This window comes from Pistacia vera, unplaced genomic scaffold, assembly GCF_008641045.1.
Source record: "Pistacia vera cultivar Batoury unplaced genomic scaffold, PisVer_v2 Contig363, whole genome shotgun sequence".
Lineage (NCBI taxonomy): Eukaryota > Viridiplantae > Streptophyta > Magnoliopsida > Sapindales > Anacardiaceae > Pistacia > Pistacia vera.
In genome coordinates, this window is record NW_022196183.1 from 119,042 (window position 1) to 263,220 (window position 144,179).

The window sequence follows — 144,179 nt, forward strand, 5'->3', positions numbered from 1 at the left end:
GCGAAAGAAATGCGTTCGTTGGATTACTTGGGCGGAGTATTGTTATAACACCAGTGTCCATAGCTCAACAAAAAAGACTCCATTCGAGATTATTTATGGATGTCCTCCACCAACTCTCTTATCTTATGTGCCTGGTACAACTCAAGTGGAGGTAGTTGATAAGGAGTTATGTGCTCCTGATCAAGTACTTAAGGAACTGAAGGATCAGTTGTTAGTTGCGCAAAATCGCATGAAGAGATTTTATGATGTGGGACGAACTGACAAGAGTTTTAAAATAGGGGGCTTCGTGTACTTATGTCTCCAACCATACAAGCAAGTTTCAATTTCACTTAGAAGAAACCTTAAACTATCTCCAAGGTATTATGGGCCCTTTGAGATCATTCAAAAGGTGGGACCAGTTGCTTACAAACTCAAGATGCCTTCTGAATCAAAGATTCATCCTATTTTCCATGTATCTTGCTTGAAGAAAAAAGTTGAAACTACTGTACAAAGGCAAGAAACGACCAAGAGTTCGAGAGGATGAAGATATTATTACTGCTTGGCCACAAGCAATCCTTGAAGAATGAATTCGAAAGCGATGAAGAGAGATACTTATTCATTAGGAAGGGCACTCACCATCAGATGGAACTTGGGAAGATGTTGAGCAATTGAATATTTGTTTTTCGGAATCTCTTCTTGAGGACAATGATGGAATATAGGGGGGGAAGAATGTTATGGTCAATGTTTTGAAAACCGAACCGGAACTTCACCTAGTCAAAGGTCTGGTTTCCAGGTTGATTGGTTCGACCGGTTGAATTAATCAGTTGGATCAGTAACGTCTCAGCATGATGTCATTAAAAATAAAAAATTTTAATTTATTAAATATATTAAGAAAAAACCACAACTCTTTTCCTTTTCTTCTTCTCTCTCATTTTCTCCATCACTCTTTTTTCTTCTCTCTCATTAATTAATTTCTCTTCACTTTTTCATTACATATCCCAACACTTTTCATTTTTCAATTTCAAATCTCTTGCACCTTACCGTATCTTTTTTCAATAAATAAATAAATAAATGTCTCTTCTTCTTTTTCCCTCTCACTTTCTCCACCACTCTTTCTTCTCTCTCATTAATTATTTTATCTTCATTACGTAATCCTTTCATTCTCCAGACGTCTTCATTCCTCTCTCTCTCTCTTTTTCTTCATTGAGTCTTTGTTTCCACACGTCCTTCTTCTTCTTCCCAACCATGATCCTATGCCTTTTAGTTTTCCATGCCATCACCAAATGCACCCTGAAAACTGTCGACTCATTGACAATGATCATGGTGAAGATGATGTGAGGTAAGAGGAGATGAAGAATGAAGAGGATGTGAGGTAAGAGAAGATGAAGATGAATTTTGTGGACAGACTGGTTGGACCGCTGGTTCGTTATTGTTCATCCGGTCTAAATTCGGTCCACACCGGGTTATAACCTAATAACGAGTTTTATTATGCTTCAGATCGGACTAGTAGCCGGTCGACGATTGAACCGGTTTGATCGCTCGGTTCGGTCCGATTCGGGTTTCTAATCATTGGTTATAGTCTTAAGGTCTTATTTATGAGTGGGTCTTATTTGTGGGTAGGAGTTGCTAAAGACTAGTTCCTATTTGCCATGTAGTTTTAATCCTAAGGGTCTGATAGGGGTGGGCGGTTCTAGTACCTACCATTTTTTTTAAGTAACCAAAACCAAAACTGACCAGATCCTTTGATTTGGTTCCGGTTCAGGTATCCTAAAAAATATCAATTACCTTTGATTTGGTTCCGGTTCAGGTATCCTAAAAAATATCAATTATCCCCTTATTTTTTAAAAATGAGAGTAAACTCTTATAAAATTACATTACACCCTCAATAGGTTTCTGAAATAACAAATACACCCTACAAACTTTACAAAAATTACAACTATTCCAATATCCATTTCAACCTCCCAAAATTAAAATAACATAACACTTTAAAACTTTAAATAACATATCAACTATCAAGTTTCATCCTCCCAAAATTAAAATTATATAACACAATAACATCACATAATAAGTTAACAACATAAAGGCCCAGAAGAAATAAATTCCTTTTGAAAAGGTGTGCATATAAAATAATTCAGATGCAAACAACCTCGTAGTGTGTATATAAAATAATTCTGCATTATAACAAAAATCTTCCTCCACACTTTCTTAAACATTCCAGCAATGCAATAAACAAAAAGAATCATGAAGCTTGGTACTTTCAATTCGGCATTCATCACAAAAATTTAACTTCTCTCTTTTCAATGTATTTTAGCTTATAAATTAACAACACAAACAAACATACTTCCAGCACATATGCAAGACTCCATTAAAACAAATAATGGAAAATTCAACATAATCCTTCCCACTTCATTCTACACCATTTCCGGCACACAAAAATTACAACCCATAATCCTCAATTTATTCCAGCCAAAAACATTCACAAGGTCGACATTCAATAAGGCATCACACCAAAACAATTTCCCAGCAATAAATCACAATCCAACACCTTCAAATCACTCAGCCAAAGCCATATAAGAATACAATTAGTAAAGCATCAGCTTAACTAACATTCCAGTCACAAATTATTACATTAAACAATTCCACCATCATTCAGTTTGTGTAAGAGTCATACGTAATTATAAATAATGTTTGACTAATTTCATTAAAATTGAAGAAGTACAGGGAAATGATGTTTCATGCTAAACTGGAAAGAGCACATATATAAAATAACCAAGAAACACTTATACAAAATATCAAACTCAAATAACTCTTGCTCCTTGCAGTGACACTGAAATCGATATACATACACAAAAGAGTACGCATACACAATAGAATAAAACAGAATTTATATGAAGTTTCAAATAACATCACTTCAGAACTACAAAGAAATCGGAGACAATTGATCGGCAACCTTTGGGAATAGAAGATAACAGAAGAGAATAGAGAGAAAGCCAAAGAATCCAAGTCAGATTCAGCCGAAGAAAGTGACATTTTTTAGTTTGCTTTAACCTGAGTGAGAACCCTAAATCGATATATGAAGTCCAATCGCAAATTTTTTTTATTTTATTTGAAGCATAAAAAATCATAAAAACCCCCATATTTGCACAAAATTTCATTTAAGTATCGGTTCTCGGTTCCTCCCTATAGGAATTGAAATCGGAACCGCATAGTGTTGATTCCCATTTTTGGAATCGGAACCTACCTTATGGCAGCCGGTTCCAGTAAGACTAGAACCGAAACTCGGGTATCCAACAATTCCAATTCTATCCTATTTTTTTGCCCACCGCTGTTAAGGAAGTCCTAGTCTAAAGGCACTTTAAAAAATAATGGCTTCCTTTTAGGAATAACAATTTGTTAGGTGTCTATTTATTAGTGGTTTGAGTTAAGTTGAGGTCAAGTTTTGAAATAATAATTCATTATCTTCTTCCTTCTTCTCACGAAATCTCTTTCCCATTTTCTCTTTCACTTTTCTTCTCTCTCATTACTCTATGATCTCTTCAATATCTCTTATACAATTCTTATCTAAATTCCTTACAATTACCTGCTATCAAAATAGGAAAAAGCAAATAGTAGCTAACCCGGTTATAGTCACATAACAAATAATTTATCAACAACAAATTGGAAGAGTAAAAACTGAAAAGTGAAGTAACAACAAAAAACGATCATTAACACAAATTACACAAATTTTACTAGTGTTAACATTCATCTCCCACACACACAAAATCACCAACCAGTCTCAGATACCATTGTTGTGACAAACTAAGGATCTAGTTTTATGAACTATTGAGTAGAGGATAATCACACTAGTATAGTAAAAAATCAGAACAAAAAAATCACACTAAGGATCTTTTTTGTTTGTTTCTTTTATTAACTACAAGCCCTATTGGGCTTTGAATGGGCCACCTCACATAGGAGGGACCCTGGCCCAACACTTCTTTACTCTTTCAATTGAGATAAACAGGGAAAAAGAGGAAAGTTGAGAACTTGGCTTAACCGAATTCCTAAGTTGAAGACTCAACGAGGAAACATATTGTGTTTGTCTTTAACTCATCATATTGCTAGCTATAAAAAGGCAACAAAGATGATTAGTTAATGACCGTACAGTAGGTCCAAAAAGGCAACATAAAGATAAGGAAAAATAGGCCATAAAATCTATAATTATGTGTTTGAATGTGAACCATGTTTTGGATCGTGATTATTATAATAATGAATAAAAAGAAATTAAAGACAACAAAGATGATTCAAAGAATGAAGAAAACATGAACATCACAGACATATAATCACAGCCCCACAACAAACTACTTAAATTTCCAAGTTTGATGCTTCTGTTTCTTTCAGGATATATCATCATCTTCTACAAATAACTTGAAGTCAAAATATATATATCCCAAATTCTTATTATTTTCTGTAAATGGGTGATGATCCACTTGTTTAGTACAGGAGTGAAGTTGTAGGCAAAAGGAAGCGAACCCAAGACATAGACAATTTTTTTTTTTTTTTTTTTTTTTTTTTTAAATTTAGTCAATAAAGACAATAATACGTATTTGTGAGCATGAATGACAAATGGTAACAAAAATAGAGGGGAGACAAGATTTCTTTCCGAATGTGAAACCTTTTGATTGTGGGGTACTGGTGAAAAGATTGAAGGTGTGGGCCCTGAAAGATTAATAATGTGAGTTGCATGGTGATTGCATAGAAAGAATCAGTTATCCCTCCGTTTTCTTTAAATCGACAATCTAAAGTGTAATTTCCTAGAAATTTTCTATGAAAGTTTTAAGGACCAATAACTGAAGATTTATGCATCTATCTTATTTATTTAAAACGTCCTTTTGTTAGGCCCTACGCCACATTTTAACATATTTCCGTAATGTTGATGCTGTTGCTGCTACATTAATGAAGTAATTACTTTCACTTGTCTACAAGATGGAAAGGAGAACAACATTTTCCCACCCAAGGTTTGGCGAAATGAGACTTTTCCACCCATCAGTTTCAAAAGGACACTTTCCCCCACCGTTTATTCTGTTAAAAATCCATTGGAAGAAGGGCAGGATGGCCCATTTACTTGAAGCCTTAAAATCCAAATTTTAAAATTGAAATCTCGGTCCTTGTCACTTTTCCCTTCTCTTTCTTTCCTTTCCTTTCCTTTCTTTTCCTTCTTTTCTTTTTTCTTATCTTTTCTTTGCCTCTTCTCTTCCTACACGCTGGAGTTTGCGATTCCGATGTAACCTGCAACCACCAGCTGGGCTAGCTGGTGGCGTCGCAACCTTCAGTCACAAGCTGGCCTCTTATAACTGGCCTCTCTTATCGCCTTCGACAACTTTTCCTGCCTCCCTCACCAGCTCTTCATTGCCCCAACCCATTCTGCTTACATCCACCAAGCCGCCGTCTCAAAGACCTCTCTCCTTCACAGTCGTAGCACCCCGCAATTGCGAGCAGTTGCATCACCCCCCCCCTCTCCCCGCCATTCGCCGCCACCTCCGTCCTCCTCATCGTCCCCCACTAGTCACTCCCCGTCATCTCGCACCCCACCCCTGCCTTTGTCACCGCTATTTATAGAAGTTTGTGTTTGACGGTTGAAAGTTATTGTTTGTTGATTTTGTAAGTTTGATTTGGTTTTGAAGTGTTGTTTTTATTTCTACTTTGTGGAGATTTGGGCGATCTCCGATATTCAACCACTTCATATAGGTACCTTGCCAAGCCACCCACCCACCCGTTCGACAAAAAACCCCACCCAACGCCCACTGTGCGAGCACCCAGCTTGCCCTGTGCATCTGAGACCTCTTTTATTGTGTTGGCAGCCATTCTACCTTCATTAGTTATATAGAACTAAAATCAAGTGTCATTTGAAAACTGGCCTAAAATTGAAAGGAAATCGGACTCAGTTTGCACATGATGTATTAGAAAAACATAAAGTCAAAGCATGATGGGTCATACTGTATTTTACATGAAATAATTTATAATTTGTTCCCTTTATGACCAAATGCAATCAACAACATAGCAACCAAGACAAATTGTTTAAACATCACTTCTGAACATATAAATGCTATTAAGCTCGCAAACTAAAGCTTATGGAGCAACTCAGATCGCATTTGAATTCAAAGCTTAAATTTTTCCAGTCCACAGGTTCCATCAAGTCCTAGAATTTTGTATAAGTTCAAATAGATGTTGGTTTTTTTTGAGTTTGTGAAAAAAAAAAATTTGTATATAATTTTTTGTTAAATTCTAGTAACACATTATTTTTAATAAAAAATATTGGGGATAATTGTAATTTATATTGTATATAGTTGAGGGCATATTAATAATTCATATTAAAAAGTGATATATTGGTATTGAATCTTGAAATGACATAAATATATTAAATCAAATAGAAAAAATATTTTAGTCTTTAAACTAAATAGTAACAGATTTTCTAACGAACGTGGGTGGGAATGTATCGTTTCGCCAAACTTGAGTGGAAAACGCCTTCTCCAAGATGGAGATCTCAATCATTGAAAATTATTATTATTATTATCTAGTTTGTATATCATCAATGGCATATATGGTAAAAATGGTGAGTTAAAAATAATTTCCTTTAATCAAAAAAAACAAAAAAAAGAGGGGTAAATTAGGTCCTATGTAGAATAAGTTGGCTTATCAACCCCTGGGCCCAATTATAAAAAATTGGACCTTATGAAAAACCATATGCCGACCGACAAGAAGTTCTAAATTCGATTTTACAACCACCTCGGCTCCGGAGAACCTGAGAAAGTTAGCAGACCAAAAAAGGATGAACTAACGTGGAACAAGAACAAGAACAACAAGAAGCGGCCATTAACACAATTTTCTAACCTCCCTTTCGACCAAGACGACCGCGGTGCTGATCAACCTTCAAAGGGACGGTGATAGTGAGCCTCGAGAGCCTTTGAACACCAACAACTTGCCGAATCATTTCAATCCCAGGGCTAAGCTTGCCGAGGTTTACTCCTTTATCCATTTCTTTATGGTGTTTTTTGTTTAAAGTTTATATTTTGTTGTGTGTTTTCTGATGAATACGTGTTGGTAAATGAATTTTACTTTAGTTTTGTATGCTTGGTTTGTTTAAATTCAACTAAATTCTGATCTTGTCGAGAAATTTTAAAATCATGTAATGCTGTGTTTACATGAATGGTTACTGGTATGTCCCGTTGCTGCTAATTTCTTAATTGATTGAATTCAAAATTTTAAAGGGAAGGCATATCTCGAGAACAACTGAACAAGCTAGCAGAGTACCGTTTAAATTTATGGATATACAGTTAAGTAAGGGAATAGATACTAAGAAGAAGATTTTAGTGGTTTGGGTGAATGGATACTTGCCTCATAAGGTCAATCTTCGTTGTTTGGTATTTCTTAATCATATTCACTTTTTGCGACTTAATTTGTGGACAACCTAGCAGCTGTTAAATTTGTTCTTTTAGTGTCTGAATAATAAGATCTTGTCATCCTATTTAAGGGATTTCATGTGAAATGCTTTAGAAAGTTAGAGGGTAAGTCCCTCCCATCTTCAGTGCTTGTTAGTTGATATGTATATGGCAATTGTTTGTGATAGCACTAAATACAGCAGTCTTACTTCATGTCATTGTACTTTCTTATCTACATGCTGACTACTTCATCAACGTGGCACATTTGTTTTGAAGGATGGGAAATATCGGGAAGCACTTGGAATGGAGGCTGCTCTAAATTTGATGCCTGAAAATGCAGTTTTGCACGAACAAAAGGCACAAGTTTTGCTTGAAATTGGGGATGCGTGGAATGCGTTGAGGCAGCAACTCGTAAGACTGAGTTCACATTCCCCCTCTGTTTATTTTATATAATTCTTAATAAAATTTAGCATGTCCGTAAAAAGTATAAGCTTAAAGTACCTAATGTGTAATTGTTCTATCATAATTGACAGCAGATGCGTGTAGTAGGCCATCATTCGAACACTTTTTTCCTTAAGCTCCTTTTATTGTCTTAAATTTTGAAACAGGTCATTTTTTTTCTTCTTTTTGTTTACATTTCGATCAAAAGCAAGCTAGGAATTTACAATGCAATATGTCCAGTAAAACTATGTTTGCACCTTAGGATCTTTCTGCTGAGTTTTATGCTTTGGGAGTTTGCAAGTATTTTTCGCTGATATACTATTTACAAATCTTACATTGAACTTGACAGACCACTGAATTGGAACCATCATGGGCTGAGGTATTTTGAGCTTTCTGACTTTGCTTGCTTCTAATATAGATTCTTGTATTATTAGCAACAATAGCTCATTTTCCTTTAACTAAATCTGATCCTTGTTACAATTCCTACTAGATACATCTTTTATGGTGTTTACTCTTAAAGGTTTTATTATCTGTCATGATTTTGCAAAATTGAGCTGATTATCTAATGTAATCTAAAACATTTGACATTTTAAAGATTTCCTACCAAGCAATATGAAGCTAATAGAAAAATGCAGATGCTCTTGCTTTTTAAAGACTGACTTTGATGCATGGGATTTGGTAATTCTTATCAGTAGCCATTGTTACCTTGTGCTACCCCTGAAACCACTGATTAGAGTTGCTAATTTTGTTTATCCCTGAGTAACATTCTAATAAATTTTAATCATCAAACAATACGATTGACATAGAAGGAAGTTATGAGAAGCTTCATATATTTTACTTTTAGATCTATATAACGTACAATTTTCAAACTTGTAGTTTTTTCACATTGAGTTCATTGTGCACTGCACTGAGTACAATTTGTTCCTCATTTCACTGGTAAATTTGTTGTTTTCACTGTTAGAAAATCAGTAGTAAAAAACTACATGTTAAGAAGCCCTTGTGTAGGCATGATCATTTCTCTGCTTCCTAGATGCTGCTGTTAAAGGACCATTATGGCCCATAAATGTTTGTACACTAATGCTACTGATTCAAATACTGCCAAACCATAAAGTTTCACGAGTCATGTCATTTAGAACTAGCTAGTTTTTGAATCAACCAAAAAAGCTCCTAGGTTTAGGTTTGATTGTTGAAGTTTTTCATGTAATCAACATTAAGTTTCCAGCAAATGAAAGTGAACTCCAATTAGATGTTATTTTGCTCATCTCACGGAGGGGTTTCGTTCAGGCATGGATCACCCTTGGCAGAGCACAATTAAACTTCGGGGAGCCTGATAGTGCAATGGAAAGCTTTGACAAAGCATTAGCTATCAAGGTATGCCGATATTATGTTTCTGTAAACTTTGCCCTCAAGTTTTAGGAATGTTAACTGAATGACAGTATAACTTTTGGTGCAACTTTCTTTTCTCCCCTTGTACAGCCTGATTCTGAGGAGGTTCGAGATGACAGAAAGACAGCATTTCATCTTGTAAAGAGAAGAAAGCAGCTGCATTTATCAGGCTTGGATTCTGATACAAACCGTTTTGTGGTTGGTGACAAGACTGAAACATCCTGAAGGCCTACAAGAAGTGAGTTTTTGTCTGTTGATATGAGAGAGAGTAGGATAACCGTACGTTAGTGATAAACATTGCCTTGAAAATATTTTTGCCCAGGAAGGCATTGTTGTCACCCGAAATCTTTGGATGAAATATTTTCATGTAAAATATCATATGCCTTTTTTTTATTTTTTTTAATACAAATTGGACAAAAACTCTTCATGAGCCTGTATATTGTTTAACAAGTTGTGCGAAGTTATAGCTGTGCAATACCTTCATGTCATTATGTTGTATACTTTTTTCTTTTGTTACTAAACAATCGGCATTAGTAAAAGAATGTATAGTTAATAGGTCTTGACAAATCAGTTAGAGAAGGCCAATTTCCTTGCTACTGAATGGCCTAAGAATTCCAACATTTCGAGATTTATGGAGCAAAAGGACAAAATTATGGACACTTGAGCAATTAACTCATCCATCAAAACAAATTCCAGAAGGTCTCGATTCAACTCGATTCAATTTCTCCATGTAGGAACTTCTGAATCTGCCCAGTTGAAGTTGGGGCTCCTTTTGATACCGACGGATGATAGTATTGTTGCCTGCTGCCGGCATAGACAGTGGGTACAAACCACGTGTATGCAGTACTGTTGTACAGGATTGAAGGAGAATCACAAATGCAATTGCAGCTCTTTCGAGTTGCAAGTTTTGGCGTTAGTAGCTCCTTTGATAAGCTGTTTTTGGATGAATATTTTTGCTTTTAAATTGAAGCTAAATTTAGTATATTGAATTCTTGAACGTGCCATTAATTATTATTAAGTATGGAAGAAGCAAAACTCAGTTTGGTTGCATTACAAAGAATTAACCTTAACACAGCAGCGATACTCGAGAAGCCAATGACAATTTTATTTTCTAATTTTTTTCCTTACAGAAATTATTCAAAGCCAACATGTGATTCATTCACATTCGGTCACTTTCAATTTCGAAAGAGTGTTGTCTTATAGTACAACTTGCAAGTCGAATCATAAATTATTTGACATTCAGAACAAATAATTGATGTGAACCGTAATCATATCAGTAATAATATATGGTCACCAATTAAATAAAATAGTTAAATTAATAAACCTTATACCAACGCATAAACATTGCTCTTCTGCTTCCTGTAATTCATAGAATCCTTTCAACGATTCACCCAATTCAAACCTTACAATCAATGGATCAACTAAAACCTAAACCTGTAAACTCTTCTCCTCTCACCCCAATAGGATTTCTTGAAAGAGCAGCAACTGTCTATGGCGATTGCCCTTCCCTTGTCTTCAACAACACCACCTACACTTGGTCACAGACCCATCGTCGATGCCTCCAACTCGCATCATCACTCTCATCTAACGGTATCAAGACTGGCCACGTCGTCTCTGTTGTGGCACCAAACATTCCAGCCATGTACGAACTCCACTTTGCTGTCCCCATGTCTGGTGCCATCCTCAACAACATCAACACAAGGCTCGATGCCCGCACCGTATCATTGCTCCTGCAACATAGCGAATCTAAACTCGTCTTTGTTGATCAGCACCTGAGCTCTCTTATCCTTAAAGCTCTCTCTTTGTTCCCACCTAATATCGAAACCCCGAGGCTCGTCCTCATCACCGATGATGATGATGATGACACGTCATCATTACCAACCGCTGAATTCATCGACACTTACGAAAACATGGTAAAAGAGGGTAATCCTGACTTCAGGTGGGTCCGTCCCAAGAGTGAATGGGACCCAGTAGTTTTAAACTACACATCTGGCACAACCTCGGCTCCTAAGGGAGCGGTGCACTGCCACAGGGGACTCTTCATCGTCGTCGTTACTTCACTAATCGATTGGGCGGTTCCGAATCAGCCGGTTTTCTTGTGGACCTTACCTATGTTTCATGCAAACGGTTGGTGCTTCCCTTGGGGCATGGCTGCCGTCGGTGCAACGAATGTTTACCTCCGAAAATTAGACGTGTCCACCATCTACGGCTTGATTAAACAACACGGTGTGACCCACATGTGTGGTGCACCTGTGGTTCTCAACATGCTATCAAATCCATCAGAGGCTGAACCTCTTCAACATCCGGTCCACATTCTAACTGGAGGTGCTCCGCCGCCAGCACCGGTGCTGTCTCGAATCGAGTCACTCGGTTTCATCGTGACCCATGCTTACGGGTTGACTGAGGGAGCCGGTGTCGTTTTGTCATGTGCATGGAAACAACAATGGAACAAATTACCTACAAATGAGAGGTCAAAGTTAAAGGCAAGACAAGGAGTTGGGACAATCGGATTGAGTCAACTGGATGTGGTGGATCTGAATTCAGGAGAAAGTGTGAAACGAGATGGGTTGACTCGCGGGGAGATAGTTTTGCGAGGAGGATCCATCATGTTAGGTTATCTCAAAGACACGAAAAGTACATCCAAATGTTTAAAAGATGATGGTTGGTTTTACTCTGGAGATGTGGCGGTGATGCATCCTGATGGTTATGTAGAGATCAAAGATCGATCAAAGGATGTGATTATAAGTGGTGGAGAGAAGATAAGCAGCACTGAGGTCGAGTCGACTTTGTATTCTCATCCTATGATTAATGAAGCCGCTGTGGTGGCTCAACCACACTCGCTTTGGCAGGAGACTCCATGTGCGTTTGTGTGTTTGAAGAGTGAGTTGACTCAGAAACCTACGGAGAAAGAGATAATAGAGTTTTGTAGGGCTCGGTTGCCGCATTACTCGGTACCCAAGACTGTAATTTTTAAGGATGAGCTACCAAAAACCGCAACTGGGAAGATTCAGAAATTTGTTCTAAGGGAAATTGCAAAGTCGATGTTGTATTCACGTATGTAGGAAGTAAAGCTCTAGCACTAATACAATAAATTGCTTTCTCACTTCATTCTGAACCACTGGTATAGCCCGTTTCAATTTTAATTTTCTTTAATTTATAAATCGAAATCTTATTGAATATCGTTAATTAATTGGAAGTTGGTATCGTGGAATTACGATAGTTTTGAGACATTGACTTTCTGGGGAAACGGCAGGATCTACTATATATGCTACTTAATTCAAAGTCCATGCATAAGGAAGAAAGGCTGTTGCCGTAATTAAGGGGCTACTAGATTCATTGGTGTACTTTTAATTTTTAATCTTTGAAAGCGAAGTGCAAGATAGTTATTGAAATTGAATATAATATTGTCATTTGGCTAAGTCCCCCATTTAAAACTTGTTTTTTGTTGGTCTGCAAATCCAAAGTCCTATTGAAAGGATGTAATACCATTAACAAATAAGTCGTATTGGGGTTATCCTAAAAAATGATTTATTGGTGAAAGTAATTCGATGGAGTTTTTGTTAAGTAACTATCTATATAATGGAGTATTATATTTAGTACATAATGACAAAGGAGTAATTATGAAGATAACCCTTATACAGATTTTTTTTTTCTTTTTCTGGAATCAAGGGAAAAAAATAAGGTAAATTGGATAATTAATTACCAAACCATGGTGAGGCCTCGGGAATACCCAACAAAAAAGATAAAAAGTAAATCTTACCTTTAACTAGACCCTTTTTCATAAACCCTTGACATTTCTAACGGACCTGTATAGTGAAAGTATCCCAAACAGAAGTAGTGAATTAGGATTATCATGGGTATTACTTAAAATGTCTCACTTGAATTATTAATAGGGTCATCACTGAAATGATTTATTTAACTGTCAATTTTAGAGTATTAAGAAATTATTTAAAATACACGTAAACTAATCTGGATACTCCAGTCTCGAAAAAAAAAAAAAGGTATCCAAAACATTATTTCAACCTTTTTTTTTTTGTTTTTTATCATGACAATTTGGAAATTGGACCTAATCAAGTGGTTCAAATTTTTTACAAGAAGGCAAACCAAATCACATTCAAAATTAAACTTGAAAGTTTCCGAAATAATTAAGATACGTTTCCAAATTCAGCAAACTAAAAGGCCACTGCCCATTTGATTACAGGAGTGGTACTGGAAAGCAGATGATAAATAATTCACAATTTCTCCGAAAATTAATTGTACCATGCTTGCATGGCGTCTTACGTGAATAAATAACATATCATCATAATAACTTTAAGTGAAAGGAGTTCACGTTTCTTGGGTTATTAATTCCTAAATACGTGAATAAAACATTTTCTTGGCCATTTCTCTGAGCACAAATTTCTTAATTTTCCCTGTAGCGGTCTTAGGAAGCTTTCTCTTGAAGACGACAGTCTTCGGAACCATGTAGTGCGGCAACCTCGCCCTGCAAAAGTCTATTATCTCCTTCTCAGTAAGTTCACTTGCCAAGAAGTCATTCTTCAAACATACAAAAGCGCATGGCGTCTCCTGCCAAAACGGGTCCGGTCGAGCCACCACGGCTGCTTCATTAATCATAGGATGAGAATACAATACGGATTCAACCTGAGCACTGCTTATGTTTTCTCCACCACTTATAATTACATCCTTTGATCGATCTTTGATCTCTACATAACCATCCGGATGCATTACAGCCACATCTCCAGTATAAAACCAACCATTATCTTTCATGCATTTGGATGTAGTTTTCGGATCTTTAAGATAGCCTAACATGAGAGACCCTCCTCGTAAAACGAGCTCGCCACACGCTAACCCATCTCGTTTAACACTTACTCCAGATTCTAAAAAGGACAGGCGCTGGTGGTGGAGCGCCGCCAGTAAGAATGTGGACAGGATGTTCAATACGTTCAGCATTCCGATATTGTTTGATAGCATATTGAGCACTACCGGTGCACCACACATGTATGTCACCTTATGTTTTTTAATCAAAGTGTAGATCGTTGATACGTCAATTTTACGGAGGCAAATGTTGGTTGCACCGACGGCAGCCATACCCCAAGTATAGCACCACCCGTTGCCATGAAACATTGGCAGGGTCCACAAGTAGACTGGCTGATTCGATACTGACCAATCAATAAGTGAATTAATGGTGGCAACGAACAGGCCCTTGTGAGAAAGGACCACACCTTTTGGAGAAGAAGTTGTGCCAGATGTGTAGTTTAAAACCATAGGGTCCCATTCACTCTTTGGCTCAATCCACTTGAACTCAGAATTACCCTTTTTTACCATGTTTTCATAAGTATCAATGAAACCAATTAGGGTTGATGCTGAGGTGTCTTCATCATTCACAAGAACAAGACGGGGGGTTTCAGTATTAGGCGGGAACAAAGAGACGGCTTCCAGGATGAGAGAGCTGAAAATGTGGTCAACAAAGACGAGCTTTGACTCGCTATGTTGCAGGATTGATGATACGGTGAGGGCGTCCAGCCTTGTGTTAATGGTGTTAAGGATGGCTCCAGACATGGGGACTGCGAAGTGGAGCTCGTACATAGGTGGAATGTTGGGGGCCACAACGGATACCACGTGGCCAGTCTTGATACCGAGAGATGAAAGTGATGATGCCAGTTGGAGGCATCGACGGTAGGTCTGTGTCCACGTGTAGGTGGTAGTGTTGTAGACAAGTGAAGGGTAATCACCATAAACAGTTGCAGCTCTTGCCAGGAAGGTTACAGGGGTGAGAGGGCAAGAGTTTACAAGACTTGGCTTCAGTTGGTCCATTGATTTTTCCAAGAATAAGAAACAGAGGGAAGATACCAACGTTAATTAATCAAGTGAATATCACTCTTATAAACTTGTAATACAATCTTTTCCTTTATCCATTTCTTTATGGTGTTTTTTGTTAAAGTTTATATTTTGTTGTGTTTTTCTGATGAATACGTGTTGGTAAATGAAAATTTTACTTTAGTTTTGTATGCTTGGTTTGTTTAAATTCAACTAAATTCATGTCTTGTGGAAATTTTAAAATCATGTAATGCTGTGTTTACATGAATGGTTACTGGTATGTCCCGTTGCTGCTAATTTCTTAATTGATTGAATTCAAAATTTTAAAGGGAAGGCATATCTCGAGGAACAACTGAACAAGCTAGCAGAGTACCGTTTAAATTTTATGGATATACAGTTAAGTAAGGGAATAGATACTAAGAAGAAGATTTTAGTGGTTTGGGTGAAGGATACTTGCCTCATAAGGTCAATCTTCGTTGTTTGGTATTTCTTAATCATATTCACTTTTTGCGACTTAATTTGTGGACAACCTAGAGCTGTTAAATTTGTTCTTTTAGTGTCTGAATAATAAGATCTTGTCATCGCTATTTAAGGGATTTCATGTGAAATGCTTTAGAAAGTTAGAGGGTAAGTCCCTCCCATCTTCCAGTGCTTGTTAGTTGATATGTATATGGCAATTGTTTGTGATAGCACTAAATACAGCAGTCTTACTTCATGTCATTGTACTTTCTTATCTACATGCTGACTACTTCATCAACGTGGCACATTTGTTTTGAAGGATGGGAAATATCGGGAAGCACTTGGAATGGAGGCTGCTCTAAATTTGATGCCTGAAAATGCAGTTTTGCACGAACAAAAGGCACAAGTTTTGCTTGAAATTGGGGATGCGTGGAATGCGTTGAGGCAGCAACTCGTAAGACTGAGTTCACATTCCCCCTCTGTTTATTTTATATAATTCTTAATAAAATTTAGCATGTCCGTAAAAAAGTATAAGCTTAAAGTACCTAATGTGTAATTGTTCTATCATAATTGACAGCAGATGCGTGTAGTAGGCCATCATTCGAACACTTTTTTCCTTAAGCTCCTTTTATTGTCTTAAATTTTGAAACAGGTCATTTTTTTTCTTCTTTTTGTTTACATTTCGATCAAAGCAAGCTAGGAATTTACAATGCAATATGTCCAGTAAAACTATGTTTGCACCTTTAGGTCTTTCTGCTGAGTTTTATGCTTTGGGAGTTTGCAAGTATTTTTCGCTGATATACTATTTACAAATCTTACATTGAACTTGACAGACCACTGAATTGGAACCATCATGGGCTGAGGTATTTTGAGCTTTCTGACTTTGCTTGCTTCTAATATAGATTCTTGTATTATTAGCAACAATAGCTCATTTTCCTTTAACTAAATTGATCCTTGTTACAATTCCTACTAGATACATCTTTTATGGTGTTTACTCTTAAAGGCTTTATTATCTGTCATGATTTTGCAAAATTGAGCTGATTATCTAATGTAATCTAAAACATTTGACATTTTAAAGATTTCCTACCAAGCATATGAAGCTAATAGAAAAATGTCAGATGCTCTTGCTTTTTAAAGACTGACTTTGATGCATGGGATTTGGTAATTCTTATCAGTAGCCATTGTTACCTTGTGCTACCCCTGAAACCACTGATTAGAGTTGCTAATTTTGTTTATCCCTGAGTAACATTCTAATAAATTTTAATCATCAAACAATACGATTGACATAGAAGGAAGTTATGAGAAGCTTCATATATTTTATTTTAGATCTATATAACGTACAATTTCAAACTTGTAGTTTTTTCACATTGAGTTCATTGTGCACTGCACTGAGTACAATTTGTTCCTCATTTCACTGGTAAATTTGTTGTTTTCACTGTTAGAAAATCAGTAGTAAAAAACTACATGTTAAGAAGCCCTTGTGTAGGCATGATCATTTCTCTGCTTCCTAGATGCTGCTGTTAAAGGACCATTATGGCCCATAAATGTTTGTACACAATGCTACTGATTCAAATACTGCCAAACCATAAAGTTTCACGAGTCATGTCATTTAGAACTAGCTAGTTTTTGAATCAACCAAAAAAGCTCCTAGGTTTAGGTTTGATTGTTGAAGTTTTTCATGTAATCAACATTAAGTTTCCAGCAAATGAAAGTGAACTCCAATTAGATGTTATTTTGCTATCTCACGGAGGTGGTTTCTTCAGGCATGGATCACCCTTGGCAGAGCACAATTAAACTTCGGGGAGCCTGATAGTGCAATGGAAAGCTTTGACAAAGCATTGCTATAAGGTATGCCGATATTATGTTTCTGTAAACTTTGCCCTCAAGTTTTAGGAATGTTATCTGAATGACAGTATAACTTTTGGTGCAACTTTCTTTTCTCCCCTGTACAGCCTATTCTGAGGAGGTCGAGATGACAGAAAGACAGCATTTCATCTTGTAAAGAGAAGAAAGCAGCTACTTTATCAGGCTTGTTCTGATACAACCGTTTTGTGGTTGGTGACAAGACTGGAACATCCTAAAGGCCTACAAGAAGTGAGTTTTTGTTTGTTGATATGAGAGAGAGTAGATAACCGTACGTTAGTGATAAACATTGCCTTGAAAATATTTTTGCCCAGGAAGGCTGTTGTCACCGAAATCTTTGGATGAAATTTTCATGTAAAATATCATATGCCTTTTTTTTTTTTTAAAATACAATTGGACAAAACTCTTCTGAGCCTGTATATTGTTAACAAGTTGTGCGAAGTTGTAGCTGTGCAATACCTTCATGCCATTATGTTGTATACTTTTTTCTTTTGTTACTAAACAATCGGCATTAGTTAAAGAATGTATAGTTATAGGTCTTGACAATCAGTATAGAAGGCCAATTTCCTTGCTACTTCATGGCCTAAGAATTACACATTTCGAGATTTATGGAGCAAAAGGACAAAACTATGGACACTTGAGCAATTAACTCATCCATCAAAACAAATTCCGAAGGTCTCGATTCAACTCATCCTGCATAACAATTTCTCCATGTAGGAACTTCTGAATCTGCCCAGTTGAACTCTCTTAACTGAACGTGCCATTATTAGTATTAAGTATGGAAGAAGCAAAACTCAGTTTGGTTGCATTACAAAGATTACCTTAACACAGCAGCGATACTCGAGAAGCCACGACAATTTTATTTTCTACTTTTTTCCTTGTAAAATTATTCAAAGCCAACATGTGATTCATTCACATTCGGTCACTTTCATTTCGAAAGATTGTTGTCTTATAGTACAACTTGCAAGTCGAATCATAAATTATTTAACATTCAGCAAATAATTGATGTGAACCGTAATCATATCAGTAATAATATATGGTCACCAATTAAATAAAATAGTTAAATTAATAAACCTTATACCAACGCATAAACATTTCTCTTCTGCTTCCTGTAATTCATAGAATCCTTTCAACGATTCACCCAATTCAAACCTTACAATCAATGGATCAACTAAACCCTAAACCTGTAACTCTTCTCCTCTCACCCCAATAGGATTTCTGAAAGAGCAGCAACTGTCTATGGCGATTGCCCTTCCCTTGTCTTCAACACCACCACCTACACTTGGTCACAGACCCATTCGATGCCTCCAACTCGCATCATCATCCTCATCTAACGGTATCAAGACTGGCCACGTCGTCTCTGTTGTGGCACCAAACATTCCAGCCATGTACGAACTCCACTTTGCGGTCCCCATGTTCGGTGCCATCCTCAACAACATCAACACAAGGCTCCGATCCCGCACCGTATCTTGCTCCTGCAACATAGCGAATCTAAACTCTTCTTTGTGATCAGCACCTGAGCTCTCTTATCCTTAAAGCTCTCTCTTTGTTCCCACCTAATATCGAAACCCCGAGGCTCGTCCTCATCACCGATGATGTGATGATACACGTCATCATTACCAACCGCTGAATTCATCGACACTTACGAAAACATGGTAAAAGAGGGTAATCCTGACTTCAGTGGGTCCGTCCCAAGAGTGAATGGGACCCAGTAGTTTTACTACATCTGGCACAACCTCGGCTCCTAAGGGACGGTGCACTGCCACAGGGGACTCTTCATCGGTCGCTTACTTCACTAATCGATTGGGCGGTTCCGAATCAGCCGTTTTCTTGTGGACCTTCCTATGTTTCATGCAAACGGTTGGTGCTTCCCTTGGGGCATGGCTCCGTCGGTGCAACGAATGTTTCCTCCGAAAATTAGACGTGTCCACCATCTACGGCTTGATTAACAACACGGTGTGACCCACATGTGTGGTGCACCTGTGGTTCTCAACATGCTATCAATCTCAGAGGCTGAACCTCTTCAACATCCGTCCACATTCTAACGGTGGTGCTCCGCCGCCAGCACCGGTCTGCTCGAATCGAGTCACTCGGTTTCATCGTGACCATGCTTGCGGTTGACTGAGGGAGCCGGTGTCGTTTTGTCATGTGCATGGAACAACAATGGAACAAATTACCTACAAATGAGAGGTCAAAGTTAAAGGCAAGACAAGGAGTTGGGACAATCGGATTGAGTCAACTGGATGTGGTGGATCTGAATTCAGGAGAAAGTGTGAAACGAGATGGGTTGACTCGCGGGGAGATAGTTTTGCGGGAGGATCCATCATGTTAGGTTATCTCAAAGACACGAAAAGTACATCCAAATGTTTAAAAGATGATGGTTGGTTTTACTCTGGAGTGTGGCGGTGATGCATCCTGTGGTTATGTAGAGATCAAGATCGATCAAAGATGTGATTATAAGTGGTGGAGAGAAATAAGCAGCACTGAGGTCGAGTCGATTTGTATTCTCATCCTATGATTAATGAAGCCGCTGTGTTGGCTCAACCACACCGCTTTGGCAGGAGACTCCATGTGCGTTTGTGTGTTTGAGATGGATTGACTCAGAAACCTACGGAGAAAGAGATAATAGAGTTTTGTAGGGCTCGGTTGCCGCATTACTCGGTACCCAAGACTGTATTTTTAAGGATGAGCTACCAAAAACCCAACTGGGAAGATTCAGAATTTGTTCTAGGGAAATTGCAAAGTCGATGTTGTATTCACGTATGTTAGGAAGTAAAGCTCTAGCACTAATACAATAAATTGCTTTCTCACTTCATTCTGAACCACTGTATAGCCCGTTTCATTTTAATTTTCTTTAATTTATAAATCGAAATCTTATTGAATACGTTAATTAATTGGAAGTGGTATCGTGGAATTACGATAGTTTTGAGACATTGACTTTCTGGGGAAACGGCAGGATCTACTATATATGCTACTTAATTCAAAGTCCATGCTAAGGAAGAGGCTGTTGCCGTAATTAGGGGCTACTAGATTCTTGGTGACTTTTAATTTTAATCTTTGAAAGCGAGTGCAAGATAGTTATTGAATTGAATATAATCTAACAAAAATAGAGGGGAGACAAAGATTTCTTTCCGAATGTGAAACCTTTTGATTGTGGGGTACTGGTGAAAAGATTGAAGGTGTGGGTCCTGAAAGATTGAATAATGTGAGTTGCATGGTGATTGCATAGAAAGAATCAGTTATCCCTCCGTTTTCTTTAAATCGACAATCTAAAGTGTAATTTCCTAGAAATTTTTCTATGAAAGTTTTAAGGACCAATAACTGAAGATATTATGCATCTATCTTATTTATTTAAAACGTCCTTTTGTTAGGCCCTACGCCACAATTTTGAACATATTTCCGTAATGTTGATGCTGTTGCTGCTACATTAATGAAGTAATTACTTTCACTTGTCTACAAAGATGGAAAGGAGAACAACATTTTCCCACCCAAGGTTTGGCGAAATGAGACTTTTCCACCCATCAAGTTTCAAAAGGACACTTTCCCCCACCGTTATATTCTGTTAGAAAAATCCATTTGGAAGAAGGGCAGGATGGCCCATTTACTTGAAGCCTTATAAATCCAAATTTTAAAATTGAAATCTCGGTCCTTGTCACTTTTCCCTTTCTCTTTTCTTTCCTTTCCTTTCCTTTTCTTTTCCTTCTTTTCTTTTTCTTATCTTTTCTTTGCCATCTTCTCTTCCTACTACGCTGGAGTTTGCGATTCCGATGTAACCTGCAACCACCAGCTGGGTTGGTGACGTCGCAACCTTCAGTCACAAGCTGGCCTCTTATTGGCGCCGCAACTAGCCTCTCTTGCTGCCTTCGGCAACTTTTCCTGCCTCCCTCACCAGCTCTTCATTGCCCCAAACCCATTCTGCTTACATCCACCAAGCCGCCGTCTCAAAGACCTCTCTCCTTCACAGTCGTAGCACCCCGCAATTGCGAGCAGTTGCATCACCCCCCCCTCTCCCCGCCATTCGCCGCCACCTCCGTCCTCCTCATCGTCCCCCACTAGTCACTCCCCGTCATCTCGCACCCCCACCCCTGCCTTTGTCACCGCTATTTATAGAAGTTTGTGTTTGACGGTTGAAAGTTGATTGTTTTGTTGATTTTGTAAAGTTTGATTTGGTTTTGAAGTGTTGTTTTTTATTTCTACTTTGTGGAAGATTTGGGCGATCTCCGCGATATTCAACCACTTCATATAGGTACCTTGCCAAGCCACCCACCACCCGTTCGACAAAAAACCCCACCCAACGCCCACTGTGCGAGCACCCAGCTTGCCCTGTGCATCTGAGACCTCTTTTATTGTGTTGGCAGCCATTCTACCTTCAATATAGTTATAATAGAAACTAAAATCAAGTGTCATTTGAAAACTTGGCCTAAAATTGAAAGGAAATCGGACTCAGTTGCACATGATGTATTAGAAAAAACATAAAGTCAAAGCATTGATGGGTCATACTGTATTTTACATGAAAATAATTTATAAATTTGTCTCCCTTTATGACCAAATGCAATCAACAACATAGCAACCAAGACAAATTGTTAATAAAACATCACTTCTGAACATATAAATGCTATTAAGCTCGCAAAACTAAAGCTTATGGATGCAACTCAGATCGCATTTGAATTCAAAGCTTAAATTTTTCCAGTCCACAGGTTCCATCAAGTCCTAGAATTTGTAATAAGTTCAAATAGATGTTGTGTTTTTTTGAGTTTGTGAAAAAAAAAATTTGTATATAATTTTTTGTTAAATTCTAGTAACACATTATTTTTAATAAAAAATATTGGAGGGATAAATTGGTAATTTATATTTGTATATAGTTGAGGGCATATTAATAATTCATATTTAAAAAGTGAGTATATTGGTAATTGAATCTCTTGAAATGACATAAAAATATATTAAATCAAATAGAAAAAAATATTTTAGTCTTTACAACTAAATAATAACAGATTTTTCTAACGGAACGATGGGTGGGAATGTATCGTTTCGCCAAACCTTGAGTGGGAAAACGCCGTTCTCCCAAGATGGAAGATCTCAATCATTGAAAATTATTATTATTATTATCTAGTTTGTATATCAATCAATGGCATATAATGGTAAAAATGGTGAGTTAAAAATAATTTCCCTTTAATCAAAAAAAAAAAAAAAAAAAGAGGGGGTAAATTAGGTCCATATGTAGAATTAAGTTGGGCTTATCAACCCCTGGGCCCAATTATAAAAAAATTGGACCTTATGAAAAACCATATGCCGACCGACAAGAAGTTCTAAATTCTGATTTTACAACCACCTCGGCTCCGGAGAACCTGAGAAAGTTAGCAGACCAAAAAAGGATGAAACTAACGTGGAACAAGAACAAGAACAACAAGAAGCGGCCATTAACACAATTTTCTAACCTCCCTTTCGACCAAGACGACAGCGGTGCTGATCAAGACCTTCAAAAGGACGGTGATAGTGAGCCTCGAGAGCCTTTGAACACCAAACAACTTGCCGAATCATTTCAATCCCAGGGCAATAAGCTTGCCGAGGTTTACTCCTTTATCCATTTCTTTAATGGTGTTTTTTGTTTAAAGTTTATATTTTGTTGTGTGTTTTCTGATGAATACGTGTTGGTAAATGAAAATTTTATACTTTAGTTTTGTATGCTTGGTTTGTTTAAATTCAACTAAATTCTGATGCTTGTCGAGAAATTTTAAAATCATGTAATGCTGTGTTTACATGAATGGTTACTGGGTATGTCCCGTTGCTGCTAATTTCTTAATTGATTGAATTCAAAATTTTAAAGGGAAGGGCATATCTCGAGGAACAACTGAACAAGCTAGCAGAGTACCGTTTAAATTTTATGGATATACAGTTAAGTAAGGGAATAAGATACTAAGAAGAAGATTTTTAGTGGTTTGGGTGAATGGATACTTGCCTCATAAGGTCAATCTTCGTTGTTTGGTATTTCTTAATCATATTCACTTTTTGCGACTTAATTTGTGGGACAACCTTAGATGGCTGTTAAATTTGTTTCATTTTAGTGTCTGAATAATGAGATCTTGTCATGCATATTTAAGGGATTTCGTGTGAAATGCTTTAGAAAGTTAGAGGGTAAGTCCCTCCCATCTTTCAGTGCTTGTTAGTTGATATGTATATGGCAATTGTTTGTGATAGCACTAAATAACAGCAGTCTTACTTCATGTCATTGTACTTTCTTATCTACATGCTTGACTAACTTCATCAACGTGGCACATTTGTTTTGAAGGATGGGAAATATCGGGAAGCACTTGGGAAATGGGAGGCTGCTCTTAATTTGATGCCTGAAAATGCAGTTTTGCACGAACAAAAGGCACAAGTTTTGCTTGAAATTGGGGATGCGTGGAATGCGTTGAAGGCAGCAACTCGTAAGACTGAGTTCACATTCCCCCTCTGTTTATTTTATATAATTCTTATATAAAATTTAGCATGTCCGTAAAAAAAGTATAAGCTTAAATGTACCTAATGTGTAATTGTTCTATCATAATTGACAGCAGATGCGTGTAGTAGGCCATCATTCGAACACTTTTTTCCTTAAGCTCCTTTTATTGTCTTATATTTTGAAACAGGTCATTTTTTTTTTCTTCTTTTTGTTTACATTTCGATCAAAAGCAAGCTAGGAATTTACAAGTGCAATATGTCCAGTAAAACTATGTTTGCACCTTTAGGTTCTTTGGTGCTGAGTTTTATGCTTTGGGAGTTTGCAAGTATTTTTCGCCGATATACTGTTTACAAATCTTACATTGAACTTGACAGGAGCCACTGAATTGGAACCATCATGGGCTGAGGTATTTTGAGCTTTCTGACTTTGCTTGCTTCTTACATATAGAATTCTTGTATTATTAAGCAACAATAGCTCATTTTCCTTTAAACTAAATTTGATCCTTGTTACTAATTTCCTACTAGATACTTCTTTTATGGTGTTTAATTCTTAAAGGACTTTATTATCTGTCATGATTTTGCAGAAATTGAGCTGATTATCTAATGTAATCTAAAACATTTGACATTTTAAAGATTTCCTACCAAGCCATATGAAGCTAATAGAAAAATGCAGATGCTCTTGCTTTTTAAAGAACTGACTTTGATGCATGGGATTTGGTAATTCTTATCAGTAGCATCATTGTTACCTTGTGCTACCCCTGAAACCACTGATTAGAGTTGCTAATTTTGTTTATCCCTGAGTAACATTCTAATAAATTTTAATCATCAAACAATACGATTGACATAGAAGAGAAGTTATGAGAAGCTTCATATATTTTACTTTTAGATCTATATAACGTACAACCTTCAAACTTGTAGTTTTTTCACATTGAGTTCATTGTGCACTGCACTTGAGTACAATTTGTTCCTCATTTCACTGGTAAATTTGTTGTTTTCACTGTTAGATAGATCAGTAGTAAAAACTAAATGTTAAGAAGCCCTTGTGTAGGCATGATCATTTCTCTGCTTCCATAGATGCTGCTGTTAAAGGACCATTATGGCCCATAAATAGTTTGTACACCAATGCTACTGATTCAAATACTGCCAAACCATAAAGTTTCACGAGTCATGTCATTTAGAACTAGCTAGTTTTTGAATCAACCAAAAAAGCTCCTAGGTTTAGGTTTGATTGTTGAAGTTTTTCATGTAATCAACATTAAGTTTCCAGCAAATGATAGTGAACTCCAATTAGATGTTTATTTTGCTAATATCTCACGGAGGTGGTTTCTTTCAGGCATGGATCACCCTTGGCAGAGCACAATTAAACTTCGGGGAGCCTGATAGTGCAATGGAAAGCTTTGACAAAGCATTAGCTATGAAGGTATGCCGATATTATGTTTCTGTAAACTTTGCCCTCAAGTTTTAGGAATGTTAACTGAATGACAGTATAACTTTTGGTGCAACTTTCTTTTCTCCCCTTGTACAGCCTGATTCTGAGGAGGCTCGAGATGACAGAAAGACAGCATTTCATCTTGTAAAGAGAAGAAAGCAGCTACATTTATCAGGCTTGGATTCTGATACAAACCGTTTTGTGGTTGGTGACAAGACTGGAACATCCTAAAGGCCTACAAGAAGTGAGTTTTTGTTTGTTGATATGAGAGAGAGTAGGATAACCGTACGTTAGTGATAAACATTGCCTTGAAAATATTTTTGCCCAGGAAGGCATTGTTGTCAGCCGAAATCTTTGGATGAAATATTTTCATGTAAAATATCATATGCCTTTTTTTTTTTTTTTAAAATACAAATTGGACAAAAACTCTTCATGAGCCTGTATATTGTTTAACAAGTTGTGCGAAGTTGTAGCTGTGCAATACCTTCATGCCATTATGTTGTATACTTTTTTCTTTTGTTACTAAACAATCGGCATTAGTTAAAGAATGTATAGTTAATAGGTCTTGACAAATCAGTTAGAGAAGGCCAATTTCCTTGCTACTTCATGGCCTAAGAATTACAACATTTCGAGATTTATGGAGCAAAAGGACAAAACTATGGACACTTGAGCAATTAACTCATCCATCAAAACAAATTCCCGAAGGTCTCGATTCAACTCAATCCATAGCATTAACAATTTCTCCATGTAGGAACTTCTGAATCTGCCCAGTTGAACTCTCTTAACTGAACGTGCCATTAATTAGTATTAAGTATGGAAGAAGCAAAACTCAGTTTGGTTGCATTACAAAGAATTAACCTTAACACAGCAGCGATACTCGAGAAGCCAACGACAATTTTATTTTCTACTTTTTTCCTTGTAGAAATTATTCAAAGCCAACATGTGATTCATTCACATTCGGTCACTTTCAATTTCGAAAGAGTGTTGTCTTATAGTACAACTTGCAAGTCGAATCATAAATTATTTAACATTCAGAGCAAATAATTGATGTGAACCGTAATCATATCAGTAATAATATATGGTCACCAATTAAATAAAATAGTTAAATTAATAAACCTTATACCAACGCATAAACATTTCTCTTCTGCTTCCTGTAATTCATATAATCCTTTCAACGATTCACCCAATTCAAACCTTACAATCAATGGATCAACTAAACCCTAAACCTGTAAACTCTTCTCCTCTCACCCCAATAGGATTTCTTGAAAGAGCAGCAACTGTCTATGGCGATTGCCCTTCCCTTGTCTTCAACACCACCACCTACACTTGGTCACAGACCCATCGTCGATGCCTCCAACTCGCATCATCACTCTCATCTAACGGTATCAAGACTGGCCACGTCGTCTCTGTTGTGGCACCAAACATTCCAGCCATGTACGAACTCCACTTTGCGGTCCCCATGTCTGGTGCCATCCTCAACAACATCAACACAAGGCTCGATGCCCGCACCGTATCATTGCTCCTGCAACATAGCGAATCTAAACTCGTCTTTGTTGATCAGCACCTGAGCTCTCTTATCCTTAAAGCTCTCTCTTTGTTCCCACCTAATATCGAAACCCCGAGGCTCGTCCTCATCACCGATGATGATGATGATGACACGTCATCATTACCAACCGCTGAATTCATCGACACTTACGAAAACATGGTAAAAGAGGGTAATCCTGACTTCAGGTGGGTCCGTCCCAAGAGTGAATGGGACCCAGTAGTTTTAAACTACACATCTGGCACAACCTCGGCTCCTAAGGGAGCGGTGCACTGCCACAGGGGACTCTTCATCGTCGTCGTTACTTCACTAATCGATTGGGCGGTTCCCGAATCAGCCCTTTTTTGTGGACCTTACCTATGTTTCATGCAAACGGTTGGTGCTTCCCTTGGGGCATGGCTGCCGTCGGTGCAACGAATGTTTGCCTCCGAAAATTAGACGTGTCCACCATCTACGGCTTGATTAAACAACACGGTGTGACCCACATGTGTGGTGCACCTGTGGTTCTCAACATGCTATCAAATCCATCAGAGGCTGAACCTCTTCAACATCCGGTCCACATTCTAACGGTGGTGCTCCGCCGCCAGCACCGGTGCTGTCTCGAATCGAGTCACTCTGTCATCGTGATCATGTTGCGGGTTGACTGGGGAGCCGGTGTCGTTTTGTCATGTGGATGGAAACAACAATGGAACAAATTACCTACAAATGAGAGGTCAAAGTTAAAGGCAAGACAAGGAGTTGGGACAATCGGAGAGTCAACTGGAGTGGTGGATCTGAATTCAGGAGAAGTGTGAAACGAGATGGGTTGACTCGCGGGGAGAAGTTTTGCGAGGAGGATCCATCATGTTAGGTTATCTCCAAGACACGAAAAGTACATCCAATGTTTAAAAGATGATGGTTGGTTTTACCTGGAGATGTGGCGGTGATGCATCTGATGGTTATGTAGAGATCAAAGATCGATCAAGGATGTGATTATAAGTGGTGGAGAGAAGATAAGCAGCACGGAGTCGAGTCGACTTTGTATTCTCATCTATGATTATGAAGCCGCTGTGGTGGCCAACCACACCGCTTTGGCGGAACTCCATGTGGTTTGTGTGTTTGAAGAGTGAGTTGACTCAGAAACCTACGGAGAAAGAGATAATAGAGTTTTGTAGGGCTCGGTTGCGCATTACTCGGTACCCAAGACTGTAATTTTTAAGGATGAGTACCAAAAACCGCAACTGGGAAGATTCAGCAATTTGTTCTAAGGGAAATTGCAAAGTCGATGTTGTATTCACGTATGTAGTAAGTAAAGCTCTGCACTAATAAATAAATTGCTTTCTCATCATTCTGAACCACGGTATAGCCGTTTCAATTTTAATTTTCTTTAATTATAAATCGAAATATTATGAATATCGTGAATTATGGAAGTTGGTATCGTGGAATTACGATAGTTTTGAGACATTGACTTCTGGGGAAACGGCAGGATCTACATATATTGCTACTTAATTCAAAGTCCATGCATAAGGAAGAAAGGCTGTTGCCGTAATTAAGGGGCTACTAGATTCTTGGTGTACTTAATTTTTAATCTTTGAAAGCGAAGTGCAAGAAGTTATTGAAATTGAATATAAATGTTCATGGCTAAGTCCCCACATTAAAACTTGTTTTTTGTTGGTTGCAAATCCAAAGTCCTATTGAAAGGATGTAATACCATTAACAAATAAGCGTATTGGGGTTATCCTAAAAAATGATTTATTGGTGAAAGTAATTCGATGGAGTTTTTGTTAAGTAATCTATATAGGAGTATTATATTAGACATAATGACAAAGGAGATTATGAAGAAACCCTTATACAGATTTTTTTTTTCTTTTCTGGAATCAAGGGAAAAAAATAAGGTAAATGGATATTAATACCAAACCATGGTGAGGCCTCGGGAATACCAACAAAAAAGATAAAAAGTAAATCTTACCTTTAACTAGGCCCTTTTCATAAAACCCTGAGACATTTCTAACGGACCTGTAGTGAAAGTATCCCAAACAGAAGTAGTGAATTAGGATTATCATGGGTATTACTTAAAATGTCTCACTGAATTATTAATAGGGTCATACTGAAATGATTTATTTAACTGTCAATTTTAGAGTATTAAGAAATTATAAAACACGTAAACTAATCTGGATACTCCAGTCTCAAAAAAAAAAAAAGGTATCCAAAACATTATTTCAACCTTTTTTTTTTTGTTTTTTATCATGACAATTTGGAAATTGGACCTAATCAAGTGGTTCAAATTTTTTACAAGAAGGCAAACCAAATCACATTCAAAATTAAACTTGAAAGTTCCGAAATAATTAAGATACGTTTCCAAATTCAGCAAACACAAAAGGCCACTGCCATTTGATTACAGGAGTGGTACTGGAAAGCAGATGATAAATAATTCACAATTTCTCCGAAAATAATGTACCATGCTTGCATGGCTTCTTACGTGAATAAATAACCTATCATCATAAAACTTTAAGTGAAGGGTGTCACGTTTTGGGTTATTAATTCCTAAATACGTGAAATAAACATTTTCTTGCCATTTCTCTGAGCACAAATTTCTTAATTTTCCTGTAGCGGTCTTAGGAAGCTTTCTCTGAAGACGACAGTCTTGGAAAATGTAGTGCGGCAACCTCGCCTGAAAAGTCTATTATCTCTCCAGTAAGTACTTGCAAGAAGTCATTCTAAACATACAAAAGCGCATGGCGTCTCCTGCCAAAACGGGTCCGGTCGAGCCACCACGGCTGCTTCATTAATCATAGGATGAGAATACAATACGGATTCAACCTGAGCACTGCTTATGTTTCTCCCACACTTATAATACATCCTTTGATCGATCTTTGATCTCTACATACCATCGGATGCATTACAGCCACATCTCCAGTATAAAACCAACCTATCTTTCATGCATTTGGATGTAGTTTGGATCTTTAAGATAGCCTAACATGAGAGACCCTCTCGTAAAACGAGCTCGCCACCAGCTAACCCATCTCGTTAACACTTACCACGATTCTAAAAAGGACAGGCGCTGGTGGTGGAGCGCCGCCAGTAAGAATGTGGACAGGATGTGCAATACGTTCAGCATTCCGATATTGTTTGATAGCATATTGAGCACTACCGGTGCACCACACATGTATGTCACTTATGTTTTTTAATCAAAGTGTATATCGTTGACACATCAATTTACGGAGGCAAATGTTGGTTGCACCGACGGCAGCCATACCCCAAGTATAGCACCATCCGTTGCCATGAAACATTGGCAGGGTCACAAGTAGACTGGCTGATTCGATACTGACCAATCAATAAGTGAATTAATGGTGGCAACGAACGGCCCTTGTGAGAAAGGACCACACCTTTCGGAGAAGAAGTTGTGCCAGATGTGTAGTTTAAAACCAAGGGTCCCATTCACTCTTTGGCTCAATCCACTTGAACTCAGAATTACCCTTTTTACCATGTTTTCATAAGTATCATGAAACCAATTAGGGTTAGCTGAGGTGTCTTCATCATTCACAGAACAAGACGGGGGTTTCAGTATTAGGCGGGAACAAAGAGACGGCTTCCAGGATGGAGAGCTGAAAATGTGGTCAACAAAGACGAGCTTTGACTCGCTATGTTGCAGAGTGATGATACGGTGGGGCGTCAGCCTTGTGTTAATGGTGTTAAGGATGGCTCCAGACATGGGGACTGCGAAGTGGAGCTCGTACATAGGTGGAATGTTGGGGGCCACAACGGATACCACGTGGCCAGTCTTGATACCGAGAGATGAAAGTGATGATGCCAGTTGGAGGCATCGACGGTAGGTCTGTGTCCACGTGTAGGTGGTGTGTTGTAGACAAGTGAAGGGTAATCACCATAAACAGTTGCAGCTCTTGCCAGGAAGGTTACAGGGGTGAGAGGGCAAGAGTTTACAAGAATGGTTCAGTTGGTCCATTGATTTTCCAAGAATAAGAAACAGAGGGAAGATACCAACGTTAATTAATCAAGTGAATATCACTCTTATAAACTTGTAATACAATTATCATTTTCAAACTTACTTATAGATATGGTATATTATATTCCATGATTGGGTGTTTGGTGAGTCACGTGAGTGTTGATTGTTAGTTGTTTTCCTAAATCAAATTTCAAATGAGTCATGGTCATGGAAAGCCTCGGTAAATGAAAACAGAATCGAAACTGAAAACATAGTAACATTACTACAAGAATTGAGCATTAAATTATTCGTTACATACAACTTTACCCATAAATTCCCCAAATTCAGGAAGTAAACTTAGCCTAAAGTTGTCCTTCATGATATTATTGTAATTTAATAACCGTCTTTGGACTTTGTAAAATTTTTTATCTGACTGGTGTCGAAAGGTTAAACCCAATTGACTACTGTAATAGTTGGTTAAGTTCGAAAGCTTAAGGAGGTTCGTGAAAGTTCTTGTAAATATTCTTGAGCGCGGGCCGAAGGGCGTGTATAACCAAGACTCAGGTGGTCCTTCACGTTAATGTTAGAAATTTTATTCTTTGTAATCAATGACCAATCCATATAAATACATATGGTGGAGTAGTGTCATTTCAGGTTTTAAGTTTGATAATAGATGACACATATATATTTTGCATCTCAAATGAATTATTTATATTAATTAATTGATGTGTCCATGATTATACTTAAAAAATAATATCACATCACTTTGACGTTAAAAATCCTTTAAAAATTAAAATATATTCTTGAATGTATTATATCATTAGGTGACGTTAATTTGCTTAGTTGTCTAACCAATAGAAGTTATGGTGAGGAGATGTTTTTTTTTTTTTTTTTTTTTTGAAATAAATTGTAATTTATTGATAAAGACGAAGGATATATCCAAGAAAACCAAAGCAGGAAAAATATTTTTCTCCGTTAAGAAAAATGAGAAAATTGTCGTACACTTAACTTAGTTATTCAATATGTTCTAATCCAGAAATAGATTGATTAGTTAACAATAAAATATCATTTTTATCAATCATCAAAGCATGCCACATGAAAGCCCTTCTGTCCTTGTTGCCTAATTAATTAGATTTTTTTTTTTTAAATATTATATTTCTTCTTCGATCAGGTCACCATGAAACCTTCATATTACGTACATTATGGAGAATATCAGTTTAGCCTGTTTAGGAGTCAATGACATCGCCAAGCAGTTGTATTATATGTTATTCGTGGATGTGGGAAACAAGAGAATCATATTAATAATTAATTATTAAACTAATTAATCATTTAGCCCGTTTCATTAATTTATTTATATTTTTACTGATTATTATAAGTTTCAACATGAGTAGAGAAGACATAATCCGAGTGATCAATTTGGTTTAAATAATCAGTAAACAATTTTTTTCACCCAAGGTTTGCCTTAATGACTCTTTCCCATCCAAAAGGTTTCAAAATACCACTTTCCTACCCAAAGTTTATGTTCCGTTTACTATCCAAAATAGACTTTTCGATTCGACAGCCAATGGAGAGAAAACTCAGTCCAAACAGTTGAGGCTTTTGAAGAGAGGATGTCGGTGAGTCTTTTGATGGTCAGGATTGGTTGAAATCTGACTTGGGAGGGGCGGTTGAACGTTTCACAAATCACTCGATTGTCGGCGATTGATGGGGTAGGCAAGAGTAAGGTTTGAGGGGTTTTGATGAGTGATGATGTTGGCACAGAATAGTGGTGGTTTAGGATCGCAAAGATGTTGGAACCGACCAACAATTGGTTAGAATATAAACTTTGGGTGGGAAAATAGTATTTTGAAACTTTTTGGGTGGAAAAGTGTCATTAAGGCAAACCTTGGGTGGGAAAAAATTGTTTACTCTAAGGGTGTGTTTGGTTTGGGAGTAATCTCCCATTACTGGGGAAATGTCATCTGATATTACTTTATTAGCACGTTTGATTGTCAAGTAATATAACATTCAGGTAATCTTCTAAAACCAATAGTAATACTATTGGTAAGATGGGAGGTAATCTGATTACTTTTATTTTCTTAGGTATTTTAAAAATATTTGGTAATCTTATTTTTGTAACAATTTTATCCATCACTATTAAAACTTTTGGACAATAATGGCCTCAATTTGAAAAAAATTTACAAAAAAATTCAAGGACTATTTTATCCTTATATACAAAATTTTTAGAACATAAATACCCTTGCACTTTGAAAAAAATTACCCAAGGCCACCACCGCTAGCCACCGACCATCGAAAACCACCATCGACGGCTTCCTGTTGATGCCGATATGGCAGTTTTCAGCTAGATATTTGGCCGTAAACTGCCAGATCTATGAATCCTAGCCGTCAACAGCCAAAATACTTGTCGTCAGTGATAGCTAGATATCTAGCCATCAACGGCAAGAACTCTGGCCATCAATGGCCAGAACTTTGGCCATTAACGAATGCCAGTTCTGGCCGTAGATTTGGCCATTTCCAGCCAGATCCATCATGGGTCCGGCTGGAAATGGACTTACGGCCACTACCGCAGTCGCTGACTGTGGTGGCAGGCAGCCGGTAGTGGCTTGGGGTGGTGGGGGTATTTTTGTTAAGTTTTAAACTTTTTTTATTGTTGGGGTGTTTTAGCAAAATTTCAAATGTATAAGGTTAAATGAAATTATTTAAAAGTAATATTATATTAATATTTAAAAAGGAGGATAATTTAGTAAATTATATAACATGCTTATCAATTTATTCCTCTAAACCAAACATATTAATATAACATACCTACCAATTGATTCAAACCAACCAAACACATTTTCTTAAATATTCTCAATAATTTTTAAAATAATTTATCTTTTAATTAATATAACATTCCTAATAATACAGGTATATAACATTCTTGAACCAAACAAACACTTAAATAATTGTACAAAACCCAATTGCATAGATGATCGTGAAAACATTGGGAGTTATGCGTGAGTCGTGAACCATGATATATACAAGTTTTAAATCCAGAAAGAAAGCTATATTAGGATCAATGAATTTGGTTTCAGATATCATATTACAACATTTAAATAAAGCATATCTGAATCATTATTTAGATAATGTTAGTTAACTTATTGTATTTATAATAAACATATTGCTGTTAAATAGAAAGTTGAAAAATTAAGAATGAAACGATTTTAATTAATTTGCTTGGTTTATTAATTCTACAAACGTGAATGCAACATTGACTTGGCAATTTCCCTCAGCACAAATTTCTGAATTTTCCCAGTTGATGTCTTGGGAAGCTCATCCTTGAAGATTACAGTCTTGGGTACCATGTAATGAGGCAACCGTGCCCTACAAAACTCTATTATCTCCTTCTCTGTAGGTTTCTGATTGAACTCACTCTTCAAACACACAAACGCACATGGCGTCTCCTGCCAAAACGGGTCTGGTTGAGCCACCACCGCCGCTTCATTAATCATCGGATGAGAATACAATACGGATTCAACCTCCGCACTGCTTATATTCTCTCCACCGCTTATAATCACATCCTTTGATCGATCTTTGATCTCTACATAGCCATCAGGATGCATTACACCAACATCTCCAGTATAAAACCAGCCGTCATCTTTCATACATTTGGACGAACTTTCCGGGTCTTTCAGATAACCTAACATGATTGTCCCTCCGCGAAAAACGATCTCGCCACGTGTCACCCCATCTCGTTGGACGCTCTGTCTTGACTTGGGATCCACCACATCCATTTCGGTCAATCCGATTGTCCCGACTCCTTGTCTTGCTTTAATCCGCGATCTCTCACTTGATGGCAATTTGTTCCATTGAGGTTTCCATGCACACGAAACGACGACACCAGATGTTTCAGTTAACCCGTATCCATGACTCACTATAAAACCCTTTGACTCAGCTCTGAAGAGGACCGGGGCTGGTGGCGGAGCACCGGCAGTAAGGACGTAGACCGGATGATCAAGGGGTTCAGCTTCTGCATAGTTTGAGAGCATATTGAGCACCACTGGTGCACCGCACATGTGTGTGACTTTATGTTGTTTAATCAAAGCGTAAATGCTGGCAACCTCAATTCTACGGAGGCAAATATTGGTTCCACCGACGGCAGCCATACCCCAAGGGAAGCTCCACCCATTGACGTGAAACATTGGCAGGGTCCACAAATAAACGGGTTGATTCGGAACTGACCAATCTATCAGTGAAGAAACTGTGGCAATGAAGAGCGCCCTGTGGCATTGCATTACACCTTTAGGAGACGAAGTTGTACCAGATGTATAATTCAGAACCATAGGATCCCATTCACTCGTGGGCCGAACCCATTTGAAGTTTGAGTCACCCTTTTCCACCATGTTTTCGTAAGTATCAATAAATCCAACGGTCGCTGATGAGGCGTCATCGTCAGTGATGAGAACGAGACGCGGGGTTTCGGCATGAGGCGGAAACAAAGAGATAGCTTCCAGGATAAGAGAGCTCAAAAGGTGATCAACGAACACGAGTTTTGATTCGCTGTGTTGGAGGATTAATGATATGGTGCGGGCGTCAAGCCTCGTGTTAATGGTGTTAAGAATAGCCCCAGACATTGGAATCGAGAAATGGAGCTCGTACATAGCAGGAATGTTGGGGGCTACGACAGACACCATGTGGCCACTCTTGATACCAAGAGATAAAAGAGATGACGCCACCTGGATGCATCGACGGTAGGTTTGTGACCAGGTGTAGGTGGTGGTGTTGTAGACGACAGAAGGGCAATCACCATAGACAGTTGCAGCTCTTTCCAGAAAGCGTATTGGAGAAAGAGGGGAAGAGTTTACAAGATTTGGCTTTAGTTGGTCCATCGAGGGTAAGGTTTCGTATCTTCCCTTCTATTTTGTGATCTTCATTCGTTGGTAAATGTCCCATTTATAACATTTCGAGACTTATGGTTGCGTTTGGTTTGTTTTTTCCGTCCATATTCCCGATGCTATTCTCAAAATATTTATTTGTTTAATTATTTGATATATACTACTATATTTTTTAATTATTTTTAAACCCCTTAAATTTATTAATTTTATTAAATACCCCTAAGAAAAAAAGTTAAAAATTAACAAAAATACCCCCACTCACCCATAGTTACCAGATTCCGACAACCACTATCAGTGGTAGCTGAAATTTGTCACAACGGCCTACAAACCATCGGAACTAGCCGGTAAGTCACCGATCTGGCCTTTTTGGGCCATATCTACAGTGAATTTGACCGAAAAAAGGCCAGATTTGACTGTCAACGATAGCTAAAGAAATGGTCGTCGTTGACTATCAACGACGGCCATATATTTGGCCACTACTAACAACTAAATCTAGCCTTTTCTGGCCAGATCCACTACGGATCTAGCCGAAAAAAGCCAGATCGATGCACATCCGGCTAGATCTGACCGATCTGAGTCGTAATGCCAGATTCCGATCAGATTCCGGCAGTGGTGGCCGAAATCTGGTACTATGGGTGGGTGGGGATGTTTTTGTCATTTTATAAAAATTTTATATATCGGGGTATTTAGTTAAATTAGTAAACTTAGGGAGTTTTTTTATAAATTTTTAAATTTTACCTCGTAATAATAACCCAATCCAATTATCCAATACTATCTCTAAAATTCTATCCAAAATAATAAACCAAATACACCTCATTTTATTTCTCTAAAGTCAATTTATTTTATAAAACAAATAATAAAAGCATAGCATAGGCCATAGGATTCCCAAGAATCTCCATGTTTTGCGTAATACACTACCAACGATTATCCAAGTTGAATTATAAAACTCTTGTGCAATTAAGAAGCTGATTGGGAGGGAACACACCCATCTTTTTAGATATTGATGAAATGTTAAATTAATATTGCCACAGAACAATTATTAATCACAGGCACGTGAACAATTTACGAATTAGTTATGAGATCTTGAGTAATTAATTCTTTTTTTTTTTTTTTGCTCTGCCAAAAACGGGGGTGAGCCACCACCGCCGCTTCCATAATCATCAGGAAAAATATTTTTCTCCGTTAAGAAAAATGAGAAAATTGTCGTACACTTAACTTAGTTATTCAATATGTTCTAATCCAGAAATAGATTGATTAGTTAACAATAAAATATCATTTTTATCAATCATCAAAGCATGTCACATGAAAGCTCTTCTGTCCTTGTTGCCTAATTAATTAGATTTTTTTTTTTTTAAATATTATATTTCCTCTTCGATCAGGTCACCATGAAACCTTCATAGTACGTACATTATGGAGACTATCAGTTTAGCCTCTTTAGGAGTCAATGACATCGCCAAGCAGTTGTATTATATGTTATTCGTGGATGTGGGAAACAAGAGAATCACATTAATAATTAATTATTCATTTTCAAACAAATTAATCATTTAGCCCGTTTCATTAATTTATTTATATTTTTACTGATTATTATAAGTTTCAACATGAGTAGAGAAGACATAATCCGAGTGATCAATTTGGTTTAAATAATGAGTAAACAATTTTTCCCACCCAAGGTTTGCCTTAATGACTCTTTCCCATCCAAAAAGTTTCAAAATACAACTTTTTTACCCAAAGTTTATGTTCCGTTTACTATCCAAAATAGAATTTTCTATTCGACAGCCAATGGAGAGAAAACTCAGTCCAGATAGTTGAGGCTTTTGAAGAGGGGATGTCGGTGAGTCTTTTGATGGTCGAGATTGATCGAAATCTGACTTGGGAGGGGCGGTTGAAAGTTTCACAAATCACTCGATTGCCGACGATTGATAGGGTAGGCAAGAGCAAGGTTTGAGGGGTTTTGGTGAGTGATGATGTTGGAACAGAATAGTGGTGGTTTAGGATCGCAAAGATGTTGGAACCGACCAACGATTGGTCAGAATATAAACTTTGGGTGGGAAAATGGTATTTTGAAACTTTTTGGGTGGAAAAGTGTCATTAAGGCAAACCTTGGGTGGCAAAAAATTGTTTACTCTAAGGATGTGTTTGGTTTGGGAGTAATCTCCCGTTACTGAGGAAATGTCATCTGATATTACTTTATTACCACGTTTGATTGTCAAGTAATATAACATTCAGGTAATCTTCTAAAACCAATAGTAATACTATTGGTAAGATGGGAGGTAATCTGATTACTTCTATTTTCTTAGGTATTTTAAAATTACCTGGTAATCTTATTTTTGTAACAATTTTATCCATCACTATTAAAACTTTTGGACAATAATGGCCTTAATTTGAAAAAAAATTACAAAAAAATTCAAGGACTATTTTATCCTTATATACAAAATTTTTAGAACATAAATACCCTTGCACTTTGAAAAAATTACCCAAGGCCACCACCGCTAGCCACTGACTGTTGGAAACCACCATCGACGACTTCCTGTTGATGCTGATATGACAGTTTTCAGCCAGATATTTAGTCATAAACCGCCAGATCTACGACTCCTAGCCGTCAATAGCCAAAATACTTGCCGTCAACGATAGCTAGATATATAGCCATCAACAATAAGAACTCTGGCCATCAATGGCTAGAACTTTGGCCATTAACGAATGCCAGTTCTGGTAGTAGATTTGGCCATTTCTGGCCAGATCCATCATGGGTCTGGTTGAAAATGGACTTACGGCCACTGCCGTAGTCGTCGACTGTGGTGGCAGACAGTCGGTAGTGGCTTGGGGTGATAAGGGTGTTTTTGTTAAGTTTTAAACTTTTTTTATTATTGGGGTGTTTTAGCAAAATTCAAATGTATAAGGTTAAATGAAATTATTTAAAAGTAATATTATATTAATATTTAAAAAAAAGGGCAATTTGGTAAATTATATAATATGTCTATCAATTTATTCTTCCAAACCAAACATATTAATATAACATACTTACCAATTGATTCCAACCAACCAAATACATTTTCCTAAACATTCTCAATAATCTTCTAAATAATTTATCTTTTCATTAATATAATATTCCTAATAATACAAATATACAATATTCACTGAACCAAATACACCTTTAAATAATTGTACAAAATCCAAGTGCATAGATGATCGTGAAAACATTGGGAGTTATGCGTGAGTCGTGAACCATGATATATAAAAGTTTTAAATCCAAAAAGAAAGCTATATTACGATCAATGAATTTGGTTTCGGATATCATATTACAACATTTAAATAAAGCATATCTGAATAATGATTCAGATAATGTTAGTTAACTTATTGTATTTATACTAAACATATTGCTGTTAATTAGAAAGTTGAAAAATTAAGAATGAAACGATTTTAATTAATTTGCTTGGTTTATTAATTCTACAAACGTGAATGCAACATTGACTTGGCAATTTCCCTCAGCACAAATTTCTGAATTTTCCCAGTTGATGTCTTGGGAAGCTCATCCTTGAATATTACAGTCTTGGGCACCATGTAATGCGGTAACCGTGCCCTACAAAACTCTATTATCTCCTTCTCTGTAGGTTTCTGACTGAACTCACTCTTCAAACACACAAATGCACATGGCGTCTCCTGCCAAAACGGGTCTGGTTGAGCCACCACCGCCGCTTCATTAATCATCGGATGAGAATACAATACGGATTCAACCTCCGCACTGCTTATATTCTCTCCACCGCTTATAATCACATCCTTTGATCGATCTTTGATCTCTACATAGCCATCAGGATGCATTACACCAACATCTCCAGTATAAAACCAGCCGTCATCTTTCATACATTTGGAAGAACTTTCCGGGTCTTTCAGATAACCTAACATGATTGTCCCTCCGCGAAAAACGATCTCGCCACGTGTCACCCCATCTCGTTGGACGCTCTGTCTTGACTTGGGATCCACCACATCCATTTCGGTCAATCCGATTGTCCCGACTCCTTGTCTTGCTTTAATCTGCGATCTCTCACTTGATGGCAATTTGTTCCATTGCGGTTTCCATGCACACGAAACGACGACACCAGATGTTTCAGTCAACCCGTATCCATGACTCACTATAAAACCCTTTGACTCAGCTCTGAAGAGGACCGGGGCTGGTGGCGGAGCACCGGCAGTAAGGACATAGACTGGATGATCAAGAGGTTCAACTTCTGCATAGTTTGAGAGCATATTGAGCACCACTGGTGCACCGCACATGTGTGTGACTTTATGTTGTTTAATCAAAGCGTAAATGGTGGCAACCTCAATTTTACGGAGGCAAATATTGGTTCCACCGACGGCAGCCATACCCCAAGGGAAGCTCCACCCATTGACGTGAAACATTGGCAGGGTCCACAAATAAACGGGTTGATTCGGAACTGACCAATCTATCAGTGAAGAAACTGTGGCAATGAAGAGCGCCCTGTGGCATTGCAATACACCTTTAGGAGACGAAGTTGTACCAGATGTATAATTCAGAACCATAGGATCCCATTCACTCGTGGGCCGAACCCATGTGAAGTTTGGGTCACCCTTTTCCACCATGTTTTCGTAAGTATCAATAAATCCAACGGTCGCTGATGAGGCGTCATCGTCAGTGATGAGAACGAGACGCGGGGTTTCGGCATGAGGCGGAAACAAAGAGATAGCTTCCAGGATAAGAGAGCTCAAAAGGTGATCAACGAACACGAGTTTTGATTCGCTGTGTTGGAGGATTAATGATATGGTGCGGGCGTCAAGCCTCGTGTTAATGGTGTTAAGAATAGCCCCAGACATTGGAATCGAGAAATGGAGCTCGTACATAGCAGGAATGTTGGGGGCTACGACAGACACCATGTGGCCACTCTTGATACCAAGAGATAAAAGAGATGACGCCACCTGGATGCATCGACGGTAGGTTTGTGACCAGGTGTAGGTGGTGGTGTTGTAGACGACAGAAGGGCAATCACCATAGACAGTTGCAGCTCTTTCCAGAAAGCGTATTGGAGAAAGAGGGGAAGAGTTTACAAGATTTGGCTTTAGTTGGTCCATCGAGGGTAAGGTTTCGTATCTTCCCTTCTATTTTGTGATCTTCATTCGTTGGTAAATGTCCCATTTATAACATTTCGAGACTTATGGTTGCGTTTGGTTTGTTTTTTCCGTCCATATTCCCGATGCTATTCTCAAAATATTTATTTGTTTAATTATTTGATATATACTACTATATTTTTTAATTATTTTTAAACCCCTTAAATTTATTAATTTTATTAAATACCCCTAAGAAAAAAAGTTAAAAATTAACAAAAATACCCCCACTCACCCATAGTTACCAGATTCCGACAACCACTATCAGTGGTAGCTGAAATTTGTCACAACGGCCTACAAACCATCGGAACTAGCCGGTAAGTCACCGATCTGGCCTTTTTGGGCCATATCTACAGTGAATTTGACCGAAAAAAGGCCAGATTTGACTGTCAACGATAGCTAAAGAAATGGTCGTCGTTGACTATCAACGACGGCCATATATTTGGCCACTACTAACAACTAAATCTAGCCTTTTCTGGCCAGATCCACTACGGATCTAGCCGAAAAAAGCCAGATCGATGCACATCCGGCTAGATCTGACCGATCTGAGTCGTAATGCCAGATTCCGATCAGATTCCGGCAGTGGTGGCCGAAATCTGGTACTATGGGTGGGTGGGGATGTTTTTGTCATTTTATAAAAATTTTATATATCGGGGTATTTAGTTAAATTAGTAAACTTAGGGAGTTTTTTTATAAATTTTTAAATTTTACCTCGTAATAATAACCCAATCCAATTATCCAATACTATCTCTAAAATTCTATCCAAAATAATAAACCAAATACACCTCATTTTATTTCTCTAAAGTCAATTTATTTTATAAAACAAATAATAAAAGCATAGCATAGGCCATAGGATTCCCAAGAATCTCCATGTTTTGCGTAATACACTACCAACGATTATCCAAGTTGAATTATAAAACTCTTGTGCAATCAAGAAGCTGATTGGGAGGGAACACACCCATCTTTTTAGATATTGATGAAATGTTAAATTAATATTGCCACAGAACAATTATTAATCACAGGCACGTGAACAATTTACGAATTAGTTATGAGATCGTGAGTAATTAATTCTTTTTTTTTTTTTTTTTTTTTTGGATTTTAATGGAATTGTTAAGTCCATTCATATTTTTTTAGCGGAGTCATGGAATATTTAGTAGTATTATTTCCATTTCTTTAGACGTAAGAAATTGACTATCTCCATATTAAACATAAATAATGCATGCATTAATTAATCGATGGTTCCATATATTCTTTTAAAATCGGCAAAGTGTTAGTTTTCTTTTGTTGATTTTTATCAGTGTATTTGGTTAATCTAAAGCTGCAGAGTTATTTGGGATTAAAACAACATTTTAAACTCCCAAATGCATATTTATTGAAATGATAGAGCATATATTGGTTTTGCATATGGTAAGATAATTAGATTTCAATACTGATAAAATTCTATAATGGAGATACTACATTAATAGTATTACGTTTGAACTCTTTCTTCTCTAAATTAAATACTTATGTGATTCAATTTTTTTTTTTTTTTAAATATTTAAAGAAAACACTCAAACATGCTCAATATATATATTCAATGTTGTACATGCAATTCGTTAAAGGTCACTGAAAAATCTAAATCGTTGGTATATAGATCAAACCTCAATACTAAATGGTCACTGAAGTGTATCTACTTCTTTAAGGGAGTCACAATTTCAAAGCTAACTCTTTTCAAAATTTGAGTGGGCTATATACACTACTAAATCTACTACTAACACACCTTTTATCCCTACAATATATATTTTTTGGCTTTGAATTATCTAAAAAATCAATCTATAAATTATACTTAATAGTATGGTCACCCTTTTAAAAAATATTCTGATTTTGTTTTGCCTTGCTACAAGGATTTAATCATTTTAAATTCACGTTGTTATTAATTCGTCATGGTTTATGCTTTTTATTGATTGAATATAACATAGGTGCCAACCAGATTCTTATTTTATTTTCTTTGTAATAAATTTAACGAAATACGTATGGATGGAGTTCTATAAAAATTTTAGTGTTTTTATAATCAGCGGAATCGTATTGAAACCAGTTAAAGAAGATGACATATTTGTTTTCTCAATTTTCTGTAATTTATTTCGTGACATTGAATGAGATAAACATAAATCAGATTAAAATTATGGGGCATTTTGTCAACAGCAAAATCTTCCTACATATACGGTTGATGCATTTCCAAATATAATGCTACTTAATTAAATGAAGTTTAGGGAAGTTCTGATTCATCCATAAGAAATATTCTTGTCAACTTTCCCAGTGCATGTTAAATCTCTGAAAGCTCTTCCAGGAAAACCAAATTAGGTTAACATGAAGAGTAGTAAAACTCCTTCATGGTTAATAACAAGAATGAAAAGTGCACTATAGAATCAGACTTAATAACTTGATACATATTGAAGATAAATTGAGAGCAAGAGAAAATTCCCAAATAAGCAAGAGGAAAGTTTTGTTTGAGATAACGTTACCTACCATGTTAACCATTGAAATGATCTACTATACTGATCATTATCAAAGGTAACGTTACCCCTAATAAAATACTGCAGATAACTATAATCCAAATACATAACACAGATTATAACAAGAAAAGAATATCCTTCACATTTTCATTGTAAAACTTTTTGTTCAAAGTTCTCTTCATTTTACAACACAACTGAGGTGAGAAAACATTAAGCTTCTGCTACCCATCCCAGAATATGTACCACATAGTACAAAATGTGCAAACAGAGCGCAGTCGATGTTAAATGAAACCTTTCCGCCAATCAAAACCCAAAGGTTCCCAGAAAATTCACTTGGGCAGGAACCAAAGACTACATAATGTCATCTCTTACACACTGCCAACCACCAATATACAGCCACCATATTCATGTCTAGCCCAGCAGTCATGTATCATAAAGTCAGCAAAATCTAACATTGTTAACCTACCAAAATATTAGTTTCCCCAAACAATATGGCAAAAAAGAAATTCCTTATATCAGGAGAAACATCATTAAAAAAAACAAAATCATTTTCACAAAAGCCATCAAATTTAGATCTTATCCCCTCTTAAGGTTGTTCTTCACTTCAAAGTCTTCTTCGCAGCCAAGTTCTCTTGAAAATTTAAGGTCTTAGCTGCATTTAAAAGCATGTCCATTCCACCTCTACCTCCATCTGATTCCTCCTCACTTTTCGCAATCAGTTCCTTTTCAAGATTTTCGTATGATGATATACCCTCTCTGCTTTTCTTTTTCTGTCCATTTTCATATGCCTTTATACCCTTGTCTCCTTTCTTTTTCTTTTTATTTTCATATACCTCCTTTACCCTGCGTATTTCTTTGAGTCCTGCTTCACATTTTCTGCAAAACCATCCACGCTTAGGAATTGAACTGCGTGGTGGTTCCATACAATAGATATGGTATGCATGATCACAAGTTTCACATATAACAATTTTGTCATCATCTTTATCAGTAAAGCAGCCTCTACATAGACACGAAGGGCAGAGCCAACGGGACCCATACGATTTTGACTGCTTTGGCGTTAAACACCTATTATGATAAAGCTTATAGGGGCAGTAATCGTGGTCACAGTATTGAAACTCATCACACGATGCTACCCTAACTCCACAAATTCCACAAGGGTACATCAGGTATCTTTTCTCTTTAGATTCTTGGATTTCGTCTGTACTACAGTTTGAGTTACCTTCAAAATCAATAAATGTTTCATTCGCTGGACTGGTCCCATCTCCAACTTGAATACCTTGGTTCCTGGGGGCATTCAGCCTCTCACACACTACACAGTTCTCATGAGGCGATCCAATTCCCTTTGCAGTGCAGCTACCACAATACCAACTTTTTGGAGGAATCTCTTTAACAGCTGGCTCGATACAGGAGACATGGTACATTTCTTCACATGAATCGCAAACTAAACAATCCTTCCCATCAGCCTTCTCCTCACAGCGCCTGCAAGTGCAAACCTTATTCACACTACATGCTTCTGGTCGTGCCATTTTAGCATCAGAGTTGGATTCCCCAGTAAACAACTGCTATGTGGGAAATAATTTCAATTACTCAGGACCAACTGAGATTGCATTTAGTATATCATCAAAAGAAACAACTGAAAGATCAAATTGTGCAGTACAAAATTTCAAAGTTCTTCCATCTAATAACTCTAAATTTCATCCAGATACTCCGCAACATTACATTTTAATAAAGCCCAAGTTATCTTACTTTCAATTTCACTGCAACACACAAATAATTGTTCGATATACCCTGAGTTCCCATGATTTATCTGTAAGATAACATGTGTATATGTAACCTAAGTAATTCTTTTAAGCAAGGTAAGTCCTAGGAATGCAGTTCAGTTGGGTTAGGCTAGGGGAAAAAAAAGGCGAGATAAAACAAATAAATTATAAGTAATAGATAAGACAAAATGGACCACTGGAATTCTGAAAACACTGGTCAATCACCCAAACAAATTCTTAAACAAATTTTAAAAGGAAAATGTTACCACAATTAAGAAGCACTTCAATGGCAATAAATTATATACAATGCATCAAGTCCAATCGTAATTATTGCAAAAACATTAGAGTGTGCGACATTGCAAGTCATTTGAAACCTTCTCCTTAATCTATATCCTCCAAAGCACCAAATGCAGCCTAAGCAATCTAATAACTTGTAGTGACAGTAAAATGCACGTCTATCTGATTTCTGAGGATTCAATTATACATAATACCAAAATTAAAGAAGACAGCAAATCAAAGTATCATGCATTAAGAAAGTTTACCTCAATTTTCTCTTCTTCATACTTAGACTGTACTGGGCCTCCAACCTGGAAGGAAAACATTAGAGTAAACTGAGACAGAAGAGCTACAAGTAACCATAAACTGGAAAAATTAAAGTTTAGAACCAATGCAAGAAAACAATTTAGCATATAAAGGAAAGTACTTAAGTACAGTAACATCAGTGAGTAGTCATACATGCTCATTCCAGGAAGTCCTTGAAAATTCTGCAACGCTCTTTGCAAGAGAAATCATTTCAGCACCAATCTCTTGAAACTTGATCCAAACCTAGAAAAAAAAATATTCGAAGTTAGATATATAAGAGGACTTAAAGTACTTCAGTTTCCTGGAACATGTCCTCAGGCCAAAAAAAGAAAGTTGCACATAGCAAAAGATTGACAGATCAAAAACACGATTGAGAATTATACTTAGTTGCATAACAGTTCCACGAAGATCAAATGTCATATTGAATTTTAACTTTGCAAAAATGTGGGACAAGATATAGATTCATATTGCGTCTAATCTTTCCATAAGTGAGGGGCAAATACAAATAAATTCAACTCAGAGAAGTTTAGACACAGAAGAACAAAGGTTGAAAGTGCCACCAAAATACAAGTAATATACACAGGAACAAGCACATATTGGAGCACTAGTGAAGACGAGATGAACAACCACAAGCATTTATGTATATCTAAATCTCCATGCATCAGAAAAATTGCATGAAAGAGATATTTTACTTTGGTAAGAGCAGCATGAAAGACGATAACTCATGACACTATACATTATTCAACACAGAAATATGAGGAACCACAACTTACCAATAAGAGCTCCATGCCATTGCATGTAAATGGCTTGCGTACAAACTATTAGAATGAAAATCAGCTAATGAGTTCTCCAAACCTATGAAATTTAAACCTATGAAGTTAAAAGGACTTTGGAAAAGACACCATCACAAAAAAACGATTAAATTCAAGTCATAATAATGCAAATAGAGGTGACAAAAGAAGTGGGTACATGTCCCAAGAATTAGACCAGGAACACAGAATCAATCGTAGCTAAAAGGGCTGAAGGGATTTTGTAGCTAACAGCAAATATAGCTAGAAATGGTTAGGACTACAGCATGATTAAGATTTCCAGAATTTCGATGAGCGAAGATTCAAAAGCCATTAAGCTAATAAGTTATGAGAAAGCCATTAATAAACATCAATACACTAATAGTTTATATACAATCCCTACTTGAAATATTCACTGCCCTTTTACTTTAGCTTTCTTTACTTTGATGCAGTACCCGCAAGAAGAGTTCGTAGTGTAAGTTTACCAATTCAAGTAGGCCCTCCAAATCATTAATAGCTTTCCCTGAAGATCTTTTGTATTCTGCAAACTGACTCAAAAGTTTCACATGTTCTGAATCTCTTTTCCCTAGGAAATATTACTCATGTTTACAGCAACCTACCATTGATCATATCAGTTTTACCTGATTATTAGCCGAATGTCACAACTATTTGAAGGAAAGCCTTCTTAAATTATAGATATCCCAAAAATATATCAAACTGCCAGACAGTACTTTTCCATACGGTACAGTAATTAATGACTTTTTTGCAGTAGCACAAAAGTCCTTAAAGTCCTATTGTCAGAGAGGGGCTTTTCTTCCTATTCCATTATTTTATTTATCCTATTCCTGATTGCATACCTGCCTTTTAACTGACATAGACAAGAAATTCTATGTATTAAAATTATTACTAATATTTGGTATGTAGCAAGTAAAACTACATGAAGAGTATTTGGCGCTTAGCAAGATCATTAGCCAAGAGTAATGCAGTTTCTCTAAAAGGAAAGGTTTGCTTTAGGTGAACAACATTTTGCGGGGATTTGGCAACAGCAAACAAGTGACACATCGGAATTTCTACATGATTGTAAAGAGAAATCCTTTGTATAAATTTATTATTTAGAATTTATGATATACTAAATAAAACTGTATATGAAGCATTAATTTGGAAATTAGCAAGACCATTAGTGACGATTTTTTTTCCTAAACAGAAAAATCTCTTTATTATAGCCTTTTCAACAGGGCTGAGCCTTGACATGCAATATCGACAATATAACAAGTTCTCTATTAAGATGCAGAATACAAAAGCTTGCGGGCCATCCAAAACCCATATCATTTCAATGCATCATAATATTTAGCAAACACAAACATTGAATCACTATTCCTTCACCATTAATTCAAGCCAGGCAAGCAAATAAGATGTATAATTTTAAAAAAGATTACACATATTACCTGTTGAATATCATCAACGAAACGCGTAGGTGAACTTTCATAAGTTCCTTCTTTCATCCTTGTGTGAATCACACTAAAGTCGATAAATCTGTCATACTTGAATCCTTCAAAATTTTCCTGGAGTAGCTTACATAATAAGCTGAACTTTTCAGAAATTAGAATATCAAAGAAAGCACGCCGACACATATTAGTGATGATACAAGGATCAGATGCATTTAAAGGGCCATCAGAGACAACACCCACATGACCTTTAGCTGAATACTGACATCCATTAGTAATCCCTGTTTGTGAGCATTTGTTCCTATCTTGACCATGACTATCAGATCCCTGAAATAAAAATCAAACTCAAGAGTTTTATCCAGAAAAAAGGAAACGATGATAAACAACTCATATCATAAGATCACAAGCAATTTCAGTGACAGCACAAACCTTAACTGTCGTACAAACAATTTCTGGATCAAACAAAGATGCTTCGTGAATACACTGTTCTATACCACCCACACCTTTGAATGACCCAAGCATCTGAGACAGTACAGCATTTCTGTTTCTCCTCTGCAAACAATCATATGACTTATTCAGAAAACGCTGAAAGTTATCCCTGGATGACAGCTTTTTTCATAATGCCTATTAAGTATTTCCCACAGTTCCTTAACAATCAGGAGGACATCAGGTTGGTTCCATTAAGGCAAGAAGGATCAGGAAACATCATTACAAATAGAACATGAAGGAATTGTTGGGAAAAGAAGATATACATATAGATTTTCCATCAAGGAAATTGAATAACCATACACACATAATTGCACAGGTTATTTTCATTTCTCATAGACAACATGATGCTATATAAAATTGATCATAGATTTAAAATTTTTTAATGTGATTCCAAGGTTAGCGCTATTTTCCATTACACTTGAAACCTATCTACTATAGCAAATATCAGACTACTTTAAGGTTCACATTCCACAGTATTCAATTATACCCATGTAGTAGCCAAAACATAAAACGGCGATACTTAATAAAAGGAGATCCTAAAATTGCCCCATTTTGTTCCTGAACACCCATCTAAACAAATGAAAAGGCAAGATCTTTCTCCAGTATTTCAATAGCAATAAAAAATTGTACAAAACCAGGCCAACTATTTGTGGTAAATCATGCACAAGTAACATGCATTTGCAAATAAAAGTACAAAATTCATGCACTTCACTAATATAAATACACACCACACACTCTCGTCCAAATGCAAATACTTTGGTTGGATCATCTATCACAATTAATGATGATTCTACATTACCAAGCCATTTCAACCATTTATCAAATTGTAAAATACCAAGTGTCAACTGATAAGATAGATAATGGAAAATGTTAAGAAAAGTGCAGAAAAAATTTAATTTGAATGGCTTATGGCTCAAGATCTAACGTATCCTGTTCATAAATTAGCATATTGTTTAATTAATGTGCCAAAGTTCTACAGGCATGGAACATAGCTTAAACTCCTTTAAAAGTTACATAGTGCAATTGAATTGTGAAAAAAAAAATATCAGAAATATAATCCACTAAAATGATAAAGAAAAAAAAAGTTTATTTCAAAATTTCAAGTTAGCACAAAGATACTAAATTGCCTATAATTCTCTCTAATGAAATTCGAGATGTTATATTCTAGTTTTTCTTCACTTAAATCTAAAGAAGCAATTTTAAGTTTTGCCCAATAGCGATGGCTCAGCACAGACTCTTATGCTAATAGCTTCCATATATCGTAATATTAAGATACAATATAAGTTCCAACAAATTTTCTGACACATACAGAATATAGTACTGTCAATTATGCACAAAATAACAAATGATAACCAAGTATTAGAAATGATATATTATGTAGATTAATACAAGACACTGACTAACATAACAATGGGTTATCTAAATTACATAGTCGTATCCATATATAAGTGTGTATTTACATGCAATACATGAGAAGACACAAGACATAGGCATGCCTCACCTCATAAACTTTTATCTAGTTGTATCCATATATAAGTGTGTGTTTATGTGCAACACACAAGAAGACACAAGATATAGGCATGCCTCACTTCATAAACTTTTATCTACTTGTATCCATATATAAGTGTGTGTTTATGTGCAACACACAAGAAGACACAAGATATAGGCATGCCTCACTTCATAAAACTTTTATCTACTTTAATAGTCCATTTAAGTAGTCCCTAATATTAATGAAGGAATACCGAGAAGTATCAGTTAGCTAAAGCTCTTAACCTTAATCAACTTTTCTTAATGTGCCTAATCCAAAGCAGAGATTTTTCAACTCACTACAAGCACTAAAGCATATTTTAGCATCAATTTCAAGTCATTTTGGTCCTTGAATGTCATGACAGAAAAACTCATTTCATGATTGACTATTACAAAGAAAAAAAAATTATTCCTCCACGCTTATTCACATACATTCATGGAGACATACCTGAATTCTAAAGGAATCCTCCAAAAATTTGGCTTCTTCTGTTGACCTTACATGCTTCCGCCTCTTGTAGGTCCGAAAACCCTCCCTTGCAACTGAGCTCCCTTCACCGAAATCATGCACCCTTCCAACTTCAATCCCATTAATCCCCCTTCCTCTTTTCAAGAACTCTGTATCACCATTGCATGTTCCCTCTTCACAGCCCATCACTAACAGAAATTAAAAATAAAGAAAAAACTATTAAAAAAATAAACTTTATGAGCCGTCCATCACCAAGTACGGTTTTCAAATGGCAACAAACAAGAGAAGATGAATATTTTACATAAATTACAAGAAACCTACTCAGCTAATAAAATCAAACTATAAAACAATGGACTTAAGCCCCCATCCCTGTTTGATTTCTGAAAAAGCATGGAAAATTAGGGTTTCCCTATCATACCCACATGACAAAATTCAAAATTCACATAAATTATTAGACGCCCACTTCATAATATTGACTAAATTAGCAAATAACTACCCAAATTCGAGCGAGTAGAGTTTTAAAAACAAAATTCGTTTTCTTTATAGTGAAAACACTGGCAATTGAAGTAAAAAACCAAAAATCTGCATCTCAGCATTCTATATTGTTTCAATTTATGAGGAAACGAGAAAAAGAAAACAAACCTAAAACCAAGTACTTGAACAAAGCTCTATTGGGTCCAACTATTTTCTTCTAGAGTCGAAATCCAAAAAAAGAAAAAGGAAAAAAAAAAAAAAAAGAGTTCTAGATTCAACCAGTTCAGTGTTAGTTTATACGTGCGTTTCCTACCATCATATTAAAGTAAGTTACCGAACAAAACATAGAAGAAACAAAACTTACTCAAAGAGAAATTAAAAGTTGTATTCACCTGAGTTAATGAATTTCTTAGAGCCCAAAAAATCGAAACTAAAGAGTTTTGTTTATGTCAGATGTCTTGGCTCTTCAAGTCTTATCCGTGTATTTTAAATTTTTCAGTACAGTGTTTTTTAACCCGTGGTTTTCTTCATTTTATGATTCCCGGGTCGGGTCTGCTTCTGGTGACCAGGAGTGATGAGTGCACCGGGCAGCACTGCGCAGCCGGTGCTTTTTTACCGGCAGGTGTCGGTTACTGGTGGTGGAGACTCAAGAAAGAAACTATTTATTGGTCAACTAAAGTCCGCTAATTTTTTTAATTGTTATTTTTTATTTAATTCTCAAAGAGTAATGCTATAATCATAATAAATTCTAGTAAACTTTTTTTCACAGCCTAATATAATAACTGTTAATTAATTAGTTTATAATAAGTCTCATTGGAGTCTTATTTTGATAAATTATGATTGATTAATTATGAGTTGTTGTAAAAAAAAATTTATAAGAAAAAGTTGTGAGTATAAATTTTAAAAAAAAAATTAAAATTAAAATTTATAAAAATATTTATTGAGTCACTAATTCTTCGATACAATAATTATGATGATGATGATAATGTTATTAATATAACAGTCATACATTACAAAAGTCCAATTTATGTAATAATATATATAACAGTGATAATTATTTAATTAATCTTGAGAGTATCATATTATTTAATCAAAGAAACCACAAATCTCGAATAAAAAAAATATAACAGTAATTACAAACCGAAACTCAACAACCACCCATCCAATAATTATTACAAAAGGGCACTTGAGTAAACTTGAACGAGTAAACAACATTTCCTGATACTACCCACTCCACCGAAACTGACCGAACCGGACCTAACTTTCGGAATGCGCGGACGCCGGTGTCTCTCATCTCGCCACACCGATTTTTCGGAGTCGGAGAGCGAGTCCGAGTCCGAATCCGAAACCATGCGTTGCATATCGTGCAGGGAGGAATACGGGACACGTGACGCGGGCACGTGCAAGGAGTGTTACGAGGAGGCGAGCGAGACCGAGGAGGAGCTCAAGCGAGAGATCGAAGATCTTAAAGCTAAAGTTGCCTTTCTGAGATTTTGGTCTCCGCTTGATCACCATGCTAGGTCCCACAATGGCCCTTGTTACACCGATGTCGTTTTGGTCGCCACCTCCGAGGATGGCTCCTCTGGCTTCTCCGTTCCCGTCCCTGCCCATAAAGCCGTTTTGGTGAGTACCCAGAAAAGTTTTTGATTCTTTGCTTATTGCTAGAGCTTGTTAACTGGTACTATAAGTTATGGTGAATTCTATTGCACTGTGATTACTACTATGGGATAGGCGTAGTAATTGTTGTTGGTTTTGATGGATGATAGTGCTTTAATTTGTGCAGGAAAGTGGAGTTGGTAGTCAGTATTGTTAGCTTAGTTGGTAAGGTTTCTTTTAGTTGTAAGAGAGGTTTTGAGATCGAAACTTGTTCGTATAGGAGTTGAGGAGAGCTTAGATTGAATTTTGGAGGGCTTGGATTAAATTTGGAAGTTGGGAGTGAACGTGATAAAAATTTGATAACTTGGTAGCTCCGGGAAACTCTTCAACCCTTGTGGAAGTGATGGAATTGTTCATCTGTAATCTGCAGATTGAATTCTTGCTCTGGTTGATTGAGTTGCTCTGTATCATGCGGAGCGCTTCTTTATTAGTGGGGCCAAATGTAAATTTCAAGTTGATGAGATAAGGAGAAAGAATACGAGGATATGCATAATAAATTGATTTTAATATGAAGTGCTTATTTGGTTGCTCTGCTTGTGGAACTGGAGTTGAAGTCCATAACTGGCAAATACTTTTTTTTCTAATTATTTTTTTTCTATTTCTTTATTTTTTTGAAAAACAAAAAATGTTGTTGGATAATTCTACCTGGTGGGATCTGGCTAAGATTGATCCAATTCCATTTATCAGGGGAGTGTACCCGCCTCTTGTGTGTCTGTGCACAAATTATTATGGGGTGTCACGGATGAATTTGGCAGAGCATGAAGTTGTAAGCAGCTCAAATATGATTCCATCTAAAATTGAGGGTTTGCGTGTGTCTTTGTAGGCACAATTTAAGCATGTATTCCTGTATAATTGGCTTTTTCACTATGCACTCGGTTGATGATGCACTTCTAGGGTACACCATTCCTTATTATTTCTTTGAAATGTATTCAGGTGAGCCGTTCTCCAGTGTTCAAAGCCATGCTAGAGAATGAGATGGAGGAAAGCCGGAGTGGCACTATAAAGATTAGTGATGTGACATACGATGCACTTCGTGCATTTGTCAACTATTTGTACACTGCAGAAGCATGCCTTGATGAGCAAATGGCCTATGACCTTTTAGAACTGGCGGAAAAATACCAGGTGAAGCACCTTAAAGCATACTGTGAGAAGTTCCTGGTATCCAAGTTGAATTGGGACAATTCAGTTATGAGCTATGCTTTTGCACACCAGCATAATGCTAAACAACTGCTTGATGCATCTTTGTCATTGATCACTGACAACATGGACAAGCTTACCAAACGGGAGGAGTACATAGAGCTTGTTGAAAAAGACCCCCGCCTTGTGGTGGAGATCTACGAAGCTTACCTCTCTAAACAGGTGAATACTGCAGCCCATAAGGATTCTTCCATGAAGTAAGGAGTGAGTACAGTTTTCTTCCTGTGCTGATCTGAAACCAGTATCATTATTTTTTGGGGGGGATAAGATATGAGTCATTGATTAGTGTTTACTGTTTATGGAGTCTCTGTATGTAGATGGAGATAATATGAACAAACTAAAATATTTGTTGGTTGGAAAGTTTTGTAGTAGTTTTCGACTATATTGATGGGCATGTCAAAGTTTTTTAAAAGATGTTATTGGTGGCAAAACTTGAAATTGTAAAATGTTGTGGATTTATAGAAATCATCTAGTGTTATCTTCTGTATACCAAATATTCTTTTCCCTTCTAGTATCTTTTCCCATTATCTTATTCAAGAAAGTCTCAGAGCATCAGAATGGATGTAAATGTCAATAGTTTATTATTCAAATTTCGTTTTATGGTTGAGCTACCAAAACTATACAGTCATTAGGTGTTNCATTACAAAAGTCCAATTTATGTAATAATATATATAACAGTGATAATTATTTAATTAATCTTGAGAGTATCATATTATTTAATCAAAGAAACCACAAATCTAGAATAAAAAAAATATAACAGTAATTACAAACCGAAACTCAACAACCACCCATCCAATAAATTATTACAAAAGGGCACTTGAGTAAACTTGAACGAATAAACAAGATTTCGTGATACTACCCACTCCACCGAAACTGACCGAACCGGACCTAACTTTCGGAATGCGCGGACGCCGGTGTCTCTCATCTCGCCACACCGATTTTTCGGAGTCGGAGAGCGAGTCCGAGTCCGAATCCGAAACCATGCGTTGCATATCGTGCAGGGAGGAATACGGGACACGTGACGCGGGCACGTGCAAGGAGTGTTACGAGGAGGCGAGCGAGACCGAGGAGGAGCTCAAGCGAGAGATCGAAGATCTTAAAGCTAAAGTTGCCTTTCTGAGATTTTGGTCTCCGCTTGATCACCATGCTAGGTCCCACAATGGCCCTTGTTACACCGATGTCGTTTTGGTCGCCACCTCCGAGGATGGCTCCTCTGGCTTCTCCGTTCCCGTCCCTGCCCATAAAGCCGTTTTGGTGAGTACCCAGAAAAGTTTTTGATTCTTTGCTTATTGCTAGAGCTTGTTAACTGGTACTATAAGTTATGGTGAATTCTATTGCACTGTGATTACTACTATGGGATAGGCGTAGTAATTGTTGTTGGTTTTGATGGATGATAGTGCTTTAATTTGTGCAGGAAAGTGGAGTTGGTAGTCAGTATTGTTAGCTTAGTTGGTAAGGTTTCTTTTAGTTGTAAGAGAGGTTTTGAGATCGAAACTTGTTCGTATAGGAGTTGAGGAGAGCTTAGATTGAATTTTGGAGGGCTTGGATTAAATTTGGAAGTTGGGAGTGAACGTGATAAAAATTTGATAACTTGGTAGCTCCGGGAAACTCTTCAACCCTTGTGGAAGTGATGGAATTGTTCATCTGTAATCTGCAGATTGAATTCTTGCTCTGGTTGATTGAGTTGCTCTGTATCATGCGGAGCGCTTCTTTATTAGTGGGGCCAAATGTAAATTTCAAGTTGATGAGATAAGGAGAAAGAATACGAGGATATGCATAATAAATTGATTTTAATATGAAGTGCTTATTTGGTTGCTCTGCTTGTGGAACTGGAGTTGAAGTCCATAACTGGCAAATACTTTTTTTTCTAATTATTTTTTTTCTATTTCTTTATTTTTTTGAAAAACAAAAAATGTTGTTGGATAATTCTACCTGGTGGGATCTGGCTAAGATTGATCCAATTCCATTTATCAGGGGAGTGTACCCGCCTCTTGTGTGTCTGTGCACAAATTATTATGGGGTGTCACGGATGAATTTGGCAGAGCATGAAGTTGTAAGCAGCTCAAATATGATTCCATCTAAAATTGAGGGTTTGCGTGTGTCTTTGTAGGCACAATTTAAGCATGTATTCCTGTATAATTGGCTTTTTCACTATGCACTCGGTTGATGATGCACTTCTAGGGTACACCATTCCTTATTATTTCTTTGAAATGTATTCAGGTGAGCCGTTCTCCAGTGTTCAAAGCCATGCTAGAGAATGAGATGGAGGAAAGCCGGAGTGGCACTATAAAGATTAGTGATGTGACATACGATGCACTTCGTGCATTTGTCAACTATTTGTACACTGCAGAAGCATGCCTTGATGAGCAAATGGCCTATGACCTTTTAGAACTGGCGGAAAAATACCAGGTGAAGCACCTTAAAGCATACTGTGAGAAGTTCCTGGTATCCAAGTTGAATTGGGACAATTCAGTTATGAGCTATGCTTTTGCACACCAGCATAATGCTAAACAACTGCTTGATGCATCTTTGTCATTGATCACTGACAACATGGACAAGCTTACCAAACGGGAGGAGTACATAGAGCTTGTTGAAAAAGACCCCCGCCTTGTGGTGGAGATCTACGAAGCTTACCTCTCTAAACAGGTGAATACTGCAGCCCATAAGGATTCTTCCATGAAGTAAGGAGTGAGTACAGTTTTCTTCCTGTGCTGATCTGAAACCAGTATCATTATTTTTTGGGGGGGATAAGATATGAGTCATTGATTAGTGTTTACTGTTTATGGAGTCTCTGTATGTAGATGGAGATAATATGAACAAACTAAAATATTTGTTGGTTGGAAAGTTTTGTAGTAGTTTTCGACTATATTGATGGGCATGTCAAAGTTTTTTAAAAGATGTTATTGGTGGCAAAACTTGAAATTGTAAAATGTTGTGGATTTATAGAAATCATCTAGTGTTATCTTCTGTATACCAAATATTCTTTTCCCTTCTAGTATCTTTTCCCATTATCTTATTCAAGAAAGTCTCAGAGCATCAGAATGGATGTAAATGTCAATAGTTTATTATTCAAATTTCGTTTTATGGTTGAGCTACCAAAACTATACAGTCATTAGGTATTGTTGACAAGCTTATAATTGACTTGATCTTCCTGAAAGTTTCTTTAAAGCTTTGCCAATAAGCAATTAAAACAACATTTCTTGCAGTTCTTGGTTCTGTTGAGAGTAGTTGCCAGGAAATTTCAAATTGGTCAAGCACATGAATATGATAAAGTTGTATATCCATACAAGAAATCGTCATGTGGGGTAAAAATACACTCTAGTACACATCACTGGTATATAAATCACTATGTCACACCTTTGCTTGGATTCAGGATTCTTATTACATTTTGAATGTCAATTATATTTAAACAATTTTTTTCCCAATCCATGAAGTACATTCGCAGAATTAAAAGAATGTAAAAAGCAATTATTTTCTTTTTCTTGTATCACATTATCTCAACTGGAGCATGAGAATTGAAATGTTACATCTGCGCCCGCCAATTCGCCCATATAAATTTATAGCAAAATATATACGCTTTATTACAACCTTTGATGAAGGATAATAAACCAGAAATATGTTGTATTTAATTTCCTTTTGTTTCTTCACTAAGAAAGATAATAATCCACTCGGGACATAAATTCTCTTAGTAATTCTTTCTCGGACAACCTTCGTTTGAACAAAACAAGATCAGCAACTTACTGATATGTGATGTACGAAAAAGATCCATTTTTTAAATTGTGGATTATTGCTTTCACTCGCCCTCAACGACTTCTTTTATGACGTACATCCTCTGTAGGCATTGAGAACTAAACAACTCATTGCAGTGCTTCAATGGTAGCTATATTGCTTTAGAATTACAGAGCTTTAACGACTGGGTTCAAAACCCACTTTTTAATTAGGCTTCTCCCCTGTAACATTTTGTTTTGGTATTTCCTTGAACCTAATTGGTTTCTTGCCTGTAATGTTTTGTTTTGGTATTTGCTTGCACGCTTGGCTCACGCATTCTGTGTAACCTTACACCGGCAGCAAGGTAGCCAGACCAAAACACTTAACTTTCAAAGTGTTACATTACAACATTCCTCAATTATACTAACTAAACCAGAAATCCCAAAACATAGAAGATGTATTGCCAATCTTGCAGAGTGTACAGGAGCGGGGTCGTGTGCAATGATTGCTACGAGAAGGCGGGAGAAACCGTTGAGAAGTTGCAGCGGGAGATCGAAGAGCATAAAGCCAAAATTGCCTTCTTAAGGTTTTGGTCTCCACTTGATCACCGCCACCAGCCATCGTACACCGACCTCGTTTTGCTAGCTGAGGACGGAGCTTCTGGGTCCGCCGTTCCTATCCCAGCTCATAAGGCCGTTATGGTCAGTACCTCTCTCTCTCTATCTATATATATGAGCTTAGTTGAAGCTACATTGAATTCTATTGTTAATTTGTGTAATAATTTTAGTGCTGTAAGAAAAATAAAGAGTAACCGACATGTTTCCACCCAGGGTTTCGCGAAATAACAAGTTCCCACCCCTGTTTCATAAATTCCATATCCCCACCCTAAAAGAGTAAAAGTAACACTGTTAATGAATTTTGACTTTTAATACCACTGTAGAGGGTGCTATTACTTTTGATTTCACCATCACCATCACCACCACGAGCTACCACATTTCAACACCATCACGGCCAAAACCCCAAAGTCACCACCACCACCACCATCGCAATCCCTCTAAACCCTAAATTCAGCCCTATCGCCACCAAATGACCACCACCAAATCACTCACAAATCCAGCCACGAACCACCACAAACCTCAGCCACAAACCCACCTACAAACCTATCCGAAAACAACCACAAATTGAGCCACAAACCCACCCAAAAATGCCACAAACTCAACCACAAACTTACCAACATACCCGGATTGGAAATGTGGGACGGCAAACAGTGCGCAACAGGTGTTAGGGTTGATGGGGTTTTGGTTTGGGAGGAGTGATAATGCAATTGGTGGTGTTGGGAAAGATTTCAAGTGCAGGGAGCGGCTGGAATTTAGGTGGAAAGCTGCGACAATCCCATAAATTCCTAACGGTGTGATTCCGACGATCGACGAGCAAATGAGATTTAGGGTGTTGGGGGTTTTTGAAAGGAGTTGCCCATGGAGAGAAAAGTGGAGTCAAGGTCGGTTTTCGACATTGGGATCGATTGGAAAAGTCTTGGAAGCGTGCAGACCAAAAGAGGGCGATGGTTGGCGATTGGTGGCTCAATGAGATGGGGGGTGATAATGGTTTTGATGTGTAGGTTGAGAGGAGTAAGGTGGTGGAGTCAAGAGGTTTAGAGGATGCCGGAATAGGCGTTCAACGATGAAGGGATGGTATGATGAGTGTTGGTACTGAGTGAGGTGGAGATTGGCGTTGGTGTCTTGCGGCGACTAGATCTAGTTGTCGGTTAACTGGCCACAACGTGATGGCCTCATGGCGGCCAAATCCAGCCGCCTCGGAGCCTATTCCAAGAAGGGAGAAAACGGAAGAAGAGGGAAGAAGGAGGAAGAGAAGAAGAAAGAGATGGGGAAAAGTGGAGATGAAGAAGAAGAAGAATGAGCAGAAAATAGATGACTTAAATCACTCTTTTCAATCATCATCTAATCATCCTGCTGAGAATAGTTGATTTATCCCACTATAAATAGATGACTTCTCTCCCATTTGGGGGATTGACTAATTTCACTAAGGCATATCATATTCTCTCTCTCTCTCTCTCTCTCTCTCTCTCTCTCTCTCTCTCTCTCTCTGTATTCTCTAAGCTGTAACTCACTCGTTGAACGCGACTTGACTTTACTCATTAATACAATATCAGTGGACGTAAGATTCGTCTTGTGAGCATCCGAACCACTTTAAAACATTATTCTTCACCTTTCATTCAATTAAATACTTCCATAATCACGTGTGATTTCTAAGCCTGTTTAGCATTTCTCACGTGCGAATAATTGATGTCAAAATTAAGCATCACAATAGTCTTAAGTATTGTTGACGACTTATAATTGACTTGATCTTCCTAAAAGTTTCTTTAAAGCTTTGAAAATTATGCAACTCCAGAACAAAATATTTTGGAGAAGTAACCAATAGTGAATTCCATACAAACATATTATTTGCATGATGAGATACCTTTCTGTTTCTCTAATAAAATCTCTCCATCTTTGTCTAGAGTTTCCACTGCCCAAGCAAAATATCCTCCAGCCCTTAGCATCCTGTTGGCCTCAAGAAGTAAAATGCCATCTTCATCACAGAACAAAGAAGAAAGGATCATCAATACATAAGAACCTTACCAAAAACTATCATATTCACAGTTTAAAATATATTCAAATTGAAAGCATGAGATTAAAACTGTTAGTAGCTTGACATTGTCAAGTATATACAAGGTAATGATTATGAGCTTGTAGGTGGACAGGTGTCGTACAATTCCTAGCCTGCTTTCCATTGGTTTATTGTATATGAGATATCCTTAAATTGCGTAGAGTTTGGACAGGTGGACGATTCCCACCCACCCACAAGTCAAACCCTTACCTACCACGTTAATGACAGTCTTACTTCTACTGTCCCTGAGCGACATGACAGTGTCTAGACGGCACAAAGCCTTTCTAAGTTCTGATTAACCTTTATTGACGTGAGATTACATCAGTCCTGATATTTTAGGTATAACAAAATCATGTGTAAAATACATTTTATTATTCAGTCATAATACAATAAATGAAAGCATGATTAACATATGATAATTTGATATGCAGTATGTTATATGCTACTCTAATATGCATAACCAACCATTGTAATTCTATGTCGTTTTATGGGTTAATTTTTTCAGATGAAAAATAGTAATTAGGGGTCAAAATAATCTACTGTTTAGTTACTGATCAATAGCTAATTGGTTTTTTGTCTTTTTTAACATAAGGTGGACTAATTGATTGTTTTTTTATGGTTGTTTAGTTACTGATCAATAGCTAATTGGTTTTTTGTCTTTTGTAACATAAGGTGGACCAATTGATTGTTTTTTTATGGTTGTAAACTGTAAGTTTGCAACATTACATGATATTCATATACCTATTCTTATTTTTATTTACGTAACGTTGGTATTTATCATTAAATTTCATCAATAAAAAAAATAAATATTGACCATAAATCACAGCAAGAACTGAATATCATAATTCGATTAAAAGAAAATTACAACTTCATATAAAATCCAATTTTATTTATTACAAACACTGTACACAGTAAATATAAACACTATTAATTCATTAATATATATAACCATAAGCCATAAACATAACTTTTTTATATATTGTACAAAGCACAATGGGATACATAAATTTGCTTAAACAAAACAATAATATTATATACCAAGTACGGTATTAATTATGTTTATATCAGGTCTATAAATATTAAATATCGCCATCATATATATAACGAAAATTTTACAATAACTTAAAAAACATATTTATATATTTTGCTTAGAAATTAAATAGTTAAAGAATTAAGAAATGGTGCGAAGCATCATGTTCTTAAGTTCTTTAAAGTCAAGAACTCCATCCAAATTTGTATCGTAAACACGAGTCATGCTTCTGCAATCCTTCCCGCTTGTTTCATCCCACATTCCAAATCTCGCCAGCACGCTCTAAAGCTCCTCGCTAGTAATGAAACCATCGCCATTCAAATCAAACACATTGAATGCTTCGAAAAGGTCACTCTCTTCATCATCATCTTAATCATCCTGCTGAGAATAGTTGATTTATCCCACTATAAATAGATGACTTCTCTCCCATTTGGGGGATTGACTAATTTCACTAAGGCATATCATATTCTCTCTCTCTCTCTCTCTCTCTCTCTCTCTCTCTCTCTCTCTTGTATTCTCTAAGCTGTAACTCAACTCGTTGAACGCGACTTGACTTTACTCATTAATACAATATCAGTGGACGTAAGATTCGTCTTGTGAGCATCCGAACCACTTTAAACATTATTCTTCACCTTTCATTCAATTAAATACTTCCATAATCACGTGTGATTTCTAAGCCTGTTTAGCATTTCTCACGTGCGAATAATTGATGTCAAAATTAAGCATCAACAATAGTCATTAAGTATTGTTGACAAGCTTATAATTGACTTGATCTTCCTAAAAGTTTCTTTAAAGCTTTGCCAATAAGCAATTAAAACAACATTTCTTGCAGTTCTTGGTTCTGTTGAGAGTAGTTGCCAGGAAATTTCAAATTGGCCAAGCACATGAATATGATAAAGTTGTATATCCATTCAAGAAATCGTCATGCGGCGTAAAAATACACTTTAGTGCATTACATCACTGGTTACATAAATCACTATGTCACACCTTTGCTTGGATTCAGGATTCTTATTACATTTTGAATGCCAATTATATTTAAACAATTTTTTTCCCAATCCATGAAGTACATTCGCAGAATTAAAAGAACGTAAAAAGCAATTATTTTCTTTTTCTTATATCACATTATCTCAACTGGAGCATGAGAATTGAAATGTTACATCTGCGCCCGCCAATTCGCCCATATAAATTTATGGCAAAATATATACGCTTTATTACAACCTTTGATGAACGATAATAAACCAGAAATATGTTGTATTTAATTCCTCTTGTTTCTTCAGTAAGAAAGATAATAATCCACTCGGGACAAATTCTCATGGTAGTTCTTTCTCGGACAACCTTCGTTTGAACAAAACAAGATCAGCAACTTACTGATATGTGATGTAAGAAAAATATCCATTTTTTAAATTGTGGATTATTGCTTTCACACGCCCTCGTGCGTTCACCACTCAACGACTTCTTTTATGATGTACATCCTCTGTAGACATTGAGAACTAAACAACTCGTTGCAGTGCTTCAATGGTAGCTATATTGCTTTAGAATTACAGAGCTTTTATCGACTGGGTTCAAAACCTACTTTTTAATTAGGCTTCTCCCCTGTAATATTTTGTTTCGGTATTTCCTTGAACCTAATTGGTTTCTTGCCTGTAATGTTTTGTTTTGGTATTTGCTTGCACGCTTGGCTCACGCATTGTGTAACCTTACACCGGCAGCAAGGTAGCCAGACCAAAACAATTAACTTTCAATGTGTTACATTGCAACATTCCTCAATTATAGTAACTAAACTAGAAATCCCAAAACATAGAAAATGATGTATTGCCAATCTTGCAGAGTGTACAGGATCGCGGTCGTGTGCAATGATTGCTACGAGAAGGCGGGAGAAACCGTTGAGAAGTTGCAACGGGAAATCGAAGAGCATAAAGCCAAAATTGCCTTCTTAAGGTTTTGGTCTCCACTTGATCACCGCCACCAGCCATCGTACACCGACCTCGTTTTGCTAGCTGAGGACGGAGCTTCTGAGTCCGCCGTTCCTATCCCGGCTCATAAGGCCGTTTTGGTCAGTATCTCTCTCTCTCTCTCTCTCTCTATATCTATATATGAGCTTAGTTGAAAATACATTGAATTCTATTGTTAATTTGTCTAATAATTTTAGTGCTGTAAGAAAAAGTAACCTGAATTTCTTAAAAATAAAGAGTAACCGACATGTTTTCACCAGGGTTTCGCGAAATGGCAACTTTCCACCTTTCATAAATTTCATATCCCCACCCTAAAAGTAACACTTTAATGAATTTTGACTTTTAATACAATTGTAGCGGATGCTATTACCATTCTACCTTTGACTTTTGATTTCACCATCACCACCACCACCTACCACATTTCACAACCAGCACCACCAAACCCCAAAGTCACCACCACCACCACCACCATCGCAATCCTCAAACCCTAAAGTCAGCCCTATCGCCACCAAATGACCACCACAAATCACTCACAAATCCAGCCACGAACCACCACAAACCCACCTACAAACCTATCCAAAAACAACCACAAACCCACCCAAAAATGCACAAAACAACCACAAACTTACCTACATAACGGATTGGAAATGGGACGGCAAACAGTGAGCAACAGGTGTTAGGGTTGATGGGGGTTTGGTTTGGGAGGAGTGATAATGCAATTGTTGGTGTTGGGAAAGATTTGAAGTGCAGGGAGCGGCTGGAATTTAGGTGGAAAGCTGCGACAACCCATAAATTCCTAACGGTGTGATTCCGACGATCGACGAGCAAATGAGATTAGGGTGTTGGGGGTTTTTGAAAGGAGGTGCCCGTGGAGAGAAAAGCGGGGTCAGGTCGGTTTTCGACATTGGGATCGATTGGAAAAGCTTGGAAGCGTGCAGACCAAAAGAGGGCGATGGTTGGCGATTGGTGGCTCAATGAGATGGGGGGTGAAAGGGTTTTGATGTGTAGGCTGAGAGGGTAAGGTGGTGGAGTCAAGAGGTTTAGAGGACGCCGGAATAGGCGTTCAACGGTGAAGGGATGGTATGATGAGTTGGTACTAAGTGAGGTGGAGATTGGCGTTGGTGTCTTGCGGCGACTAGATCTAGTTGCGGTTAACTGGCCACAACGTGATGGCCCTCTGGCGGCCAAATCCAGCCGCCTCGGAGCCTATTCCAAGAAGGAGGGGAAAACGGAAGAAGAGGGAAGAAGGAGGAAGGAGAAGAAAGAGATGGGAAAGTGGAGAAGAAGAAGAAGAAAAAAGATAGGGCAGAAAAAAGACGGAGGCGGCAATGGTAGGATGATGTTAGGTAGTTAATTGGATAGGGAGAGAGAGGGGTGGGACAACCATGGTCGTGGTTCGAATGGGGTGGGTGTAATGACCATTTTATTTTTTGACCGTTGCATTAAAAAAATTTATGAAACAAAGGATGGAAACTTGCCATTTCGCGAACTCAAAAATAAAGAATCTCAATATAATTTTTTTCTACATAATTAATGTTGTTCGCACTCCGCAATGTCAAGCTTTAGTTTGCAGGGTATCGTTGCTTGATCGTCATGATTAATTTCATTTGCCGCCCTAATTTATTTTGTGAACAGGTGAATCGTTCGCCAGTGTTCAAAGCGATGCTGGAGAATGAGATGGAAGAAAGCGGAGTGGCACAGTAAAGATCAGTGAGCATCATACGATGCTCTTTGTGCATTTATCAACTATATGTACACCGGTGAAGTATGTCTTGAAGAGAAAATGGCCTGTGAACTTTTAGAGGCTGAAAAATACGAGGTTAGCATCTTAAAGCATACTGTGAGAAGTTCTTGTATCCAAGTTGAACTGGGACAATTCTATCATGAGCTACGTGTTTGCATACCAACACAACGCAAAACATCTACTTCGTGCAGCTTTTCATTGATCACAGACAATATGAGCAATTTCACTGAAGGGATGAGTATATGGAGCTTGTTGAAACGAAGCCTCGCCGTGTGTGAAATCTACGAGTTTACCTCTCCAAACAGGTCAATGCTGCGGCCAGGAGTCTTTCCTCAGCATGTTGCATTAAGCAAGTCTTGTTTTCTTGGTGTCATGATCTAAAGCAGAAATATTCTTTTCTGAGATGGGGTATGAGTTATTTGTCACGTAACGTTACGTTTGATCCATATATTGGAACACTCTGTAGAAGAACCGCATGGATGGGGAACGTATCAAAGAAAAAGAAATATTGATACACTTGCATATAAAGAACTCTTTTGCATCTTTGTGTTCATACAAAATTCTGCTACATTGGATTGTCTATATCAACAATTACAATTTCAATCTATTTATTAACACTTTCAGAACAAGAGAAAGTAATTAAAGCAACAATATGTTAACTTTTATTCTCTGTTACATATTATTCAATATGAGATATATTGATAGTTAGTCTGATATCATGGCAACTGTTGCAGCTAACTACCTCTCTTGCAAGAGTTCACCAGGTTCCCTTCCTTCTACAAACGGCCGAACGACATCTCAGTTTTTATCAGGTTAATCAATCAAGCATGTTACATTCGTTTCGCAGATCAAAATCTTCGCTTGCATGGGGACCTTCACCAGTTTCGTGCAATGCCGGTGTTCATCCCATAGCAATTGCTATTCTTGAAGCTCAAAAATAACAGATTCCAAATCTCGATATAAACATGTCCACCTGGTCTTAGCATCCGATCCATCTCAAGCATGATAAGTGAAATATCCATCTGCACCAGCCAACAAATTTTGCAAAAATATATTCACTTCGCAACTTAAATGATGTGCTTTCAACTTTTAAGCATTTAATAAAATAGATAGAAAGATAATTACTTATTCCTGTTTTGCTCTACAGAAAGAGACCTGCTGCAGCAATAGGTCATATGTCCTAGGGTAAGTATCAAATGGCTCACACCTGGAAAATAAAACTCCTACATCAGTAAAGCACAAGAAGTCAGCTATAGCATAATGAAATAAGATTTGAAAAAATTCCCGCAAAATAATTTGTAATCTTACCATTCCGAAAATTATTCAATTTTAAGAAAACTAAAAAGAAAAACTCCATGAAAGGTGAAATAATAATTGCAGAAGGAAATAGCTCATATAAGATCTCATGTATTGGCTATCCTTGCTGTATTCCACCCATGAGTATATTTTCTTTCCACTAAACGCCGTTCCCCTCAAGAGAAGTCCATAGAGGCACCAACTCAAAACAGAATTAACACTAGAATGAGGATCAGCCCAAGTATATCAATGAACAAAATAATCCTAGATCACCAGTATGATAGTTTAAATAATTTAGGGTAATGACTGTAAAAATAGTATACAAAAAAAAAAAAAAAAAAAAAAAAAAAAAAAAAAATGCCATGAATCTATCAAGCATGAAGTAAGACGCAAATTCGAAACGAGGGAAAAGAATGCGTATCATTCATACCAGTCATGCATAACACCGATAAGTCCACGATCATATATAAAACAGGCAAGGTGTTGAAACCACTAACAGGTGCAACATTCATAACCAGCAATCAATCTGGAGATCATGCAAAGCTGCTGCGACACTGTAATAGTCAAAATGACCAACAAATTACACAGTATGATATTAAGATATAGAATGCAAGGCAATGCCTTGGCTACTGTTCCATCTTTTATGCATAAAGTATGTCATGCAGATAAAGGCAAACTTAGAAGGTAAAAACTTCTAACATTCCAGTTAATGCTAAGTTGTCTTTGTCAACATGAAGTATGTTTACTTCAGATCGGAACAGAACACCTTATGCACTGCAGCCAAGCTCTATCGATCGTTTTTATGATCTTAAAAAATAAAGTACAAAGCAGCCAATACTGTAAATATGATACCCTCCAAGTCCAGCCTCATGTCCATCACATTTCGTAGTTTCATCTCTTTCCAGCGGAAAGCACGAACATAACTAACTATTATATCATTCCAATATTTCGAATTGCCTATAGATTTCCTTCTGGATATGTCGGCATCATTTTTATGCTTTGGAGCCTGTCTGGTGGAAGATGAAGCCGTGCAGGCCATGTAGTAATATTAACTCCATAACTGTTCTCTGGCAAAAGTGCGAGCATGCCCTTAATCCAACATACCTACAAAAAAGAACAGAACATGGCTGGTAAAATAGTGTTTTAATCTAACTCAATCTTTAGAAAGGAAGCTTACAGATCTCTTGCAGGACACCAAAATTGGTAAGGGAGTTAGTGCTAAATAGTTTAATTCAACAAACTGCACAAGAAATTATGCTTGATTTGTGCACACATACAGCATAATTGCATATAGTTATATATTACACTGTGTTAACTTTTCAGATAATTTTGACCATGTTACAACATTGTCCACGGCTTCTCTCCTCCAACAGCTCATATTTATATTCAGGAGATTACACTTAATCCATCAAATTTTCTACCCTCTCAAAAGATTGCAAAAACAGGACCAGAGGTAAATGCATCAAATATCATTCATCTGAAAATATGTTAAGCCACTAAGCAAAATGAACTAAAGGTGTGAAGAGAGCATACCAAACATTGTCCAGATCATCATTGGAACACATATTGGAGGTTGACTCCAGCTGCACGGTTGATAAGCAACAGTTTAATGGCTTCCTCCAACAGCAATATTTCCATCCTTCTTTACAAGTTCCAGCAAATCCGAGCAGCAAGGTCCTCCATATCTGTGCATAGATGAGCCATAATATGAGTTCAAGTGATTGAAAAGCTCAATTCTCATCTTCAACAATACTGTAACATGGGAGGATAAAAGAAGATGATGATGGGCTAATGACAGAGGAAAAGCCTTCCACATTCTCCAGAGTGTAAACTTTGAAAATTATGCAACTCCAGAACAAAATATTTTGGAGAAGTAACCAATAGTGAATTCCATACAAACATATTATTTGCATGATGAGATACCTTCTGTTTCCTATAAAAATCTCTCCATCTTTGTCTAGAGTTTCCACTGCCCAAGCAAAATATCCTCCAGCCCTTAGCATCCTGTTGGCCTCAAGAAGTAAAATGCCATCTTCATCACAGAACAAAGAAGAAAGGGTCACAATACATAAAAGCCTTACCAAAAACTATCATATTCAACATTTAAAATATATTCAAATTGAAAACATGAGATTAAACGTTAGTAGCTTGACATTGTCAAGTATATACAGAATACATCTTGACGCTGACCCGAGACTTCTCCAACACCTAAACTGAAAAAGGTCTATAGTACTAAGATACATCAATATAGAGGGTATACCATCATGAGTCCAATTAACTCGACATCTTGAGCAATGTATAAAGTCAAAAGCCTGGCTTGGGATAACAAGCGCTGTTGGCAAATACTGCTACCATGGCTGGCACACCACGTTCTAGTGCAAACTGAATTTGGTTCTCATGACCTCTTATTGCTATTGACAGAGTGGTTACATTACGGTGCATCAGATAGGCACCAAAACTTGCTAATCCAAATCAACATCTAATGCAACTCGGGTGTGGTGGCCAAATGCAATTTCAGGAACCATCTACACAACAAAGTCAAGAAAACACCCTCAACATCTTGCAGATGCAACAGAATAATCAGGTGGAATTTAAAAGACGTAGCCAACTGTGAAATCTGATCCAAATACTTATCTGCTCCATTTGGAAACTTTGCTTCACCTCCTTGAAAAATGAACTTATCACCCTTTACTTCACACCAATTCTTCTGCCTCTCTTTACCTTCAACCAGAGGTGTTTGGGCACATTACGGAGCCACACCTTATATCACACATCTCATTGTTAGCCCGAAAAAAAAAAAAAAAAAAAAAAAAAAAAAAAAGAAATCCACCTAAAGAGAAATAAATTCCACAAGAATAAAAGGTAGTATAGTGTATCTTAAGATGCTACATAAATCAAAATGATTAGCTGTAAGCAGCTTCTCGTCTCATTCTCATAAATATCCTTGCCAAAATTTGATAATTACACAACAATAGCTCTGAAACAATACATACTTCACAAACATTTACAACTAAACCCAAACGAGCAACATTAGAAACGAAAAATGTCTCCACAAACTTACCTGATCTCGACTCTGGGGCCAGGGAATAGGAGTCTTGTACCCTTTTGGAGGCGGCACAAGGCACTCCAAGACCTTTAGAGGACAATGGCGTTCACTTTATACACTCTCGTTATCTCCCGTTCATAAACACGGTATATAATCTCTCAGTCTATCTTCACACACTTTATATTTACAACACGACCCTTCCTCTTTCTTTCTACGTCTCTTTCATCTCCCGCAATCACATTGTCTAACTCCTCACGATGAATCTGTCTCTACATAAAACTCTCCAACTTCAAAATTCCACGACATGGCCCAGTTTCACATCACTATACCAGTCCTAACCATTCAGGCACGGATGCCGCCTCGGCGGCGGTGGCAGGGGAGGCGGCAGGACATGCGGTGGAGGCTGAAGGGGAACGGAGAATGTTGTTGGGTAGTGGCGGTCGAGGAAGAAGAAGAAGCGGTGGGTAAAGAAGAGAAGAGAGAGTGAGAGGAGGGCTAAAGCTGTAAACTTGATGAAGTTCGGGGAGTAAAAATATCTATTGTTGGAGTCGGTTTCATGATGGTTCTCGGGAAAATTGAGGAAAGGAAAGGAAAGAACGAATGAAGTGAAGTGAAATAGGGTGACAACAGACAAGGAAATGAAAAAGAGGGGATGGACAGAGTGGGTGTATTAGCGGGAATTTAGGGAAAGGGACAGGGAGAGTTCAGTTGTTATTAGTTAGTTCTTACATCACATTCCATGTGATGTGATAAGAGGTGAATTCTCCGTGCGTTTCATGTCTGGCTTTATCTTCTTCTTCATGAGGACTGTCGTAATTTAAATCTTAATATTAATTTTTTACAAGTAACGAGAGTAGAGATAGATCTTGAACGCATTACACTGTTTAATTAAGTTATTATAGCTTGAGAGAATGGTTTCAAGACATTATTAATTTAATGCCCTGTAAGTGGCTCAACAGTTGCAATAATATAAAATAAAAGTTGAAAACTTTGGCGCTTGTCCAGAGAGTTGAGAACATGCAGACTCTAAAGTTGAGCATATAGTAAATAACTGATTAATAAAGCATAAAACTTTTCTTTGTTGATGGCTGTGATTCTTTTCTTTCATGGAGACGACCTTTTTAAACTAAAGTTAAAACTGCTTTGGTTGCTTTTCAAGTAACTTTGAAGAGAGTGCCAGAGTGAGACACACATTCCTGTTTGTGAATGTTGATGACTGAGCAGGCCTCAATGGGCCCATAAAGAAAGTTTGGTAGCTGATATCAGAGCTTTCAGGCCCACAAATGTCACCAAATTTTGCTATTTTATTCATTATATTTCTGGCACAATAGTTAGGAAATTATGTATGTTACTTTAAAATTATTATTTCGTCATAAAATAAGTTCATTTTCATGCAAAGTCATCTCCTATATAAGAAACCAAAGTTTGTGCTTTAACTATAACATTTAATTCTACTTTAGTATATCCATAAGTAACATTTTAATTTTATTAAATCAATATACGTTATGTTTAAATTTTAAATTTTTCATTCATTTTTTTATTATTTACAATTAATAACAAGACCCTTTGGATCTACCAACCTGCTCCTTCTATATGATTTCGGAGAAGACTTGGTTAGTTGAAAATAATAAACTGTAAACGTTCAACATTCTATCAATTATTCTCAAACACTTTTGACTACTAAACCCTAAACTTTTATTTGTAGTGCTTAAGACCTGTCAATTTTGGAATTGGAAAAATATTTTGTTTCAATTATGAAAGTCTGACGACGTTTATAAGATTCTGTGATACAAACTAGTTATAAAGATTTATCTTATATATATATCAAACAGAAAGATAAAATTAAAAAAAAAAAACATATATTCCATTCATTTTACTGGAGAAAAAAAGTTTAGTATACTTTGACTCAATTTACACCATATAAATTTGTCAAGACTTAGCCCAAAGTTTCCTGAATACAACAAACCTTGAGTTCAAAGTATTCTAATTCTTAAACATGTGTCTTGAATTTTCACATCTCTAGACTCCAGGGTTCCCCAGCCTACTTCTTAGTTAAAGGAAATAATGTTACGTCTCATCACTGATTCTTGCTTAAAATTGTATGGAAATGATCATATATATGTTGGCAGAATGGCCAGGAATATATTAACTTTAGTGACAAAATTATGTGTAAAATACATTTTAATATTCAGTCATAATATATACAATTAATGTAAGCATGAGTAACATATGATAATTTGATATACAGTATGTTATATGTTGCTCTAATATGCATAACCAACCAGTGTAATTCTAAGTCGTTTTATGGGTTAATTTTTCAGATGAAAATAATAATTAGGGGTCAAAATATTCTACCGTTTAATTACTGATCAGTAGCTAATTGGTTTTTTATCTTTTGGACCAGATGATTGTGTTTTTATGGTTGAAAGTTTGCAACATTACGTGATATACCTATTCTTATTTTTATTTACGTAACATTGGTATTCATCATTAAATTTCATCAGTAAAAGAAATAAATATTGACCATAAATTACAGCAAGAGCTAAATATCATAATTCGATTAAAAGAAAATTACAACCTCATATAAAATCTAGTTTTATTCATTACAAACACTATACACAGTGAATATAAACACTATTAATTAATTAATATATATAACTATAAGCCATAAACATAACTTCTTTTATATAGTGCTATAGTTAACTTTTATTCTCTGTTACCATATTATTCAATATGAGCTATATATTGATAGTTAGTCTGATATCATGGCAACTGTTGCATACCTACCTCTCTTGCAAGATGTTCACCAGGTTCCCTTCCTTCTACAAACGGCCGAACGACATCTCATGTTGTTTATCAGGTTTAATTCAATCAAGCATGTTACATTCGTTTCTCGCAGATCAAATCTTCCAGCTTGCATGGGGACCTTCACCAGTTTCGTGCAATGCCGGTGTCCATCCCATAGCAATTGCTATTCTTGAAGCTCAACAATAACAGATTCCAAATCTGTTATAAACATGTCCACCTGGTCTTAGCATCCGATCCATCTCAAGCATGATAAGTGAAATATCACATCTGCACCAGCCACAAATTTTTGCAAAAATATATTCACTTCGCACCTTAAATGATGTGCTTTCAACTTTTAAGCATTTAATAAAATAGATAAGAAAGATAATTACTTATTCCGTTCTGCTCTACAGAAAAGAGACCTGCTGCATGCAATAGGTCATATGTCCTAGGGTAGTATCAAATGGCTCACACCTGGAAAATAACCTCCTATACATCAGTAAAGCACAAGAAGTCAGCTATAGCATAATGAATAAAATTTGAAAAAATTCCCGCAAAATAATTGTAATCTTACCATTCCGAAAATTTATTCAATTTTAAGAAACTAAAGAAAAAATCCATGAAAGGTGAAAATATAATTGCAGAAGGAAATAGCTCATATAAGATCTCATGATAATTGGCTATCCTTGCTGTTCCACCCTGAGTATATTTTCTTTCCACTAAACGCCGTTCCCCTCAGAGAAGTCCATAGAGGCACCAACTCAAAACAGAATAACACTAGAATTGAGGATCAGCCCAAGTTATATCAATGAACAAAATAATCCTAGATTCACCAGTATGATAGTTTAAATAATTTAGATGTAATGACTGTAAAAATAGTAACAAAAAAAAAAAAAAAAAAAAAAAAAAAAAAAATGCCATGAATCTATCAAGCATGAAGTAAGACGCAAATTCGAAACGCAGGGAAAAGAATGCGTATCATTCATACCAGTCATGCATAACACCGATAAGTCCACGATCATAAAACAGGCAAGTGTTGAAACCACTAACAGGTCAACATTCATAACCCAGCAATCAATCTGTAGATCATGCAAAGCTGCGGCGACCTGTATATAGTCAAAATGACCCAACAAATTACACACGTATGATATTAAGATATAGAATGCAAGGCAATGCCTTGGCTACTGTTCCATCTTTTATGCACTAAGTATGTCATGCAGATAAGCAACTTAAGAAGGTAAAACCTCTAACATTCCAGTTAATGCTAAGTTGTCTTGTCACATGAAGTATGTTTACTTCAGAATCGGAACAGAACACCTTATGCACTGCAGCCAAGCTCTATCCGATCGTTTTTATGATCTCTAAAAATAAGTACAAAGCAGCCAATACTGTAAATATGATACCCTCCAGTCCAGCCCTCATGTCCATCACATTTCGTAGTTTCATCTCTTTCCAGCGGAAAGCACGAACATAACTAACTATTATATCATTCCAATATTTCGAATCTGCCCTATAGATTTCCTTTCTGGATATGTCGGCATCCATTTTTATGCTTTGGAGCCTGTCTGGTGGAAGATGAAGCCGTGCAGGCCATGTAGTAATATTAACTCCATACTGTTCTCTGGCAAAAGGCGATGCATGCCCTTAATCCAACATACCTACAAAAAAACAGAACATGGCTGGTAAATTATGTGTTTTACTAACTCAATCTTTAGATAAGGAAGTTCTACAGATCTCTTGCAGGACACCAAAATTGGTAAGGGAGTTAGTGCATCAATAGTTTAATTCAACAACTGCACAAGAATTATGCTTGATTTTGTGCACACATACAGCATAATTGCATATAGTTATATATTACACTAGTGTTAACTTTTCAGATATTTTGACCTGTTACAACATTGTCCACGGCTTCTCTCCTCCAACAGCTTCATAATTTATATTCAGGAGATTACACTTAACCTCCAATTTTCTACCTCCTCAAAAGATATGCAAAAACAGGACCAGAGGTAAATGCATCAAATATCTTCATCTGAAAATGTTAAGCCACTAAGCAAAGTGAACCTAAAGGTGTGAAGCAGAGCATACCAAACATTGTCCAGATCATCATTGGAATCACATATTGGAGGTTGCACTCCAGCTGCACGGTTGATATAGCAACTATTGTTAATGGCTTCCTCCATACAGCAATATTTCCATCCTTCTTTACAAGTTCCCAGCAAATCCGAGCAGCAAGGTCCTCCATATCTGTGCATAGATGAGCATAATATGATTCAAGTGATTGAAAAGCTCAATTCTCATCTTCAACATACTGTAACATGGGAGATAAAAAAGATGATGATGGTGCTAATGACAGAGGAAAAGCCTTCCACATTCTCCAGAGTGTAAATTTGAAAATTATGCAACTCCAGAACAAAATATTTTGGAGAAGTAACCAATAGTGAATTCCATACAAACATATTATTTGCATGATGAGATACCTTTCTGTTTCTCTAATAAAATCTCTCCATCTTTGTCTAGAGTTTCCACTGCCCAACAAAATATCCTCCAGCCCTTAGCATCCTGTTGGCCTCAAGAAGTAAAATGCCATCTTCATCACAGAACAAAGAAGAAAGGATCATCAATACATAAAAGCCTACCAAAAACTATCATATTCACCATTTAAAATATATTCAAATTGAAAACATGAGATTAAAACTGTTAGTAGCTTGACATTGTCAAGTATATACAGAAATCATCTTGACGCTGACCCGAGACTTCTCCAACACCTAAACTGAAAAAGGTCTATAGTACTAAGATACATCAATATAAGAGGGTACCATCATGAGTCCAATTAACTCGACATCTTGAGCAATGTATAAAGTCAAAAGCCTGGCTTGGATATAACAAGCGCTGTCTGGCAAATACTGCTACCATGGCTGGCACACCACGTTCTAGTGCAAACTGAATTTGTTCTCATGTACATCTTTTAATGCTATTGACAGAGTGGTTACATTACGTTGCATCAGATAGGCACCAAAACTGCTAATCCACAATCAACATCTAATGCAACTCGGGTTGGTGGCCAATGCAATTTCAGGAACCATCTACACAACAAAGTCAAGAAAACACCCTCAACATCTTGCAGATGCAACAGAATAATCCAGGTGGAATTTAAAGACGTAGCCAACCTGTGAAATCTGATCCAAATACTATCTGCTCCATTTGGAAACTTTGCTTCACCTCCTTGAAAAATGAACTTATCACCCTTTACTTCACCCAATTCTTCTGCCCTCTTACCTTCAACCAGAGGTGTTTGGGCACTTACGGAGCCACACCTATATCATCACATCTCATTGTTAGCCCGAAAAAAAAAAAAAAAAAAAAAAAAAAAAAAAAAGAAATCCACCTAAAGAAAATAATTCCACAAGAATAAAAGGTAGTTAGTGTATCTTAAGATGCTACATAAATCAAAATGATTAGCTGTAAGCAGCTTCTCGTCTATTCTCATAACTATCCTTGCCAAAATTTGATAATTACCCAACAATAGCCTCTGAACAATCACATACTTCAAAACATTTCAACTAAACCCAAACGAGCAACATTAGAAACGAAAATTGTCTCCACAAACTTACCTGATCTCGACTCTGGGGCCAGGAATAGGAGTCTTGTACCCTTTGGAGGCGGCACAAGGCACTCCAAGACCTTTAGAGGACAATGGCGTTCACATTTATCCACTCTCGTTATCTCCCGTTCATTGTCCAAACACGGTATATAATCTCTCAGTCTATCTTCACACACTTATATTTTACAACACGACCCTTCCTTCTTTCCTTCTTCTTTACGTCTCTTTCATCTCCCGCAATCACATTGTCTAACTCCTCACCGACTGAATCTGTCTCTACATAAAACTCTCCAACTTCAAAATTCCACGACATGGCCCCATTTCATCCACTATACCAGTCCTAACCACTTCAGGCACCGGATGCCGCCTCGGCGGCGGTGGCAGGGGAGGCGGCAGGACATGCGGTGGAGGCTGAAGGGGAACGGAGAATGTTGTTGGGTAGTGGCGGTCGAAGAGAAGAAGAAGCGGGAGTGAAAGAAGAAGAGAGTGAGAGGAGGGCTAAAGCTGTAAACTTGATGAAGTTCGGGGAGTAAAATACTATTGTTGGAGTCGGTTTCATGATTGGTTCTCGGGAAAATCTGAGGAGAAAAGGAGGAAACGAATGAAGTGAAGTGAAATAGGGTGACAACAGACAAGGAAATGAAAAAGAGGGGATGGACAGAGTTGGGTGTATTTAGCGGGAATTTAGGGAAAGGGACAGAGGGAGAGTTCAGTTGTTACTTAGTTTAGTTCTTACATCACATTCCATGTGATGTGATAAGAGGTGAATTCTCCCGTGCGTTTCATGTCTGGCTTTATCTTCTCTCATGAGGACTGTCGTAATTCTTAAATCTTAATATTAATTTTTACAAGTAACGAGAGTAGAGATAGATCTTGAACGCATTACACTGTTTAATTAGATATTATAGCTGAGAGAATGGTTTCAAGACATTATTAATTTAATGCCCTGTAAGTGCTCAACAGTTGCAATAATATAAAATAAAAGTTGAAAACTTTGGCGCTTGTCCAGAGAGTTGAGAACATGCAGACTCTAAAGTTGGAGCATATTAGTAAATAACTGATAATAAAGCATAAAACTTTTTTTCTTTGTTGATGGCTGTGATTCTTTTCTTTCATGGAGACGACCTTTTTAAACTAAAGTAAACTGCTTTGGTTCTTTCTCAAGTAACCTTTGAAGAGAGTGCCAGAGTGAGACAACACATTCCTGTTTGTGAATGTTGATGACTGAGCAGGCCTCAATGGGCCCATAAAGAAAGTTTTGGTAGCTGATATCAGAGCTTTCAGGCCCACAAATGTCACCAAATTTTGCTATTTTTCATTATTTTGGCACAATAGTTAGGAAATTGTATGTTACTTTAATTATTATTTCGTCATAAAATAAGTTCATTTTCATGCAAAGTCATCTCTTATAAGAAACCAAAGTTTGTGCTTAACTATAACATTTAATTCTACTTTAGTATATCCATAAGTAAACATTTTAATTTTATTAAATCATATATACGTTATTTTAAATTTTAAATTTTCATTCATTTTATATTATTTACAATTAATAACAAGACCCTTTGGATCTACCAACCTGCTCCTTCTATATGATTCGGAGAAGACTTGGTTAGTTGAAAATAATAAACTGTAAACGTTCAACATTCTATCAATTAATTCTCCACTTTTGACTACTAAACCCTAAACTTTTATTGTATTGATTGCATCGAAGAGCATAAAGCCAAAATTGCCTTCTTAAGGTTTTGGTCTCCACTTGATCACCGCCACCAGCCATCGTACACCGACCTCGTTTTGCTAGCTGAGGACGGAGCTTCTGAGTCCGCCGTTCCTATCCCGGCTCATAAGGCCGTTTTGGTCAGTATCTCTCTCTCTCTCTCTCTCTCTATATCTATATATGAGCTTAGTTGAAAATACATTGAATTCTATTGTTAATTTGTCTAATAATTTTAGTGCTGTAAGAAAAAGTAACCTGAATTTCTTAAAAATAAAGAGTAACCGACATGTTTTCACCAGGGTTTCGCGAAATGGCAACTTTCCACCTTTCATAAATTTCATATCCCCACCCTAAAAGTAACACTTTAATGAATTTTGACTTTTAATACAATTGTAGCGGATGCTATTACCATTCTACCTTTGACTTTTGATTTCACCATCACCACCACCACCTACCACATTTCACAACCATCACGACCAAAACCCCAAAGTCACCACCACCACCACCACCATCGCAATCCTCTAAACCCTAAAGTCAGCCCTATCGCCACCAAATGACCACCACTAAATCACTCACAAATCCAGCCACGAACCACCACAAACCCACCTACAAACCTATCCAAAAACAACCACAAACCCACCCAAAAATGCCACAAATTCAACCACAAACTTACCTACATACCCGGATTGGAAATGTGGGACGGCAAACAGTGAGCAACAGGTGTTAGGGTTGATGGGGGTTTTGGTTTGGGAGGAGTGATAATGCAATTGTTGGTGTTGGGAAAGATTTGAAGTGCAGGGAGCGGCTGGAATTTAGGTGGAAAGCTGCGACAATCCCATAAATTCCTAACGGTGTGATTCCGACGATCGACGAGCAAATGAGATTTAGGGTGTTGGGGGTTTTTGAAAGGAGGTGCCCATGGAGAGAAAAGCGGGGTCAAGGTCGGTTTTCGACATTGGGATCGACTGGAAAAGTCTTGGAAGCGTGCAGACCAAAAGAGGGCGATGGTTGGCGATTGGTGGCTCAATGAGATGGGGGGTGATAAGGGTTTTGATGTGTAGGCTGAGAGGAGTAAGGTGGTGGAGTCAAGAGGTTTAGAGGACGCCGGAATAGGCGTTCAACGGTGAAGGGATGGTATGATGAGTGTTGGTACTGAGTGAGGTGGAGATTGGCGTTGGTGTCTTGCGGCGACTAGATCTAGTTGTCGGTTAACTGGCCACAACGTGATGGCCTCATGGCGGCCAAATCCAGCCGCCTCGGAGCCTATTCCAAGAAGGGAGAAAACGGAAGAAGAGGGAAGAAGGAGGAAGAGAAGAAGAAAGAGATGGGGAAAAGTGGAGAAGAAGAAGAAGAAGAAGAATGGGCAGAAAAAACCGAGGAGGCGGCAATGGTAGGATGATGTTAGGTAGTTAATTGGATATGGGAGAGAGAGGGGTGGGACAACCATGGTCGTGGTTCGGAATGGGGTGGGTGTAATGACCATTTTATTTTTTGACCGTTGCATTAAATAAAATTTATGAAACAAAGGATGGAAACTTGCCATTTCGCGAACTCAAAAATAAAGAATCTCAATATAATTTTTTTCTTACATAATTAATGTTGTCGCACTCCGCAATGTCAAGCACTTCTAGTTTGCAGAGTATCGTTGCTTGATCGTCATGATTAATTTTCATTTGCCGCCCTAATTTATTTATGTGAACAGGTGAATCGTTCGCCAGTGTTCAAAGCGATGCTGGAGAATGAGATGGAAGAAAAGCGGAGTGGCACAGTAAAGATCAGTGATGCATCATACGATGCTCTTTGTGCATTTATCAACTATATGTACACCGGTGAAGTATGTCTTGAAGAGAAAATGGCCTGTGAACTTTTAGAATTGGCTGAAAAATACGAGGTTAAGCATCTTAAAGCATACTGTGAGAAGTTCCTTGTATCCAAGTTGAACTGGGACAATTCTATCATGAGCTACGTGTTTGCATACCAACACAACGCAAAACATCTACTTCGTGCAGCTTTATCATTGATCACAGACAATATGAGCAATTTCACTAGAAGGGATGAGTATATGGAGCTTGTTGAAACGGAGCCTCGCCTTGTAGTGGAAATCTACGAAGTTTACCTCTCCAAACAGGTCAATGCTGCGGCCCAGGAGTCTTTCCTCAGCATGTCGCATTAAGCAAGTCTTGTTTTCTTGGTGTCATGATCTAAAGCAAGAAATATTCTTTTTCTGAGATGGGGTATGAGTTATTTGTCACGTAACGTTACGTTTGAATCCATATATTGGAACACTCTGTTAGAAGAACCGCATGGATGGGGAACGTTATCAAAGAAAAAGAAATATTGATTACACTTGCATATAAAGAACTCTTTTGCATCTTTGTGTTCATACAAAATTCCTGCTACATTGGATTGTCTATATCAACAATTACAATTTCAATCTATTTATTACACTTTCAGAACAAGAGAAAGTAATTAAAGCAACTAATATGTTAACTTTTATTCTCTGTTACCATATTATTCAATATGAGCTATATATTGATAGTTAGTCTGATATCATGGCAACTGTTGCAGCTACCTACCTCTCTTGCAAGATGTTCACCAGGTTCCCTTCCTTCTACAAACGGCCGAACGACATCTCATGTTGTTTATCAGGTTTAATTCAATCAAGCATGTTACATTCGTTTCTCGCAGATCAAAATCTTCCAGCTTGCATGGGGACCTTCACCAGTTTCGTGCAATGCCGGTGTCCATCCCATAGCAATTGCTATTTCTTGAAGCTCAACAATAACAGATTCCAAATCTCGTATATAAACATGTCCACCTGGTCTTAGCATCCGATCCATCTCAAGCATGATAAGTGAAATATCACATCTGCACCAGCCACAAATTTTTGCAAAAATATATTCACTTCGCACCTTAAATGATGTGCTTTCAACTTTTAAGCATTTAATAAAATAGATAAGAAAGATAATTACTTATTCCTGTTCTGCTCTACAGAAAAGAGACCTGCTGCATGCAATAGGTCATATGTCCTAGGGTAAGTATCAAATGGCTCACACCTGGAAAATAAAACCTCCTATACATCAGTAAAGCACAAGAAGTCAGCTATAGCATAATGAAATAAGATTTGAAAAAATTCCCGCAAAATAATTTGTAATCTTACCATTCCGAAAATTTATTCAATTTTAAGAAACTAAAAAGAAAAACTCCATGAAAGGTGAAAATATAATTGCAGAAGGAAATAGCTCATATAAGATCTCATGATAATTGGCTATCCTTGCTGTATTCCACCCATGAGTATATTTTCTTTCCACTAAACGCCGTTCCCCTCAAGAGAAGTCCATAGAGGCACCAACTCAAAACAGAATTAACACTAGAATTGAGGATCAGCCCAAGTTATATCAATGAACAAAATAATCCTAGATTCACCAGTATGATAGTTTAAATAATTTAGATGTAATGACTGTAAAAATAGTATACAAAAAAAAAAAATGCCATGAATCTATCAAGCATGAAGTAAGATGCAAATTCAAAACGCAGAGAAAAGAATGTGTATCATTCATACCAGTCATGCATAACACCGATAAGTCCACGATCATATAAAACAGGCAAGGTGTTGAAACCACTAACAGGTACAACATTCATAACCCAGCAATCAATCTGTAGATCATGCAAAGCTGCTGCGAACCTGTATATAGTCAAAATGACCAACAAATTACACACGCATGATATTAAGATATAGAATGCAAGGCAATGCCTTGGCTACTGTTCCATCTTTTATGCACTAAAGTATGTCATGCAGATAAAGGCAACTTAAGAAGGTAAAACCTTCTAACATTCCAGTTAATGCTAAGTTGTCTTTGTCCACATGAAGTATGTTTACTTCAGAATCGGAACAGAACACCTTATGCACTGCAGCCAAGCTCTATCCGATCGTTTTTATGATCTCTAAAAATAAAGTACAAAGCAGCCAATACTGTAAATATGATACCCTCCAAGTCCAGCCCTCATGTCCATCACATTTCGTAGTTTCATCTCTTTCCAGCGGAAAGCACGAACATAACTAACTATTATATCATTCCAATATTTCGAATCTGCCCTATAGATTTCCTTTCTGGATATGTCGGCATCCATTTTTATGCTTTGGAGCCTGTCTGGTGGAAGATGAAGCCGTGCAGGCCATGTAGTAATATTAACTCCATAACTGTTCTCTGGCAAAAGTGCGATGCATGCCCTTAATCCAACATACCTACAAAAAAGAACAGAACATGGCTGGTAAATTATGTGTTTTAATCTAACTCAATCTTTAGATAAGGAAGTTCTACAGATCTCTTGCAGGACACCAAAATTGGTAAGGGAGTTAGTGCATCAATAGTTTAATTCAACAAACTGCACAAGAAATTATGCTTGATTTTTGTGCACACATACAGCATAATTGCATATAGTTATATATTACACTAGTGTTAACTTTTCAGATAATTTTGACCATGTTACAACATTGTCCACGGCTTCTCTCCTCCAACAGCTTCATAATTTATATTCAGGAGATTACACTTAATCCATCCAAATTTTCTACCCTCCTCAAAAGATATGCAAAAACAGGACCAGAGGTAAATGCATCAAATATCATTCATCTGAAAATATGTTAAGCCACTAAGCAAAGTGAACCTAAAGGTGTGAAGCAGAGCATACCAAACATTGTCCAGATCATCATTGGAATCACATATTGGAGGTTGCACTCCAGCTGCACGGTTGATATAGCAACTATTGTTTAATGGCTTCCTCCATACAGCAATATTTCCATCCTTCTTTACAAGTTCCCAGCAAATCCGAGCAGCAAGGTCCTCCATATCTGTGCATAGATGAGCCATAATATGAGTTCAAGTGATTGAAAAGCTCAATTCTCATCTTCAACAATACTGTAACATGGGAGATAAAAGAAGATGATGATGGTGCTAATGACAGAGGAAAAGCCTTCCACATTCTCCAGAGTGTAAACTTTGAAAATTATGCAACTCCAGAACAAAATATTTTGGAGAAGTAACCAATAGTGAATTCCATACAAACATATTATTTGCATGATGAGATACCTTTCTGTTTCTCTAATAAAATCTCTCCATCTTTGTCTAGAGTTTCCACTGCCCAAGCAAAATATCCTCCAGCCCTTAGCATCCTGTTGGCCTCAAGAAGTAAAATGCCATCTTCATCACAGAACAAAGAAGAAAGGATCATCAATACATAAGAGCCTTACCAAAAACTATCATATTCACAGTTTAAAATATATTCAAATTGAAAACATGAGATTAAAACTGTTAGTAGCTTGACATTGTCAAGTATATACAGAAATACATCTTGATGCTGATCCGAGACTTCTCCAACACTTAAACTGAAAAAGGTCTATAGTACTAAGATACATCAATATAAGAGGGTATACCATCATGAGTCCAATTAACTCGACATCTTGAGCAATGTATAAAGTCAAAAGCCTGGCTTGGATATAACAAGCGCTGTCTGGCAAATACTGCTACCATGGCTGGCACACCACGTTCTAGTGCAAACTGAATTTGGTTCTCATGTACATCTTTTAATGCTATTGACAGAGTGGTTATATTACGTTGCATCAGATAGGCACCAAAACTTGCTAATCCACAATCAACATCTAATGCAACTCGGATGTGGTGGCCAAATGCAATTTCAGGAACCATCTACACAACAAAGTCAAGAAAACACCCTCAACATCTTGCAGATGCAACAGAATAAATCCAGGTGGAATTTAAAAGACGTAGCCAACCTGTGAAATCTGATCCAAATACTTATCTGCTCCATTTGGAAACTTTGCTTCACCTCCTTGAAAAATGAACTTATCACCCTTTACTTTCACCCAATTCTTCTGCCCTCTTTTACCTTCAACCAGAGGTGTTTTGGGCACATTACGGAGCCACACCTTTTATCATCACATCTCATTGTTAACCAAAAAAAAAAAAAAAATCCACCTAAAGAAAATAAATTCCACAAGAATAAAAGGTAGTATAGTGTATCTTAAGATGCTACATAAATCAAAATGATTAGCTGTAAGCAGCTTCTGGTCTCATTCTCATAACTATCCTTGCCAAAATTTGATAATATACCCAACAATAACCCCTGAACAATCACATACTTAACAAACATTTACAACTAAACCCAAACGAGCAACATTAGAAACGAAAATTGTCTCCACAAACTTACCTGATCTCGACTCTGGGGCCAGGGAATAGGAGTCTTGTACCCTTTTGGAGGCGGCACAAGGCACTCCAAGACCTTTAGAGGACAATGGCGTTCACATTTATCCACTCTCGTTATCTCCCGTTCATTGTCCAAACACGGTATATAATCTCTCAGTCTATCTTCACACACTTTATATTTTACAACACGACCCTTCCTTCTTTCCTTCTTCTTTACGTCTCTTTCATCTCCCGCAATCACATTGTCTAACTCCTCACCGACTGAATCTGTCTCTACATAAAACTCTCCAACTTCAAAATTCCACGACATGGCGCCGGTTTCATCCACTATACCAGTCCTAACCACTTCAGGCACCGGATTCCGCCTCGGCGGCGGGGGCAGGGGAGGCGGCAGGACATGCGGTGGAGGCTGAAGGGGAACGGAGAATGTTGTTGTGGTAGTGGCGGTCGAAGAGAAGAAGAAGCGGTGGGTAAAGAAGAGAAGAGAGAGTGAGAGGAGGGCTAAAGCTGTAAACTTGATGAAGTTCGGGGAGGTAAAAATATCTATTGTTGGAGTCGGTTTCATGATTGGTTCTCGGGAAAATCTGAGGAAAGAAAAGGAAAGGAAACGAATGAAGTGAAGTGAAATAGGGTGACAACAGACAAGGAAATGAAAAAGAGGGGATGGACAGAGTTGGGTGTATTTAGCGGGAATTTAGGGAAAGGGACAGGGAGAGTTCAGTTGTTACTTAGTTTAGTTCTTACATCACATTCCATGTGATGTGATAAGAGGTGAATTCTCCCGTGCGTTTCATGTCTGGCTTTATCTTCTTCTTCATGAGGACTGTCGTAATTCTTAAATCTTAATATTAATTTTTAACAAGTAACGAGAGTAGAGATAGATCTTGAACGCATTACACTGTTTAATTAAGATTATTATAGATTGAGAGAATGGTTTCAAGACATTATTAATTTAATGCCCTGTAAGTGCTCAACAGTTGCAATAATATAAAATAAAAGTTGAAAACTTTGGCGCTTGTCCAGAGGGTTGAGAACATGCAGACTCTAAAGTTGAGCATATTAGCAAATAACTGATAAATAAAGCATAAAACTTTTTTTCTTTGTTGATGGCTTTGATTCTTTTCTTTCATGGAGACCTTCCTTTTAAACTAAACTAAAACTGCTTTGGTTGCTTTCTCAACTAACCTTTGAAGAGAGTGCCAGAGTGAGACAACACATTCCTGTTTGTGAATGTTGATGACTGAGCAGGCCTCAATGGGCCCATAAAGAAAGTTTTGGTAGCTGATATCAGAGCTTTCAGGCCCACAAATGTCACCAAATTTTGCTATTTTATTCATTATATTTCTGGCACAATAGTTAGGAAATTATGTATGTTACTTTAAAATTATTATTTCGTCATAAAATAAGTTCATTTTCATGCAAAGTCATCTCCTATATAAGAAACCAAAGTTTGTGCTTGAACTATAACATTTAATTCTAATTTAGTATATCCATAAGTAAACATTTTAATTTTATTAAATCATATAATTTTTATATTTTTCATTCATTTTTTATATTATTTACAATTAATAACAAGACCCTTTGGATCTACCAACCTGCTCCTTCTATATGAGTTCCGGAGAAGACTTGGCTAGTTGAAAATAATAAATTGTAAACGTTCAACATTCTATCAATTAATTCTCAACCACTTTTGACTACTAAACCCTAAACTTTTATTTGTATTGTTTTACGACCTGTCAATTTTGGAATTGGAAAAATATTTTGTTTCAATTATGAAAGTCTGGCGACCTTTATAAGATTCTGTGATTAAAACTAGTTAAAGATTTATCTTATATATATATCAAAACGAAAGATAAAATTAAAAAAAAAAAAAACATATTTCCATTCATTTTACTCGAGAAAAAAAGTTTAGTATTTGACTCAATTTACACCATATAAATTTGTCAAGACTTAGCCCAAGTTCCCTATACGACAAACCTTGAGTTCTAAGTATTCTAATTCGTAAACATGTGTTTTGAATTTAGACCATATAAAATCAAAGATATATATAGTTAAAACAACTATATATATCTTCTGATTTCTTTGGGGTATATTACACGATAGATTGCTAGATGGTCTTTTTTCAAACAAATTAGAAAAAAAGAAAACCGTGCCATTATAAGTGGCAGAATGGCCAGGAATATATTAACTTAGTGACAAAATTATGTGTAAAATACATTTTAAATCATCAGTAATATATACAATTAATGTAAGCATGATAACATATGATAATTTGATATACAGTATGTTATAGTTGCTCTAATATGCATAACCAACCAGTGTAATTCTAAGTCTGTTTATGGGTTAATTTTCAGATGAAAATAATAATTAGGGGTCAAAATTGGGCTGTGCAAAAAAATCCGATATCCGATCTGGATCCGATCCGAAAAAACCGGATATCCGAAAATTCGAATCGGATACGGTTCGTATTTTAAAAAATCCGAATATTCAGATGGGAATGTTAAAAATTCGGATATCCGAATTCGAGTCGGATTTACAAAACTACGTCGTTTTGAGTGTAACAACTAACAATAACCCAAGTCTAACACAATTAATTCAATTACTCAACCTGTCTCTCTCACTCTCACTCGTCTCAGTCTCTCTCGGCTCTCGCTGAAGCCTGTCTCTCACTCTCAGTCTCTCTCGCTGGAACACGGCAACACGCAGACGCAGTCATGCACAGCACAGACCTCACACACTCTCTGTCTCTCTCACTCTCAGTCTCTCTCGGCTCTCGCTGCCCTCGCTAGAACACGCAGTCACGCACAGTCGCACAGACCTCACAGTCTCACACACAGTCACTCAAACTCTCAGACCAGATCTCAGCTCAGTCTCTCACTCAGTCACTCTCCTCCGCTCAACTCTCTCGGTCTCTTTCGCTCTAACACACACGAGACAGACAGACACACATTCAGCCACTCAAACTCTCTCAGACTCAGATCTCAGTCTCTCTCGCTCAACTCCCTCGGTCTCTCTCGCTCGAACATGCACACGGCCAGTTCTCTCGCTCAACTCTGTCAGATCTCAATCTCTCTGACTTTGAAGCCCCAATCGATCGTAAGTTATTTCTTTAGAATTAGAGTTGCTGAATTTTGTTCATGTCATATATCCCTGAGGCTACAATAAATATTAATCTATAAATTTGACTACAATAAAACTTTGTTTTTATAATTTAATCTTTATCACACGAAAAAGTATATGGGTATTGTATGTTGACCCCTAAATCTAATCCACTGGAGAATTTTCCTGGCTTTGTTATTGTGGAAGGAAGCATGGTTGCTGATAGAAAAGTGGAAAAGGAATATTATGAGAAACTGAAAACTTTTTAATTTGTTTTGTTTTGTACAGGATGATGACGAGTAGTTAAGGGAGACAAAGCCATCTGATATGAAGATAAGCATAACAATTTAGGCAGTTGGTCAATTCAGCTAGTTGTTTTAATAATTTGACACATCAGGTGGAGCCTTACGCCCAACAATTTCATATTTTCATGTTCTTCTTGTTGCGCGGTTTGATGGCATGTTGGTCCAAATCTGCTGGTGTTAGTGGCTCAAAATCACAGTCATTGTCAACCAGAGAGTGCAGATACAATGGTCAATCTGGTAACAAGAAACCATGTGTGAGGTGAGTAGGATTTGACAATGAAGAATTGAAGATAGCATAGTCATTTAGGCTGTGACAGTGTTTGGACAACATAAGTTAAATGTTTTGTGCTTCATGTTAAATTTTTTAGATACTTTTATCATGTAATTGTAAGGGAATTATAATTTCAATTTTATTTCTAGAATTATTTGATTTTAAAAAGAAAATTATAAAATTCGGATCACATTCGGATATCCGATTATCTGATCTGAATAATCGGATATCTGTAAATCCGGATATCCGCATAATTCGGATCGGATTCAGATCAGGGTATAGTCTTATTCGAAAATTCGGATCGGATCAGGAAATGCCATATTCGGATCAGATATCCGGATTTGCACACTCCTAGACTCAAAATATTCTACCGTTTAGTTACTGATCAGTAGCTAATTGGTTTTTTGTCTTTTGAACCAGTTGATTGTGTTTTTATGGTTGAAAGTTTGCAACATTACGTGATATACCTATTCTTATTTTTATTTACGTAACGTTGGTATTTATCATTAAATTTCATCAGTAAAAGAAATAAATATTGACCATAAATCACAGCAAGAGCTAAATATCATAATTCGATTAAAAGAAAATTACAACCTCATATAAAATCTAGTTTTATTCATTACAAACACTATACACAGTAAATATAAACACTATTAATTAATTAATATATATAACTATAAGCCATAAACATAACTTCTTTTATATAGTGTACAAATTAAGCACAATGGGATAAATAAATTCGCTTAAACAAAACAATAATATTACATACTAAGTGCGGCTATTAATTTTGCAATAACTTAAAAAACATATTTATATAGTTTGCTAAGAAATTAAATAGTTAAAAAATTAAGAAATGGTGCGAAGCATCATGTTCTTAAATTCTTCAAAGTCAAGAACTCCATCAGAATTTGTATCGTAAACACGAATCATGCTTCTGCAATCCTTCCCACTCGTTTCATCCCACATTCCAAGTCTCGCCAGCACGCTCTGAAGCTCCTCGCTAGTAATGAAACCATCGCCATTCAAATCAAACACACTGAATGCTTCGAAAAGGTCACTTTCTTCATCATCATCCTTCTCCACCTCCTCAGACTCCTCATTCTCGTTGCTACTTGAAGTCGTAGCCTTCTGGTTCGATATAAGCGAATCGCAGAAGAACAAGAATTCATCGAAGTCGAGAGTCGGTTTTTCAAACAGTAACTCAAGCTCCTCAAGGCTGTAATGAACGCCAATTCTCTCGAGAACCCAGTTGAGCTCTTCAAGACTCACCAGGCCATCCCCATTTCGGTCTAGCTTTTCGAATATCCTCTGCAAGTCGTTGGTGTTAAACGGAGCCATAACGTTGATGAGTTAAACGATAATGATATCAAATTAATAATAAGTACTAAAACAATGCCTGCACGTACGTACTACATTTATCGTGACTAAAACTAAAACCTAACTGGGTATTTATAGACACAAAGAGTGGCGTCAACAAATTCTCGTGTCCTGAGAAGTACGGGACTCCGAGATATGACGTTGAATAATTCCCAAAGACGAAGAAATGATGTGGTTTAGAGCAATGGAGGAAGCTTCGCATGAAGGTTCCTGCGAATCAGGTCTTTATCTTTCTGAGAATTACGTAGTTTTGATCAATCTGGTTTGTTAATATATTTAACTTTATGATATAGATTTTTCTGAGATATAAATATATATATCCGAATTCTACAGAATTCTAGAAAGTAGCTTTGCTTGGTGCCACAAATGGAGGTTCATGGAGTAAGGTTTTCTTCTCATCTTTGTCTCTGCTACTGATAGTTGAGGTGTCCACGACTCCATTGTCGTTTTTGTTTCCTTTCTTTGTCCCACTCGATGAAATTTGGCAAAAATAGGCGCCAGTTGTCTGTCTCTAATTAAAGAATTATGGGAAATTAATAAGAAGTCGTATGAATTTAAAACTAATAAAAATGGTCTAATTTACTGCTTGATTGAAATACTATTAGTAATTAAAAAACCTTTTGTGAAGTAAAGTTTTTTAACTAACCGGATGGTAAAAGAATTTCATATACTCTTGAGACTGAGTTATTTCAATCATTAATAGGGGTAATTATTGATGTTCTTATTCGATTGATAATTTTAAGGTCTCGAAAGATTAATTAAAATGTACATAAAACTAATCAGAATAAATTGGATAATAAAAAAAAAAATAGAGTTTTTTATGTTATCAAGAAACATGTGGCAACACTGGCAAATATGCAGCTAAATAATGAAGGGTTAGCCGGTTAGGTCGGCTATATATCCTAATTAATTAATAAAATTTGACAATGAAGCCGCATTCTTGATAAAATAATTCAGGAAAGAGACAATAATGGGGGACTCCTTTGTGATAAATTAAATTAGAGTCAAGGTACAATTATTTGTTTTTACATTAATTATGAGTATAGGATTTGAACTACTACTTTTAGGCATAACGTTCACCATTATTAAATAATTAATTAACTAATTAGCCCTTAACACATGTTATAATCTCTTACTTTTGTTACTTGATAAGTGACATCTTCAGGGAAAATGCCAAGAGCCAAATTATTCAATCAAAACGTACACAAATTCTCCTTTTCTTCTAGGAAGAACAGTAAAAAATTATCCGTACGTGTACTTTGATTAATAATTTGATATGACCAACCGTGCAACTTCGAATTGACCGACTAATGAAAGTATTAGTTTAGACTTTAGATAATCAAACTGGAAATTTCTTAGAAGAAACTATAGTTAGTTGATAATGAATCCAAACCGCCCAAAATTTCATCTCAATCAATTTAATTTTGACATTTGACTTGTTCGTCATTTCCAGGACTTGGAATAACAAATTGGAATCTTTGAGAAAGTTAATTTTGTGATAAACTTCAAAAACAAGAATTAAAGCAAGTGGGGCTGATGAGAAAAATCAACCGAGTAAATTACCACACAAAAAAATCGAATACTATTCTACGATGTGATTGGCATCCGAGAAAATAATATCAGGAAAATTGTCAAAGTCTTTGGTGGAATATTATATGGCAATGAGGTTTCTCAGAATATTACCTTGTAGTTTTCTGATATTGCTATGTTGATTAATTTCTTGTCAGTGGTTTATTTACACAGGTGAATATTAACATATTTTCAATAGCCGACTTTTCTTTTCTTTTCTTTTATGTGTTTTTTTCGAATAAGAAAAGGAAGAAAATATTTATCGGCATATGATCACCTCAGATGATGAGATATTGCATACGCTACAATAAATTATTTCAACTGGTTTATTCTGCAGATTACTGAGAGGAAAGTCTTGTCATGAGCTGAGCAACTAGAAAATACACAGCACATAGTAAAAAAGGAAGGGGAGGGGAGGAAAATTAGCCCGAATAAAAAAATCTGTGGGTATTGATTGATTTATTTTTTACTAGAAGTTACCAGAACCATATATCCTCTTTGGAATATCAATATTGCCTTGCACAAATTACGAACTTAGTCAACTAAATCCCATCATAGAAATTATTCTACCCTTTTTTTAAAAGACAGAGAAAGAGGATAAGATCTATGCCGAATTCAACAAGTGATTCCTGCTTTCATATTCGGAGGTTTTAATTTTGAAGAGTAATACTATATTTATAAAAGAATTTTATAAAAATCTTCATATAAAATGATATGATAAAAAATAAATAAAAGAGTGAATTTAATGAATTTGACTTTTTATTTTATTCTTCCATTCATTTTTTGCCACCTCTTTATATAAAAATATTTATAAGATTTTTTTGTAAGTATAGTATAGTAAAATCTCTATATAGTCATAAATAACAGTGAAATTAACTAATTTTATTACTATAAATATGTTATAATTTAATGGCGGTGTAGTTACAAAAAATATAGTTTTAATTTCTTATTTTATAATTCATGTTTTAGTAGTACAGTATTAGGATTTCAATTCATATTTTAATAATATTAGGATTTCAATTTATCGCTTCAATTGCTTACTTTTGAAAAGGATAAAAGATCGTTTCTTAGAACCAGCAAAAATAAGTGTCATTGATAGACTTGTAAATGCAGTTGATGCATGGTCAATTGATGTGAAGCCACAGACAATTGTCAATGATTTTAAGCGTTGTAAAATTAGGACCACTAATGTCAATGAATTGTAAGTTACAAATGGAGTGGATGAGGAGAATAAAAAAGTCACTATAGAATTGAGTGATCAGATTCGAAAACTTCACTACACTAATCGAATAGATATTAATGTCTCTTTCGATTATCCAAATGAGCAACAAATCGTGTATGTTTTAACCAAATAAGAAATCTTTGTTGCAATTAAACAAGAAAAGAAAAGAAATAATCCTAAGGATAATAGTACAGAAATATAAAAAGTCTTGTGCCATGAAGCTCTAAACATGCTTGAGATACTAAAAATATTTTAGCTTCAACAAGAAGGTATTCATGCTAACGAGTTATTACGTACTCGTGAGATAAAAGATGTAATAACAACTCTAAAGTATAAATCATTGTCTCAAACAATTTTAAATAAATATTTTATTTCATTTTAAATTTTAAATTTTAAATAACATATATTTTTTTTGTAATATACAGATAATTATTACTATGTAGAGGCAACTTTCCTAAATGCGGGAATTAGAAAAACTATAACTTATTATAATGTAGAGTTTATTCTTATTTATATCTATCTCAAATTAAAACTAAAATTTTTTATGATCACGAAGAGTTTATTCCTATATAATGTATCAATATAAAGGGGTTTTACTGTATTATTGAATTTTTAATTATATGTTATAAGATTCATCAATTAATTTTCTTCCAATATATCATTATCTTTATAAATAAGGTTATTTTAATATGTGTTTAAGGATATATGTATATATATTTTTTTTTTAAGAATCTAAGAAAATGTATTAACTAGGGAAAAAATTATAAAGAACAATTTCACCAATTTATCGTGCTGACATAATAAGATTATGCAATTAGAATGGTCATTTATAAATATCACATTTATAAACATTATGAGCAGAATTTCGAACTCTGAATGCCATATTACCATGAAGCAATTCAACATATAGTTAATGTTGCAATATACTCTAAGCCGATTCTTTGATAGCAGCCGCAGTAGTTTCCAGAAATGCCAATGGTTTAAAGAAATTAAAAGGAAAAAAAAGAACCGAATAATATATATACATGAACAGTAACAAAAATATGCGGATGTCAGATTCTATGCTCGCNCAATATTGCCTTGCACAAATTACGAACTTAGTCTACTAAATCCCATCATAGAAATTATTCTCCCCTTTTTTTAAAAGACAGAGAAAGAGGATAATATCTATGCCGAATTCAACAAGTGATTCCTGCTTTCATATTCGTAGGTTCTAATTTTTAAGAGTAATCCTACATTTATAAACAAATTTTATAAATATCTTTATATAAAGTGATGTGACAAAAGATAAATGAAAGAGTGAATTTAATGAGTTTGACTTTATGTTTTACCCTTCCATTCATTTTTTGTCACCTCTTTATATGAAAATATTTATAAGATTTCCTTGTAAGTATAATACAGTAAAATCTCTGTATAGTCATAATGGTGAAATTAATTAATTTTATTACTATAAGGAGTAATAAAGATGTTATAATTTAATGGAGGTGTAGTTACAAAAAATATAGTTTTAATTTCTTATTTTATAATTCATGTTTTAGTAGTACAGTATTAGGATTTCAATTCATATTTTAGTAATATTAGGATTTCAATTTAGAGCTTCAATTGCCTATTTTTGAAACGGATAAAAGATCGTTTCTTAGAACCAGCAAAAATAAGTGTCCTTGATGGATTTGTAAATGCAATTGATGCATGGTCAATTGATGTGAAGCCACAAACAATTGTCAATAGTTTTAATCGCTGCAAAATTAGGACCACTAATGTCAATGAATTATAAGTTACAAATGAAGTGGATTAGGAGAATAAAAAAGTTACTATAGAATTGAGTGATCAGATTCGACAACTTCACTATACTAATCGAATAGATATTAATGTCTCATTCGATTATCCAAATGAACAATAAATCGTGTATGCTTTAATCAAATGAGAAATCATTATTGCAATTAGACAAGAAGAGAAAGAAAATAATCCTAAGGATGATAGTACAGAAATACAAAAAGTCTTGTGTCATGAAACTTTAAACATGCTTGAGAAACTAAAAATATTTTAGCTTCAACAAGAAGGTATACATGCTAACGAGTTATTACATACTCGTAAGGTAAAAGATGTGATAAAAATTCTAAAGCATAAATCATTGTCCCAAATAATTTTAAATAAATATTTTATTTCATTTTAAACCTTTAATTTTACATAACATATATTTTTTTGTAATATACAGATAATTATTACTATGCAGAGGTAACCTTCTTTAATATGTGTTTAAGGATATATGTATATATATTTTTTTTTTAAGAATCTAAGAAAATGTATTAACTAGGGAAAAAATTATAAAGAACAATTTCACCAATTTATCGTGCTGACATAATAAGATTATGCAATTAGAATGGTCATTTATAAATATCACATATATAAACATTATGAGCAGAATTTCGAACTCTGAATGCCATATTAACATGAAGCAGTTCAATATATAGTTAATGTTGCTATATACTCTAAGCTGATTCTTTGATAGCAGCCGCAGTAGTTTCCAGAAATGCCAATGGTTTAAAGAAATTAAAAGGAAAAAAAAGAACCGAATAATATATATACATGAACAGTAACAAAAATATGCGGATGTCAGATTCTATGCTCGCTAGCAGGCTGACTAAAGGGTTGGAGAAAAGTCCTATGTACAGAAATAAATTAAGAACTAGTCTGCAACATCATGTTCTTGAATTCTTCAAAATCAAGAACACCATCCAAATTGGTATCATACGCGCAAATCATTCTTTTACAATCCTTCCCACTCTTCTCATCCCACAATCCAAGTCTCGACAAAACATTCTGAAGCTCCTCGCTAGTAATGAACCCATCTCCATTCATGTCAAACACGTTGAACGCCTTAGCTAGGTCAGACTCTTCGTCGACATCATCAACGACACCTGTCTGATCATCATCGTTCTCTTGTTCATGGTCACTACCATTATTACTGCTGCTGCTGCTATTCCTTTTCGATATGGAACCCCAGAAGAACAAGAATTGATTGTAGTCTAAGGTTCGTTTTCCGACTAATGACTCGAGCTCTTTCAGGCTGTAATGAACTCCAATCTTTTCAAGAAGCCAGTTCAGCTCCTCCAGGCTCAGGAGGTTATCGCCATTCTTGTCGAGCTTTGTGAATATCCTGTGCAAGTCAGCTGAGTTAAGGGGACACATAATGGCAATTGGCAAGTACTTCAATGATCACCGATGAACGTTTTAACTGTTTTTTTGCAAAAATGCTTGCAAATGTTTGGTGTAAGAGAGAGCTAAACTCTATATATATATAGACTAATGCATGCACAAGTTGATCGTAGAATTGGAAAATTACGAAGTCATTTTTGTACAATTGTGAAGTACAAATTATGGAAGAATTGACGAGTATAGAGCGTGTTATTTGTTAAGAACTTACAGAGAAACTTCGTGGAGGCAGAACACAATTACAATGACAATGAAAGGGACAAATTGATGCATATAAGTCCTCAGGCTTAGCTTGTAACTTTTGATAATAACCTAGAACTTTGAATTCTAATTATCAATAATCAATTATTTGACTTAAAAAATGTGGCTTAATTAATAGTCTTCTCTAAATTTATAAGGCTGGACTTGTGCCATGTAAACCATGTTGGGATAAATAAGGCAGTCAGATTTCCGCATATAATTTTATATGAATATTCTTTAATTAAAAATTTCATGGTTTATTATTTTGAAGGTTATGCGAGGAACCTGTATGAGAAGTATAAACTAAATATTATTTACTTGTTTGAATAACTAACATGAAAATTCACAACAATTTCCGTTACTTATTGACCTTTCGTGTAAAGGATAAAGTTTCTTCTCTAAATTGAATTTTAATTTAGTAAAGCTTGTGATATCCGTCTAAATTAACACTGTTGGAACTATGAATATTGAATATATGAAGTACTGCATTTGTCTATTATTCTTACAACAAAACCAAAATCCCTTGCTTGAGGGAAAGGCCAAACTGTATAAAAGACGTTTACAGCCTCTCTACACGAAGAGCCACTCAAATTTTAGTGAAGGGAACGAGACAGGGACACATGAGCCAACAAACTTGGATTTTGGAAATCATAAATGACAGTTTGTCTCTGCCGTCAACCTCGAGGCGATTGGATGCTTTCTAATTCTGCCGTCAATGAAAGGTTGCAGAAACCAGGCTGCCAGCACTGAACATTGTCAAGAACACATACCATCTAAATTAAGAATCATGGGAATTTTTGCATCGAAGGACGTGATATTCAGTCAAATGTTACGAGAAAACACATATTCTTTGAATGAACAGTTATCCAATAATTACGAACATCTATCCATATTTGATGAATAGTCGGTCATTATAAATGAACGAGTGTTCACAAAAAAAATGATGAACGGATATCTACTTAGAATAGACATACGTTCATAATTTAAATTATAAATTTATAAAATAATAAAAATAGATGTCGTCCATCTTATATGGATGGGTATCCATATTCAATGGACTGACTGTCGACGGCCGTCTATTGACATAAAAATATTTTTAAAACCAGTCATTGACATAAAAAGATTTAAAAAAAAAAAAATCAACTTGAAGATGCTGCTAGTGTCCATTTTCACACTTCACATCATTTCTTTTAACTACATTTAGATATTATATTTTTTAATAAGAAAATAAAAGGATGACACAATACATGTAAAGCAAATATACTTATGTGAAAAGAAAACTTTAAAATAAAGATACTATTCATGCACATTTCCCATAATCAACATGAGGCAGCCATATATTATCCACATTCAGACACAAAACCAAAGAATTCTTCACTGTTTAAGACTTAAAGTTGACGTTTCAACCCACGTTCACATCTTTTCAATGCTTTTTCAGCATTCCCCTCTCTTTCACCACCATTGAAAACGGAGATCCGTCTATATAATTTAGCTGAGCATCCATAATTTTAACGGGCACTCAATAACAGTGAACATCCGTCCATTATTAAAGGATGGTCATCCGTAACATTTAAACGGATATTTATTAATTTTGTTTTTAATTTTTTTTAATTTATAGTTTGAACAAATATCCATTAAATATGGATGCATATTTATAGTAAATAGACTTTCATCCATATAATATAAACGGGACTCCATCGTTCCTTTCGTATGGCTAAATGTCCACATATAATAGACTACCATCTAATAACAATGAACAACCATCCATAGTTAATGAACGACCGTTCGCTCATAAAATATTTGTTAATGGTGATACGTGGTTAGTCTGAATGTGATAACACGTAATTCAATATAAAAATTCGATACACAATTCCGATGTCCGTAGCATTATTATTAAATTAAACTCAATGTCACTAACCAAATCCCGGAGTATTAACAATATTAAAAATTATAAAAAAAAAAAAAAAAAAGAAGGGCATACGGATTTCTGTTCAAGCTACAAGGGCAAGATTCGCCTCTCTTTATACAATTTTCTCATTCTTTGCTAGAATGGGAAAGAATTAAAATACTTAAAAAAATTCATCCAAGAAATTTAACCTTAAGGAGGATAATATCATCATCTTCAAACAAAAAAATGGCTTTAGACCAACTTATAAATAATAACTACGCAAGGAACAATGAGATTTATTCCTAACCCGATGAATGGGTAAAATGCTATGCTTAATAACAACAGATAAGAGTAATTAAAATAAAATAAAATAAAAAGGATGGAGGACGTTTGTCTCCCTGTATGTGTTCACTTTCAAGGCTTCAAGCTAAACTTGCCAGGCTCATTATAATTCTTTTCCAGCTGTTCGATTTTGTTGATTTTGAAACCCCGGATCCTTATTTCTTCTGGTATTGAAGTATCTTTGTAGTCGACGCTTTCAATTGTCCAGCCCTTGTTCTGCACTGAACCTTCTACTTTCACCTGTTCAAAGGAATATACACAAATTTCATCACATCAGCCATTCTTTTTTTCATTCCCAGCTTCTTCTTCCATATTTAGTAGTATGAAGTTGAAGTAACACATACCTCTGCCTTGTCAACAGCATCAACGATAAGAGTTCCGTCCAAAGAGAGATCTTCGAGAAAGACATTACGGCCCTTGATGACCAATGTTGATTTTTCAGAAATGGAGCAATTTTTGCCAACTTTCTTTCTGATGTCTGAAAATATTAGCCCCCATTTTGGCTTCCATGTGATACGAGGCCACACTTCTACCTCTTGGCCATTGAAGACCTCTTCCACAGGATCACCCACTTGGACGCCAGCCTGACATATAGAAAATATTAGAAATTCAAACAAATTAGTTTGAGAAAGAGAGCAAGATTCTAATACTTAAAACAATAGAGTAATACAATCACCTTTCTCAGAATTAGGCTGTTTGCTCGATAGATGGCCGTTTCTCCAGAAGTTGCACTATGATATGGATTTCCCTTTGGCACCTTCATAAAATTAAAAACAATTTTTTAGAAAAAAAAGAATGAAACTTGACGCATCAGTACTGATACTTCAATCCCTGAATCAGCAATAAAAGATAAAAGCAGATTTGAGTATAAATTTCAGAACTAAAAGCAGAAACACATCCATTGTCAGCGAAATCTTCCCAACCAAAAATTTAAAGCATTCCCCAACTATGAAATATTAAATGGAAAAAAGATGGAGCTAAGTAACTATTGAAAGCCACCATGTTAAATAAATCATGCATATGTATGAATATATTGAAAAAAAAAATCAAAGATTCTAAAAATTAGTTTAGAGACTAACAAAATCTAAAAGAAGATGTAATGTAATTGTTTGCTACAATTTTCCATATAACAGTCAAACTTCCACTAATCAATATTAGAACACTGGCAGCATATCTCTGTGAACAATCATAATGTAATCACAAACATCCTTGATTTTGAAGGAGCTCTTTCAAGCAGAGACAAAAAACAATAGTCTAAATTAAAAAATTATACATATCCAGATACGAATACAAGGACCAGCAACCAATGTAATGTATATGATCTTTTAAACTTCAAGACTTACTTCTCAAGCATCCAAGAGGAAAGGTCAAACTAATATAGAGATTAAAATGAGGAAGATAAAAAACTTTATTATTCCACTGAAAAATTTTCCACCTCAAACAATAAAATTCTAAATCAAGAATTCCCAAGAATATTTGGAATTCCTAATTCATTTTGAAATGTTGATATCTAAGTTGCAGCAAGACTATTCATTTTCAACTTCGCTTGAATCCACCATCTAATGTGAAAACCTATGAGGGACTTAAGACGAGCTTCTAATAGAATATAATGGACTCCAAGAACAATTCAGGATCATCAAAACATATTTATACCTTAGCAGCATCCTCTGGGTTGTTCTTTACAGGTGCGTAAGCAAGCCATGTATCCATCACCTAAGCAGTGACATAACAATTGGTCATTTAGTAAGGATTATGCCAATAATAAGAATACCTCAAGAGTAACAGCACAGAACCATGAGAAAAGCAATTCTTGTTAGCTCAAATATAAAAGGCCTGACCCATTAAGAGGAATAAGCCCAAGCCAAGACAAGAAAATTGAATTTTGAGTGCTGAAAATCTAAGGAGAAAAAGTTACCGTAAATCCGACTCTTGCAGATGAAGGCAATGTTTTTGGATAATCTTGCATCATACACTCAAGCCTAGTTGAGGATTTGAATAAAGATTTAGTAGAATCTTTGTATCTGCACCAAAATGAGATGACAACACGACATAATTTCAGGTTTACCTTCTTATTTATTACAAGCATGGACTTGTGAAGCTAAAATAACGACATATACGCATCAAAACTTCAATAACTTGGGATCAAGCCCAGAATATTTTTTTCTCACATAATTGGCAGTAATACTAAATTCAACTTCTTTAGCCTACCAAGGAATCCAAGATCACTAGGAGCTTCCTACTAAGTGTAATACTAAATTTTATCTTCTCATTCATTAGCAATCTCCTTGAGCAGAATACTTAGGTAAACAATGAAAATTCTCCGAAGTTTTCCACTCATTATCCACTTATACAGTTATTGAACTATCATCATTATTAATTCATTTACAGAATCATTCTACTGCACTTGAGTTGCACTAAATATTCAGTCAAGGCAAGCAGTGCTCTGCAGCAACAATAAAAGTTTGGAGAAAAACTGATTTTGTACATCAAATAGAACTCTGATCTAATGAAAACTTAATTTCTTGATTGATGCAAGCAATCAAACACCATGAATTGCAATCCCAAAGCAGAAAATGATATCTAGTAAGATGTAATGGTAAAAAGAGAATTACTTTGGGTTAACAAACTCCTTTATTGCACCTCCAGTATTCTTGAGCTCCTCAAGGTAAGGACCAAGTTCCAAAATCAACTGCAGAGTAAATAAATAGCAAACGTTAAAATATTGAACACTGTCAAACCTATGCAGAAAACATTATATATGCAAGAGTATGTCTTGCCAACCAAAATTCAGATCAAACTGTGCATTAATGTAACATTGAAATGCTGAAGACAAGAACCTTCTAGTTTCAGCAAAGCCTCATCATTTCATCAATAAAATATTTTGAAATTCTAAAAAGATTTTGCATTCATAATGTAGATATACTAACCGATATATTCTTGTGATTATCAAACATGTTCTTTCAATCTTTCTAGCATTCATTTTTAAGCGTAACTTGCAAAAGTAACTAAAACTTGTGTAATGACCACTGAACCAACAGTCATAATTGGATAAAATTAGTGAGGTTAGCATTTAACAAGATACATTTAAAAAAAAAGAAATATGTAAATAAGATTGCACTCGAAATTACCTGGTTAATATTTCCTGGGAAAGGAGAATAGCCAGTTTCACAATTGACATCTCCATTGGGATGCCCAGTCGCCCGAAGCAGAGGATCCAGCTGATTGTATTCTACATTGATCACCATAGATCTCCCTGAAGTTTAATTAAATTCAAATTAGTAATTAAGCCTAAATTATAAGCACCAATGCTAGTTTAGCAGAGTGTGGTTTATAGTATTTATTATTATGTTACACAATGATAGTGTGGAGAACTAAAGATAAAAACATTATGGTAAATATAATGTTGTTAACATCACATGAAAAAACATAACCCTGGGATACACAAGAAGGAAAGGATTGAACATAAATTAAACTATCATGGACCATGAAGATCTCTGTAAATAAGACAAGCCTTTTCCCCTCCTAACTTGCAAAATTTCCGTAACTTCTAAAATATTCAAATGTGTTAAACTTATCAGTTTTTCATTATAATTAGGATGCGTTTGGTTCAAAAAATGTTTTATTGCTGAAAAGGTAGGATTACCACCAAGATAGATTACCTTGAAGATTGTGGAGAAATATTATATCAATATATTTGATTAGATTAGTGGGTATAAATAATTAAGATGTTTGGTTGGGAAGAATAAAATATTATCAACAGAGGCTTTAACTGAATTGCCCTGCCTTTTTAATATCATTATAATAATATTATTATTATTTAAATAGATTCTTTTAACCCCCTATATTTCAGAATTTAGCTAAAACACCCCCAACAACAAAGTTTAAATTTTAACAAAATACCCCCAGCCACCTAATACCACCATCGTCGGCCACCGGCGTCAATCACCAAAACAGTGCACGACCGGCGAGATCAAGTTGGTCATGTGCCGTTTTGGCTTTTTTCGACCCAATCGAAGGCCAAAAACAACTAGATCACTGTGGATCTAGCCGAAAACAACCGGATCTAGGGATAAGAAACAAGTCAAGTAGTTCTCGAGCTCGACTCATGAAAAGCTCGAACTCGACTCGAAGTCAATCGAGTTGAACTTGAGCTCGAGTGGCTCGTTTAATGGGTCGAGCCGAGTTCGATCAGGGCGAAGCTTGGTGCGATTGTCTCGCGCGCCTCATCACGCTTGAAGGGCCAAATTGCAAGTTTTGTAACTTTTTTTTTTTTTTTTTAGTTTTTAAAATGACAAACAACCTATTTCTCACAATAAACTCAAAGCTTGAGCTTGTTCAAGCTCGAGTACCCACCCATACTCGCGAGCTAGAGCTAGAGCCCAAGTATTCAAGCAACGAGCTCAGCTCAAACTTGAACTTGACACTGTTCATCACGAACTGAGCTCAAGTGTCCAAGCTCGGCTCGTATACACTCCTAATAGCCAAATCCACGCTGATTTGGTTGGAAGGCCGAAAACATAGATCGTTGTGGATCTGGTCGGCCACAAATGGCCGATCTATAAAACGGCCTTCGATCTAGCCAGAAACAGCCAAATCGGCACACCGCCGGCCAAATCTCGTCGGTTGTGTATCAATCTGATGACTATTGCCGATGGCCCGCGGTGGTGGATGGTGGCCGGCGGTGGTCTTTGGTGGTCGAGGCTATTTTGTTAACTTTTAAACTTTTTGTTTCTGGGGTGTTTTAGCTAAATTCTAAAATGTAGGGGGTCTGGGCTGATTGTTATTTAGTAGACATTTGAGAGCAATTGTGTCCGGAATGGTATTTAATTAAGGGCAAAATGGGTATAAATTAAGATTACCTTGGTAATCTTTAAATACCACCCCTTGAAGAGGTAATCTGATTACCTCCTATTTAACCCACAGTAATCACTATTGGTATTGAAAGATTACCGAAATCTTTTATTACTTGACAACCAAACAAGAGAATCTCCGGAATTAAAGATTGATTATCGGAGTTTTCTTTCCATAGCCCTAACCAAACACACCCTTAATGTCAAAATGATTGTGAATCTAAAAGAAGTTTTCAAAATCTCATTCACGTGCAGGTTAAGGAAAATAGTTAAACTTTCCCTATTGGTGATGTTTGTTCCTTCACCAAGGAGGCTAGCGTCCAGAAAAAACAATATGTGGAATTAATTTAAAGTCTTTAACAACCCTTCTTCCCTCCCAAACCAAAAATGATTACTTTGGTTTCACCCAAATAAGCAGTATAACCTACAAATAGAGAAACATAATCTAATACATGAATTCCTTGGGCTTTAGTGAAAGGAAAAAAGCATTTTATAACATACCGTCGGCATGAGTAAGCTTGGTTATGCCTCCAATAGCTTCTTTCGCTTTACGTGGAACAGCAAGAGAGTTAACATGGTATTGTTTGGTAGCACTAACTCCCAATGATGCTGGAATTGCCTACATAAAAATAAAGTACGTTTATCGTATAGCCAAGTACAACTATATTTAACCAGAAGTAATTCTATAAGAGACTGTGAAATTAAAGCAACTCCACCTTGAACAGAAGTCCATTGGTATCTTGAAAGAAAAGAACCCATCTCACACCAGTATCATGCCTGAAAATATGACAAAACACCACCAAAATTATGATACTGCAGATTGTTGAACCAAAATTCAAGTAGATCTATAAGATGCAACTTGATGAACATATTCATTATGGCAAATTTTGATAGGCTATCTTCTCAAATATATGGGTGTGAGTATGTGGAAACCAAGAAAGTTACTCCCGATGCCAATTCATCAGGATTGAAGTCCAATGAATAAGTACCTTAAATAGGGGAGTGAAGTTATCAAACAGATGGCTTGAGGTGTAAATTAGAACTCTTTCTTATCTCATACTTAATGACTATCATTTACTTTCAGGTAATGGCCTAATACAGATTAGAGGACAGTGTTTTCAACTGTATTCATCACCTACTCAAAAAAGTAAAGCACATACGACACCAAAGTTCACAAAACAAAAATCCTCGTGGTAACACATAAACCAGTAATTAGAGAAAAGGGACAATTTTGACTATAATAACTTTCATAAACATGACCTAATTCAATAAATTATGAACAAAGCATTTGAAACATACCATGTCTTCAAAAGGCCACTGGAATAAAGAAGAGAATGCACATCACCATGGCCATGAGGCTTTGTCTATACAAACAAAAAAGTGTTAACTAACAAATATGAACTGAATATTTAAGGTTAGAGAGATTACATAAACTCTGAGATTTTCTCACTTATAAAAAATATTACGGAGAATAACTACCTGAATTCTGTACTTGTTTTTAGGATCCAGAGCAATCCGAGCATCATTATCATCTAAGCATGCAACTTTTTCCTGAAACAAATTGTAAACTTGGTATTTTAATAGAGCTGTTCTACAACTATGACCAATATTCCAAGGCATCAAATTATGGTATTTAATTTATAAATAAAAGAAATACTTCAACAACCAATCATGTACCTGCTTCAGAAGTTTTACTTGTGTAGGTTTCATTCCAAAATAAGAATTTGATTCTAAAAGCTCCAATGTGCACAAATGTGTATCATCCGACGTCATGATAGCAAAAGGAATCTCTTTACATTCTGCTACAAATTTGAAAGAGACATCATTGCTTGAAAAGTTGAGAAAAAGCTACATAAATTTTCTTATAGAAAGTGATGCACACTATGAACTTAAGGAGGAGAACTAAGTCTGATTTCATAATTTCATAGTTTTCATACAAAATCGAAATCACACTGTTTCAAGTCTAGCATGACCACCTACTTTACTATCAGTATTTACATATATTTAGCTTTTGCTGATGGCAAACCTTGTGTGAGTTCGCAGCTAGCATCCTGAAGAGCCAAAATACACTCAATGTAGTTCTGTAAAAAACACGTTCCAGTAGTGGTTTCTGCAGGAAGAGCCACCTGCAAGATGTTAAAAACTTATTAGTTACTGATGTCAGTACAACTTCAAACTGATTTAAAGTTGAAGTTATCATTAGTGGTTTTGTCAACTATACAACAACAAGGTCAGCCATCTTCGATGTTTAGGACTGTCAGATTGAAAAACAAGTCCATAAACTTAAACGTAAATAAACTTGAACATTTTTTGACAGATGAGTGGTATGAAAATAGAAAGATAAGATTATCATTACCACTGCATTTGTGAGATGCAATAACTAGGAAAAAGGAGAGATAAAATCATAAATTAAAGTAAAATTAACTAAGCTATAAAACAAAACAGTTATATATACTACGATTATCAAAAATTATTGAAAACCCAATTAATACGATGATAAAGTACACACCTTAATTCCATTGTATCCAAGGCGTTCCCCAAGACCACCTGCGACAAGAACAAAGGCAGCATTCTTAGCTTCCTTAACTCCTTCCTGCTCATAATTGATAAAGGTATCATTGCCAAAAGTTAACGATTCTCCTGTTGGGACCTGCAAAAATTGTTGGCAATGTATCAGCCAAATTCTACTCGTTCATTTATTTGTTGTGTTAAACAGCTGATATTAATGGAATCAAACATCATTCTCTCCAGCTATATAACCTCAAGTGAATGACACACTTCTTAGTCCCCTCCCCCAAGCAGAGTGGATTGAGCTACAGTTTATGGAATTTGGTGTCACTCAATTGTTATAAAACTAAAAATCCATCTTCTGCTTATTTAAACTATATTTTATGCAATTTTGCTGATTCCGTCCTGGGGGGGAAGCCAAAATTATCAAGGAGCTGGTATAAAAATAGGCCAAGCACAAAAGGAGCATTTTGCTTTTAACAAGGAAACTGAAGCATAGAATCGAGTAGACATAACATAAACCAAATGAAATTATGTGGATAGATGACTTCTGGCCCTTATTTATGAATTCCCATATTATCAACTAAAAATACCATATAGCTTTATCACAATAAATGTTGATTGATAATCAAATTGCAATTCTTGCTAACCAATCAACAAACACATTTATATTTGCAGACATGTCTAAAAATTGCTTATCTCAATTATTATACACCAGGAAATACTTTCTGAAAGTTGGATATTGGATTGAAATTCATAATTAAAATTCTATAAATTTAACATAATTTTCAGTTGGTTAAATCACTAAAACTGAAAATTGTAAGTTTAAGAAGCATGAAATTTAAATTTACATACAGAAGGAGTGAAGCCATCAAATGGATTCTTCCCAGCTTTTGAGTCCGTTAAAAGTTCTCTAGCAGTTTTAATGTAAGATTTCAAACCACCAGGATAGCTTGAGTTAAGCCGAGCCACCTAAAAGGAACAGGGACACAAAATTATAAGAACAAAAATCAGAGAAAAATACATACTTTGACACTAATCAAAGAATCAGGAGCCATCACAGAAATACTTCTTTTTATATCCTTATCATAGAGACTCATTTTAAAACTTAAGAACAGAACAATAGGCAAGAATATGTCTAACCAACATTTCTTTTTCTAACTCTACCATTTCATTAAGAATATATGCATGTACTCAAAATAAATAAATCATTTTCTTATGCTAAATAAAGAAAAAAAAATTCCACTGGACGGTTTAATGGCAACACTAAAATTAATAAACTTCTTACTTTTACATTTATACTTTCTAAGTTTTGACTACAGTTACGCTCAGACATAGTCACATCATTTAATTTTTCAAAGGCTGTGAGATCAGATAAACAAATGACCTCAACTTTAACAAAACTATTAAAAGAGATCTAACTATCAGCCTATCACAAGATTAATTTGTTTCCAAATCACTCTCATTATTTCACTCAAATATAACTCTTATAATGCATTCGAATTTAACAATATTTTATCCGTCCCAATGATCTTGTCATTCATCCTATATAATGATAAAACTTGAACATGGGATGAATGATAACACTTGAATGTAAACCAAATACAAATAAATAGCCACAAAAATTTAAAATAATTCACCATACACATCCACAACACACAATATAATTGACAAACAAAAATGAATTACCTGATCAAAGAAAGCTTTTTTCTCCTCGTCATCAACGCCAGGCTCTGCCCACTGCTCAAACAAATGACTCTGTCCCATCTCCATCAACATCTTAGCCAATTCAATCTGCCATGTCGGCGTCACCGTCACCATCACCACCAAATTCAAATCACAAACAAACTTAACAAAAACCAAATAAAACACAGCATATGATAACTCTACAATGGTGTACCTGCTCAAAGGAAAGGGTAGAAAGATTTTTCAGTAGATTAGGAGCGGAATTGGCGAAACCGCCATCAATGTCGAGTTTGGAGAGGTTATCGGTGGTTGATTCAAGCGTCGAAGCCATGAGAAGGAAGAAGCAAAACGACGAGTCGTTTGGTGGAGAGATTGGTTAACGAGATGAGATGTAGAGAATGTTTTGGGAGGAGTTTCTAGGCAGTTACTATACAAACTACTGGTTTATAGCGTACGTGTTTGAAGGCGAAACTTGCGTTTCAGTTGAGGTGGTCTTGCTGATGTAGATCTTCAAGCCGAATAAGTTTTTATATGGCTGGTAACTGGTCACCGGGAGATTACCTGTTTGCAACCGCTTGTTAGGGAAGAGTCTTTTGTTCGAAAAGGTAAAAAATTCAAATTTAAAAGTGACTTTTGCTTTCCCCTTGTTGCTAACAAACGTTACTACTTAATCACTAACGACAAAAGGGCAAATTCGTCATTACAATCTTCTGTCGTCATTCTCACTCAGACTCCCTGCCGTCAGTTCTTCCTCGTTGAAACCAACATGTTTAACTAAATGACCTTAATGCCCTCTTACATCTCCGCCACGTCATAAAACAAAAACCACCACCCTCTTCTAATAAAAAAAAAAAAAAATTAGAAAAATTATCCCTACCAAATACCCATTTTTCCTTCTTAATATCAAATACCTTTTCTTTTTCTCAATACTAAATACTCTCTTTTTTTTATTTTCCTCAACACCCTATACTCATTTAACGTCTACAAACATACAAATCTAAAAAATAAAACCACTATTTGATTTTGTTTTAGTAACTGTGAGGATATTTGGAAGGCTTGGGTTGCATGGGAGGGTAAGGGGTGGACCGGCAACTGCTATGAAGAAGAATGACAGGTGAGCCGCCGGTTTTGAAGGAGGGTGAGAGGTGAGCCGCAATGTTAGAGTGGGTGAGGAAGCGGTTGTCGTGGGAAGTTTTGTACTCACTTGGACTAGGGATGTGCATAAAGTCCTGTCCCACGGGAACCTGCCCCGACCTAGCCCGAACGGGGCGGATTTTCCCCGACTCGTTTGGGCTTTGGGCCGGGATCGGGTCCAAAATTGGCCTCGAAATTTGGGGACGGGTCGAGATAGGTTTTGCCCTGGCCCGTATATTATATATATTAATAATTAAAAATCAATCATATATACCTATAATAATTTTAATATTTGAAAATTAATTATACATTATACAATGACAAATTATAATTATGTAAGTATTTTATGAAACTATATACAAATAGGTAATAAATAAAACTAGATTAAATATACTAAATCATTATAAATATTTGTAATATATATATTAATATTAATATTACACATAATATGTTAATACTATGAAACAAAAGTTATACATTCGACATTATATATTATACATTATTTTTGGTATACATTTAACATTATACATTATACATTGTATACATTTGACATTATACATTATACATTGTATATTAGTATGATGGTTTTTATATTTAATATGTACATTATAGATTTAATTTATTTTTTAATGATTTGGTCTTTACGTTTAATATGTATATTATATATTTAATTTTTTTTTTTTTGTTGGTATATATAATTTGGAGAAAAGGATAATAAAACTAAGGATACAAAAAACCCCCAAACGGGGAATTCGGGGCCATTTGGGGAACGGGTTTTTTTTCTTGGATTCCCCGAACGGGCTTCGGGCTGGGATCGGGAAATCCCCTTGGGCAGTCCCTGTGCGCGCCCTGGCCCGTGCCCATCCCTAACTTGGACTCTTGGAGTTAGGTTTTGGGGTGTTTAAGCTTAAGTTTTTTTATATTTATTCATTATTAATAATGGAATTAATTGCAACTAATTGTAAAAGAGGGGTCAATTACTATTCTATCCTCTCCCGGTTAAAGTAACGTGAGAGTACTAACGGCGGGGTCTAATTGAGAACTGTTAAAAGCTTGGGTTAGGGGTTGGTTTCTGTATTTTCGATTAATTTATTAACAAAAAAGAAATCTATGGTTATATGAGACTATGACTCTATGAGTCTTTTAAAAGGGTATTAATGATGATACTTTTTCAAAAAGATTTTGGTAGAAAGTGTCACGTTTTATAACTGGCATAATTTAATATTTTAATTTTTTAAAACTATTATTTAGATGCTAAAGAACCGGTAAATAAAAGAAAAAAAAATGAATAGTAGATGTCACAGAACTGGCGATTAAAGAGTCATATTCATTAATGCAAAAAAATTCCACAAAACAAAAATTCTCAAACTGATTCAAAGTAGCAGTTACTTTCAGCATTTCAGACCGCATCTTTAAATTTTAGGGAGAGCGATTTTTTGCACCCAAGGTTTGACGAAACACACATTCCCACCAATTAAGTTTCAAAATGACATTTTTTCACCCATAGTTAAGATCTGTCAATGAAATCTGTTTTTTGACAAGAATAAAATTATAAAAATACAATAATACCCTTATCATTTGAGTTTATAATTTTATAAAATTTGCTATAATTAAAAAATATTCTAAATCTTTTTTTTTAAAAACCCAATTCACTATCATATTTATGCAAGAACATCTTTCTCACCCACCACCTTGGGTGGCAACCTCCCTCTCTCCTCCAACAAGCCCACCACAATTACTCACGACCCTAGCCGCCAGTGTTGGCAGCCTTGCTCTATAATTTATATCACACAACCAATGTCAAAAGGAGTTATTTTTGTATTTATTTTCATGGATTTTATGGGTTTGATTTACTATTTTCTTTTTCTCTTGTTTTGTTTATTATGAATTTATGTTCATGGAGTTGAGGTGGAGGAATTTTTGATGGAATTAGAAGTGAATATTTCTGTAAACCAAATTCTGAGTTGTTTGGAAGATGTATGTGAACCAAATTTTGGGTTGAAAATTTGTGAAGGCAGAATCCTTTGCTCTTTTTCCTTCTCTGTTTCAATTCGCTCCCTCTACTTTATTTGATTATTGTTGTGTGTAACTACTTGGTCGTCGGCAATTGCCCATCATTTACAACCTTCCCACAGCCAACTCACCCACCATCTATTAGACGAAATTCCTCACCCAAACAAAATTCTGTTTTTTTAGAGCAGTTCTGTTAAGCAAAATCTGGATTGTATGGAAGGTTTATGTGAAGTAATTTCTTGGTTGTATTGAAGAATTATGGAAGGCAAATTTAGTCTTACTGAAGAATTATGTATAATCTTTTTATACGGAAGATTTTTGTATATGGAAGAATTATGTAAAATTTTATTGTATGGAAGATTTAAGTTTAATTTTTTATTCATAATATTCATATGATATTAATTTATTTATTATATTTGCAGTCTGACTGACAAAAATACCCTTTTTACTGTTAAAATTAACGTTTGAATTTAACAATGGGTGGAAAAGTGTTGTTTTGAAACTTGGCGGGTGGCAAATATTATTTCGCTAAACCCTGGGTGGGAAGATATCGTTCTCCCTAAATTTTATTGGAAACTGACCATGACGTCCCGCCGCACTCCATCTTCATCAAAGCCTAATGATTTTAACATGACAAAAACTAGCATAAATTTCTTAAATGTGGAAGATTGGATTCGTTAGCATGTACCAATTTTCTACCAAATGGCCCATTGAATGAGATTCCAACTTCTATATATTGCCTTCAAAACAAAAAGTACACTTTCTAACAACGATATTGGGTGACCTGTAATTTCTTTACAACCACAACTTTTTTTTCTTTTTTGGCAAAGTCGTTTTAAAACTAGGCCATTCACTTTTGTATTTTTTTTTTTTTTTTTTTTTTGGGGTGTCTTTTCATGTTTTATGAATCGTGATGCTTTAACCAATTCCAAAGCATGGAAAGGTGCTAATGCTTCCAGCATATGCCATATTGATATAAAGTATATTCTCCATCGAATATGGGCCTTCACCCAATTTTCCGAACAATCTTGAATTGATATGTAGCATATATTACGGTGGAAGAGTAGTAAAGGGAGAGAATAAATTCTTCACGTTTTGCCTGTTACATGTCCATCTATCTTTGAATCTTGAATTCTCATGACACATTCCTATATAAACAACACTTGTGCAACTGTTATTATATGATAATATAATGAAATTAATGTGAGTATAATTGGAAAGGACCAAATGGGGGCAACACTTTTATTTTCTAAAGGCCAAACGACTTACACATACCCAAGGTTTGTTGAAACGACAAGTTGGTACTCAAAAGGTTTTAAAATGACAAATAGGTACCTTCCGTCATGTTCTGTTAATGATTTTCGTTTGAAAATAGTGAAAAGACTAGAATGCCATTGAAAGTTGGATATTTTAGGTTTTTATAAATTTAAAAATTTCTAAAAAAACCCCTAGGTTTGCTAATTTGACTAAATACCCCAATATATAAAATTTTTGTAAAATAACAAAAACACCCCCGCCACCCGCAGTACCAGATTTCGGCCACCACCGTCGGGATCTAGCCGTAAAATTGTGTTATGACACAGACCCGTCAGATTTGTGTCGTAACGCGTTGATCTGGCCGGAAAAAGCCAGATCTACGTCTGGCCTTTTCCGGCCTCGACGACCAGATCTGGCCGTAGATCTAGCCTTTTCCGGCCAGATCCTCCACGGATTTGGTCAAAAAATGCCAGATCGACACGTTACGTAATGCAATTTTCTGGCTAGATTCCAGCCTCGACAGCCAGATCTGGCCTTTTCCTACCAGATCAGCCACGAATATTGCCGAAAAATGCCAGATCTACGCTTTACGACACAGATCTGACGGGTCTATGTCGTAACACAATTTTTCGGCCAGATCCCGATGGTGGTGGCCGGAATCTGGCACTGCGGGTGGCGGGGGTGTTTTTGTTATTTTATAAAATTTTTATATATTGGGGTATTTAGTCAAATTAGCAAACCTAGGGGGTTTTTTAGAAATTTTTAAATTTATAAAAAACTAAAATATCAAACTTTCAAGGGCATTCTAGTCTTTTCACTATTATCAAACAAAAATCACTAACAGAACATGACGGAAGGTATCTATTTGTCGTTTCAAAACCTTTTGGTAGACCTGGCAAAACGGGTCTGGACCCGCGAGTTGGACTGTACCCAGGTAAAAAATATAGGGTACGGGTCCAATTTATTAAACCCCTTTTTTGAGACCCGTACCCGTACCCGGCCCAAATACACATGGTTTATACGAGTGAACCCGCGGGCACCCGTATTTACACTAATGAATTTGAATCCCTAATAGTAACACCTAATTTTATCACGCATTCAGCCATTCACGTCTCTCACTCTCACTCTCAATCTCATCTCATCTCTGATCTCTCACTCTCATCTCATCTTTGATCTCTCACTCTCAGATTCTCAGTAACTTTATCGCAGCCGCATCTCAATCTCTCATCATTCTTCTTCGTCTAAAGTTCAACTCCCTGTCTCGGTGTCTCTATCTTCGATTAATAGTCAGTTCATCACTCGTCGTCGTCAGTCATTCCCATTCCCAGTACCACAGTCGCCGGTTGCCGTCACTCATCCTCGTCAACTGGTAATGAATCTCTAACCCCTAATTTTGTGTGTTTGTTCTTGTTTTTTTGACATATTTTGTGTTTTCTTTTTTGTTTGAATGGTTAATATTTTGTATTTTAATTTTTGTTTGTGAGATTAACATTGTTTACACTTATATTGTTGTCTGGTTGAGCTTTCCCTGTACGTAGATCTATGTAGAGTTGTTTTCGTTGAGTGTGTTTGTGTTGGGTTCCCCTGGTTGATGGGTTTTGCAAGTGGGGTTTACTTAAATGTATAAGGGATGTATACTGGAATCAATTATTATTGGTTATGCGTATTTGCTAGTCACTGAAATTTATATTTCCAAAACTGTTTTTCCTTAAAAATGTTGACTGATGTCTTTGCATGTTAATGATCCTTGCATGTTAAAGTTTTGATTTGCTTTTCATGTGTTGTGCAAAGAAATTGATATTAAACATGATGTTGTGGGATGTTAGTTCCATTGCTTTCGGCTACTCTGTCTCTTGGTGATGTTGTTGGAAATTTTTGTGTGCATAAATATATTTTCGGCTGGACAAGATATTAGAAAATGCTTGAGTTGGTTCTTCTTCTTAATTGTTAAGCTTGCTGGAGGTTATATTAGAAAATGACTTAATAGTGTTTTTAATTCAATGTTTTGTTGGACATCCTATTTGCTTACACTCGGCTAGGATATAGTGGGAAGTTGGTTGAATTATGTTTGGCTACTGGAATCTTTTTGTAAGCATGAAATTTTGCTAGTTTATGCTGCTGCATGTTGAATTTGAGTTTTAAAATGGAATGTAATTTGCTTGCTAATTGAACTTGCATGCATTTGGTTGTTTCAATAAATTGTGATGTTGGCTGGATACTTTAATTGCATGCACTCGGCTGGACAACATTTGGGAGATGCTTGAGTTATGTATTTGATTTAAGGGTTGGTTGGTTGAATACACTTGCATGCTCCCAGCTGGAATGTCTTTGAGAAAATTGATTTCATGGTGTTTTAAAATGCTGGAAGTTAAGGCAATTTGAGTGGAAATTGTATTGAGTTCTTGAGTACTGCATTTTAAATATTCGGTGGCCCCTTTTTATTTCCATGAGATACACATTTTCGCATGCATAACATAATTCATTACTTTTTGATATATATATATATACTTTGATTATATTACCTGCATATGTGATCAAATTAGAATTTGACATGTTATATGTAGTGTTAATTGATGGATATAGGGGTTGGGTTTTGGATTTAATTAAATTGGTGTTTGGGGTTCAATGAAGTGAGTGTATAGACATTGAATAAACTTGAGAAAAACAATAGGTCCTCAAAAGTATTTTAGACAAGGCACTGGATGTTGAATATCTAAATAAGTGTGGCCATTTCAGAAATAAAAAAAGTTCAATTCTTCAGAACTAACATGTTAACATAATATTTCTTATATTTTATTATTTACATTTATTAATATTTGTAGTTGATTATTGTTTTGTAGATGATGAGGTGAATGATGATTCGGATGATGATCTTGATGTGTCATTGACTGATCTCGAGACTGTGGAATCAAGAGACTCTATCACGCCCACTGTGGGATGAACATTTGCTGTCCTAAGAATATTTTTTGTTGAATATTGGATTATGTATTTGTTTATTTTAGTTGGTATTTATTGTTTATTGACTTATTTTGTTTGTTTATGTGTAATTGTGTATTAGTGATTTTGTATTTATTTATTTTGGTTGGTATTTGTAGTTTTGTATTATATGTTATTGTTTGTTTATGTGTTATTTGTTTATTTTGGTTCCTATTTGTTTATATTCTTAATTGAATTGAATTTAGAGTAGTTGATTTAGGGGGTGTAAATGTAAAAAATTAAAATTGTAGGAATTTTGGGGATGTAATTGTCATAATTGAAAACTGTTAGGGGTGAAACGTAAAAACTAAAATCTGGAGAGAGAAAGAACGGGTCCACCAGTTCCCGTATAGGGTAGGGCACGGGTCCAAAATATTGGACCCGTATATATCGACCCTTATAAGGGCCCGTACCCATTTGACCCGTACCTGTTTGACCCGAACTGTACCCAGCCCACCCACCCACCCGTTTTGCCAGATCTACCTTTTGGGTACCAACTTGTTGTTTCAGAAAACCTTGGGTATGCGTAAGTCGTTCGGTCTTTTCTAAAACATCAAACCACATGGACCTAAGGCCCGAAAAATTTTACAAAGATCCGGCCCAAATTCACGGGTCATGGACCATCCAAGTTAAACTATACATTTAGACCTGATAAAACGGGTTTGAACCTGCGATGAATCCGTACTTGGATAAATAATACTTCCACTGTTTTAATATAAATGACTTTTTAAGTTTGTACACAACTTTTAATGAAAAAATTTCATCTGTCTCCCACCTGACTTTTTTCTCTGATTTTGTAGGTGGGAAAAGCTTTGCTCTGATTTTGTAAGTGGAAAAAACTTTCCTGCTGCACACATTGAATTATTTAAATAATTTAATATATATTGTCATTTTTATACCTTCAAAACGACATTTAAAAAAAAAACAGAGAGAGTATAAGGTAACCCTTTTTACCCGTACCCGGTTCGGCTTGTTTTGAAAACGGGTGAATGGGTACACCCGCGGGTACCCGTTTGTTAAAAAAAAAAAAAAAAAAACCCACCTCCTGTTCGTTTGAAATCCCCAACTCATCTCGTGTCTCACACTCACTCACTCAACCGTCGCCGCTTCTCCAGTCTCCAGTATCCACCGTCGCCCCATCTCCAATCTCCAGAGCGACGTCTCCACCGAAAGCCGCTTGCTCAGGTAACATACACGCACATACTTAACAACATAAACACACTGATACATTAACATACACACACACACACACACACACACACACACACAAATTCAATTTTTTTCTTACTTGTTATATTAAAGTTCAGTTTTGGCTTGCGTGTGGGTGGGTGGGACTTCTGGTTTGGTTTGGTGGTTTGTCTGGGGGTGGGCACCGACTGGGGATTTTCTAAATGTTGTTGATCTAAAGGGTCTGGTTCAGTTTTGGTTTGGCTTTATATCTGGGTATAATCCTGCCTAGCTCAACCATGGTCACTAGGTGACCTCTTCCTGGAGAAGGATATAGAACAATGGCGTCCTTCATTTAGATTTAGATTTTGAGTTGAAACTTGAAACTGTTAGTCGGGATCAATCACAATTGCTGTTGAATTTTAAGAACAATCCTCTACCGTATATAGTACACTAATTGAGTGATGGGGGTGGTCAGTTAGAACTTAAGAACGTATTTAAGAAATGTTTCTGTGTTTCTTTCTTTTGTGTCACAAAGAAGTCCGTTAGAGAAGAAGAGTAACTTAAGAACATATTTAAGAAATGTTTCTGTGTTTCTTTCTTTTGTGTCACAAAGAAGTCCGTTAGAGAAGAAGAGTAACTTAAGAACATATGTAAGAAATGTTTCTGTGTTTCTTTCTTTTGTAAAATTTGTTTAATTCTGTACCATGTGTGTTTTCTTGTTAATCTTAGATTTTGTGTTTGTTTTAGCTGAGATGGCATCCTTCACACATATTGCCAGCGTCTACTTGTAAAATACTAAAATGTATATAAGTCAGTGTACTCCTCGTTTGTTTCAGTGTCTTTGTAGATTGTTATGCATTGTTTTGTCTTTTAAACTAGCAGAACAATACCTTGGTTCAGGCTATTTATTTTATTACTGTGAATGATATTGAATTTAGGGTTTTATATTTCCAACTTGTATTCAGCAACCACAAGGAGCATAAGGTTGCATATTTGGTTACATTCTTAGTTAGTTTTACTGAAGTATAGTTTTTTCTTGTTTTGTATTGTTGTAATTGTTGTGCAGATTATTGGAGATAGAAGCTTCTGTTTTTAGTTACCTGGGTTTGCATTGACTGAAGGAGGATTTTTGGTTAAGATTTTACCTAAGAGATTTGTTTGTGAGATATCATGAAGATTTCGAAGATTGAGACTGTGAGTGATTCCGGTGGGAAAGTCAATGAGGAAGAGCATGATTACAATAATGATTTGAGGTTGGCAAGGCGATTGAAGAGAAGGCGCATTGCCTCTGAGAATTTTAGGCTCACCTGTGGTAGCTATAAGGCTTCAAAACAAACTATTAACAGTGATATCAAGAACAACAAAAATAAGGGGTCTGTTGCAGAAGTAGTGCTACTTGATTCAGATTATGAGGGGTTTCTAAATGATATGGCACAGGAGGTTGATGTAGATAGTGATGCTGGGTGTGCAGATAATGTTAATGGTGTAGATAAGGATGATGTTGGTGAGGTTTTAGATCCTCATTATATGATATTCTTAGAGAATTTAAAAGAAGATGGGAAATCATTCGTGCTTGAACTTGCTCTGGGTAATGGGACCTCGATAGTTGTAAGGTATGAGGAAGAAAATGATTCTAGAAATGGGCTTGGCATGGAGAATTTGGAAGACCATCAAAGTGAACAGAACATAGAAACTGAAAATATTTTGAGGAGTCAGTTGGATAAAGAAAATAATGAAAAACCAAGAGTTTTGAGGAGTAACTTGGCGAGACAAATGACTGAAAGCCAGGGAACAGTTTTGAGGAGCAATTCAAGGTGGAGAAAGACTGAGAGTAGGAGACAAAATTTGAGGGGCACATCTGGGAGAGAAGCTAATGGGAGTTCTAGTATATTGAATGATGTTGTAGAGAGAGAAAAGACCCAGAGCTCAAGAACTCTGAGGAGTAATCCTAGGAGAGAAGATAATGGAAATGTGAGCATTTTGAATGTTGTGAAGAAAGAAAAGACTGAGAGTCCAAGAACTTTGAGGAATAATTTAAGGAGAGAAAATAATAAGACTCGAACTATATTGCATGGTGTTGTTAAGAGAGAAAAGGTTGAGAACTCAAGACCTAGGAGAAATGTTTCAAGGGGCGAAGATAGGAAAACACAAAATGGATTAAGAGATGTTGAGACAATAGATAAAAAGAGTCTAATGGCTATGGAGAATGTTAAAACAGAAGCCAAAGGTCATGTTTCTTGCTCAGCAAATGATTTTTCAGGCAAGAGATGTAGGTCCAATTTTGTGGACAAAAGCTATCTACAGTTTGCAAATTCTTTAATGAAAGATGGTCAAAATTTTCTATGTACACCTGAAGGTGGTAACAAAATGGCAAAGGATGGGGATGAGGGCAGTTCTTCTGACTCAGAAGTAATTATTTTGGACAATGATCCAATTTTAAATGGAAAGTCTACTCCATTTGAATCTTCAAAGTTTTGTGCTCCTTGTGTATGTATTATGTCCTGCTACAGCCTTATTTTTTTTCAAATCTTTTCTTATGTATTAGCTTTTTTTAGCAAATGATGTTATATGTTTTCAGTTTCTAAATCTAATTTTATTTATTTATTTTTTGTTGGCTCTTTTGGTTGTGTGCATTTTTTATGTTGTGTCACAAATGAAAAGGTTGTTATAGATGATGAGGGAATCATGGAATGTCATGGAAGCAAGCAATCTCAATTTAGAGAGACACTTATGGCAAAGCTTCAAATGCCTTTTGACAATAAAGAATGTGATGCTCTTTTTCGAGATGCATCTCAGCGAAAGCCAAAGCAGGGAGCAAGAGAATTGCGTGGACGGACAGTAGTATTTCCAGCTGATTCTGATATGCCATCATATCTTGAGCTGCACGATAGTAAGTTTATTAATATGCATTTATTTTCTTTGGGTGTGCTAATAATGCCAATTTTTACTACATATCAAGTGTTTTTCATGATAGATATTATCTTTGTTGCATTGAAGTTCTTGATGATAGTGGTGAAATTGGGACAAGGATCATAGGATGGCACAGTCCTTGATCCTAAAATTTTAGCAAACAGCTAGGACAGCCTTACAAATTCCAATGTAGGAGCATATAGGAAGATACTCTCAAGCATGTAACAAGTTGTTGGTTTATTTGTGAAGCCTCCTGAACACTATATTATTAGATTGACTTCAGACTTGTTTAGTTGGAAGGTAGTAATGGCTTGTTATGGAGAATTCTTATGTAATTACTTTTACTTTCTGGGTTCTAGTGGGGGTCTCACTTGGTTTTTATTCTTACATTCCTTTGGTTATTTTTTGGATGGCTTATTCCTTTTGTATAAATCCTCTTATAAGTTTATAAAAGCTTTTGTTTCTTATAAAAAAAGACTGTGAAGTGTTTCAAGATTTCTTATTGTCTACTTATAATTTTAGTAATTAAACTCCATAAATTGTAGGATCTCATAAATTCTCATCCACTTTGTGATCCTATCATGAGAACCCTCTGTGATCCAGGGTAGGTAGCTAAATTTGGTCACTTTGCTGTTGATCTTATGAAGTTTTTGAGTTGACGGAAGGAAAAAGTTTCTTGGGGTGTATAATATAAACCTATTAACTTCTGTATTACATCCAACAAGAGTGGCATTAGAAAAATGAGGATTTGCTTCAAGGTGATTACCTTAGTACCACTGAAGCAAGCTGTTATTGGATGGAATGTTTATGATTATTTATAGTTTTCTTCATCAAACTCTGAAGGTTTATGCTTTTTTATGCTTCTACTTCAGCACAACTTCCATGACTCCATTTTAAATATATTTTGCTTTGTCTTACATCTTATATGTATATCAGTTCCACGAAGTTAAAGGGATTTTTTTCTCATAGAATGTTAATTTACTATATGTTTCCTTGCAGGTCTGGCAAAAAAGGTAAATCAGGCTGGACGTGATCGACGTAAAATTTTGAATCTCTTACGTGGATTCTTCTATTGGTTGAAGGTGTGTGATTTATTGCAATTTCACGACTTTAAATGGATCTTTTATTTTAGATCACAGAGTCTGACACCATTTTAGGTTGATAATTTGATACTTTGAATGATAGTGCATTGTCAGTTTGCCCAACTAAATGAGAATAGCCACTGAACTGATATTAATAGAATAGAATTAATTTGCTTGACAAATAGTAGGAAGTTGGAATATGCAGCTATTCACTTCTAATGTAAATTTGTGTGTTTTTAGCCTGTCTGTTTATGGCTTCTGCATGTTGATGAAAGTTTTTTTTCTCTTGTACGATGTTCTGGCTACTTGCATATTGTGGTAATGTACATTATATTATTTCAAAATATAATACTGCAGTGGCTTCCTTGAAGGGTCTGGTGAAATTTCACTTTCAAGTGTGCAATTTACAGTTGTCCTAAGGTCCTGATCCCAGAAGATCTTATATTGTTTCAAAAAAAAATTGAATCTTTTAGGCACTCTGTTGAATCATCAGCTAGTACGTAATCACTTTACACTTGTGATTATTGTGAAAGCAATTTCATAATGACATTTCATGATTTGTAAATTCTGTTTATTTTTGTTCAGAATTTGTCTAAGGAAGGAGCATTTTTACCTTGGATGGACTCACAATGTCTAAGCACCTTGCCACCAGTTTAACTCGGAGTCTCCCCCTCTAATTGAGAATGCAATAGCTTGATATCGCAAAGAAAAACGTCCACTGGGGAAATTTTGCAGTTTGATGTAAAGACCTAGCATGTAAAAATTTTGGCAACTTGAAAAAGATGTATAACAAGTAGGCCGGAATTCAGAATGTTTTGTACAGGATATGTCACAAGCCATCAAGAGAAACTCTTATGAAATGTTTTGAAACGTAATTTCTCGTCTGGATTTCGTTGTTGAACATAATTTGTGGCTTACCAAAGCGAAAGCTCCATTGCATCCGTGCTGTTTTAACTTTTTCCACCGTATATCAAAGTTAGAAAGATTGCGTGGTTTCTTTGTAGGGTTACCCTGCTTTATGCTATTTTTGTTTCGGGTTACTTCTGAGGCAAAACAAAATTATAAAAAGAACATTGCTCAAAAGCACTTGTCGACGTGGTCTTTGGAAAACAAAACCTGAGTAAAACCTATAAACCATTTTAACTATGAAACCTTACTATTATAAATTATTGTTTGGGTTGGTTTAATTGGGATTTTCTATGATGGTAGATTTTATTTCTATTTCTAAAATTTAAAAACTGAATCTAACATTAAAACGAAGAACCTCATGAAAAATTTAAAAATTACAATTATAATCATATTTACATTAATAATATATTTGAGTGCTTATATTATAAAAATATATCCACCATCTAAAATAATTTGGAGAGATTACCAAATGGGCCCAGAGCCCAACAACTCTAAATTTGATGCGACCCAACAGGAGTGATATAATCTAGTTTACATTAGAGTTACATTCTATGGAAGATTGGAAGTATAATGTTGGGGCATTTAATTAAAATGTCATATGAAGTTCAAATTTAATTAAAAGGTCATATAGTTTGAAAGTATTAAGTAAATAGCCTTGTTTTTTATTCAGGTTAATTAAACATGATTAGGCGTTAATTAGGATTAATAAAGTATTGTGTAATCTTTTAAAAATTAAAATATGCCCCCAAAGAACCGAAATTCTTGCAAACAAACCCAAACACCATGTTCTTCCTCCTCCCACCACATTAACGGATCCCTCCCCTAGTTGTAAGCTTCATCTACATCTTCTTCTTCTTGAACATCTTCTTCTTCCTCCGTCCTATACATCTTTTTCTTCCCCATTCTCTTCAACCACTTCCCCATCCTCCAAAATTATCCGACACACCTGCAGCATCAACACCACAACCCAAGTATCAACACCCCCACGCCTAACAACACAACCTGATCCAATTCAAGACAATCTAATTATTCAAGACAACAAATAAGACAAATCACATAAACTATATTCGCATCCAACTTCCATACCTTTTGATGACAGTATCAACAATTACTTGGATTGCGTTTTGGTCACTCAAAAGGATCCATATGCCCATGAAGCACTCAACAGCCCACGCTCCCGATAGTTTCTTATTGTTTCATCATTCAAGCCGTTCATCGAGGTGTTAGTCATATCGAACTCAATAAATTTCAGTGCATATGCCCCACAATCAGCACTACAATAGGAAGAAGACATCAGCATTAGAATCAGCTTATAGAACAACTGTATTATGTAAGTTTTATACAAAATTTACCTTAAGTCATTTGTTGGGACGAGAAGGCACTTGAGTGGCCACTTTCCCGTCAGCACTTGATCACCGAAGTATTGAAACATCCTAATGTAATGCAACAGCCACGGGATCAATACGAACAGTGGTTCCAACTCGGTCTCCAACTGCCTCTCTTGACAAATAGTTGGGTTGCAGTCAAGGATATTTAACAAGCCCTCATTTAGAAGTGCGACGACAGTTATCTAGTGCATATCCTTGATGTTGATGATGCAATAGACTCTTTTAACCTTTGCCCAACTGTGGCCATGTTTGGGCCTTTCCCCCCTCACATACTGCATGCTCCTGACATCAAACTAAAAATCATCAAGGACGTTGTCGAAGTCATCTGTGCCCAATCTTTTTCACTTACCTCCTCTTGCTGCAACTCTACAAATGATCTTTTTCATTAAAGTGTCATATGTCGTTACTAGCGTTTGACCAAAGGCCACATCAGTGATGTTACAATCGGAATACAATATATCACCATTACTGCTCTGTTGTAGCCTCATGAATGCCAATACTTCATCAATGTATTGCATCAAATAAAAACAATATGATAAGTATACAATACCTCATGGAAAGCATAAGCAAAAATAAGGAAAAATAACTCACCGAGTCGTTAAGACATCTGTCCATCGTTAACATCTTTTCAAACCATTCCCAGGAATAATCCCCACCCTTGCACTTCACATGGACATCACTTCCAGATTCATTGTAATGGGCATATAAGAGTTTTTGCTTTTCCTCCTCTATTGGCCTATACAAATCGACCTTTAACTCCTCCATTTTCGCTTGCCCACTTCTCCCCCTTTCTCCATTTGCACATCCCCACTTTCTTCACGTCCTGCCTCACCCTTCTTCATTATCACTTCCCCTCTTCCTCCAGCAACCTCTTTAATCTCCTCCATTTTTACTTCTCCACATTCGTGGACTTGCTTGATCAATTTTTTTCTTCATTTTTCTCATCTTTCCATACGTTACTATGGTGTAAGGAGATTTGACAAACTTACTCTTTCGGTGCTCTCTTTTCAGCTCAAGTTGCACTTCAACTGCTTTCAATACTCCACCAACTTCCTCCTCCACCCTACCAACTTTTTCTGCCACCTTATCAACTTTCTCCTCGACCCTTTTCATCTGTTGTTCTATCTTTTCAAACCTCTCATAAATAACTGTTGTAAAACTCTCAAACAGATCGTTTATGAGGTCAAACACCTCATTCTCCCGACGCCTCGGCAAAGCAGTACTTGTTGTACCGGTTTGCCAATTGGATGGAGGCATACGAACCTCTTTCTCCTCCTCTTTCTCCCTCCCTCCGATTGGAGCTTCATCATCCTTGACGTCAACAACATTCTCAAACAGTGGCCTTGCAACTGCACTCACATGCGTGACCCTTTCTAGGTCTCGCATTAGGCGGTCTATCTAATCATCTGGTTCATCCTCCAGTGCTTGGAAAGATGTAACATACTCCTCTCCTGCTTCACCTCTAGTAGTAGTGAGGAAGGGACGAACGACTCCCTGCAATAAGAAACAAAATCAATCAGATTTAAGCCACATTTTAAAGCAAGTGCATATTCAAAAGCTTAATCCTTTAATCTTACCCGAGCCTCTTGAATTTCCATATCTATTTTGTCATAATCCCAGTGGGTACACTTCTCGACATGCCACCGCAACATCCTAGGAAATTGCGATCGCTCATCCAAAGTCTTCATCCTCCCCCTTGCCTTAGCCAAGACAGGGATGACCTCATACATCCAAGCCTACATTGTAAAAAAACAGTCCATATCATAGTTAAAACACATATAATACAAAAAATATAACAAAAAGTATTAATATTTACCTGCATGGCTCATGGGAAGCCAAACAAATTGTACGTGCTTGGTCTATTCTTCTCGACCAATTAGGACTACTTTAACGCCATGTCTTTTCCTTGCAAGGAGTCCACGATTAGCTGAAATGATATCTGTTCCCACGGATAAGAATTAAAAAAGTCCATGTTGCTTGCAAACTTCATCCAATCCATATTAACAGCTTTGGTTGAGTCAGAAACCATTAGGATCGAATGCACGAACCATACCAAACACATTTGGTCATCTTACGGTTCTTTATTCTCTCTTGCTCTACCGTATCTGGGAATTTCCCACATTTTAAGCCTGTCATCAAGGCATATTCCATCATCCCAAAACGTAGTGGCTTTCCATCCACCACAAACCACATTTTTTTTTTCTTTTAACAGAGTGCAACAACATATAATGCACTCCCTGCCCCCAAAAAGGCCTTTTTCCAATTTTCCCAATGTTCATAAAATGACTGAAACAACTCTTTTTGAATTGGTCTAAACCCTTCTTCTGTTCCCGTAAAATATCCATTATTCTCATAAAAACTTGCTAACTCGACCTAACTGTCACCCTTACAGGGAAGTACAGTACCTTATCACTTACAACCTTCAACCCATAGTCTTTATAGTTTACGCTTTGGAAAATCTGCACAATCGATATAAACTAAATATCAGCAAAAAAATAAAAAAAATAAAAAAAAAAAGCCATAACAACTAATAGGCTGCCAACATACTTTGTAAACAAAGAAAAAGTATTATACAATGAACTTTCCAACTAATCTTTTCAAGTGTATGAGAAAAAAAAAAAAAAAAGAGCATCATACAATGTAAATGAACATAAAAACCATACTGCACAACTCGATACTATCATGCCATTACAACAGTTAACAACTCAAAACACATCTAAAACATTACTAAACTAAAACTCAATCGAAGCATCAATTGAAAAGCAAGCATTGTTACACATTCACTAAACTAAAACTCAACCGAAGCATCAATATTACCTCCACCACCATCATCAACAACATCCATTCATTCATTGTTACAAACTAATAATATAAATAATTACACAATTAAAACCTCACCAACGTATGAACTAAAAAACTTTCATTTCACACTTCAAGCACAACCAACAAACATTAGTATCACACATTACAACTTCAAGCACAACCAAATGCGAGCCCTACAGCAGGGCTGGCACGTTGTGCGTGGCCAGCCTTGCCAATATGTAGGGCAGCCCTCCAGCCCCCTATTCCGCCACCTCCCACCATCCCCAACCCACCAAACTCCTAGAAAAAACTTCCCTACGACCTCCCTTGCCTTCCCCCATCCTTTGGAGCCCAAACAAAGTCACTCAACTAATGCCCGCCAACTGCTCGACAAAACGCCACAACCACCATAATAATAAAACCAACTACATCTCGCCCACATTCGTGCAAATCAATCCATTTTCTCATCCAATTCAAAAAACAATTAAAAAACGTATCATTTCTTCACCCGCGTCCTCCTCCTCCTAGCCGATGTCCTCCTCTTCATAACCGTTTTTTGATTCTACTCTCTGTTCTGAAGCCGCCGTCGTCTCCTCTACCTGTGGACCACCTTCACTCATCGGATGATCCACCAGAGCATCGTCTTCAACAGCCTTTGAACTGTTGGCACCGCCAGAGTCTACGATTCAGATTGGGGTTTGGTTTTCCTCATCTTTGTGAATGTCAATCATGGTTTTGTGTAAGGAAGCTTTATGATTTAAAATTTGCCAGAATTTGGGCACGGTGGTCGTCAAAAATCGCAGAGAAATGAAAGTATTCATCGATTGTTTTTGGCATATATCGCTCGATTAAGCGATTTTGAAGGGTGGGGGCTCATTTTCAAATTTCAAAATTCAAACAACTTTTGTTAATTATGATTTTACCCACATATGTTTAAATCTTTTTAGTTTAACCCATTTTACATGTTTAATGAACCCTAAATATGCCAAGTCAACTTTTCTAAATTAAAAAAAAAAAAATTCAAAAGGAATTTCAAGGTCATTCTCTTAAATGCAAACTTGGGATGTCCGGGTATTTTATTACAAGGCCATATAAAATTCAAACTTAATTAAAAGGCCATGTAGTTTGAAAGTGTTAAGTAAATAGCTTTTTTTTTTTTTTTTTTTTAAGGTTAATTAAACACGATTAGGAGTTAATTAGGATTAATAAAGTATTGTGTAATCTTTTAAAAATTATAATATGTCCCCAAAGAATCAAAATTCTTGCAAACAAACCCAAACACCTTGTTCTTCCTCCTCCCGCCAAATTAACGGATCCCTCCCCTGGTTGTAAGCTTCGTCTACATCTTCTTCTGAATTTTCTTCTTCCCAAACATCTTCTTCTTCCTCCGTCCTATACATCTTCTTCTTCCCCATTCTCTTCAACCACTTTCCTATCCTCCAAAATTATCCGGCACACCTGCAGCATCAGCACCACAACCCAAGTATCAACACTCTCACGTCTAACAACACAACCTGATCCAATTCAAGACAATCCAATTATTCAAGAGTACCAAATAAGACAACATCACATAAACTATAAAATTTTCAGTCCAACTTCCATACCTTTTGATGACAGCATCAACAATGACTTGGATTGTGTTCTGGTCACTCAAAAGGGATTCATATACCCCTGGAAGCACTCAACAGCCCAGCGCTCCCGACAGTTGCTTATTGTTTCATCATTCAAGTCGTCCATCGGGATGTTGGTTATGTCGAACTCAATAAATTTCAGTGCATATGCCCCACAAGCAGCACTACAATAGGAAGAAGACATCAGCATTAGAATCAGCTTATAGAACAACTGTATTATGTAAGTTTTATACAAAATTTACCTTAAGTCATTTGTTGGGACGAGAAGGCACTTGAGTGGCCACTTTCCCGTTAGCACTTGATCACCGAAGTACTGAAACATCCTAATGTAGTGCAACAGTAGCGGGAACAACACGAACAGTGGCTCCAACTCAGTCTCCAACTGCCTCTCTCGACAAATAGTTAGGTTGCAGTCAAGGATCTTTAGCAAGCCCTCATTTGGAAGCGTACGACGGTTATCTAGTGCATATCCTTGATGTTGATGATGCAATAGACTTTTAACAATTGCCCAACTGTGGCTATGTTTGGGCCTTTCCCCCCACACATATTGCATGATCCTGTCATCAAACTAAAAATCATTAGGGATGTCGTCGAAATCATCTGTGCCCAATCTTTTTCGCTTACCTCATCTTGCTGCAACTCTACAAATGGCCTTTTTCATTAAAGTGTCATATATCGTTACTAGTGTTTAGCCAAAAGCCACATCGGTGATGGCATAATCAGGATACAACATATCACCATTACTGCTCTGTCGTAGCCTTATGAGTGTCAATACCTCATCGATGTGTTGCATCAAATAAAAACAACATGATAAGTATAAAATACCTCATGGAAAGCATAAGCAAAAATAAGGAAAAATAACTCACCGAGTCGTCAAAACACCTGTCCATCGTCAACATCTTTTCAAACCAGTCCAGAGAATAATCTTCGGCCTTGCACTTCACATGGGCATCACTTCCAAATTCATTGTAATGGGCATATAAGAGTTTTTTCTTTTCCTCCTTTATTGGCCTATACAAATCGACCTTTAACTCCTCCATTTTTGCTTGCCCACTTCCTCACCCTTCCTCCATTTGCACATCCCCACTTCCTTCGCATCCCGCCTCACCTTCTTCCATTATCACTTCCCCACTTCCTCCAGCAACCTCCTTAACCTCCTCCATTTTCGCTTCTCCACTTTCGTGGACTTGCTCAATTTTTTTTCTTCATTTTCCTCTTTTTTCCATACGTTACCATGGTGTAAGGAGATTTGACAAACATACTCTTTCGGCTCTCTCTTTTCAGCCTAGGTTGCACTTTAGCCGCTTTCAATACTCCACCAACATCCCCCTCCACCCTACCAACTTTCTCTCCCACCTTATCAACTTTCTCCTCCACCCTACTGACTTCTTAAACCTCTCATAAACGGTTGGTGTAAAACTCTCGAACAGACCGTTTATGAGGTCAACCACCTCATTCTCCCGACCCCGATCCATATTAATGGCTTTTGTTGAGTCAAAAGCCATTAGTATCGAATGCAAAAACCATACCAAACACATTTTAAACCTTTCTGAAGAGGTATACCCACCTTCTTCTAACCTCTCCTCTAAATCGCGTCCCGTAATAGACGCTTTCCCCCCCAAAACCTTTCTAGCCAAGTTTTCGGCTATCTTACTATTCTTTATTCTCTCTTGCTCTGTCGCATCTGGGAATTTCCCACATCTTAAGTCTGTCATCAAAGCATATCCATCATCTCAAAACGAAGTGCCTTTCCATCCACCACGAACCACATTTTTTTTTTCTTTTTTGCTTTTAACAAAGTGCAACAACATTTAATGCACTCTCTGCCCCTAGAACGTCTTTTTCTAATTTTCTCTAATATTCATAAAATGACCGAAACAACTCTCTTTGAATCGATCTAAACCCTTCTTCTGTTCCCGTAAAATATCTGTTATTCTCATAAAAACTTGCCAACTCGACCTAACTGTCACCTTTACAGGAAAGTAAGGTACTTTATCGCTTACAACCTTCAACCCATAGTCTTTATAGTTTACGCTTTGGAAAATCTGTACAATCGATATAAACTAAATATCAGCAAAAAAAAAACACCATAACTAATAGGTTGCCAGCATACTTTGTAAACAACGAAAAAGTATCATACAATGAACTTCCCAACTAATTTTTTCAAGTGTATGAGAAAAAAAAAAAAAAAAAAAAGGAGCATCATACAATGTAAATGAACATAAAAACCATACTGCACAACTCGATACTATCATGCCATTACAACAGTTAACAACTCAAAACACATCTAAAACATTACTAAACTAAAACTCAACCGAAGCATCAATTGAAAAGCAAGCATTGTTACACATTCACTAAACTAAAACTCAACCGAAGCATCAATATTACCTCCACCACCATCATCAACAACATCCATTCATTCATTGTTACAAACTAATAATATAAACAATCACTCAATTAAAACCTTACCAACGTATGAATTAAAAAACTTTCATTTCACACTTCAAGCACAACCAACAAACATTAGTATCACACATTACAACTTCAAGCACAACCAAACGCGAGCCCTACAGCAGGCCAGCCTTGCCAATATGTAGGGCAGCCCTCTAGCCCCCCTATTCTGCCACCTCCTGCCATCCCCAGCCTACCAATCTCCTAGAAAAAACCTCCCTACGACCTCCCTTACCTTCCCCCATCCTTTGAAACCCAAACAAAGCCACTTCACTAATGCCCGCCAACTGCTCAACAAAACGCCACAACCACCATAACAATAAAACCAACTACATCTCCCCCACATTCGCACAAATCAATCTATTTTCTCATCCAATTCAAAAAAACAATTAAAAAACATACCATTTCTTCACCAGCGTCCTCCTCCTCCTCACCGACATCCTCCTCCTCGCCGACATCCTCCTCTTCAGAACCGTTTTCCAATTCTTCCCTCTGTTTTGAAGCCACCGTCGTCTTCTCTGCCTGTGGACCACCTTCACTGATCGGATGATCCATCGGAGTGTCGTCTTCGACAGCCTTTGAACTGATGGCGCCTTCAAAGTCTACGATTCGGATTAGGGTTGGGTTTTCCTCCTCTTTGTGAATCTCAGCCATGGTTTTGTTTAAGAAAGCTTTATGATTTAAAATTTGTCAGAATTTAGGCATTGTGGTTGCCAGAAATCGCAGAGAAACGAAAGTCTTCGTCGGTCTTTTTTGCATATATCGCTCGATTAAGCGATTTTGAAGGGTGGGGGCTCATTTCAAATTTCAAAATTTAAACAACTTTCGTTAATTATGATTTTACCTACATATGTATAAAACTTTTCAATTTAACCCATTTTATATGTTTAATGAACCCTAAATATGCCAGTTCAGCTTTTCTAAATTCAAAAAATTCAAAAAATTTAGGGTCATTTTCAAAAAATTTCTCATATAATGTTTGGTGACACTTTGGTCTAATATAATGTTGTGTGTTTTGTTGTACTTGTTTGGCAGATTATTTGAACCAGGAGGTTTCTTTATTTTATTTTGAGTAAACGACATATTCCCACCCAAGATTTGACGAAATCCCAAGTTAGTACCATTAGTTCTATTTATTCCAAATTTCCACCCTTAAAGTAACAGTGTTATGAATTTTTAGGGTTTAGAGGGTGCAATTACGTACCATAATGCCCTTAACCCTAAATTAGTAAATTATGTTTTAACCCCTAAATGAGTAGAATTACAAAACTTACCATTTTATTTTCAAATTATATCAAAAACACCCTCGATCACTATACACCCTCGTCGAAAACAGCTCGATCTGGGCTGTTTCCGACGACATTGAACCCCCTAGTCACCTCCATCACCTTCCCCATAGTCTGTCGTCCAAAACCCCTCTGGTTTCCGACTCATTTGCCCCTCTAATCACCGACACCGTTAGGCTTAGTTTTTCGGGGTTCTTCATCGGATTTCGGTCGATTCTGGCGTTGAAAATCCAATTGGACACCACCAATGCAACCACCGTCTCCAAATCTATAAAACCCCTATGTCCCCAGCAACTGTTTTGTCGTCATTCACCAGTCGAGAGTTCGTGTTCATCGACTGTTTTTCGTTGCTGTGGCCGGAGAACGGTGAGTGATGAGGGGTTGTGAATGATATGGTTTTGTAGAGGGGAGGATGGGGGTTCAAATGGTGGTGACAAAGGTGATTTTAGGTGGAAGAATCGCCGAAAAAGAGCGAAAAACGTCGGGAACAACGACAGCTAATGTGCGCTGGAGGACTTTTAGAGGCGGTGGTCTGCTAACGTGCGCCGCCCATGTAAAACGATAAATTTACCCCTTTACCGTTATATCAAACGTTTTTTCGTCACTTTAAGGGTGGGAATTTGGAATAAATAGAACTAATAGTATTAACTTGGGATTTCGTCAAACCTTGGGTGGGAATATGTCGTTTACTCTTTTATTTTTTCATTTAGAAGAGTTAGCTAGGAGAATTTTTGGTTCAGATTTGACCTAAGGGTTTCGTTTATGTGATAGAATGGAACTCGTTTCGAAGATTAATTCTGCGGGTGATTCAGGTTGGATAGTTGATGAGGAAGAGTTTGATTTGCTTGATGATTTGAGGTTGCTTAGTTCATTTAAGAGAAGGCGCATTGCATCTGAAAATTTCGGGTTAAATTCTTGTAGTGCTATGTTTTCAAAGAAAACCATTAACAGGAATGATGAGGCTCTTGGGAAAGTGGCAGCAGTTGCTCCAGATTATGAGAAGTTTTGGGACGATATGGTACAGGTTGTCGAGGGAGAGTTTGATTTCGCTTCCGATTTGAAGTTGAATAGGCAATGCAAGAGAAGAAGCATAGCATGTGAAAATCTTTGGCTAAATTCTTTAAGCAACGGGGGTTCAAGGAAAGCCATAAAAAATAGTAAAGCAGTAACAGTTGATTCAGATTATGGGGAGTTTCTCAATTATACGGTGCAGTGTTTTGATGTAGATAAAGATAATAATGATGAGTGGTGTGTGGCTAATGTTAATGATGATGACGAAGATCATGTAAGCGAGGTTTTAGATGCACAATATATTATGTTCTTGGAAAATTTAAAAGAAGACGGGAAATCATATATGCTTAAACATACTCTGAGTAATGGGACCTCAGCAGTTGTGAAGTATGAGGAAGAAAATGATTTAGATACTGGACTTGGCATGGGGAATTTGGAAACTATGAAGGATTGTCATAATATAGAGAACATAAAAACAGAAAATTTCTTAGGGAGTCAATTAGAAAGGGAAAAGATTGAGAGCCCAAGAAGGATTTTGAGGAGTAATTTGGGGAAGAAAATGAATGAGAGCTCAAGAAAGGTTCTGAGAAGCAATTCAGTGACGAAAAAGACCAAGAGCTCAAAAACAGTTTTGAGGAATAGTTCAAGGTGGAGAAAGACTGCGCGAGCGACCAAAACTTTGAAGAGTGGTTCCATAAGAGAAGATAATGAGAGCTTGAGTTTGAAGGAGGCACTNTTCAAACTTGAGCTCTGGATGTAGAAGCTTTCTGGACCAACGAGCATGATCTAAAGTGATAATGATGGAATATAGAATGTTGTGATTAAGCCTTGATTCCAGAATGCTGTGATTACGCCTTGATTTCAGAATTCTGTGATTACACCTTGATTACAGATATTACGTTTCATCAGTCTTCCTGATTTTATGTAATTATGACTTTATTACAAGATTGTATTTACATTCTTACACCTAAATTTTTGCATAAATTGGACAACGTACAAGTATACAAAATATACAAAACATAAAAGTTCTCTGTTATTTCTTCTCTCTTTAGGCATACCCTAGCAATCCTTGTTTCTTCCTTGCCACTCTTGTCAAACTCTACATTTTTTTCTGTCCCTGCAAAATCAAACATATATTCAATTAGAATCCTTGAATCTAACCACTCTTTTCTATCCCTACAAAAAGACACAAATACTCGGTTAGAACAACCAATCTCCTCAAAATCCATATTGCAACCAATCCAAACATAAACCCCATAGAACAAAGCCCACCCTTGCAGGCCCAAAATGAACCCATAGTGAATCCAGCACCATGCCCAACTTTGGCTGCCCTAGGCCTGGTTTTTGATCCTCCTAAAACCAGCCCAAATCCATCTCCAAATGACCCAAATTCAACTAGCCCAAACCCAACAACTGGCCCAAATCCATCCTCCATCGAACCAAGCCCAAATCCATTTCCATACCCTTTTGGCATAACGGGTTACAACCTGGGTCGTTCTCACCAAACAAGTACGAATCCCTACTCGTTTGCTTTCCAAATGCTTCAATCATCAACCATAGCCCTAAACCAGGCGATGTGTTGTATGCACCGGCCTCAAATGGAAAGGAACTGATCCTTATCAAACAACCATTAATCGGATCCGACAACTATACCACCCAGGCTCGCAATTTCCAACAAACCCTCATAATCTAGGACAAGGAAAGTTTCATTGATGACATAATCCAACCACCAATCGAATCAGATCTCCACTGTCACTAGAAGAGATGTAACATGCTGGTCAAACCTTGGATCAGCAACTATTTATCCTCGGAAGTGACGGTCAAACTGCCATCGACTAAAATAGTTGTTGAAATGTGGACAAACATAAAGGATACGTATGGAAAGTTAAATTTGGCTAAAATTTTCCTCTTTGGCAACAATGTGCCAACATCAAGCAAGGGAATTCAACGGTCAAGGCGTATTTCAACAAGTTATCCATCATGTGGACCGCATTAGACATGGTCGAAGAGATCTTTGATGGACCGCCGACAACCCTCAATCAATTAAAAAGAATTCATGACCAAGAACGGCTCAGCCGTTTTCTCCTCGGCCTCAACGAGGCTTTCCTTCCGTTCAAAACTAAAATTTTGGCCTTCACCGCATTTTTTAATTAGCCATCAAAGAGAAGAGTCAACGGTGGGTTATTATAGACAATGCTCATTTTGGCAACGTCGTTGCTTTTGTTGGTGCACAGACAGCATCCTCAGCCTAATTGGCTTCAAAGAAAAAAAATTGAGTAAGAGACTAGGGCTTCCAAACCTTGCAAATGATGTCCTTTTATATGAAAGAAAGAAAGGCCCAAAACAAGTTTTGCAATCCAACAGTCATAAATTACTCTCTTTTACAAGGATCCAACAGTGCTCATGCAACCACATCACACACGGGGTCAAATGTGTTCAACTGGTCCAATGAGTCAAACTAGTCAAACATGTTTAATTGGTTAAGCAGGTTTGCGTCCTTCAAAGCGGGAAAAGGAAAACTGTTTTGTGAATATTATAAGAAAAAATCATACTCGAGATAATTACAAGAAGTTACATGGGCATCCCAATACGACCAACAATGACAAAAGTGGCAACTTGTCCATTCATCAAGTTACCATCGCTCCTGCTAGAAACCAACTTTCAACACTCATGATTAGCACATAATAGTATAATCAGTTACTTCAAATGCAAAATCAAATTACACAAGCACCTATGGCAGCTTAAGCAAGTACATCTTTTTGCCTAAATCATTAAAGATGACATCTGGATAATTAATTCAGGGGCTAGTGATCATATCATTTTTAATCCCTAATATTTTTCTCATTCCCATACATCCACTAAATCATGCATTTCTATTCGTATGCCGAACGAAAGTATTGCACCGGCCACCCACATAAGAAATGTTCTCCTCATTGAAAACGGAGTGCTTCAATTACAACTTGTTTGAATATAAATGAAAACATCGTCTTTCTATCAAATACCCATGAGGGGTAAAAAAAATATGCAAAAACTGAATCGAACTAGTAACCAAATTCGATTTCAGTTCAAAAAAATACAAAAACCAATTTTCTGGTTCGGTTACCAGTTTACGAGAATATGGGAACCGGTTTTATAAACCAATTTACTATAAAAATATTAAATTAAAATAAAATAAAATCTAGTTTATTATAAAAATATATTAAATATTAAATAAAAACTGATTCAAAACTGGTTAACCGATTTTTACTAACTGGTTTTCCCCTTAATTGGTTCGGTTTTGGTTCAGGAAAATTCCTGAACTAAAAAACCGGTTCAGTTCACAAAATCGGTTAACCGATTTGGTTCACAAAATTGGTTAACTGGTTCGGTTAACCGGTTTTGAACACCCCTAATACCCTTTGGATGAGTTTGCTTTAGAAGCAACCGATTCTTTGTTGCTTTCTCTATTGAATTCTCCACCACAAATCCTGATCAGTTTAAAGAGCCAGCCCACAATCCTCTTCCAGAGATTGGCTCAACAAAGAATCTCGGTTCAGACTTTCATAGCTAATACAAGTCAAAAGAAACCAAGAGCAAGTTTGAGAAAAGATTTTGGTATGGGAGTCGAGTTAATCCAATAATTCATGAAATATTTGTAAACTATAATTGCAAGATCTTGATTTTTAGCCAAAACCCCGAATGATATGAACTAAAATAGTTAAATAAAAATAATTCAGCTTTTCTTGAAAATCCGTCAAACATAGAGAATTATTCGAAACACATTAGACGGTTAGAAGCAGTAAACACTCTAAAACATGCCCAAACATATAAGGATTTTTAGAACATGAAATACCTTCCCAAAAGCAATTAAACATGCACAAAGAGTCACCAGTGAATATTACTAATGTATGAAACAAGTAATGAATATGATAGATGTGTTTTGGTGCTTTATGGTACTACGTATCGTGCTAGATAGATGTAGTATGACATGCGAGTGATTTCTAGATACTTCTAATGAATTCAGAACAACGAAAATAAAGGAAAACTCTCATGTCTTGATGAAACTCATCCTAGAGAGAGAGTAACGAGAACTTGTGTTGGTATCTCTAAGTTGAAGAACACTAAGAAAAGAGAGAGTGATATGAGAATGTTATTACTAATTGTATTAACGATTTCAATATATTACAAATTACATCCAAATAGAGGCATAATGATCACTGTTTTACCAACTCTAAGCTAGATTTTTTATACAACTTTAATCCTAACCATACATCTATAACAAATACAAGGACAATGCATTAAAACAAAGCCAAAAAATAGGTTGCATACACCTAAAACATCACATAATCTTTTCCCAAAAACAGACCTCACCAACTGTTAACAACCTAGCACATTTGAACTTGGTGCCAAAAATATGTAGCTTCAGCCGGTAGGATTTTCTTCAAGTTTGCAGCAAAAAATCACTGCCATCAACACTCATCCTTGATATTTTGCTGAAAACACCAAGTTTCAGTCTAAATTCTTCAAATTTTATCTTGCTTAAAGCTTTGGTCATAATGTCAGCCACTTGGTCCTCTCCCTTGCAATAAACCAAGCTGACTTCTCCAATTTGTTCAGCTTCCCCAACCGCATGAAACTTGATCCTAATGTGCTTGGTTCGACCATGCAACACAAGATTCTTTGCTATTGCCACAGCCGATTGATTATCATAGAACATAACCATTGGACTACTCTGTTTCAACTTTACATCATCAATAATTTTTCTTAACCAAATGGCCTAGTTCACGGAAACAGCAACAAAGATATACTATGTTTCAACCGTGGATTGTGCAACTGTCTACTACTACTTGGACATCCAGTTGAAGGTTCCTATTTTCAAGAAGAATACATAACCCGAAGTACTCCTCATATCATCAATGGAACCAGCCCAGTCACTATCTGAAAAAACCTCTCAAACTGAAATTTTCAAACCTCTTAAACCATATTCCCAAGCTGTAGTACCCTCGATATACCTCAGTACCCTCTTGGCTGCCCTGAAATGTGTTTCACTTGGCCTGCACATGAATCTGGATAGCAAGTTAGTGGAGTACATGATGTCTAGTCTTGTTGCTGTTAAATACAGCAAGCAACCAATTACACTTCTATAAATAGCCTCATCTACTGCTTCTGCACCATCATTTTTACTTAATTTTTGACTTGGAACCAAGGGTGTATCCACTGATTTGCTATTCTCCATACCAAAAATTTTTAAAACCTCATTTGCATACTTCCATTGGCATACAAATATACCATTGGAGCCTTGATATATTCCATGCCAAGAAAGTAGCTCATCTTCTCGAGGTCAATCATATCAAATTCCTTCTACGTTGCCTCTTTGAACTCCAATAGATGATCAACATTGCTTCTAGTGACCAATAAATCATCCACATACAGAGACATTATCATCACTTCACCTCCTTACTCCTTTACATAAAGGGTGTGCTCATTTAGGCTCCTGTCATACCCCAAGTCACCCAGATATTCATTAATTCTACTGTACCAGACTCTAGGAGCCTGCTTTAGACCATACAAGACATTTCTCAACAGATAAACCTAGTCTTCCTTTCCCTTAACTTCATGTCCTTGGGCTATTCAACATAGATCTCTTCATCTAGCCACCCATTTAGGAAAGCTGATTTTACATCAAGTTGGAAGATTTTCCACTTGAATTGAGCAACAATGGCAAGAAGCATTCGGATGGTGTCATGTCTGGCAACTGGTGCAAAGGTGTCCATGAAGTCCACCCCATATTGTTGTGCAAAGTCCTTCACAATAAGCCTTGCTTTGTGCTTGTTAACTGATCCATATGGATTCAGTTTTCTTTTGAAAATCCACTTGACTTGTATTACTTTTCTGCCTTTAGGCCAATCAACCAACTCCCATGTTCCATTCCTCTTTATTAAAGAGAACTCCTCCTTCATTGCTACTCTCCAAGCCTCGGATTTGACAGCCTTAGTGTAGCTTGTTGGTTCTAACTCAGCCACATTACATCTATCATAAATTTCAGACAATGGTCTGGTCCCTCTAACTGGAGCTTCATCAACTTCATCTAGATTCATTTCCTGAATCTAGTTTTCAGGCATTCTATCTTGTTGGAAGCTTGGCTTGACTTCAACCTGATTTCTTTCCCAGTTCCAAATAGCATACTCATCCACCTTGACATCTCTGCTGACTTGGATTTTCTTGTTAATTGGATTATACATCCTATACGCCTTTGATTAGTTGTTGTACCTAAGTAGGATTCCTACTTCAGCCCTCTCATCTAGCTTGGTTCTTTTATTTGCTAGGACATATATATAACACACACTTCCAAATATCCTAAAGTGATCCACCCTTGGTTTTACACCATACCAAGCCTCATAAGGTGTCATATTCTCAAGAGCTTTAGTTGGAAGTCTATTTAACAAATAAATGCCATTGTTGACAGCTTCAGCCCAAAAGACTTTGGGCAGATTTTTCTCAACCAACATACACTTGGCCATCTCCATTGCAGTCCTGTTTTTTCTCTCCTTGACTCCATTTTGCTCTGGAGTGTATGGACTGCTAAATTGGTGTATTATCCCAACTCCCCTGCACACCTCTTGAAACCCATTAGAGGTATATTCAGTCCCATTATCACTCCTCACTAATTTGAGTGTCAGACCTGTTTGGTTTTCAACAAGCAGCTTGAATCTCTTGAACATAACAACAACCTCACTTTTCTGGTTTAGGAAATACACCCATGTCAACCTGGAAAAGTCGTCTATGAAGAGAGTAAAATATATGCTTCCATTCAAGCAAGTCTGCTGCATAGGTCTACACATGTCTATGTGCACAAGTTGGAGTTTCTCACTTGCTCTCCATGCCTTGTTTGTCAGAAAAGATGGCTTATTCAGCTTCCTAATTTGGCATGTATTGCACAACCCTTCCCCGTGTTCTATCTTAGGCAAGTCTTGAACAAGATTCTTGAGTCTTAGTTCCTTAAGAGCTTAATAATGGAAATGCCCATATCTCTTATGCCATAAGTTTGATTCATCTACCTTAGCCAAATAGCCTTGAAAACCAGTCTTATCCCACACTACAGGAAAACTTTTCTGTTGCATCCGCACCTTCATTAGTTCATTCCCATCACATTCTACAATTAAAAATGATGCTTTTTCAAAATGCAGAGAATAATTCTTCTCAAGCAGTTGTCCTATACTTAGCAAACTTCGACTAATCTTGGGAATAAACAAAACATCAGTTATAATCTTGGTACCTGCCTTGGTTTGGATAGTAACATTTCCCTTCCCTTGCATAGGAGATATGGAAATGCCCATATCTCCTATGCCATAAGTCTGATTCATCTACCTTAGCCAAATGGCCTTGAAAACCAGTCTTATCCCACACTATAGGAAAAATTTTTGCTTGCATCTTTACCTTCATTAGTGCATTCCCATCACATTCTACAATTACACATGATGCTTTTTCAAAATGCAGAGAATAATTCTTCTCAAGCATTTGGCCTACACTTAACAAACTTTGACTAATCTTGGGAACAAACAAAACATCAATTATAATTTTGGTACCTGCCTTGGTTTGGACAACAACATTTCCCTTGCCTCTGACCTCCAGCAGATTGCCATTTCCCATTTTGACTTTGGACTTGTATCTCTGATCCAAGCTCACAAAATTGGACAATTTGGTGACATATGGTTAGTGTAGCCACTATCAATTAACCAAACCTCTGGATGATTATCAGCTACACATCCTGAAACCACAAACAACTGCTCGGGTTCTTGAGCCTGCTATTGATTCTCCACTACCTGGGATTAATGATCCTACTGCACTCCTTTATTCTTGCACACTCTTTCTATATGTCCAAACTAATTACAAGACTTGCATTGTATGTCAGGCCTGAACCAACATCTGTTTTCAAAGTGGTTCTTTTTCTTGCAATGAGGACAAGGAGGAAAGGTTCTCATTCTTGCATTCTTTCCTCCTTTGTTGTTAACTTTCTCATTTCCCTTCTTCTCTCCAACATACCTCATGTTTTCACCTTGAAATCCCCTTCTTTTTTGGCTTGCTAACATGGTTGCCTCACTTGAATCTTCCTGCCTTAGAAATCTTGTCTACTCCTGAGCTTGCAGAGCATGAACCAATTCTGCTAGGCTGATCTGGGACAGATTTTTGGAGTCTTCAAACGACGATATTTTTGCCTCTAATCTCTTGGGCAAGCTTACCAAAACCTTTTCCACAATCCTGTTATCAGTCAACTCCTCTCCAAGTAGTTTTATTTTGTTCACAACATTCATTAGTCTATCCACATATTCCTTAATAGACTCAGTCTCCAGCATTTTAATCATTTCAAACTCCCTTCTCAGGTTTAGAATTGCATGTTGTGTGTCACTGCCCCCAAACTCCTCCTTGAGCTTATCCCATGCCTCCTTAGCAGTTTCACATGCCATAATTCTTGTAAACACCTAGTCTGTGACAACAGAATGTATGCAGCACAGTGCTCTAAGAGCTTTAGCAACTTCCTCCTCATGAATTCTGATTTGATTTAATGTTGGATTTGCTCCAAGTTGCGGCACTTGCTTCTCCTCCTCCACGTATTGCCATAAGTCATGGCCTCTCAAATAGGTCCCCATCTTGATAGCTCACACGTGGAACTGATCACCATTGAAGACTAGTGGGGAAAATGAAGTTGGGTTTGTTATCTTGAGTGAAGTTTTTAATGGAGTTGTGCTAAGATGTGTTTGATGTAAAAATGGTCCTGAAGATCGAGAACAACTCTGATACCAATTGTTGGTATCTTTAAGCTGAAGAAGATTAAGAAAGCAGAGAGTGATATGAGAAGGTTATTAATAATTGTATTAACGATTTCAATATATTACAAATTACATCCAAATAAAGACATAATGATCACTGTTTTACCAACTCTAAGCTGGATTTTTTTATACAACTTTAATCCTAACCATACATCCTTAAAAAATACAAGGAAATGCATTAAAACAAAGCCAAAAAATCGGCTACATACACCTAAAACATCACTTAATCTTTTCCCAAAAACAGACCTCACCAACTGTTAACAACCCAACACATTTGAATTAGGCACCAAAAATATGCAGCTTCAACCGGCAAGATTTTCTTCAAGTTTGTAGCAAAACATTACTGTCATCAACAACTTGTAATTTGGGGCAAAACAGAGGTGAAATCTGGGTGAAAGCGATTGTCTAGAGATGAAGGCTTTCGAGCGTGCTTTTATGATGTGGGATGCAAATGTATGATTGTCATAGTCAAAGAACTCAAGTTTCTCTCTCTAAACGGGACTGAAGTTTGCGGGATTAATAAAGCTGGTTTGTGGCTATTTTGGTGAGGTTATTTTGGTGTATGTTTACTGGTGAATGAGGGATGAAATCAAGAGTATGCGTGGTGCTAAAGGATGGCCGAAGAACTAAGCAAATTCGCATTACCAAGAAATTAGAGCTTCACGTTAATGGCAATGGCATAAGACTTTTGTGTCTTGCGTTTTTGGATTGTAATTGTGTTGTCATCTCGGTTGTTCCCCCTTTCTCTTTTAAGAAATCATAGTATCAGAAGAATATGACTCTTAATAAAGGCTAGGCTTATTAGGAAAATAGTTGAAAGAGATTCTAACTTGTCAATACAACCCCACAATATATCTTGTATCATTGGGTGAGGGTATTAAAGATCCTCCTGATAATTAATTAGTGCAAATATGATATATAAAGATAGAAAAAGAAAGAATAAGTAAGGAAATTAATACCTTGGCACATTGATTTTTGGCATGGTCCCAATCAATAGACGGATAAGGAAGAGTGTAAATGAGAGAGTTGATTGGTCCTACAAATCTTTTTCCATACAAATACGACATTGGCAAATATACCATTCGACTATGACTCCACATTCGTCCTACATTTCCATTATTTTACCTTAAGTTAGATTTTATAAATTATCGTCGAGTTACAAATTAATCGAGTAAAATCAAAGTCATTATTAAACTCAGCACTTAAAATATAAGTTATAATAACTATTCATATTTTCATTTAACAAGCATATTAGTACTTTCATAAATATTGATTTTAAAACAATTAATGGATTAGGCTTAAAGGGATAATTTCTGATAAAAATCACGTGAATAGTTATATTCTAGTTGTGAAAGTATGATATTATAGAAGCAAATAATATATTCTAGGGGTTATTATCCCTCACCAACCTCCCTTGAGGTTTGAGTTTTGCTATGGACACCCCACTGCTTCCCTCACGGTCACGCTATATTTTGGGTTATGCCTGTTTTTGAGGTAGTTGCTGGCTTTAACTCCTCACCGGCTGGTCAAGCGCTCAGCTCACTGAACCTGGGCTCTAATATCATGTTAGAATTTGAGGTGGGTCTAACTCTTCACCCAATAATGTCTTTTTGAATAGGAGGATTACCCTCTTTTATAACCTAATAGGCTTGAGCGTGCCTAGTTAATGTAAGACTCCAACAAAAACATCTTCTATAAAGAATTAAAATAAAAAATAGAACTTGGAAGGCTAAAACAGTCAATTCTCAACAAGAAACATTTTTAGAAAATAAAGTTTAACACCAAAATTATGAAATTTAAAACTGGGGTTTTTTGTATTTTTGTAAAATTGTAAAATATAAAAACAACAAAACTGATTTTGTATTGAAAATTCAACAATTTGCCCAAACGGGTTCTTTCGTAATCTTCTTTTTTTTTTTTTTAGTGAAAAACCTGAAAAAAAAACATAATTTCATGTCAAATGCATGGATAATATGTAATTACGCACAATACTATATTGGAAGGGTTGTTTTTTATAAACCCAATTCAAAGAAGTTTCTCAGCCGTAATAAACACTCTAACCCACAAAAATGTCTTCTTAAGGGTTTGGGCCCATTGGTCTCCCGAGGAGGGTTAAGAGAACAAACCTTGTTAGAGTGTGAGTAGCCTTGGAATCACTTGTGCTCCGTTGACAAAAGTGGGCATCAACAAGAAGTTAAATCTAACCCTAATTATTGTTTATTGTCTCTAATTTAAACATTTGTCCCATTGAAGAGTTAGAAACTTTGTACACTAATTCATAATATCCCTACAAATATATTTTGTTGTACACCATATAAGAACAAAAATTGGCTTTGAAGAATTGAAATACAAACCCACAAATTACATTGAAAAAGTTAGAAAACTTTGTACCTTTAAATTGTTTCAACACAAACTGTTACATTGCATTATGCATTTATATCTTTCAGAAGATAGCAACACACGATTGCCATATCTCCCAACCCATATGGGAGATATTTCTATAAGCGAATAACTTATCATACAATTCTTGTTGAATGATTTCCTATCAAAATGTAAAGAAGAATGAACACATTAATTCTTTGAAATTATTTCATTTTATAGTGTCTTAATTACCTGCTGTGGGAAATCCCATTTTCCATTTGTGAATTAATGACGCCCTTGGCTGCACGATTTAATGGAGCTGGACCTCTATGGGCCTAATCCATAAAGTAACCTTCTTCAATTTGGAATAGTTGCATATTTTGTAGCATATATGTACCTGGCCAGCTTCAATAAGAGCTAACATTGCCCATGCGTATTTACCATATGTGATTTGTTTCCTTCAAGATTTGTGTATTCCTGTTATAAGAAAACAATTAATACATATATATTCAGAATAAATAAAGAAATAGAGAAAAGGGTAGATTTACCTTGGTTTGGCTTGAAAGATAGCTTTCTCCCGAACCACCAGAAGGTAATTGTTTTAATAGTAAAAACTCATAGCTTTTCATACAATGGCCTTTCATATGTCTTACCACACTCGTCAACCCTTTTATCCCAAACCATGTTCCATAAGTGAAGCACACCCCCAGGACCCATACCTATTTTTATTCATTTCACAAAATCTTTTACTTTTTTCTCTTCTAGGAATCGATCTATATGCAAAGTTAGGGAGTTTCATGGATTATTTAGTCAAAAATATTAATATTCGTGATGAGCATGATAAATAGTCAAACTACCTCATGTTAACAAAATTTTCTAAAAAAAATAATTAATTAATACATATATAGGTTACCATGAGCCATCTGGTTGTATGCTCTGAATAAACTTGACTGCTTTTGCAATTGATACTTGTGTTTCTTTCCTCCGATGGGTTGGGTACTTTTCCATATGATTTTAGACTTTGAATAGTTGCTGAAGTGCACTCTACATATCTGTATATGTATTAACTTTGAAATATTATTTGAATTTCCATTAATTGATTATATAATTTACACATTATGTATTGATTATATATCTTACTGATAATTGTCATAATGTCTCCAAATTTTCAGCCGGATTCATCATCTGAAATAGAACAAACATATTGAACTGGGTCAAAACTTTGAATAGTTTAATTTGATGAATCCAAGAGAACGAGATTAATTAAAGAATTCCACACCTCTAACCATGCATAACATCTTGTGAGTTCATATGATGCAAAGCCCCATTGTTGTTCTGTAATATAATTCATCCAAAATTTCATTAATCAATCTGCAATAAATTATTCATTTACATGTTTAAATAAGTAATACCTGTAAGGATAAAATAACACACAGCATCACTAATTGGCTTGCTGCTATTGCTTCTCCCACAATATCATAGGGCATTTGTGGCAATAAAATTGCTGCTATATAGCATTAGTTTAAAACTTATGATATGAATTAAATATACATCAAGAAGTAATTGGGAATTGAGTACTTAATCCTTCAGCAGTACAATCTGATAAAGCCCAACCTATCCTGGTAGAAAATGGCCATCCTCCCTTAGAAATGTGACGATAACAATAACTTAAATCACCACAACAATCTGTCCGAATCTAATATACATTAAAACAGAAATTTCAAAACTGATATTTTTCAATTGAAAGATAAAGACACATTACATACAACGGATGTAATTCTCTTATATTACATTAACAATTTAATTTGTATTATACCACCAGTTAACCTACAAACGTAATAGTAGCCTTCATGTATTATCCAGTTTGCCTCCATATAGATGTCCTCATGTTTATAAAAGTGAGTCCCATTATAGACGCTAACATTTCAACTAACTTTCTTGGTTGAGATCAAAATTGTCTTTTGCTGTAAATTAACCAACTCTATTTCATATGGGACGGAATTTTTTAACTTAAAATTCTGACTTAAATTGAGATATAAGTTTTCGTTTCCAATGGTTGTGAGAACGAATTTGGAGATAGTTATTTTGTCTACCACTTCAGCAATTACTACATTATTGATTGTCTGAATCTAGGGCTGAAAATTTTGGTAAAAAATTTAAGTTAAAAGATGTCAACCCTTTAACATATATATATATATAAACATACCTGAGTGTTTTTTATGAAATGGTATGCTCTCTTAAGCATTACGGAAGCAGCCTATTCTGAATCACAGATTGTAGAAATGATTGCTTGAACAGCAAGACACACACCAGAATTGAGATCCATTATAACCTTGCATTTTCATTCCATCTTCAGCTAGCCAGAGATAGTCTTTATTCTTGGAAGTAAGCTTAAATGCTTGAGAATGGGGTCCTCCACCCAACAACACAACATGTTTTTAGTACTTTATCAACAGAACCAAGCATAGATATTGAGAGTTTTCATCTTCATGATGGATGTGTTCCATTACGTCTTGAGAGCAGCTTGTCTTATTAGCTTACCAAAAGGCCATTTCATTAAGAGGTTCCACATGTCATCTCGGTTGTTCCCCCTTTCTCTTTTAAGAAATCATAGTATCAGAAGAATATGACTCTTAATAAAGGCTAGGCTTATTAGGAAAATAGTTTAAAGAGATTCTAAAGAATGATGAAACAAAAAGTTCTAAAAGACAAAGAATTTTGATTATACAAAATAATAAAATAACATAAAAGAATAACTAGTTAGATAAATACAATTAAAGAGGATTTTTAATTATTTATTAATAGAAGATAATTGCTAGCAAATTACTTTTTTTTTTTTTTTTTATAATCCAAAAATCCCCCACACTTTACAAGCTCGATTTCAAAATTGAAGCCCCCGTCAAACCCTACCATCATTGGGGTGTGTTTAATATATGGCTTTTGGCCACATACGTGCCCATGAGGGGACTCAAACCCTAGACCTTATAGGAGCAAACCACAAGGTTGGCCATCCACTAAACCCTCATGGGTATTGCTAGAAAATTATTTAAATAATTATCTCATTTTTATATAAATATAAAATAAAGTAATAAGGGTTTTAA

General features: G+C 36.3%; 14 protein-coding genes and 6 pseudogenes across 16 annotated transcripts; 9 read left to right on the plus strand and 11 right to left on the minus strand.

Moving 5' to 3' along the window:
* The first annotated feature begins 10,566 nt into the window (after positions 1 to 10,566).
* Positions 10,567 to 12,346, plus strand: LOC116140090 (probable acyl-activating enzyme 5, peroxisomal). Its single transcript, XM_031425728.1, has one exon. The coding sequence runs from the start codon at positions 10,634 to 10,636 to the stop codon at positions 12,281 to 12,283; it is 1,650 nt and encodes a 549-aa protein (XP_031281588.1). The 5' UTR covers positions 10,567 to 10,633; the 3' UTR covers positions 12,284 to 12,346.
* Positions 12,347 to 13,571: 1,225 nt separating this feature from the next.
* LOC116140131 (probable acyl-activating enzyme 4) lies at positions 13,572 to 15,035 on the minus strand. Its single transcript, XM_031425758.1, is given in 3 exon segments — positions 13,572 to 14,106; positions 14,108 to 14,178; positions 14,181 to 15,035. Coding segments are annotated over 3 exon segments (1,461 nt in total).
* A 3,513-nt stretch (positions 15,036 to 18,548) lies between these two features.
* On the plus strand, positions 18,549 to 20,158 carry LOC116140113 (annotated as a pseudogene).
* A 2,463-nt stretch (positions 20,159 to 22,621) lies between these two features.
* On the plus strand, positions 22,622 to 25,458 carry LOC116140100 (tetratricopeptide repeat protein 33). The gene is made up of 5 exons (XM_031425737.1): positions 22,622 to 22,927; positions 23,647 to 23,785; positions 24,174 to 24,205; positions 25,132 to 25,218; positions 25,324 to 25,458. The coding sequence occupies exons 1-5, from the start codon at positions 22,733 to 22,735 to the stop codon at positions 25,456 to 25,458; spliced, it is 588 nt and encodes a 195-aa protein (XP_031281597.1). The 5' UTR covers positions 22,622 to 22,732.
* A 906-nt stretch (positions 25,459 to 26,364) lies between these two features.
* On the plus strand, positions 26,365 to 28,055 carry LOC116140114 (annotated as a pseudogene).
* A 1,406-nt stretch (positions 28,056 to 29,461) lies between these two features.
* Positions 29,462 to 30,682, minus strand: LOC116140116 (annotated as a pseudogene).
* A 3,183-nt stretch (positions 30,683 to 33,865) lies between these two features.
* LOC116140098 (probable acyl-activating enzyme 5, peroxisomal) lies at positions 33,866 to 35,588 on the minus strand. The gene has a single exon (XM_031425735.1). The coding sequence runs from the start codon at positions 35,558 to 35,560 to the stop codon at positions 33,923 to 33,925; it is 1,638 nt and encodes a 545-aa protein (XP_031281595.1). The 5' UTR covers positions 35,561 to 35,588; the 3' UTR covers positions 33,866 to 33,922.
* A 3,383-nt stretch (positions 35,589 to 38,971) lies between these two features.
* On the minus strand, positions 38,972 to 40,676 carry LOC116140103 (probable acyl-activating enzyme 6). Its single transcript, XM_031425739.1, has one exon. It carries the CDS (start codon positions 40,646 to 40,648, stop codon positions 39,011 to 39,013), a length of 1,638 nt encoding a protein of 545 aa, XP_031281599.1. The 5' UTR covers positions 40,649 to 40,676; the 3' UTR covers positions 38,972 to 39,010.
* Positions 40,677 to 43,132: 2,456 nt separating this feature from the next.
* Positions 43,133 to 51,196, minus strand: LOC116140104 (PHD finger protein EHD3). 3 transcript variants are annotated; one of them, XM_031425742.1, is made up of 7 exons: positions 51,097 to 51,196; positions 50,213 to 50,418; positions 48,178 to 48,300; positions 47,749 to 48,075; positions 45,669 to 45,758; positions 45,476 to 45,520; positions 43,133 to 44,735 (listed from the first exon to the last, which is right to left on the minus strand). In XM_031425742.1, the coding sequence occupies exons 2-7, from the start codon at positions 50,414 to 50,416 to the stop codon at positions 43,773 to 43,775; spliced, it is 1,752 nt and encodes a 583-aa protein (XP_031281602.1). In that variant the 5' UTR covers positions 50,417 to 50,418; positions 51,097 to 51,196; the 3' UTR covers positions 43,133 to 43,772. The 3 variants fall into 3 exon arrangements, with proteins under 3 accessions (XP_031281602.1, XP_031281601.1, XP_031281600.1); XM_031425741.1 differs by having other exon boundaries at positions 43,133 to 44,732; positions 51,069 to 51,182; XM_031425740.1 differs by having other exon boundaries at positions 51,069 to 51,182.
* Positions 51,197 to 51,886: 690 nt separating this feature from the next.
* LOC116140088 (BTB/POZ domain-containing protein At4g08455-like) lies at positions 51,887 to 54,035 on the plus strand. The gene is made up of 2 exons (XM_031425723.1): positions 51,887 to 52,327; positions 53,294 to 54,035. Exons 1-2 carry the CDS (start codon positions 51,974 to 51,976, stop codon positions 53,756 to 53,758), a joined length of 819 nt encoding a protein of 272 aa, XP_031281583.1. The 5' UTR covers positions 51,887 to 51,973; the 3' UTR covers positions 53,759 to 54,035.
* Positions 54,036 to 54,372: 337 nt separating this feature from the next.
* LOC116140075 (BTB/POZ domain-containing protein At4g08455-like) lies at positions 54,373 to 56,519 on the plus strand. Its single transcript, XM_031425709.1, has 2 exons — positions 54,373 to 54,811; positions 55,778 to 56,519. Exons 1-2 carry the CDS (start codon positions 54,458 to 54,460, stop codon positions 56,240 to 56,242), a joined length of 819 nt encoding a protein of 272 aa, XP_031281569.1. The 5' UTR covers positions 54,373 to 54,457; the 3' UTR covers positions 56,243 to 56,519.
* A 6,247-nt stretch (positions 56,520 to 62,766) lies between these two features.
* LOC116140117 lies at positions 62,767 to 65,170 on the plus strand (annotated as a pseudogene).
* A 305-nt stretch (positions 65,171 to 65,475) lies between these two features.
* On the minus strand, positions 65,476 to 69,306 carry LOC116140118 (annotated as a pseudogene).
* Positions 69,307 to 71,900: 2,594 nt separating this feature from the next.
* On the minus strand, positions 71,901 to 75,815 carry LOC116140108 (annotated as a pseudogene).
* Positions 75,816 to 76,977: 1,162 nt separating this feature from the next.
* LOC116140119 (BTB/POZ domain-containing protein At4g08455-like) lies at positions 76,978 to 79,573 on the plus strand. The gene is made up of 3 exons (XM_031425746.1): positions 76,978 to 76,996; positions 77,100 to 77,242; positions 78,805 to 79,573. The coding sequence occupies exons 1-3, from the start codon at positions 76,978 to 76,980 to the stop codon at positions 79,273 to 79,275; spliced, it is 633 nt and encodes a 210-aa protein (XP_031281606.1). The 3' UTR covers positions 79,276 to 79,573.
* Positions 79,455 to 84,076, minus strand: LOC116140093 (probable methyltransferase PMT10). The gene is made up of 9 exons (XM_031425731.1): positions 83,325 to 84,076; positions 82,891 to 83,043; positions 82,534 to 82,804; positions 82,190 to 82,300; positions 81,792 to 81,951; positions 81,091 to 81,348; positions 80,665 to 80,787; positions 80,075 to 80,158; positions 79,455 to 79,970 (listed from the first exon to the last, which is right to left on the minus strand). The coding sequence occupies exons 1-9, from the start codon at positions 83,883 to 83,885 to the stop codon at positions 79,772 to 79,774; spliced, it is 1,920 nt and encodes a 639-aa protein (XP_031281591.1). The 5' UTR covers positions 83,886 to 84,076; the 3' UTR covers positions 79,455 to 79,771.
* A 3,583-nt stretch (positions 84,077 to 87,659) lies between these two features.
* LOC116140094 (probable calcium-binding protein CML44) lies at positions 87,660 to 88,430 on the minus strand. The gene has a single exon (XM_031425732.1). It carries the CDS (start codon positions 88,331 to 88,333, stop codon positions 87,842 to 87,844), a length of 492 nt encoding a protein of 163 aa, XP_031281592.1. The 5' UTR covers positions 88,334 to 88,430; the 3' UTR covers positions 87,660 to 87,841.
* A 5,330-nt stretch (positions 88,431 to 93,760) lies between these two features.
* LOC116140135 (probable calcium-binding protein CML44) lies at positions 93,761 to 94,520 on the minus strand. The gene has a single exon (XM_031425760.1). The coding sequence runs from the start codon at positions 94,350 to 94,352 to the stop codon at positions 93,843 to 93,845; it is 510 nt and encodes a 169-aa protein (XP_031281620.1). The 5' UTR covers positions 94,353 to 94,520; the 3' UTR covers positions 93,761 to 93,842.
* Positions 94,521 to 96,600: 2,080 nt separating this feature from the next.
* Positions 96,601 to 106,221, minus strand: LOC116140087 (UDP-sugar pyrophosphorylase-like). The gene is made up of 17 exons (XM_031425722.1): positions 106,105 to 106,221; positions 105,894 to 105,998; positions 105,060 to 105,176; positions 104,206 to 104,346; positions 103,723 to 103,822; positions 103,374 to 103,498; positions 103,176 to 103,247; positions 102,996 to 103,060; positions 102,413 to 102,473; positions 102,198 to 102,315; positions 99,975 to 100,099; positions 99,459 to 99,535; positions 98,762 to 98,867; positions 98,500 to 98,559; positions 97,523 to 97,603; positions 97,191 to 97,430; positions 96,601 to 97,086 (listed from the first exon to the last, which is right to left on the minus strand). Exons 1-17 carry the CDS (start codon positions 106,219 to 106,221, stop codon positions 96,919 to 96,921), a joined length of 1,878 nt encoding a protein of 625 aa, XP_031281582.1. The 3' UTR covers positions 96,601 to 96,918.
* Positions 106,222 to 114,350: 8,129 nt separating this feature from the next.
* Positions 114,351 to 119,384, plus strand: LOC116140080. The gene is made up of 5 exons (XM_031425715.1): positions 114,351 to 114,455; positions 115,507 to 116,927; positions 117,102 to 117,330; positions 118,350 to 118,432; positions 119,018 to 119,384. Exons 2-5 carry the CDS (start codon positions 115,611 to 115,613, stop codon positions 119,087 to 119,089), a joined length of 1,701 nt encoding a protein of 566 aa, XP_031281575.1. The 5' UTR covers positions 114,351 to 114,455; positions 115,507 to 115,610; the 3' UTR covers positions 119,090 to 119,384.
* Positions 119,385 to 144,179: the final 24,795 nt, after the last annotated feature.

Bases quoted from the DNA above. Each gene is read 5' to 3' on its own strand.
- LOC116140090 (XM_031425728.1), top strand. From the start codon at position 10,634: ATGGATCAACTAAAACCTAAACCTGTAAACTCTTCTCCTCTCACCCCA.
- LOC116140100 (XM_031425737.1), top strand. From the start codon at position 22,733: ATGAAACTAACGTGGAACAAGAACAAGAACAACAAGAAGCGGCCATTA. The intron at 23,786-24,173 runs GTAAGACTGAGT...TGAACTTGACAG, and splicing joins TGCGTTGAAGGCAGCAACTC to GAGCCACTGAATTGGAACCA. The intron at 25,219-25,323 runs GTATGCCGATAT...CCCCTTGTACAG, and splicing joins ACAAAGCATTAGCTATGAAG to CCTGATTCTGAGGAGGCTCG.
- LOC116140098 (XM_031425735.1), bottom strand. From the start codon at position 35,560: ATGGACCAACTAAAGCCAAATCTTGTAAACTCTTCCCCTCTTTCTCCA.
- LOC116140103 (XM_031425739.1), bottom strand. From the start codon at position 40,648: ATGGACCAACTAAAGCCAAATCTTGTAAACTCTTCCCCTCTTTCTCCA.
- LOC116140104 (XM_031425740.1), bottom strand. The intron at 48,076-48,177 runs GTTTGTGCTGTC...TTTTTATTTCAG, and splicing joins TTGTTTGTACGACAGTTAAG to GGATCTGATAGTCATGGTCA. The intron at 44,736-45,475 runs GTAAACTTTCTT...TTTCCCACATAG, and splicing joins ATGAAGAAGAGAAAATTGAG to CAGTTGTTTACTGGGGAATC.
- LOC116140088 (XM_031425723.1), top strand. From the start codon at position 51,974: ATGCGCGGACGCCGGTGTCTCTCATCTCGCCACACCGATTTTTCGGAG. The intron at 52,328-53,293 runs GTGAGTACCCAG...AAATGTATTCAG, and splicing joins CTGCCCATAAAGCCGTTTTG to GTGAGCCGTTCTCCAGTGTT.
- LOC116140075 (XM_031425709.1), top strand. From the start codon at position 54,458: ATGCGCGGACGCCGGTGTCTCTCATCTCGCCACACCGATTTTTCGGAG. The intron at 54,812-55,777 runs GTGAGTACCCAG...AAATGTATTCAG, and splicing joins CTGCCCATAAAGCCGTTTTG to GTGAGCCGTTCTCCAGTGTT.
- LOC116140119 (XM_031425746.1), top strand. The intron at 77,243-78,804 runs GTCAGTATCTCT...TTATGTGAACAG, and splicing joins CGGCTCATAAGGCCGTTTTG to GTGAATCGTTCGCCAGTGTT.
- LOC116140093 (XM_031425731.1), bottom strand. From the start codon at position 83,885: ATGAAACCGACTCCAACAATAGATATTTTTACCTCCCCGAACTTCATC. The intron at 82,805-82,890 runs GTTGGCTACGTC...TTTGTTGTGTAG, and splicing joins ATTTGGATCAGATTTCACAG to ATGGTTCCTGAAATTGCATT. The intron at 82,301-82,533 runs GTATACCCTCTT...TCTGTGATGAAG, and splicing joins AGTTAATTGGACTCATGATG to ATGGCATTTTACTTCTTGAG.
- LOC116140094 (XM_031425732.1), bottom strand. From the start codon at position 88,333: ATGGCTCCGTTTAACACCAACGACTTGCAGAGGATATTCGAAAAGCTA.
- LOC116140135 (XM_031425760.1), bottom strand. From the start codon at position 94,352: ATGTGTCCCCTTAACTCAGCTGACTTGCACAGGATATTCACAAAGCTC.
- LOC116140087 (XM_031425722.1), bottom strand. From the start codon at position 106,221: ATGGCTTCGACGCTTGAATCAACCACCGATAACCTCTCCAAACTCGAC. The intron at 104,347-105,059 runs GTATGTAAATTT...CAATTTTTGCAG, and splicing joins TTGATGGCTTCACTCCTTCT to GTCCCAACAGGAGAATCGTT. The intron at 103,823-104,205 runs GTGTGTACTTTA...AACATCTTGCAG, and splicing joins TTGGATACAATGGAATTAAG to GTGGCTCTTCCTGCAGAAAC.
- LOC116140080 (XM_031425715.1), top strand. From the start codon at position 115,611: ATGAAGATTTCGAAGATTGAGACTGTGAGTGATTCCGGTGGGAAAGTC. The intron at 116,928-117,101 runs GTATGTATTATG...ACAAATGAAAAG, and splicing joins CAAAGTTTTGTGCTCCTTGT to GTTGTTATAGATGATGAGGG. The intron at 118,433-119,017 runs GTGTGTGATTTA...ATTTTTGTTCAG, and splicing joins GATTCTTCTATTGGTTGAAG to AATTTGTCTAAGGAAGGAGC.